Below are 117,963 nucleotides of genomic sequence, written 5' to 3'. Positions count from 1 at the left end.
TATACAAATGAGATGCAAACCATGAATACACATAAAGGCGCTAGTCGCAAAGCTACTGACAATAGTTCAAAACCGAACGGCATTACGTGATAATTAGAAAAATTATAGTTTCTTCGTTATTGTTGCATCAGTAATGGCTTTAAATATGTAATGTTTTCAAGAAGCTGATATCACTGACAATGGAAATATGTAAAATCGCTAACATTGTAGCTTTGATCTGCTAAAACAGTCTTTCACGGATATACTAGTAAGTTAATGAAGCACTTCTTTTCATTTTCTGCTGCTTGTCCTCGCAAAGGCACTCGCTTCTTCGTTGTGATCTGAATGCGCGCTTATGCGATTTGCATGTTGAATCTGCATTTAAGTTTATGTTAACACATATACGGATAGTGTTAGTGCGCACATGTTAGTCAACAAATATGCTAAAGGCGAAACTTCTCTTACAGAAATTTGTATTTTATGTAAAGGAACAGAAAGAGAAACCCAATATTGAAAAAAAAATCATAATTCATTTTCCATCTTCCGTTTACCGGTCAGAGGATATTTCATCGAAATAATTCGTAGAAGCAATAGTTGCTGTAGCCTTCGCGTTTTGCCGCGGATTCTTAAAGAATGCTTACGATTAAATAACATCACCAAAACGAACGGTCGAGCGAGCGTCCGAGCGGTTGGTATTGTACATTTGATTGGAAACTAACCCTAATAAATATAGACTCTAAAAAAGGAGATTAAAATACGACAAGTACGAACCGTGTAGATGCTACGATACTACGATTTAACGTACGATTGAAGAAATATACAGAGCAATAAAGTATCTTAACAGACATTAAATAATGACAAGATAATGAAATTAGGAAGAACATTGACGGAAAACGAAAAAAAATAGCGAAAATTAGTACGGCTAAACCACACTATCGATCGATGGTGTTGGCGATCAGCCGTACAGTGTTAGTAACTAATCAACCAGCTGTTATATCTCCAGGATATAAAAATCTATCCAAATAATTAAAACTCGCACGTCCACACTCGCACCACATACGGTGGAGCGAATGCATTTGATCATGCGATAGGCACCATCTCGGTCTAAATCGGAGGAGGACCCTTCATATAGCGCAGCTGCGGCGTAAAACTCATCGAGTAGGTGTTGAGAGCGTCACAGCAGTGCGGCTCGAAGAAGCAGGCTGCACACATAACAAGCACCAGGGCCAACTGCACAGGAACGGCGATCTTGGTGATTCGCCACACCCATCGATTTTGCGACAACTTCATCTTAGTGGTCTGCACAATGCCTAGCTGGGCGGATTTCTGCATCGCCAGAAGCTGTTCACGTTGCAGTTCCTGCTGCTCTTGGCTGAGGTGCTGCTGCATCTGCAACTGCTCGTCGTCCTCGTTTTCCGTGACCTCGGCGGAGCTGCTTACTGGGCCCCGCGCCTGAGAGCCATTTCGATGCTTCTTCCTGTAGTATAGGGAAAAGACAAAAAACATATTGGTGAACAACCGTTCTTTATAACCGACATTCGAAAACATACCGTGAAGGCGATTTCCTGTTCTTGTTCTTCATCGAAACGCTGTTATTGTTATTACCGTCAGCTGAGTTCTGGCCCATCGAACGGTCCTTCTGTTGCTGCTGGAGTAGCTGTTGCTCCTGGTGGTTCTTTTCATTCATGATTATTTTCCTGCACGTGCTCTGGAGTGACCGCAGATCATGTTCCGCCATCTCTAGCCGTTTCGTGATAGTCTGCATCGCATCACTGCCAGGAGCTAACGACAGTTCTAGCTGCTTCACCAATCGCTTGAGGGCGTTCAGTCGCCGTTCGCGCTCCGAAAGGCTGCCATCAGACATGCCACCACCATCGGAAATGCCACTATCAGACAGAGAACCGTTCGACGAGAGCTTAACGCATGCTGGCAGTGCAGCCGCCAACAGCTGATGGTTTTCCGGGGCTGTTTCCTCCTGCTGAAAGGACTCGCCAGTGCCATCCTGTTGCTGTTGCTCATGAAAAAGCGGATCCACCTTCTCCGAGAGAGCTTTCACCACTTCCTTCACACTGTTCACGATCTCCTCCGTTGCCCCGCCGCCACTCTGGAGGGCTCCTTCAATGCCTTGAAGTTTTCCACGGTCCCGATCCAGAATGTCACGAAAATCGCTCAGCCCATCCTCCAGTTGTTTCCACGTCATCATGGAAGTTGTCAGGTTTTCGATGCGATTTCTTATTCTAGACATTGGAAAAGAAAACGATATACCATGAGAGAGGGTGTAAAATGCGCAAAACGTTATCGCTGGAACACTTACCGTGCTTCGGCCTCATCCCAGGTACTGTAGAGGGTGGTAATTCCATACTTCAGCTCACGATTAACTGACGTATCCAAACGAATATCGTTCAGACAATCGTAGCACTCGCCGCAGTGACCACCAATGCATCGGACAAAGTTCTTATCCCGTTCCAGCTGATCCAGTCGAGCATCGACGGACGGGTCCAGCAGTTGTTTGCGTTGCAGCTCCTGGTTCGACACCCAGTTGTGGACGGTTGCGTTCAGCGTGAGCATCTTGGGCCGTTGGTTCTGCAGCACTTTATGCTCGTTCTGTTAAAAACGAGACATTTTTGTAGGTGATACTTAACCAAGGCCTTTAATTCTTAAGCTGTTCATTGTTGCTTCGGGTTTCTAAATTTCACACATGGCGTGAATGAGTCACACGTTTCAAAGCCACATGCCCACGAAGGCGACCAAAAATCAACTAACATTCCATTTTAACCTCTTTCCGCTACGGTAAACTTCACCACAGCCACGCACTGTAGCCCTTCCTTGGAAACGAAGTTTAATATTTGTAGATTTATGCTTGAGAGAAGATCGCGACTTCACGTACGTCGTCGGTCGACGCAATTTATCGAGATAAGATGATTTTATCTTCAACTGGCACACATCAGCAACGATGTATCCCTCCAAATTCCGACGAATGTTCATCGCCGGTGCCTAATGATCGCAACACACGTGCCGCTCCACGTGGTGCACTAGTAAAGGTGTACAGCTATGAAAGCGAAGCCAAACAACGCATTACGACATCCACCGAGGATCGTTGGCCATTCGCTGTTTACGGTATTTTATAATTACATGAGCAGTAATTGGCACCATCGGGGTTTGCCGCTTTCTGACTACGCCGTCATCGTTTATTTTGAACCCATTAATGCACTTCACTTGGCGTGTGTTCATGAGCGATTGCCAGGATCACGTACACCGTTGCACTTCAACTGATGCATTTCACGAGTTGCAAGCATTTATCGCGAACACCACCGTGATTGAGTTGAAAACCTAGTGAAAGACTAAAGCACTTACCTTCAACTGATCGATCGCCAGCTGGATGTGTGACTCCGAGCAAATGTTGAACGTTTTGCTGCCCAGCTCCTCCAGGACATCCTTCAGGCCCTGTATGTCGGTCAGAAACTGGTTGCTGATGACCCGACGCTCACTCCAGCTGAGCAATCCTTCCCAGCAGACGATCGTGTCTGAAATTGGGTTCGAGTTGAAAGGGTCGATGATGTATGGATTAGAAATATCTTCCCAATATGAAAGAGAGCGACACAAACGCGTGTGCTGATCAATTGGGCACCCGCGAAGGAAGAACGGCGCTGTACCATGTAGTTTGTCGGTCTGGACCCCGATGTGAGACTTGCATTTGACCATAGTCATTGGCGGACACTACAGCTGGACGTTGGAATTAAGTCAAATAACCGGCGGATATGTTAATGCAAACTAACGGCAAAGCAGGACAACCAAACACCTGCCTCATCGATCGTCGTCGTCACCAGACGGATCACGAAAGGTCGTCAGCACGATCATAACACGCCTTTATAACAACAAACCACAGATTTGTATTTCCTCTCGCGTAATCGATGCGTTCGGTGGTATTAAAATTCACTTGCTGCTAGCGTCTGTGTCGCCTATCTCGCACTAGCTGCCACGATGTGATCACCGTGTTGTAGGCATCATATTTCTGGCCTTTTCCAACAAACACTCACCCCTGCGCACGATCGTTCCCAAGCACTACCGATCTACCTACCACCCTGTACTAGTGTAGCACGATGACTATTTAGAGGTATACTAACGTGAACACGCCTGTCTGACTTCGGTCAACATGCACTAAACTAAACGTCGACGAGGTATGGCGCTTCGGGTCGATCCGATGCGACCCCTTCACCACACAACACGAGGCACAATCTGGCCCCACTTGCGCTTTCGCTCACACACGTTTGTACGTTTCTCGCTCACCTCCGTCGAGTTTGCTCCAAAACTGACACAAACCACAACGTGCCCGAACGTGCCATTATCATCTTACAGAAGCCAGACGTTGGCGAACCACCGGTGCCACATCGCTGCTCCAGAGTACCTTCTGCTGGCACTTGAGTCAGCAGTGCTCTAGCGATCGAGTGGCTGAGAACGGCCGTGTGGATGGAATCTTAATAAGTTCTCCTCCCATTGACAGCATCCGAAAACAGCGCTCGTATAACTAATGGTAGTCTGTTTTTAACCACCGTATCCACGACTAGCAGACTAATCATTCTTTCTTCCCAAGTGTTGCCATATGGGGGATTTTTTTTTTCACATCTGACATGGTGTTATCACTCAAATCCGGAGCGGTGCTGAGCGATGATGTTCCTCTAGCCACAGGAACAATCTCATACGCGTGTCGAAATAGCTTCCAAACACAAAATCACACAACCGAATGACGTTTCGTTTATGTTGAGTTGTCAGCAGCACCCCATGTCCGTGTTGTGCAAGGGCATGCGCACAACGCAGTATATTATGCGAGGATGTGGCCCTGCATAAACCGACAAGCCACACGCCCCTGCTAATGTCGATGGGCGCCAAGCATCGCTCCCACGTTGGCATGAACGGAAGGGAAATAAACGAATGCGTGCGTGCCCTTCCGTCACTGACGTTACGCACTGGTACAGCGGCGTACAACAAGGCAGCAGCTATGTGCGGATGAATTGAATTACATTTCACCCGGACAAACCTTGGGAGGAACCTTCGAGGTGACCTTGACCTGTTTGGTTTGAAGCATACAGCAGTTGCCCTAGATTTCGTACAACGAAAGGTGACTGCCCTAATTCGAGGTAAAAGGTAGACAATCTAGGTCACGTTTCGGTGGATCGAGGTCGTCTATCCACGGTCAAGGATGCTACCGAAGGACATCAATGCCACCATCCAAGGACGGTGCTTTCTGTCGCAACTGATAGCCTCCATGAGTGTGAGCTGGTGATAAGAATTCTGACGAGCATGCGGATGTACTGTGGATCCGATGATTTTGATTATAACGATGTACCACCATGACAATGACTACCCCAAGCAGACAGCGAATGATTTCTTTCTAAAATGTTATTTGGCATGGTATTGATGTTAGCTCATTAGATTACGATATCGCTTGCTACACAGCTAATGTTACGCTGATGTATGTCTAACCTTTACTTACCTTCTTAACATGAATCTGGGAGCTATTGTAGCCCAAATAAAAAATGGATTAACACCTATCTACATTCGCTCTCCACTAATCATTCAAATTCCTTTTGAACTGGGATGGGACAATTTTCATAGAGAAATATTTGAAACTTTTTACCGCCTTAATTGTTAGTCAAACGTTAGCTAATTGATTTAGAATATTATGAAAGCATTGTGTAGAAGCAAATTGAAAAGATGTTAGTGTTACTATTTATACGAGATGGAATCGGAAGTAGAAATCCTAACTACCAATAACTAGCCACCGAACGTAACAGTGAACCTAAACAGTACGACACAAGCAACGACAAGAGAGTACAGAAAGAGTGCAATTTTTGCGCGATACAACAATGAAATGAAGAAAGTGCAAACGATGCGTTCGTATGTGTTCAAAGGTGCAAGCCTGTGATGCTTTATTCGGTAAAGTAATGATTTAAACATGATCTGATGCATGGCAAAAACATAAAGTAAGCGCGAGAGAAACCGATCTCGCCAAAACTATTCGTTGAATGTATACGCTAAGCTAGTAACGACATTTAAAAGCATTTTACATTAAGTGAGGCCTACGAACTTGTCAAAATATTGAGACCCTCTAGAAAGCGCCCGATCACCGAATGAGAGGGATAGCAAAGCAAGAAGCAAGAGAAGACGAAGCGCACCTTGAATACACATTAACAAGCGTTCATACTTTTCTACAAACGTACATATTGACGTTCGTATGCAGCTCGTAGGTATGTCCTTTTGAATTTAAAATTCCCCAGCACTCAAATGATGCCGATGGTCAATCGTTTGAGTATATCGTCAGCACCACCTGCAAGAGCCTTTTTGGATGCAAAGGCGTTGCTAATCACGCTCCCCAAACCACTCTCACTGTCGCCGCCCGTTGCTGACGCAGTGTTAGAAGTGCTTGCAGAAATTTGCTTCGAGCGAGCTTTCCCGAAGAAATCCACCAGGCGATAAAAGCTATTCAACACGCCAACAAAAAACCGATACAGCGTGAAATTGCGCATCACATTGCCAATGTCAAGTAAGAAATCAATCAGCCAGGCAATAAAACGCGTTATACGAGCGCAGCGACACTCTTCCCGCACTACGACAGCCTTCCTCCGGCGGGATGAGCGACCGCGATCCTTACGGATTTCGTTCTTACTCCTGCCGGAGGCCGGTATTGCTTGCAGCTCGTCCTCTTGCCGCTGTCTGCTACCTTCGCATGTGCATCGCCCACCCTGCTCGATGCAATTGCACCCATTGGTACCTTCTGCGGTCTGTGTTTTGATCGTCTGTTGGCGCTTAATTGCCGCATAACCTCGTAGTTCTATATACCGTTGCCTTTGTCGCTGTGTGGTTGCGGTTTCCCTGGAGTGCTGGCCTAATATGCTAGCGTTACTATCGATACTATCGTCGCTAAAGCTAACCGTGCTACCGCCGTCACTATCGTCACTGTTCTCAGTATAGTCACTGTCACGCTGATCTTGTTCCTCTGCGGTTCCGACACTAGTTCTGTGAGCAGTGGGAGAAGAAGGTCTACTACTTTGAGTGCGTTGCATCCGCTTACCTCGTAAATCTTGGCACTTCGCAGCAGTTAGCACCGTGCCCGGTTGGCAGCGTAGGACAGACTCCAGACAGCGAACATTTTCCCGACAGGTAGTAATAATTTCGTTCTACACATGAAGAATAAATAAGAAAACATATAAATAACATTAATTTATAAACTCTTAATTTAGCGATCAACGAGCATGAATAATGGAATGTGATGTTATGGTAAATTCGTGAGGTGAGTAGTTCTACGTATGATTCTTCCAGGGTTTACACAGTTAGCGTACATTAACTGAACGATCTCCCCACAGGTTTAGAAAGCTCAAATGCGAATAGTATTTTTAGCCATTATGTATGATCAAAATGATATCCCATGTTTAGTACTAAACGACCGTCAGTAGCTGCCCATTCCTTAAGATAATTTAGCCGGCATGAGGTGCTGCGCACAATGGATTGCGGTGCGTTTTTTTTTTTCGAAGGGAGAGCTTCATACCATTCCAAAGTCGAATTAAGTGAAGCTTTTGTATTAGGGAAGGTGAACGTAGCAATAAAAACTAATATTTACAAAACTTACTATTGCTGGTTGCCTTCAGGAAGGATATTTGTACGGCAGCAATACCGACATATTCGCACGCTAAAGGGAGGAAGTGTAAAAAGAAGGATGCCACAAGGATGCAAGCAAAAAGCTCCCGGTGACGAACGAAAAATCGTGCGAATAATCTAAAACTGAAAATTTTGTGACACTACTCCTTGTATCGGTATCGGAAAGTCATGAAGAAAATCGCTCCTGCCAATCCAGCAGAAAGTGGTGTTATTGCACCTTTTTCTCTAATTATATACACACATACATGAGATGTGTTAAAGTTTCTATTGTATTTGTACGCGCTTTAATAAATGTAATACCCGTACCAGAGACCCAGCTTTTCCCACATGCACTACTCAATGTCCCGGAGTCTTTACCCATATGATCTACGTTTACTCTCTCATATTTTACCATAACACAGCTCCCAAAATACACAAACTAGAACGAACAAAACAGCGCTGAACCAGCAGCAGTGAGCACATGCGTAACGCAAGCAAAGATCACAGTAATAGAGAAGCAACATTCTTACGTAGTCGTCCGGCTTCAGCAGATGGCACTTGGCCTTCAGGGCTTCGGTGTTGGCGAAACGAATCTTGCTCTGGATCAGCAACTTCTTCACACCGGCTTCCATGTCTTCGTCGAACTCGTTGTTCGAACTGCTGCTGGTTTCGTGCGACAGCGAACGAACAAAGGCTGCAGATGAGCTGAGCTTGTCCACCGAACGCAGCGATCGACGACGTACGCCTCCACCACCTGTGGACATGACCACACCGTTTGCCATACCAGACTCGTCCATCGTGGCTAGCGGGGTTGCTTCTAGGAAGGCGAGAGAACTATGTTTTCGTCCACTAACGTTTGTAGATGATTGCGGAGGGCTGCCTGATTTGCTCGACCAAGAATTCATGTTGTTGCCTATAAAAAAAGATGGCGAATTACATACAAAGTCAACGAGGATCCTATTGCCGTAGCTGCGAAACCTTACCATATCGATCGTCCATGCGATATTCATCCAATCGCTTCCGTCGATTGAGTGAATTGGTGTTGGCATCGGATTTGTTGGCCGACTCCGACTTCAATCGGAATCTCGGTGGTGAAAGAGAGTCCATATTTGCCGCCGATAGAGACGAAGAAGCGCAATCCGACTGCGAATCGATGAAATTGCGATAATCGTCTCCAAAATCGAGCAGCCGACGTGCCGCATCCGTGTCGCGATCCTCCGAGTACGGCTCCGACATGTACTTCTCCTGGTAGTTGTCCCATGCCTGCTCGGAGAAGCTGCTCATCTCTTCCGTACCGGTGCCGGTGCCATTCAGATCGGTCTCCGTCTTTTCCATAGCATCTAGATTATAATTAGCAAGGGCTGCTAATGATCCTAGATTAAGACTGCCGCATCGGGTGCGCGTCAGTGAACCGATCCGAAATTCAGGCTTCGCCATCGTACAACCGAACTCTTCCTCGCTATCCTGCGAGCGCCTCGTCGATCGGGGCGTCGTGTGTCGTACGGCTGACGACTTCCGCGAGGAAGATCCCGACAGTGAGGACAAGGTGAGCAGTTCGTCCGATAATCGCAATCGACCAGAGAACGATTCCGATTTCAACAGGCGACGGCTTCCACTAGTGCCAATTGGACCACCACCGGCCACGCTACTGTTGCTTCCTCCCGTTCCGGATAGCTGAATTTCCCTCAACGGCTGGCCACTGGCACCGGTGAGCGCGTTGTACTGAAGCAGAAGCGACTGCTGAAGCAAATGCAATGTCGAGGAGCTATGCTGTGGTGGCTGCGATTCGTCCGAGCCTGATTCATCGATACGATTCTGAAATCACAAGACATAGGGAAAAAAAACCCATCAGAAAAGGTAATATGGAATATTTCTTATCACGATCAAAGACGCTTCATATACTGGTCTCACGGTTATCTAATGAAAGCAACCAAGAAACGAACTTCGAATGCGCTCCGGAACGTTCTGCGATATGAAATCTCCTTTCGCGATTGTTAGCCATGCAAAAATGCCGTCCGCCTTATGACGTTGAAATAAAAGCCAATGGTTTAGCAAAAAATAAGCTTGCACCTTTATCTCACCTTCAACGTGTCAAAAGGCGTGTATAAACAGGGATTCTGCAATGGAGCGTATCGCGCCTGGCCATGAGCGATATGCAGTTTTGTCTCCAGCTTACTTTTTTGCACAAAAAGCGAAATTTTTACGATGATATCATCGCTTGAGCCCCCCTTCAGACGGTTTACAATTGTTCAAATAATAGCAGAAGCAATGAAACAACAAAACAAACTACAGTCCAAACGACGGTGCAGTAAAAACATTGCGAAATCAAATTAATTTCTCGCCGAATCAAAGAGGCGCACACAACCTATGGCCCATGGCTCAATCCTTGAGCCCATATAAGATGCCGCTTGGGCTTTACAATGCCATAAAGTGATTTTCTTCCTCGAAAAAACAAATGACCGAAGGAGAGGCCAGACGATATCGACACCACCAGCCGAGTTGTGCAATAAGCCAGGCCAGTCTGAAAGTTCATTCGCTGCTCGAAACCAATTTTGGCTTACAATTCAATCCACCACGGCCGAGCACGGGTATCGCCAATTGCAAACATCATTAAATCACCTTCAATACATCGCACGTGCACTGCAGTTTTCCAGCCGCCTGCCGAATCGCGAACAGAAAACAAAACTCACCTTACGACGCGGACGGAGCTTGCGCTTCTTAAGCGAACCTTTGCTTTCGGAGTTGCGCACGACGGTTTGCTGACTGGTGGTTGGTTTCATGCTGCTGCGGGATCCAACCGTCGGTGAGCCACTACCAGCACGGGACATCGTGTTCAGTGCCGACTCGCTGATCGAAAAGTTTCGATGATCCGTCAGTGGCCGGTTGTCGTCATCGCCGTCTCCACCGTTGCCACCACTGCCGGCTCTCTTCGGCACGGAATGTGGTATACCACCGCTGCCACTGTCCTGCCCACTTCCGGCACCAACGTACTGGTTAATTTCCACGGTGGACGCGTTCAGCTGCGACATGCAAGACACCGACCATGGTCGATCGGCGGCTGATCGATGTGGTCTACGCTTCACCACCGTCGTAACGGTGCTGGTGCCACCACCGTGCGATACCGACGTTGGAAGCGAAGGGCTTGAACTAGCGGCCGTTACCATTGCTGACGTCACTATTGCTGCTGAGCTTCCGCCTTTCGAATCCGTCGCAACACCCTCGTCGTCGTTCGAGACATCGTTCGAATTTTCCGACGGATAGGACGTACCATCGTTTAGCACCTCTTGGGACGTTTGTGTCTGCTCACCCTGCAGACAAGTGGCCACCGAGTTGGCAAGTCCTTCCGAGCTGTCGGTGTCGCGTGCGATCGAATCCGAATCGGTGTTTTCGCCAGAAGCCTCGCAGTCCGTTGTGGGGGCAGATGTCGGAAGAATCGGAGCCGTCACGGGAGCATCAAGTGGTTGCTTCTCGAGCCATTCCTGTCGATGTTCGTGGTCGTGGGGAGAACGAAAGCAAAAACGAAAGTGGGCGCATACGTTAGCAAGTGTTTACAGTTTAATCAGCTGTTTCGATGCCATCCACGGGATGCACTCAATGGAACGAACGATGGCGGCGTTACTCAATGGAACGAAAACACAACGCTAGCAAGTTACCTCTCTGATTCGGAAGCCAAACCCCGGAACTCGTGGGTTTGCTCCTCATGCAGGCAGGAGAAAAATCCCACCCCATGCAGACCGCCGTCACTTACCTCGATCAGATTCATCTTCAGATTGCTCATGGCTTTCTCCGCCTTTCGACCGTGACCGTGATGATGATGGTGATGATGATGATGCTGTCCGTGTGCCGTGAGACCGTGGCGCACTTGGGCTTCGTGCAGCGCGACGCCTGCAACTCCTCCACCCGGCAACGACGGTAACGGTGACGTCTGCTGTTGCTGATGACTGCTGTTGCTATTGTTACTGCTGCTATTGTTCGCACTGTAGTTGTGATGATGGTGGTGATGATGGTGATGATAGTAGTGGGGATTTTTCACCACCGTTTTCGGCGTGCTGCCTCCGGCAGCGGCTGCGGCGGCCGCGGCGTTTTTGGCGAAAATTTCGTCACGCACCAGCGTCTCGGCATGCAGCACTAACCTTTGGATCGAGCTGGTCGCATACTGCGGCTGCAAGTGAGAGAGAAACCGCACCGTCCGTGCAAGCGTGGCAAGCGAACGCGAACGAAAATGCAAACGAAAATGAGAAAATATGCTCCACCGAACTCGGGGCCGCGGAAAGGCGCCGATGACATTCACCCGTTTCTTCGCCACTGACAAAAAGGAAAAGCGCCAAGTGCTGTTGGGAAATGCGAAGCTTTAACAAACGAACGCTACGCGTATTTACCGTGCGAGATGAAAACTGTCTTTCACTCTCTATGCACTCGCGTTTGTTTCGCGAAAACAACGGATTTACTGTACTAGCACACGCACCTGCTTCCTGGCCTGCAACCCACTAGGCCTGCACGGGCAAGATAAGATAAGCTCGCCAAACAAAACAAGACGACGAAAAAACGCACTTCAAACACAAACACACACGTACGCAAAAGGGTGGCTAGCGCCGGAGAACTCTGCAGTTCGCGTTGCAAGCCTTAAAGAGGGTTTCATGCAAACTGAACCCGACCAAGTAAGCAACTGCGATCGATAGCACCACCGAATGCACGGAGGCCACATCTGTGTTGCTGCTGTGTGCTGCTGTGAAACTAACACACATTTTGTTACGCTAATGACGTTGATTATCGAGACGTTGCCACCGCAGCGCACCTGAGTCCGGAACGATATATCCACGAGCTCGGTTCGCGGCCTGGCGGTGACGCGAAACAAAACGCACAAAAAACAATTAGAATCAAATTGAAATCCCGCGCTCCGGCACGAACACACGTACATTGTGGAGCGCTGTGTGAGCAAATGCACCACCAGACGGAGGAACCCGCGGTGAACATCTGCACGTAGCGTAATTTCGATAGGGAAATCGATAAACTACAAGTCCACCCGAGAGGCTCGCGTGCGTCTGGCACAATAAGCATTCAAAGCACAAGCTTAAGAAAGGAACTTTTTTTGGAGGCAAATGAAACAACGACAAAAACTTGTTTAAAAGCAGGCTCACTAACATTGAACGAAACATAAAAAACGTGGAACAAGTAACGACCTATCAACAGTGCGTGGCATCAACAACATTAGGCATTCAACGAGAAACGAATGTAGATTTTTTTTAGCACACATGAGGCAGGGTGAGTGATGGAATGCCATTTAAGCCTTGTGCTTTTTTCGCGTGTTTATCACGGTCTCACGTACCTTCGCTCCTTTAGCACTGTTGCCACTGTCAGAACTTTTGCCAAAGCTGCCGATCGACGTCATCATCAGCGATCGCCCTGCGCCACGTGTTCCAGGCTTGGAGGATCCACCTTTCTGCAAGGGTTCTCGCGAGAAATCCAGGCACTTTTTCGATTTCAGCTCCCGACTAGCGGTCATCGTTAAGGCACTCGTTTCCAGCTCTTCTCTGTGATGATTTTCCACCTGTGCGTCCGGTTGGTTTTCCTTTTCCTCTTCACCCGCTTCTCGCGCTACGTCACCCTGCGCAGAGTTCTTGCTCAGTGCACGCTTCCGTACGGCTAGCAGCTCATCGTCGTCCTCTTCGCCATTATTATACACCCACTCGTCGTCTCCTTCGGAGGACGAAGCGGACAACGAGGATGTGGCGGCGGAGGACTCGTCCGACTTGGTGCGCTCGCTGGAGTCCTTGTTCAGCTCGGAGTCCGTGTCGCGATGCTTGAAGTAGAAGGTGGCGCAGTTCTTCGATTTGCGATTAGAGCGATTGAACTTCGACGAATCGCTCACTTTCGATCGTTTCTGCTTGCCGGACGATCCCACCGGAGATGACGATTTCACATTCCGGAGAGATGTCGCCTTGCTCGCCCTACGATCGGAGGGATTTTTCACAATAGAGTGCCCATTCGGACTGGCATTGTTGTTGGCCGTATCTAGAGTGCTGCTGAGTAGGGCGCCTCCATCAACCAGATCGCAACCGGAAATCGATTTGTCACTCTCAATGCAACTTTTATTGTTGTTGAGAATGTTCTCCTTGAGCACGGCCGCAGCTATGGCGGCTTCGGCTGCTAGTGGGCTCGTCGCGGTCAGGGTCGTGGCTTCCGAAATAGTCGTAGTCGTGGAGAGGTTGTTAATGTCAGTTTCCATCATACCCAGGCTCGGCGATGATGCGGTTGCTAATGTACTACTAATGCTACTGCCCGCTACCGGGGAATATTGCTTCTCTTGTTTTTGACTGCTGCTGCCACTGTTGTAGGTGTTGCCTGTTCCACTGTAGGCAATAATGTTCGGCACAATTTCACTATCGCTGCCTTCAGAATCGGCATCGAAACCAGCGTTAGACAGCTTCTTCACCTTAACCCATTCTTCCTGCAAAAGGAAAAGCCACAGAAATCGATATCATTAATTCCGAGGCGTCAGAATAAATTGCACGCGCCAGATACACATACATTACTCAATGGTTCGTTGTGAATGGGACTCTGCGACTTGACGCTTGGACTGCTAACGCGTGCTAACTTGTTAGCAGGCTCCTCATCCGTGTCGGATAAGCTGGCGTTATTATCTGAGCTCTAGAGAAGAAACGAAAGTTAAGTACCGTCAAGTGGTTCGTCCTGCATTGTCGTAATTGTGCAAAAATGGTAACTTACCGAGGACTTGCTTTCCAATAATCCTTCTAACAGGCACTGTATCTCAAATGCTTTCAAGTATAGCAAATAGTAGCGCCGCTCTAATCCTTTCACGCCACTGCTACCGTTCTCTTTGCCCTTGCCGTCGGTTGGGACTACACTTCTACTATGGCCACTGGTGCTGCTGCTACTTCCGAGCGATACTTCAATTTCCGGGGTCAGGGATCCCTTGCCGGATGCAGATGAGGCACACTTTCGGTCACGTTCGCAGCTCCGGATGCAAGCTGCTACTGCCCGAGAGTTCGATTTTATTTCACGATATAATTCCTGCAACAAAAAAGGCATACATTCAAGTTGGTATTAGTGAAAAAGATTAGCAAACACCCTTTTCTTAGGCCTCAAACCCCAATCAATTCTATCTGATGGGTGATAGCTTATCGCGCCCTGCCGCGTCCATTTAATATTTATATTCAGCCTGCACTGCGGAACGTCAATATGAGCCACTTGCGTTTTGTTGAACAGAGCCGAAAAAGCGCGTTTTTCCATTAGGCTTATCTTATGTCGATGAAACTCGACAACTTTTCCGTTGCTGACAGACCAATATCGTAAATTGCTATCGATTTCACTGAACACTGTTAAGCATGGGCTCGATGAGGCGTCAAAAAGTGTGGCTGCCCGTCATCACTAAGCGTAATCGCTGTACATATCTTCCTCGCGCGGCCTATCCCACAAGCAGCGAACAATGTGTAACATCAACCGTAGCGGGCCCAAGCGATCGCGGTCGATTTTCCCATGTACCGTAGATTGTAAAATTATGTAAATCAGGTTCCGTTGCCACCGGGACGCGGGACCGGGCATTCATTCTTTTTTCGGGCAAACCTGACGACGTGCTATGTAACAACCTTGGTGAAAAATGAATCGATGTAAACAGGCTATTCCGATGCCCGCTTATGGTAAAAAACGATGGGTGTGGCGCGACCGCGACCCAAAACCACGTCAATCGTTTAATGGAACCGCGTTCGGTTCGCTTTTGATCTGAAGCTATTATTTTCGGTAATATTTCGAATTTATTGTTTGTGCTATCGATTATCGACTCAGCGCTTGGGTGCGACAAATCGAAGCTGAAAGAGATGGGAAAAACTTAACCCTCAGAAATATGAAACCTGCGAACAATGCACGGTGTTCTAGTCTAACATCGCTGTGGAGAAGTGCTGCGGAAAATTACATTTTCAGTTGCTTCTTTTCCTTATACGATACGATACATTCAAATTTGAGCGCAACCTTGAGCGCGTTTTTAATGGTGACGGTGACTTCTATCATTCATTCAATATTGCTTCGGTTCGATGGAGCTTCCTGTGCGAAACATCTGGTCGCTTCTATTAGCTTGGTGGTTGAAGAATGCAATGCCTAGTTAACAAAAAAAGAATCAGCTCCACACAATATTCATCAACGCGATTGAGCTTTGCTAATTTTACAACCATCTGCTATTACCGAGCTGATTAGGACCTTGATTCGAAAGGAGAACGAATAAAAGCATTCAAGAGCCGGTGTAAACCCGATCGATGGTCAATCTTTTTTTTTACCCCATCCTGTCGCCTGTTCATGTAGTCGTACCGCGAAGTGAAAGTTGCTTGTTTCGTTCGGTTCAATCACTCACTCATTTCCCATCAATAAATTCACTAATTGCACGCCCCTGAACCGAACCGCCACTAATTGGACCTCTTTCATCGCTAAAAGGCGCCCGCGGCTACATATCACCAGTGCGAGCAGCCATTCATTGCCCGCGCTTTGCATAGATCAATGCTCAGAGGAGAAAGACCACCCAAAATGATCTGCAAGGTTGACCGGTTGTGTCCCGTTGAGAATCGGTCGTTACGGTGGAAGGTGAAATTCGTGGCAGGTGTTAGGAAGGCCAGCACGGGTCATAAATTAGCACTGGGTAGAGCTTGACCGGGTGAAAACTAGGCTAACTTCCTGTTCCTTTTTTCGATATCCCGCGCTATTCATTCGCAAATGTGTCTCGCTGGTATAAAAATCTTACGAATTCCGCGGAGTTGCAGTTCAACCCAGCTGGAAAGCATTTCACACGAGTTCGTTGTGAATTTCTACAAGTCATTCTGCTTGCCCTTGGGTAGAGTGATCGTTTTAATGAGATTTTAGTATGGCTTACACGATGCTCGCAGTAAATCGATTGTATCGCTGCGACTACACAGCTCCCAATCTAAACTTCATTATGTAGACCTTTGCACTTTTCTTTTTGTTGGTTTTCTATTGGCATTACAACTGACGTCTTTTCCGAAACTCATCCTCCTAGCTTACGCAGCTTCGTAGTCGCAAACAAGGCGAAGGAAAATCATTTTCGTCTTATGAAATCAAAAAATGCCAAAGCCACCAAGCAACGCGCTTATGAAGAGCGGATCGTGATCCGAAGATACATAAATTTTCAAACCCGTTCGTCTTTGGTTATCGCTAACGAGAGTGCAAACATGCAGAAGAAGAAGCTAGACTTTTCTATGGCTCGCATTTTTTTCATTTTTTGACAGATGATTTGATTTATTTCTTTCCGCCCGTCTTACGGGGCACGATATTCGTTTGATAGCGAAACCGAAAACCAGGAAAAATCAAATCCCCTCTCTTGGTTACCACTACCACAGTCATAATCTCCGCTAGACCAATTGGATCGATTACTCAACACGGAAAAACAAGCATTAATTTTTCTCCTTTGTTTTCCTTGTTGGTGCGATGGACCACGACGACCGACGTCGTTTGAAGTTTTAGTCCAATTTTCCCAGCTCGCAACATCAGCTTGAGTTTTATTCGATCACCTGTTCGTTGGTAGCCGTGTTCGTATGCACAAATGATATTTATTTGTTCCTTCTATCCGTAGGGAAATAACTCAACAATATACTTAACTATCGTAAAACAAACGTACAGCAGTGGTGCTGCATGAGATCAACGAAAATATTTACAATGACGAAATGAATGATCTCCCACAGAAATACTAAACAGTTCAAGAATGCGAGGACGCAATACGCTTTACGATCATTTACGAACTGATATTTAATCCCAAGACACCGTAGCAGCATCTTGTCACTCGTCCATCAGGGACGTTTTCTAACCCGCCACTGTACCAAATGGCGCATTCTCAGTCCATGAGGACGCGATTCTTACTTCGTTCTCAGCCTATTACACCCACATTCCGGCATACGTCAGCACGCACGTCCGGAAAAAGAAGCTGATCCAGATTGTTGATAAATAAACAAAGCCGCTCAAAACTTACGTCGAGTTCCTCGAGCCAAAGCTGTGATGCCGATCGTTGAGGCACTACGTCGAATCCGGCGCTGTGCTGTAGCAGCATGATTACTGTTCGCTTCGATTGCGAAAATCTTCCCAAAATCTTTCACTTCAATAGGTCCGTTCTACGGAAAACTCTCCCACTCACGCTTATATTAAAGTAACGGGAAAAGCAGCACACGGAGATGGAAAAGAAAAATGGCGATCGCAAAATCTCGTGCTACTAAATCACGCGTTCTTGGCAGGTCGAGCGTATGGCCAGGCACGCCACCAGCAACATAAACACCCCATAAATTAGCACTACCGGCTTAGCGTCACAGCAAACCGCTCCGGCGGTTTCTGGTGCAATCTGAAATTTTCAGGCAATATACATTCCACGCTTCCGTCAAGCCGGCACACGGAACGGCGTCGATGGCCGAGGAAAAACACAGACCGGGAAAGCTATTTCAACGCATCACGCACATGCACCCGATCACACACGAAGCGCACTTTTTTTTTTGTTTTTTACCACCATTAGTTTAGAACGGAATCGAAGTCGCAAACTGGCCTCCGCGACATAACGACGGACTGAAGCACCAAAATGGACGGGATTTATTTTTGGATTTTCACGGACAAACAGCCGCCGTCGGTCGGTTGAGTTTCCGCCTTCGACAGAAGTCAGCCGCCGTTGGCTGTCGCGTTTGCCAGTTGGTCAGCGATGTCTTCACAAATTTGCCGATGAGGAATGTTTGAAGGTCTCTAAACTGAACCACACCGAACCTAGCTGAGTCGAAGCCGCGATGCGCACTGGCGCAATAGCGCATAGAGCATTCGCAAGGACGGTCTGGACGGACTGATCGAGCCGAGTTATCTGCGTTTTGAGCAATATTTGCCCCTAGCGAAAGCAAAAACCGTGCTAAGATATATGCATAATTGTTAAGGAAATGAAACCGTAGTGAGAGAAAGAAACGATCGTACCACTCGCCACGGGACGTCGGCGCACAGATCGATAAAGGGGCCTTACTCCGCTCAATTTCAACACGCGGTGGGGGTATGCAAGAGGACCCTTACGTCTGTTTGCTTATCTTATCTGCAGGAAAGCATTTGCATAATTGCCAGAGGCTGGTCTCTCTAATTTTCGCCCTAGGGCTATCGATTGCGCCTACCTCTTACCGTTGCTCTCTTTCAATGCTTCTTCATGATTCATGAATACCTCGTCACATAACAAGCCTAGCTTCTATGTGTGGTTACGCTGAAGAGCCATCACTTATACCGAAGAACGGAGATCCGGATGGAGAAAAGTCACATCGAGTCCTAGACATATCTCCATAGCTTAAATGTTCCATCATTTTTTTTACATACCCTGTCTAATGCCATGGAAAAGTTCCTACCCAGCGGGAAAGGGCCCGTAAACTGATTGTGAGGTAAAATTTATGGACCGTCGTGCAAACATGTCTAGGCCATCCCTAGCCCTTAGGAAGCCGGTCCACCTATTGAGTGTGAATCATCTATTTTTATGATCTGTTCACAACATGGACGATCTTGCTTTGTTTCTTCATCTAGCAAAGATGTCGTCTACCTCTAGTATAACGCATCGACGCGCATGGGAGGAGTCTGATCGTTTTTTTGCACCCTATTTAAAGATAGGTCAATGTGAATCCCCAAAATACACCCCAAAAGTGTGCCGTGAAGCCCATTATTAGATGGCTAAAGCAAAGTGCTCGCATTGTCCCACTTGAACTCAACAGGATCACAATTTGTATCGCTAATTCCCTGTCCTTCCGAGGTATGTAGGCGATGACACATGGGCACAACGGCTAGGGGGGTTAGCAGAATGATGAATGGATCGTCCCGAAGAGCCATCATCACACAAGTCAACCTTTTTCACGAGCTGCATCTTGCTCTCGCTCTTCTGTTTCACCCTTCAATTGCTCTTGGGATTGATGTTGGGCTGCTCTAGTGGAGGGATCGCGATGCCCTGGACGCTGGAAACCCCTTTTAAAAGGCTTTCAATCATTTTACCACCTCAATGGTACGCGTTTGCATATTTGTGTTCATCTTCATGGGATCAGACAGAGCCGTCGAGAGCTGTCGGGGCGAAGAAATCCATTGACAAACGTTCGAAAGTTCCATTAACACCTTCGTTTGCCTGGCAAGTAAAATATCTGCTTTGTGAGACATCTTCATCGTGACCCTCGTTCCGGATCATATTTTCCATTTCTAAAGCACTAGCGAGAGCGCATAAGTATACACAATTTCCGCATAATTGAGTGTCATCGAACGTTAATCTACCATCGGGTATACGGCATCCGCCCATGACGCTTATTTAGAGGTAATATATGATATTTTGCCTTACTTCAAAAACGCTCCTTTGTAAGGAAAAAATTTGAGAATTGATTTATGAGCCATTTTCCTATGCCACAATGAGTTTTGCGAATCAAGTACGAAGGGAAGTAAAAGTTTTGAAACAAAACTCCACACCTTTTCAAACGTGATCGTCTTAAACGTGAACCGCTTCAATTTATATCTCGCACCCTTTGGCGGACGTGATTTATCGCCGAAGGGGCACTATGTTTATGTGCGTTTTGGGTGTGAGAGCTCGCAATTTGCCACGGTAGAGCAAATAAAATTTCTACCCAGCACCATCCTAACACGGTTTCACCGAGTGATGCACAATTGCAACCCGGCTGCATTCTCGTATTGCACACACGTAATGGCTTAGATGACGCATCGAAATCGCGGTGACTTTTGCAAATTGCATTTTGCCGTCTCGCCATCGGTGGCCCCGTTACTATGCTCACTTAACGGTACATCTAGCGAATACGCCCGCGTTTAAAACCATCGAAAGCATAAGAGCGTCAAACGCCATAGGATTCACGCGAAAGGTAATTATTATTTGTTTCTTGTGAATCAACGTAGCAACTGCACGTGCAACACACAACCAAACAACACTGTCGAAGGCTGAAGCGATCGTAACAATGCCACTCGAATCGTGTCTAGCTACCCTGCAACTACAGGTTTTCTTTATTTGCCAAGGACTTCATTAAACATCCCGGCTTGCATGAAGTTGGTTGACAGCATTGCAAAATATTTACCATACTTCACGTTCCTTCAGCGGCCTAAAACATAATGACACGGCATTGAAAACCAAGCCTCGAGCTAATTATTATGGCATTTATAGCGTTCCCCAATCTGTGATGCAATCGCTGGTGCGGTACGGTGAACAATTCTTCACTCTCAGCGCGACAAAGGAATTTTGTTGCAATTTGTCGTGCTTTACCGTTGGCGATCGGTTGCACACTTTAAGCTGGGAATATACAAAGTTCTAGATCGAGCTGCGATCAAGAATAAACCAACCCGTCGTACCAGAGACCTTTAATCGACGGTTCTGCAAATTGGCCCGTCGATTGGTAATCAAAAGAACCTCTCAAGATAGACGAGACTCACGAAAAGCCCTCAGCTGCGATCGATTTCCCGCATCAAATGTCACGTGCAAACGATGCCTGCAGTAACCGAACCCTTATTATGTGGAACCGATTCGCATGCCTTACTTATTCGAGGGTTAACTGCAAAATTAAGCAATGCAGAGAAGCGATGAGCTAAATTGTGGTTATTGGTGATGAATTTTATAAATATTTAATTAGCTCGAAAATGCGGTTTTCACAAATATAATAAACACTCTCCTCAACGAGAAACAACTAGTTAAGCTAGTGCCCTTCGAAATGCAATGGAAAAGGGAATCTCTCAACTTCATCTATGAAATGCTTCCGTTATGGAAGCCAATTCGGGACAACGCGATAACAATTTAGTCACGCTCAAAGCTCGTTAGCGTCATATTGTAGTACGAGATGCTGCCCTAAGGGAAGCATAGTCTTATAGGTCTATTTCATAAAAATGCTACTTTCACTCGCGCTTCATTCGCTACTCACGAACCTTCTCCAACAGCACGAGCCAAGCGAAATGCGAATCGTGTTCTTCTAGGAATATGTACCGTTCTTTTTTTTCACCTCCACACTGCTAGTTTTCAATAGGAATGAAACAATTTGCTCACCTCGACGAGGAAACCCGGTCAATGCGCCTGCAATGTCAACGAACGATACAACATAGACATATTCTGAGGAAAATTTAACCCACCAACTCATCGTACCGTGATCCATTCTGTCTGGACAAAAGCCTTAAAGACTTCCCTAACACGTTCACTGCACCTCCTTGGGCGAGTGAAATGCATTTTCTCCTTGGGTAATTTGATTCGCCCTGCCACGCTTCCAACCATCGAACGATGCCCGCCAGAGTTTGTTCAACATTTCATTATGGCTTTTGTTCGTGATTAGTTAATTTGGGGCTGGTGCTGCTACAAGACTGCAGCCAATCGTTGCACAAACGTTGCTTAGCATCGAGAATGTAAGAAGAGAGCAACAATTCGCTCCTGGATTTGCACCCAGCAGAAGCAACTGAAATAGGTTCTCCGTAAAGGTTCGCTCGAACGGTCAATGCAACAAAGTAAAATGGCCGTTTGCTTCATGACACACGGTGATGATTCGACGATTCTTGCCCCTAGTACGGCCTTGCTTCCATCGAGATCTTGATAGGCCAGCAAAAGAGAATGGATCTGATATGTTATGTTTATTGTTACTATTCAATTAATTGTGAGCCATTGTTCGATGATTATGTCGACGGGAGGTCAATTCCGCTGGGCCATCAAAGCCATATTCGCCGTTTTCATGGGCTATCCCTGCAGGGCATTTTCTAGTCCTTCGGGAACGAAACGAAGATCCGATATCTTATCGATCATCCATTCGGAGGGCGATTAACGAAATCACCATCGTCACCGTGGATAGGGCGGCATCTTCTGATGAAAACGAACCGATGATTTCTCCCGGATTTTTGTCCTTTAGAGAGCATCATTCGTACGCTTTCTAGGTTATTGATTTTCCACACAAAATTCAAACGCTCTAATCGACGCAAACCCTCAACAAATCGATCGTGGGTTTGGTACGAGCCATACCCATTTCAAGCGTTTTAAAATGCTCATCTTCGCGGTGACTCCGCTGTGTTGGGTGTACTTCTCGATGGGAGCAGCCTGCTTGGGTGTGATAAAATACGGTAGAGCACCGTGCCCACATCTGCAGGGCATTTCCATTCAATGCAACCAGGACCCGTTACGAGATCGCAACACCAACACCGCACCGAAGAAGGAAAACAAACTGTAGATCAATGCAGTTTTGACGATGCATCATCCTCCGCACGCTCGACAGGGTGCAGTCGATCCGAACGCAGGCGTTCCAACAGCGAAAGGCATCACCATTCGTCTGCTTTGCGAACGGTCGATTGTATAGCATACTGTTGCGGAATTGACGATCGTCCTCCAGAGACTGCCAACCGTTTCACGACATAAAACCCCCGGAAGCTTGATGTTTGATGTCCAGAAGCGAAATGCGCTCTTTCGAAAAGTAAATATGGCTTCTTATAGCGCCTGGGGTGCCTTTTGGATGACGCAATCAAGTGAGCTGCCTCCTATACATGACGAGACGTGTCAGGATCGCAGCGCCGTTTCTCAAGAATAATGGCTCGGAACGACCAAAAAAGGTGAGCATCTCATGTTTCCTGCACAAATCTCATAAAACAGGTGAAATTGACCGGAGTACAGTATAGCGTATGATTCTTGGGGGAAAATGCATCGCGGGAACGACATTCTCATAATAGAGCCTGCACGTCTCGATTTCGTTATTCTCTTAATGACGAGAAGTAAACCATTTCCGCCCCAGATCATACACCAGATCATGACTTTTATACGCTTTGACCATCATCTCACCGCTTTTAGAAAATGATCGCGAGTATGTGTAGCGTAACTAAGTGGATGCGTTTTCCCACGACAACATACATGGATATAGTTACCAATCGGCAACTTTGCGTTTGTTGGTGAAAGTACATAACCACCATAGCTGACCAAAATGCACCCCCCCTTGGTGCAACGGAGAACCGACAGCTAACCCTATTAAGATGCACCATTTGAAGCATTTATCCGATCAACATCCAACTGCCCACGGCTGAATCCCGTAAGCCCGTTTGGTTCCGAAGATCACCAAACAAGGTGAAATCTTAAATCCACTGCCCCCAGATATGCATCCATCTCTTCTGTTGTTCGTAAAACCCATCGCGCGGTCGTTCTCTGTCGGATTTTCCGCTTTTCATCACTGTCGTCTGCCGCTGAGAACAGATTATTATGTTAAACAACTCGCCCTGCGACAGATCTCTCACCCTACTTGGCCGACATTTCATGAGAATGCACATCACGCACCTCGAACCAAAGCGTGCCGCTGTGCTTTTAGTGGCCCCTATCCTTGGGGCAAATTAAATTATTTTCGTTCCTCCCCAGTCCATTCATTTGGCCTGGTGTGGATAAGCCTACTTTCGGGAAGTGCATCAAGGGTGAGGGTTTATTGGGAGAAGTGAATCCAAAACACGACGAGGAAAGTCTCACAATCGCGGCCCATGGTTTGTTCTCCACGGGAAACTTTTGCTTGTTTCGGGTCTTTTTGGCCCAACGGGTGACCCTGCGAGTCTGAGGTGTCAGTAGCCAAGACAGTTAGTAGGCAGCTAACAAGGTACTTAAACCCGAGGCCCAGCTTGATGGAGGAAAAAGATTGCGATCGAAAACGTTTTGTCGAGGGAGTTTGGCGATGACAGGAGCTTGGATTCGGGCGTTCCCGTTTTTAATTGGCCTCTCGGTGGGAGAGTCTCCCAGTAGTCCAGCAGGTCGAGGCAAAGCAATAAAATAGACTTAAAAATTCATCGGCAGTTGTAAATACATCGCTAACAGCATTCTACCACTTCAAAGGGAGGGCTGTAAACGCTAACCGGAGAGTCAAATGAAGGGCAAATGCAGTAAAATTGAACACACAAATACGAGTTCTAGACCCACTCACGACCGGAATCAATCGGACATCAAAAGAAAAATCATTCCCAAGGTTTTGTGGAGATAAACTAACGGTTACCGCTCGGTTGGCCTTAGGAGCATTCTCGAGGAGGGCTCTTTCTGTGCAACATCAGCGCTCTGCAGAGTGCAGCAGTTTGCGCCTTAGATCCAGACCAATAAAAGCACCCAGGGAATAACACTAAATGACGACAAAACGGTAAAAAGAGAACACACCTTGCTCGACACCAGTGCCTCGAATGAAAGCGAGATGGTCATCAGAGAGAAAGGTTGTTTTACGGATGCACAAATCTAGGTGACATTTCCCAGGGCGCATCCGAGTCCGGGCTTTCGCGCACAACAGATACGATCGATTCGGAGGGACGCAACCCTTATACGCTCCCTAAAGACCCGCGGCCGTTGCAGCTTCATCAGACGACGCCGTGGGCCGCTGCTACTGGAAGGGTACTCATTAGCTGGTGCATTAGAAAACAATAATCACAGGGCTGTCCCACAAGCAGGACGCCGACACTGATTTCCACAGAAATTAACAGCGACACGCTACACGGCAGCTCGTGAGACGCCCTGAGAGGTTGTAGGACTGACTGTAGGGCTGATTCCACGACCAAAGACGACGCTAAGGGTTTCCTAATCGCCCCATTGCTCGTAAAGATTGAACAATGTTTCGAGTCGCGTTGGCGTTGACGTGTTTGCTGCCGTTTTTAGAGCAAATCAATCTGAAACAGCTGGATGAATTCCGCCGCGAAAGAGCGAATGTTTTCGACGATGGAATTTGTTTGTCTTGCACCAAAATCCACTCGAAAATCGACGGCTGTCTGGTAGGTGAGATGGCCGAACCGGACAGGGATGATCTACTTTCGAGAAAAAGAAAAACAGATCTTAATTCACGACAGATGTGGAGAAAGTTTTCCAAAACTTAAGCGCCCAGAATGCCTGCACGCCAGGGATGAAGCTGCAGATCACCTCCGACATACTTGGCTGGCGCAATTCCAACCCGATCACATACTTTGCAGATCGAAATACAAACAAACGATAGCTGGCTGATTACTATGCACCCAGAGATGTTGTAATGTCGATTTGGTGTCTACCGGTGTCCATTAACCCATGCTCCAAGAACGCAGATGTGGAAAACCTAAAGCACTCGTTTCTGTTATATTAACCTCGCAAACCGACAAAAACACCAAACCTCTGATTTTACTCGCTTTTTTAGACTCAACGGAATGGACCGAACACAATTTCCGACACATGTGCGACCAGAAACATAACGTCCGTTGAAAAGGCCAACCATGGCAGCATAAAAACCCTTTGATTCTTTGCACGTTCACGGGAGGCATTTGATCAAAGGTGGTGCGGAATGGAAAAGCATTAAAACCCAACCCATGGCCAGTACGATCCACCCGCAAACACATTGGGTGGCGACGAGAGAGCAAGCAATGTGGCGGCTAGGCAACCCGCACACATAGGATTGGCTTGGTTTGATGTAAATTTGTAAATCACTTATGTTTACAATTGGAGCATTTATTGTAAACAGTTGGGGGCTTTCCGCGCACCTTTTCATGCCCTACAGGCACTGCAACGGACATACGTTGCCCCATATGGTCTCGCAATCGTGGACAAGAACATGCACTGTTGCGTTGGAGCTCTGATTTTCCGACTTCGTTCGTATCGGTGTGCAGTATTTAATCGTTTGGCTTAGCACTACAAGGCGAGATTTGATGCAAAACATACTGATGGTGAATAAAAACAAGCAAATTTGCATTATTAATATGCAGCACCATCTGGACAGTCACTTTTTGCATTCAATTTGCAGGCGGGTCAAGCTTTATAGTTTGTTTAAGGGATAGATTCTTGACCAGATCGATCCTTTAGAGTATAATTTATTAGACAAAATCAGAATAGTATAAGAAATAATTATTTTGTAAGTTCTGATTTCGAAACATTTTCCACGTTAACCAACATCTATGAGCGGCATTCTATCATTTTTAGATTCGAGTTGCAGGAAAAGGGTCTCAGAAAAGTGCGCAGATAGCAGTGAGGAGCACTGCATCGGTGCAGCACACGGAAATGGAGTAACGGGGTCTAACCACGTCCGAAGCCCATCTCCGGGCGGTAGTTCGGCGTGCTTTTCATTTTTCTCAAGCGAAATATATTCACGTCGCGCCCCATTAATCACGTCGCCTGCTCATTATTTCCACCCTTCAACACCGGACGGCGGTGCGCGTTATGCAACACGAGACACAATCAGATGATCGTCATCAACAACGTCGCGTGACGACAACCGCATCAACGATCGAAGGAAACCCGACGAGGAAGTCATACCTCACGTCGCAAACGTTCAGCCATTCGTTCTGGCGTCTCAATTCGTCGCAATGCTAGCTGTGCTGGGCCATAAATGCGGCACGTAATTCAAATCGATATTGTGGAGGCAAATTTTCGTCGATCGACGCACCACAATCAGAGGAGAACATTTCGGGAGCAAATCGAGGCGGAATTACGCAACGCAATCATCGGAGCTGCCTTTCGCTCAACGCTGCTGCTTGCAGGATTGATCAACCCGAAAACCAATCGATCAATTGTTTCCTGACCATCGAAATGCCATCGAATTGTCTAGCCGACCGATGCCGATTGTTACGATTATTTATCCATCGTCTTGCAAGACGTAACACTCGTGCGAAGATTGAAAACAAAAACGACTGCCAAACAGCCGCATTTAAGATCCGCCGTTCCAGCTCGAACGATTCTTCACACGAGGCGTTTGCTCGAAAAGCCCTTTGCCGTGTGGATTTTTCCGCATGCTGTTAAAGGGCCTCAGGCCTCGGGGCTGTTGCCGTTTCTGTGTGGGCCACTGTTACGTACCGTAGCTAATAATCGATAATTTCCACATGCAACGCGGCACCGCGCATAATCGACACACGTTGATGCTTAAACATGTGCTCGTTCGTCCACCCGCTGTCTTTGCCACGAGCAAAAAGCGCGTGTAAAACGAAGGAAAATTCAACAACATATAACACGAAAACGACAACAGCACAAGTTCCTTCCAAAAAGGGCACAGGGGACAGGTCTTCTTTCCGCTCGGTGTTTTTACCTCACACGCTTATCACCGCTTTGACCTCACTCTGGTCAAAAGGGCAAACAAAACGGAAGCTTCAGCCACCAGAGCGGGTTGCTTAAGATCGCATCAACCGTAACCAAATGAACGCAACCAAATTCCGCCGCTCACGTCGGGTTGATTCAACATTTTCGAACATGGGATAAGTGGAGAAAATTTCCTTTCGTTACAGGAAGATTTCGGCAGCCGCGCATACGAGATAAAAAAAAAAGCACACCTCTTTAATGTTAAAACAACACACGTTCCGACAGCTTCCACCCTTAAAGAGCGGCCCTTAAAACGGAACCAACCATATAACCCAACCCTCATGGTCTCACTTTGGAAGACTTTTCTCAGATGCGCGAGCTCGCGCGAATGTTTGAAGAAGGCGCATAAACACTGCGCTTTCTCCTTGCGCAAGACGCACCAACCCTTGGCGCACAATTATCTTTGGGTGACTCTTTGGGTCGAAACCCACACACGGTGCGAGGTATCTGCAGCCCTCTAGTTTGGGTGAGTTGCGTGTGAAAACCTACTTATTCGTACTTTAATTAAGATAAACAGTCGACATACACACACAAGCCCCTTTCCGCCACAACCCAGGGTTGGTTTTACATCTTGCTTTACTGCCCTACGAGTTTTCTACATGTCGCTATCTGCGCTTTGGAATGAGCACGATGCCTTTTTGGCTCGTGGAACGCGTGAGCTACAAGATGCGTATCGATGAATGTTGATAAGAAACGCCCAATGGAGATAATCGACATTCAAGCGCATGTTTTTTTCGAACATTCGAGAAGTCGTCAACCATCCTGAACATGCCTGTATGCAAAGATAAACGCCCGAGTGTGTTCAGACGCAAAAGCTGGGAACTTTTTTGTCTCCATAAAATGTCAGATATTTTCCGTCAGTACCGGCACTGATCCCTTCTGAGTCCGCGGCCAAAAGATGACGACGGTCCGAAACATTGGCAGCATTACATAAACATTTAATTAAATAAACGCATGCCGTCACCGACGGCCAAGGTAAACGGTCATGCCACCCGCTCGAAAAAAAGGAAAGTGTGTTTTGATTTTCGATTTAGATGGCAATCCACTCCCGCTGCCAGGGACGAGATTCGGTTTGCCTTCTCTTTCGATTACACTTTTTCCGGCATCTTTGTTGAACCGCGCGCTATCACCACCCTCATCGCGCATTGCGCAACATCTCGCTGCCGATGGGACTTCAAACGCCCCAAAATGGACTGCTCCGTGTGCCCATCCCGAGCGATGATCGCTGACGCGTCAAATTGTTGAAAACAATTCCAAATTATAATTATCACTTAATACGCTAAAAGACTATTATCAGCGTGGCCGCCAAAGGAAAGACGCTCGTCGTCGACGGAACACCCGCACCGTTGCATCACTCGCCGGCGCTGCAGGAAGGTTTTGCACAATTTTGTTCCCAAATCTCTATTTTATACCGATTTGTTTTTGCAGCTCTCTTTTTCCTCGGCTTCCTGGCGCCACACGCGGAAGCAAACCCCGCAATCTCAACGCCCGCCCAATCCACCTGACCGGACGTCGAGGGAGTGGAAAAAATTATGTTAATGAAAGAGTGAAAACAATTATCTGCGAAATATCATCATTTCTCCAACCATTGCGTCATAATCACGATACTTCCCTTAGGGTTTTCCTTTTTGGCGAGAAATCGCAACGCCGCACGAGGTGGCATCGGTGGTAATGAAAAATCAGTTACCGGACATAAAACATTTCATTAAATTTTCCCTGCCCCCATTATCAATTACCGCATGGCGGTGAAAATTATTATCCCATTTTCCGCACTTTTTTCGAGTGTTGCACAATTCTGCCAATACTACCTCTCCGTGTGCCATAATTCATGCCCGTTAAATCTTTTACCAGAAGGAGCACCTTTTTAGCGTTTGCCGCACCTCGGGATTAATCGATCAATACGTGGCAAAACTCACCTGAAACGAAAACGGAAAGAAAAGAGAAGCAACATTAACTATGGGTCGGCTCGGTTGGAAACGGTGTCCATGTCGGTGGGCAAGCAAACGGGAGAAGTTTAACGAACATGTAACTCATAGATCCGTACGAATCTATTTCCTTTCTATCATCGTTCATCCTCCTGGGCGTGCACACCGAAGCGTACGGAACATTTCGACTATCGATTTCCACGCGCTCTAGCACCCTAGACCGGCTGGCCAAAACGCCATTAGTGAAATCTTCACAGGGATCGACGTGGAGCTCGTTTGAAAGGCCCGATTCGCCTAGAGGCAGACAGCCGGAAGTCGAGCCTCTCGTGTGATGGACGACGTGCGAAAAACCATAACATATTTTGCCCTCACAACCGCCATTCATCGTTGCTCATTGATCTCGACACCGATCGGTTTTGGCCCTGGCGGCCATCATCGGCAGCCGGCAACCAGATCACCTATGTTCGGTTGAAAACTCCGGAGATGTTTGCGCAGAAAATTACGAAAAAGAAAAGCGAAGCAAAGGTACTACGCCTGGCGCAGAACACGTAACGTAACCTCTCACTCAACGCGAACTCGACTCGCGCGATCATCATCCCACGGATTTCGGCCGCACTTTCATCGCCCACATCTGCCCCCCGGTAGCAGATGGGAGTATGTTCGGGAAAAGAGCTTACAAGAAGCGCAATCGGTGGTTGAACAGGAAAACGCAAAAACACTGCTGCTGGGTTTGGTTCCAAGAGCGAGTAGAGCCGCCACCTCACTGGCGTCGGTTGCTATCGGCGCGAATCGATCGCAAAAGCGGTGAATCAGCTCAGCAGCTAGGCAGTGGGTGCGGGCTATCTCTGGTACGAGGTGTAAATTTACGAAACATCTCCATAGGCAGAGTACGGTAGCCCTGCAAAGGTTGTACAAAAAATAGCACAACATGAACACTTCGCTCGGAAGCCTGAGGCATGTATCACGGGTGTAAAAAAGAACGATGTAGCACGGCGAAGAAAAAGCCTATGATATCTTCTATCGATCGCATCGAAACACCCAGGAGAAAGGCATTTTAATTTACATCCTCCCGTGCTTCCCAGGGCTGTTTTTCGCCAATTATGAAATTCCATACGACAAATCGTTCAGTCGAAGGGTGGCTGAGAAAAGCGCACATGTGTTGCTATCACGCATCGATACTGCCTCGTGGCATGTCTGTCGAAGATAACGTGATAAGCTTGCGCTAGTAATGGCATATGGATAGACATAGCATATGGATTAGCCTTTGCCCATTTTGTTCCCCCAGCGTTACATGAGAAAACCGCCCGTTGCTGAAAGTATCTGGTATATATTCTGGTATATACTTTTAATCGGCAGCATGTTTCGATTTCGAGGGCTGATCGCTCGGCATGAGCAGCTTTAAAACGTGCAAATAGCACTCGATGGGATGCAAGACACCTATCAATATATCAGTTAATTACATCCTTCTTCGAGTGGCGTGCGGCACGGGACTTGTGTATCACAACGAATTTCTCCGCAACAGGAAAAGCAACACGATTTATTCGATTTCTATCACAACACCGTACCAGCGACTCGACAAGTACGGTAATAAGACTCTGTTATGATTTTGTCAATGATTTCCGGCACACTTTCGACAAGCAACAATACAATTCAATCAACCCTTGTGGCGAGTTTTCTCGATCCAACATCAACTCGTGCAAACACGCAGCACAAAAACAGGAATCTAACGAAAATCCATCTCTCGCGCGTACTTCATGCTGCAAATCATCAACCCTCATTGACGGGTTTTGCTCTGTTATTCTATTCGTCGGTGAAGGAAAGGATCACTCGATCACTTTCACGTTCGAGCGATCTTGAGGTGAGATTCGCATTCGAACGAAAACACGCTTCACCGCACGAATCAAGCTCGCGGTGCTTCCAAGCCTCCTCGGAGATTGATTCGTTTCTGCAAATGTTGTTTTTATGCTCTCTAAGCTCCAAAACTGACACCGCTTTCAACTGCGCGCGTCAATTGCAAATTTCTTTTCCTCTAGGGAAGGCGCCCATACATGGTGGGGTTTGGCATTGCCAATTCAATTGGTGGGCTATTCAAATGATACACCGAAGGGCCGCCATTAGAGGTAGTCTAAAAATTTCGCTACAACTTCCAACCGTCCGATATTCGTCCCATGTGCACGGTCTAGTTCCAGTCGCGGTCCACACGAAAGGGAAACTGAAACTACCACGCGACAAGTTCGCTGTAATTGGATTGAGTTTTCCCTTGGCACCGGGCTCTCGCAGGGCCAGACGGGACTTGGCTCAAATCAATAATTGTATAATTTCCATAACAGCTCAGTGCCGTTCGTGGACATTCTTCGAACGTGGCTCGCGCTCGATGATTGGCGAATGTGCATCCGTTGTGGATGTGGATGACATGTAAGGATATGGGACACTGTGTATGTAAATTGTACCAAGCGCCAGTGCCGTGTAGATTTATGTAAAGTCGATCCGTCACCATGCGCCAACCGTCAGATTGCGCTGCCCTGAAATTTCGTTGTATAATAGATGCCTAACGCTGGATGCAAATGTAAGTGGGCTGATTGAAGAAAGCTGCCGTTTTTTAAATTGGAAAGGATGAATAATATTGATCATTATTAAAGAGAAGAATTCAAATTAATGGTCTTTCCGTTCCACATCATACAGCTCCAAACGGATATACGCCGATGAGGTAACGAACCAACAATCGAGGCCAAATGTTGACCGTGTGCCGGGAGGGTCGTTTTTTAACCACGGCCTAAAATGTGTTCTCACATCACGCCGCGTCCAGGCCCAGGTGTGCTAATCACTAGGAACGCGAGTGCCCTACTGCCTGACAAACGGAGCTTCGGATCCAATAAAACTCCTGCGGGCCAATTGGAAGGTCACACCTCCTGTCCTGGACTAGCTTTTTTCCGTTTCGAATAGTGCTCGCGGAACATATCGCGGCCTAACCCCTACACGATACTGACGTTCGTGCCATTGCCCTTAGGGTGCTTCTCCCAGCATACGGATGATCTAAGGCCTCTACCGATGGGTGTTGGAAGAAGGTGTTGTGGTGTTTAATGATATGTTTTGCTTCTCACAACAGCACCCAGTTAACGGTTCCAGCCCGAAGGTGGAACCGAGTTTGATTCCGCGCCCATCCCACTTGCTAACATGGAGCCTTTTTCCGAGCGAGGAACACCACTTACAAGCCCTCCCAGAACACGTGTACTACGCGAGCAGGGAGTGGGAATTTACACCAGGACGAGCGCAATCACCGTGCAATCATCGGTCCCGGCAGCAACACCTGGAGGCTCGTGAATAATAACACAGATCTAATGAGAGTCACAGCAACAATCGATTGGCCCGCGGTTGGTTCGATTGCGCTTTGTCGAGATGCAATTGTAGCTGCCAAAGGCCCCCAGTTGCACCATGCACAGGACGACAGGACTGCTGCTACAGGAGCCCGGAAGCTAGGAGCGATTGTGCAATTATGCATTGCACCAGGCTGCCATGCAACGATACAAGCAAACCCCCTGCAGTTCACGAAAGGCGCGAGGGCACGATCTTTGATCGTGATTGACGTCATTATCGGTGACGATAGTGGCGAAGATCTTTGCATTTGTCAGGTGAAATCTACCACCTGGGCAACTGTTTCGGATGCTCGTTGGTGCGCGGTACATTAGGTTAAACACCGGAACCTTTTGTAATCTCGGGTGCAAGAAAGGAAGTTCCTGCACCTCTTAATAATTGGCTCTTGCTTGGAAGTGAAGCGCACCACCGAATGAACCACGACAGGAACAATGTGCAACCGTCAGTGAGCTATTTAATTAATTGCAAACCCAAAGTGCCATGGGTCGAAAGGGCGCTTAAGTACCAACCGAAGGGCACGATCGCACGGGCAGGAGAAGAAAGTGTACCGTTTTTTTTTTGCATCGTTCCATTCGCTCGCTCAGCAGCTCTCGCATGAAAATCGTGCATTCAATCCAGACTCCCCCCAACAGAAGGCACGAAGAGATTGCTCGCGCACAGCAAACAGCAATAAAATTAATTATTCAACTACTACCCTGACTTCTAACCTTCTACGTGATTTGTTTTTGTTTTTCCCCGTCGCTTTGGGGCTTTGGACCACGTGTGGGAAGAACAACGAAAGGCACATCCCAACAAGGCCCGCCAGCGCGGGAAGGTTTCCATGGCGTTATTCGGGAAAAAAGGAAGAAAAATTTCAACTACTTTATTGCACCTTCGCAGACGAGGGAAACGTTATGCACATGGTACTCCCTCGATGCGCGGAACACCTGAAGAGTGGTACGCGATAATCTAAAGGGCATAAACGACGATTTTATCGCTCCTCCACGGATTACGTTCGGGTTTAGCGAGCTCTAGCGGAACAAAGCCACGGTAGGCCTTCTTCGCGCGTGGTCGCCCAGATCGGTTAAGTAAACACGGCGAAAATCTATTAGAATCCGAGAAGGTGAACCGTGCGACCTCCCGGACAGCGTATGCGATGTTTTTTTTTAGCGCATGAGGCGCTATTGCATAAACGTTGCAATAAACCATGGTCGGTTGGGGCTCTGATCGAGCGATCAAGATGTAATCGCACCCCGTATATGAAAGGAATAAGGGTAAAGCGCCGTTGAGGTGGGCCCTAGCGATTAGTACATGGGACGCAATACCCCGATCTGCGACGTTAGGGCGAGCATTTGGCTTCCATTTTCAGTAGAAAGTCAATAAAATGTGCATATTGTTTGACGGTGTACGCGCCTTCGGCAAACGGAAGTTCCAAGACGCGGGCAGATCTAAGTTAGCACAGCAGACGAAAAAAAAACGCACGACCACCGCACTATTAGATTACGATCTCCGTAGAGTCCGTAATACGTTCGCGTAAGCCGATTCTTTCGTTTCTGTGGTTGGAAAAGAGAAATCTTACACAACAATTTATGCACCCCTCAGGTCCCGTCGATGGCTGGCCGTACTGAACAAAATACCATATTCACAAAACATTCCACCCGTAAGCATGGATTCGGGAAAGAAAAACATTGGCCGGCTTGCGCCCCATCGATGGAAGAATTGGACAGAAAACCCGCCGCCTCGCGAGACGAAAACGCAAACAAAAACACCCAAAAGTGAAAACTTGACAGCGTCGTTAGCGACGAGAGGGCACATGAATAATGGGCCCCATTTGGGGCGGTAAACGAAATGCACTCCCAACAAGAACGAACCGCTCGTCATGCCTGCTAAGCCGCAGCTGGATTAAGGGAGCCTTTTCGGTTGGCTTCCTCTAAGCAATGCGAGAAAAACGGTACCTCGTTATGGGCACCGTGCATATGAGACCTCAGAAACCAAAAGAGCGAGGTACCTGACCGAATGAAAAACGACGACACTTTGAAGCTGCGAAACCTTAGCCGATATAATCGACCGTCGCCGACGATGTCGAACTGAGGGAGAAAAGTCGATTCTGCTGACCATGGAGTTGGTGCTGTAGCAGCATAGCGATGCATGTGCGGCCGCTGTGAACGCCAGAAACATATGTTTGATTTATGTGAGTGCATCGCGAGCCGTTTGCGCATGAGTTAACACGCCACACGAGGCCAAAGGTGACGATCCCGCCCGTGAGAACTTCTCTAAGAAATGTACCTCAGAGTGTGGTGAACGTATATGCTCAGATGTAGAGATGTGTTCCTTCGCGCGCGTGAGACTAACGAAGAGTTCCTTAAGCGTCCGTTGGCCTGGTCATGGTTTAAAATGTGCACATTTTTTACGCAAAACAGCGGTAAAATCGAACTATGGATAGCCCGATCATTTAACTTTAGTAACTGCTCTGAGTTTAGGTATGACCAAACACTAGCTGTAGCTGTACGAACACTGAGTTCGAACGAGCTTTTCCATTACCGCCACTAAGAGCCATGGGAAAACTATAATTTACCTCTAAATTCAACCCATCCACTCATAGTAGCCTATTTATAAACGCCAGAAACAAAGCAGAAACCACAAACTAGCAAGGCTTATTAAGGAAAGATAAATCAACTGAGTTCATGTTATTTTTTCTAAGCGCTGTAAGAGGTCTAAACTTTTACTTGATTCCTACTGGGTAAGAAAGAAAGACTCAGCTCGACTCAACTACGTGGTAAATTAGACGATGGAGTGTGGATTCGACACATGAAACCGAAACTAAATTGAACATGCAGAAACATTAATGTACTGGAGAGTGAGTAACGTAGACTTGACACTGAAAAATTGTTGTTATATGCTTTTCACATGACAGTACACGACAGAAAAAGGAATATAAATTATATTTATAGAGAGCGGACTATATTCATGAGTCATATACATTTCTATTGAGGTTTACCATTCCGAATTGGATAAACATTTGAAGATCAAGTGTAGAAGTACATTTCTCAGGTGAAACGCTTGTACTGTTCTCCAGACTCCACTGATGGCAACGTAAATCAAGCTCAAGGGCTGCCGGAAACTACGCGAAACGTCAGAGAAAATTATGACAACCCACCCAAAAGCGGTCCAACACCAAACAAATGCCATAACCAGGTGACACACGAGATACGCCATACAGCACCCGTCGAACTTTCTTCCGTAACGCATTCAATACGCTTCTTGGCAGGCAAAGGCAATGTCGCTGCACCACAGCCATTCTGGAGTCACCGATCAAATCGAACGCGGCCATTCGAACGGACAATGCGCGAGACAGATTTCCTCCTTTCTATGCTACACGCTACTGCTTCCCGTGAGGTGTGTTAGAAACGCTAGGAGATAGGTTGTTTTTTGTTCAGTTCGATCGGATAACTGCGGTTTTAATCCACCGGGCAAACTTGGATCCATAAAGACACTCTGGGCCCAGGAGACCACCATCGACGGTTTGCAGAACATGGAACTGGGAAACCCAAAGGGCGTGCTGTGCCTGTCAATGGTAGAGCTAGAGCGACCCAATCAGGAAGTTGTCAGAAATGATTCGCTTTGCACTTTTCGAACGATACCGACAATACGATGGACTGTTACTGGAAGACAGTTTTCACTTATTTTTTTTTCTTTTATCGTTACATTTCATAGCTACATCGTGTCACAACATTTGTTTTCGTATTCCTGTCTATAAGTGCTTGACAGTATTTTCAAATCCGCCTCACATAAAATATCGACCCCTACGATTTTTAAGGCTGATTTGCGATATTAACTTTGCAATGCTATACATGACCAGAATGAATTCAAAAGGAGTAGGTCAATTTGATATAAGCGAAATAAATGAGCAGCAACGAGGCATAAATTCGCGTGCTATGCAAACGTATCTGACAGAGGCTATAATATAAATAAATCTAACCACACCACGCCCATGATCTTTAATGGTATTTCAACGCCCTCGAAGCTTTGTCGCAACCTGTTGGTTGCGAACGATTTAGGTTTGTTTGTTTCGCATTCTGTGTTAGGAGTTGAGAGGCTTTATGTCGTACACATTCGTACATTTACTTACCATATCACTCCCTTCCGTGAGCTACACAGGAAATAGGTCGAGCTACGGGTTCGTTCATCCTCGGGAAATGAAAGAACCAACTACCTTCGCAAAAAGAACAGAGGGCCTATACAATAGACATCAAGTTTAACATATTTTGTCCATTTCTATGCGCATGTCATTGCGACTACCAACTGTATCCGCCACTTGAGGAAAACATCCACGATGGCTGTTATAAATCGATCAGAAGGGAACATGGACTCTCCGCGGGGAAGACCATACCTTCCGCAGAAAACGAACGAGCCAAACCGACATTCAATAGGTCAAAAAGTGACGGGATCGTAGACAAACGAAGCGCAAAATTCACCACGCAAACTGTGTCGTCGGTGTTCGCGGTTTGAGTCACAAACTCTATAAAATCCCTTTCAGCCATTGAATCGGCCTCGAGCCAAAAGTAGGACACTTAATCGATTTCTTCCTTTTAGGTGAAGAGTATCCTTAGGAACAAACAAACAAACCTTCAGGGGAAGTGACAACCAACACGTCATTTCTCTTAGCAAACTAGACATCATCCCTTTCCGGAGCTAACGGTATGATTTTACATTGCAAAAGAAAGACAATACTTGAAGCAAACGAAACTTAGGATTTTTATATAAATACGCCCAACCAAACAAAGCTCGAAGGCCAGTACAAACTAATCGAACAAAGAACATAATCAAAAATTATAAAAACGACTGGCTCAAGTTTTGTTTCGCTTGGATTCGACATTCGAAAAATATACATCATTCATGGACCCGGGTTCATGTTCGCCACACGGCAAAATAGAGTGATCGTGTCCGCTTCCTTGGTAGATGAGCCTAAAATGTGAAACGTGGCAGCTCGACAATGAACAAAAGGATGGAACAGCCAGCTCATCACGGAACAAGCCCATAGCAGCTACCATCGATCACGATTTAAATGTTGTCTGATGGTAACAATTGGAACAGGAGCTAGCTTTTCTCTGCACATCTTCTATAGTAAACTACCCTGGCTTAGGTTAAAATCAGCAAGGTTTTGCTCAACACAGGAAAGAGCATCTAACATCGTCAACTGTCTTGTTTCGGATTTTTAACAAGGAAAAACGACACTGCTGTATACTTGGACTTTGCCTGTTCCTCTTTCTTTTGATCTTCGACCAAGCTTTAAGGGCTGCATACATAGCGAAGACTTCAGCTTTTCCAACACCCGACACTATTCATCCTTGCCGCAAAAAGTTCAAGCGAACACAATTTGTTGTGGCGTTAATTCCGGTAGGAGCTGGAGATCGGCTGCACTTCGTGCCGCAGTTGGACAGCACACGAACTGGGCATTCAAATTGATTTATGAAACGACTCAATTCGCCACGGCATCCGAGCCCCCCGTGAGGCAGCGATTTTGCATCGCTCTATGGGATGCTTCCACGGCAAGGAAGCTTCTGGGAACCGCTTCCCATTTCGTTGATCATATCATTGGAGACCCTAGCCGTTCTCCCCACATACACACGCACAAACCGACATAGTTCGTGCTCGAGCAATAACGCTAACAATGAACATCATCAGTGCTTATGCATGAGAAAGTGAATGCCAGCTGCGGGACTCGACTGGCGAGATATCGGCGTACTTCTAGCGCTCCACGGAGCGCACAGCAAGTGCATCCAGATATTCCGGCAATTCTGAACTGCTGAACTCCGCATAGCTTTGCGAGTACTGCCACGAGGCTTAACGCCAAGCGGCCACAAAGACGGCATGTATATCAGATCTCTTGCTCAGGAAACATGAGAGGTACATCTCGAAACCACGAATGTCGAGAGTTGCAAGCGAAAGTGAATATTGGATCGGCGTACAGCTTTCTTTTGGCCACGACTAGGCTCACAGGATCGCCGCTCCTGGTTGGAAGTGAACGAGTGTATCAGGCATAATTGTTCCAAAATACTTGACGTGCCAGCTACCGTTTGACGTCTACCCAATTTTCTCACTTCCTGCTTTGGTCGCTGTTCGTCCATCGTAAGGCTATATCATGCCCAAGCTGAAGCCCATTAAGTGTCATTTCGATTCGGCATGGCGTGGTCAGGCGCTCGTGTCAAATATTTACCTCCCTCTTCTTACCCGCAAACAAAGCGGTCACCACACGACGCGTGTTGCCCGGTTACTCAACTGAATAATCGAATTTTGCCACACCATTTTACCACAAGACACAAGGCAGGACTAAGTCCATGTTTGGGCCAAATAAACGAGCGAAGTAAAATAGCGAACATGGACGACATGACACCAGTGGGAACGGAGAGCCTTGAAAATGGTTTCTGGCATTTAAGGCACCATTGCAGTGCTGGCTTGCGGTTCCTATTGTGACGAACCTAACAAACCAAGGGAAAGAAAAATATGGATTTCAACCGTACTGTCAAATATACGCAAAGAAAGTGGTGCTATTTGATTGCCACCGTTAGTCATCAACTAACGCTACGCGTGAGATTGGATAACATTAGATTTGTTGGAATATCGATTTATTATAATCCAATGTACAATTAATATTAGGCATACGGTGAACAAAACGACTCATTTCGAAACAAGTTGCGCAACTACCCGGAACAGCATGAGAAGGGCCTGAGTTTGCCCCTTTACTAGCTCGTGTTGGGCTTTTTTCATCGATTTCATTTATATGTGTCGTTGCAGCCAGTTGAATTTCAGATTTTTCCGCAGGTTCGACCACATACACGCAAAACCAATGGACAAGTCTAATCCATACTAAATCCCCAATAAATGACGATTCATATATCAAGATCCACCGGACCAATGTTGAACGATTTGTCCGCCTTCCGAAAGGGCCGTCGTAATCGATTCTCGCCATCTGCAACCATTCGACGTATCGAAGGGCCCCCTCTGGTACCTATAAACCATAATCGGATCTTGGGGGCCACTGCGTTTTCCCCTCCCAGTGAAGGTGGTAGTAATTTCAGTGGAAAATTTGTTCATCAATTTTAGATGCCATTAGCGCCGGGTCATTGAGCCATTGAATGAGCTGCCAATGGAGGAGTCACCGGCAAACATAGCGACCCTTTACCACGAGCCTGCCTTGAACGGGGCCACGGTTTAAGCTGAAAGCACTAAATGTTACGAGATTATTTCACCTCCTAACGATCGATCAAAGACCAACGGATCGTCACGATTCAAGCGACGCTTGGGCTGTCGGGCAAATCGCCACAGTTGAAACCATTAACACTCGTAAATAGACGGCTTTTCATCCGTCCATTGAGGAGGTTTAGGGACGTTGGGCATCGTAAAAAACGCACTCTACGCCATCAACAATTTTATTGTGGTCGACGACTGCCTCCAATGCATCGATAAAGATCGCGGAACTGCGGCCTCCCTAGGCTGGAAACTTTCAGTATCCGATAAAAGCTGTCGTGTATCGCACCGGATCTATGAAACTTTCCGTATCCGTTTACTCAGGCGCTCCGCTCGGTCACTTGTTAACCTAATCCGGACGCAGTGCGGGTGCGATTGAATCTTTCATCTGTGAGAAAGAAACTTGTCAAGCTCACGATCTTTGCCCTTTTGCATCGTGATACTGCCATACCTTCCATGGCAGAGGTTGCCGTCGATGCGATCACAGCCAAGAAAGCTACACCCGTGGGCTATCGAAAGGAGCCCTCGAATCGAAATTAGCATTTTCGATATCTGTATCAATTTGTTGGAATTCCCGTTTTCAGCTCTCCCTCGCTCTCACGGAAGCTAGCGAAAACGGAAGATAAATCTTAGACCAACGGACAAAAGAATATTGATTCCAATAAGCGAGTACAAACTACTATTGATTACACGAGTAGAAGGCATTCATGGTTCATAAATAAATGCAAAATATATCTAACCAAGTAGAACCCGATACGTAATGATGTGATTTTAATCTGATAACCCATTCGAAAGCGATGTAAATCGTCAGATAAAATGAATCTGAAACCAACGACTTCCGATAGCATTTACCAACGATTTTTAGTGGCAGTATCGTTGTCAGACAAGGAAAACATTCATTAAATAAAAGGCATCGACAGTCTAATGCACCACCATTCAAATGGAGACATAATTGCCCACATAATGGCTACTATAAGAAAGATTTTAAACTTTTTACAGGATACCACATGGAACGCTGAATAGTAGCGCAATGGTGTACACTTTTTACGTGGCATGCAAACTACCGACAGTGATCCATTTAAATAAGAGCACGCGGAAAGTAAACACAGGAAACGGGCAGGGGGCTATAAATAACACTGATCAAATAAAGCGAAGCAAAATGCATCAATAACATGATCTCGCGGTTCCCTGCTTCCTCTGCCCGTTAATTCCAGCGCCAATCCACGAGCATTGGGGCGCTGGCAACGCAGCAAGAGCAAATAGAAATTAAATCGAAATCATTTACCAACAGCAATTTGTCTTCGTCGTTTGGCATGACCCTTTTGGGGTTCCGCGCGCTTGGCAGCGGAAAGTGTGCAACGTGAAAGTTTTTCCACTTTTCCGTACCTTGCGCCTGCTTGCGGAAAGGGAAAACTGACAGAAACAAAATATGCACCGCGATCAGAGGCGGCGCAGGAGGCTGCGGTTCATCGAAGGCACCATGCGCTCAATTGACGGTATTGTGGCTTAATTTACGGCCGACAATCGTATCGAAGCGATCGTTGGTTGCGATCGCGGCGATCGATTCCATCGAATAGGTGCTAGAAAATTAAGGAAAAGCAAAAGCCCTTGCCCTACCGGGTGGTACGATGCAACCAATGGCGGGTGATAATGTTCCCGGCTCGAAAGTGTAGCATTTTCCTCCGGACTTTCTCTCCGGGAAGGTGCGGGTGTCCCAAACCAATTCTTTTCTCTCACTTTCTTCTTCCAAGACGACTGTATATATCATAATTTAAACCGTCGTTACGGAGCCGATCCTATTCAGCCTGAAGCGTCCCGGGCGATAGTCCAAACTCAAACAATATCCTCCTATCGCCTCCTATCGGCTCCGGTGCATGAGCACACGGGGCGCATGATATGATTTATGCCGCTGGTTCGATGCAACACGAAACATTTACGACCCTGAGGAGAACATAAAATCGTATAAAGTGAAATAAAACTGACACTTCTCCACGACCCACTCGCCACGCTGTGAGGTGCGCAGGCGCGTGCTGCCGTTTTCCAACGTGTTAGATTACACGATTCTAACATTATCGTCGTAATTATCCTTCCTTCCTCTTTCTGAACTCGACGGCGACCAGATGTTCGTGCTCCAGCAGGCCGCCCAGGTTTGCTCACGATCGAACGAGATCCAAAGATTACAAGCACCAGGCCCTAAAGGTTCGTATCACCTACCTATCGATCGATCCGCATCGTGGCGTGTTCTGGGGGAGTTTGTTAAAAATTAAACTTGCCCCAAAGGGTAAGCGAGCTCAAATCACCTCAGCTTAGATTCCCCGTCCATAAAGAGCGTGCGATTAATGGTGGGGATTTTTTTCAAGTAATGGAAAAGGTGATCATTTTTCTTCATACCAATGCGCTTACATTACGTCATTAGGCAAACAAACCAGTAGCAATCGTTTGCAATCATACTAGCCCTTGGATGTTCTTGATATACTTCTCTTCGTCATTTAGACGACGAAAACGATTTAAATCTACCGATCATTCTTAAGTATTCCAATACAATATTGATTGTTACAATAAAATCGATTAAGAAAGAACCAAAGAAAGACTTAAGGAATTAATTGAGCATTACTTTAATCGTATTAAATAGGTTAGCAGGTACTCAATCGACATTAAAACCAATAAAATCTACCGTATAGATCGCTCTACCCGATGCATTACATTCGATTAGATGTGGAGCCATTGCCAGTGCTTTGCAAACTTGTCTAACGGTTTCGAATACTTCCGACATGAAATGGACATAAAAAACTCCATTCCATAAAAACATTTTACCGTAGCTGCTCTGGGGAGTCAGATAACAGTACCGGACGGGAGGCTTTTAATTTTTCAACAGCATGCTCCTATTCGACACCACATAATGCCATAATATACGACCACACCAACGCGGCTCCGAAAGCTAGAGATTGTAACACGCGATGCAGCTAACGTTTAATTATTTTTTACAGCCTATTTTCTATCGCAGTATAGCACTGGAGCTGTTTAGTAATACAAAACCATCATGAGCCGTCCACACTTCTCTAGAAACTTTAGATTTCTTTCTCGAGATTAAGAAAATATATAGAATGAAATAGAAAGAAAGCCCTCAGAGCAGATAAATATCCATTTGCCGTTAATTAAATTTCGCACACACTTCGATGGCTGCCCGTTTTAAATGAAGTACTATCATTAAACGAATCCGACAGATCTTGTGCGCGATCTGGGAAATATTTCGTAACGATCTGCAGCGCCCGACCCCCGGTCCAGCAATAGTCAATTACAGATTTTCTCGCACTTTTCCGCCGCTACGAGTGTATAGGGTTGCTATCAAGAAGCGACGGAAGTGGTTCCAGGGGGTCATGAAGGGTGCCGCCTGCTTGCGGAATGATACAAACACGCGCACGTTAGCCAATTACAACCTTACCGAGGGGCGTTCGAGTGCATGACTCGCCTCTCGGCGGCGGCGTGGTAGATATAGCTGATTTGCATAATTGGTGTTAGATTTAACGGATTAATTAATTACACCGCGAATGGCTCGCGGGAGTAGAGTTGGCGAGCGGCATGGCATGAATGTGATTATGGATTGCACAAACAGGCGCGATGACGGTGGATGATGACGAAGTTCGAATTATACTGACAGACAATGTCACGACCGGAAGGAATCGCACATTGTGGTTTTATTATCGTGCATAACGGGTTAAGTCGCATTGTCTTACGTCCGATGATATTAATTGCTTTATACGTCAGTCCCAATTCTTTTGTTAAACAAAGATTGTGTTTGCTGTTTTATGCTATATTTTCAGTAAAAAAGTGTATTCATCGCCATTGCAGAATGCCGGAACGAATGTGCGTGCATCGAACAGTCAAATAAACAAACATGTCGACGGAAAAAAACATACACACATTTACAAATCCGAAAAACACGATCATCGTTTTTTTCCGGAGACACACGTCAAAAAGGATGGCAACATCGTTTTCCCAACCGGCTTCGAACATCCTGCGCCCTCAGCACGTTCATCGATTCGCTTCGTTGGCGATGGATTATAAATAACACGCCAGTCACGACCGTCGATTCGCCGTTTGATGTAATCCTATTTCTTCGCCAACACCTTCGTCCTCGAGCCTCCAGCCCGGATAGGTGACAATGAGAAGGTTTTCTCGTGCAAAATAAGCCATTCAACCACCCATGATGGGGGTTTCGGCGGGCGCGAATCGTGATCAAAATCGGTGCACTTTAAGCTTTGTAACGTTACAGACCTCATTGACAATTTCATTCTCGCTGTCGAAGACGAACATCTGCACGATGAGCCCATAAAAACGCAGTACGCTGGACACTTGCAAAAAGAAACCTCCCTTCGTACGAGGGGAAGTTAGAATAAAAAGAAAAACAAACACATGCATCGTACCCAGCTCGGTTAATTAAACCATTTCGACCTGTCAAGCTAACAGAGATTTCTCTTTGCCCACTCAAACTGCTAATCGTAGAACGATCGAGAAAGGTAAGTGTGCTTACCTCCGAAGAGCGTTTCAACATACGACATTTATCGGCATTATTTATTGGACAACGATCTAGCCGCTGTGAAATGCGAGGCAGTATCTTCACTGACAAATCGTTCGAAAAGGCGAGGAAACGATCATCTGGCAACAGATAATTGAAGAATCGTGTGTATGTTGCCAGAACCTAGGCTTAGAAGAATGGAAACAGAGAATAAGACTATGCCTACGGGACACATCTTAACTGGAGGTGTTCATAAAAATGATGATGAAGCAACCCTACCAAAGCGGGCGATCTTTGTCCCGAGCTCGATAGATCACTAACGAAAATAGCGACAAGCAAGCATAAAATCCACCTCTTTTATCCGAGAAAATAAACTCAATATTTTTTTTAAATTTGTTTTTTCGATGAAACCGTATTCTTTAAAGAAAATGCATAATAAGTTCAGACAGAAGAGAAGGTCGATAAACCCTTCGACAAAGCGTTTTCTTCGCCTACGCGGCTTATTTACAATAAAAGCGACGTTTATCGACAAACATGCCCTATCGCTTTTGAGTGTTTTGTTCTGATTGAACATATGGTCGTTCATGGCAGCAACATAGTTTAAAATAGTGTCAAACCTAAGACATTCATATTTTGGGCTGAGTTGGTTCGAAGTTAGAAGTCTGGGGCAGTTTGTATCCACCGAGTGTACCAGTGTCTGAAACAAATCCTTATAATATTTATGATCTTTCCCTCATCCTTAATGTTGTTAGAAAAAATACGATGGTTGCACGCAATAATGAAAATAACGGCGCTTGAAACATGCTTCTATTCCCTATGTAGTTTAATTATATTCTACCACACCAGCAAATGTTAGAGTGCGGTTTTGCATCGGATACACCACCAGGTACAAAAACATGTGTACTCTGTCATCATAGTCGATCATTTTGCTTATCAAAATAAATCAAAATACTGTTTCCACACCGGTGTGGTTCGTTTCCGTTTAGTTCAAACCATCCGCTTCCTCCCACAAGTGTATGAAAGGTGGGGTTCGTCGCTTGAAATCTTTTGTTTTGTATGAGCTTGGGGGAGCTACTTCACAAAGCATGTATAGAAGGTAGGCGGATTTTCGTTACGGGTAGTTTTTCATTGCCACCCCTTAATTACTGACCCTATAAATAATAATACCCTATTCACTTACAGCACAGCAACAGTTCTCGGGATGCAGGTGAATTTACTTTATAAACATAGGAATCTAGATCTAAAGAGATATATGTCCAGTACACTTACCTGAAACGAAACAGAAATCAAACATTTAACATAAGAATTGTAGCTTTGATAGTAAGTATATGAAGTAAACTATTTCAAGAAACATTTACACACACCGTAAACTGGCAAGTAAATCTTAACATAAATACTGTAAAAAAAACAACATTTACTATTGTAAAAGCTCTAATGTGAAGTCACATACATCCGGTTTGCAGTCGTTTTTGTTGTTTTTTTTTTCACATATACTAACCATAGCGTCTTTCTCTTGCCAAGCAGACGGACATATCTAATGATCAGTGAAGTAATTTCTTCACATCTACTTGTTGAGCAAGTTTTTCTTTACTCGCTAAGTACAATCTCAGAAAAAGTGGTAAGCACGGCATTCATAAACATTATGCTTCAGCAGGTTTATATCGTTAAAACTAATCTTAAGGCTAAGCAGCATGTCGGTCACCAATAGTATGTTCAGAAAATGGCAACAGACCGAAATCGATAGTGGTGTTATCGCACCGAAAACCACAAAAAAGGTCACAGCACGACAACTGGGGCACTTAAGCGTACCAAGTGAGCGCGTAAAATTCGCGACTGCACACGAACGGGACTGAAATTACTTTCCCATTGCCACACAAATGCCGGTTGCAACTAATATAACTATCAATCTCGTGTAGCGTCCATGGCCATGCCCTACTGCAATAGAGTAGAGTGAGGCGTGTGTACGTTTTTTTTCCTATGTAGCAACGCGACCCCTTGACATCACAGAAAGGCTGCCCGACGATACCGCACTGCGTTGGTTACGGTGCAAATAGATAGAAAAGGCAACATGCACACGAAAAATCGAAAGTGAAAAGTCTGCCCGTTTTCTTGAAAACTTTTGCGCTTCGGTGTGGCCAACAGGTGCACGATATGCCGGGAATGAACGATTGCGATTGCAACTCCTCTTTTTATGCCCATTTTGCGGTTGAAGTTGGCTGTACGAAGGGCGAAAAAATCCAATTTACGCCCAGTACCTTGAGCCGGCGGGTTTCTATGATTTTCCACCCGAAAGCCATTCACTCACTCTCTTTTTGCTCGATTCACCGCTTCGAACAATCGCATTGCAGCAACGCTACTTTGGCTGTGCACGCGGTGTGTCATATTTGCATGTGCCACTGCAATAAATCTAATCCATTCAACGAACAATTCGTCCCCTGTACCTTTGGCAGTATTCTTCAGTTTCTTGCAAAAACATCGTAAAATAACGTGTTTTCTCCTACCATAGCAGCAATCTCACATTTCCCGTAAAATTAGCCCTGTAGCGAACTTTGCCGTCATGTTGTTTCATTCAACCGTCTCACGATTGAAACGTCAAATCCAACATCAAACTTTCATGCAGTGAAAATTAAGCTGATTTTAATGGCTGTGAATATTGTAGTTTAGTCGTTTGTTACTTGGAGTGCAACACGAAACCTTATTTACAGAAACAAAATATCTTCTAAAATATGACTTTTTACCCTTGCAATTCTATCATAAAATGTATGAAGGAGTAGATTTCTCCCCTGACTCTGAGAGTTTTGTCCAGCTGTTTTTCGACGCCATTGCCGATTTTTCGTATCTCATGATTAATGATGCATATATTGGCGGTAGGATGTAAGGAAACAGTTTTTATACTGAACAACTAGCATTATCATTAATTTCTATTAGGAGCATTTTGAAAAATTGACCACAAGAAGGAAAATTGGTAAATAACTCCAATACCGCTAGTCGACCACATAGAGAGAAAGATTTCCAAACGGTGTAGAGGGCAAGGGTTGTGAATAACGGTAATTTGTGAGCATCATTTATCATCTGCGAATCTAGGCGCAGTCTGTCGTAGCCATAACTTTTCATTATTATTTTGGCAATGCATAGTGTGAGTAAGTTTCTATCTTTCAAGTGATCAATCTTCCCAGTTACGTTGTTCTCCATCCAAATTTAAGATTACATGCTTTATACAAGGACCAGAATGCGATAAAGATAAACGATAGAAGTCTCCAACAAGATCTATGGTAAAGTAAGTCAGACTGTGTTTCTATTCAATTGAGAGAAACACATAACACAGCACACGCCTACTGATATGGAGCACGTTTGTTTCATTAGCATTTATGCTCTTCATTAGGTACGAACAGCATAACACCGTGTGAACTATGTGCCTTAAAACCAGCTGGACTGGCTCTCATACGTTCACTAGATACACATACGTAGTCAAAAACACGTTTTAGCTGATCAGGGTGCAGTTCATTTGGGAGCGTTCATGAATGTGTGCTGTAAAAAAGAAATCGTTCGGCTACTAATGTCGGAGATACTCCACGACCTCGATCGATTTTTGACACTTTTTTATTGTTCGGAATAAATAATGAATATCCATCACCAATCTGCCTACCCGTTTGTGGGTCACGACTCAGCACCAACTTTTTTGAAAAAATGCAACAGGATTCGATCCAAAGATCATAGGTTTGATTGTAGGTCATTTTTTCGGAAATTCCTTCACTACCTACTAGGGAGGGTGGTCGACATCGACCCACCTAAATTTCACCACCTGCTGAGGCAATTAAGAACATAAGATACATACTAATGACTCGTGTAATTTCTTAATCTACTCACGCATTCACCGTCCCCAGTGTTCCAGCCTCATTAAAAAAAGAGATAAATATATAATTATTCAACTCTTTGGCATCCTACCGGGAAAGATAAATGGTGCTCAGCACGTTGCATCTCTGCAACACCTTCACCAAAACTAGCATAATGTATACATAGGAAAAAGCGAAAGTTTAGGGAGCTGCTTTCGTGCAACAGCAATTTGCAGCTTCTTAGTTAAGCCAGCAGTAGCTTCCCTTAAATCACGTAAATATCCCAGTCTGAGCAGTGAAAAGTGATCTAACAATATTCCTTTTCTTCCAAACACTGAAAAGTAAAATTGAGAGCAAACCCAAAGATGAACGGTGGGAAAGCGATGTTTTATGGCCTAGATCATTATCTATAACGGCATCTGTGCCATTGAATCACATATACATGAAAAACTGAAATTTCAACATATGCAAACATTATAATAATTTTGGTTGATATTTTTGGGTATTGCGATAATGTATTTGCTTATTTAATTTAATTTTTAATACCAAAATATACAATAACATTTATGCACAAACACAATTTTGAGATGTTTGTTTGAAATCTTTTACAATAATGCATACATCATAAACATGATATGTATCACTGATCATACGAAGTGAATTGGCAAAAGAGTGTTAAGTAATCTCTCCATTCTCAAATTTACAAGCAACCTAAACCGTGTCTATGTTATTTACCACATAGCTTGCAAGCAAAACAAATCGTCATCGAAACGCTCCAAAAAAGGTTACTCTTCATTGAGCACTAATTTTTTCCCGGAAAACTTAAGGAACTGACCCTCATCATCGTCCTAACTATCACCGGATGTCATCAGACGGACGCCCTCATCAATTAGAGCCCACTTAGCAAATTTAACCGTGGCGCTTCTCATATTAGCGCCGCAAAATTTATTCACGACGCCCTTTCCAAAAGTTGAGCCTATCTCCTCTAAAACCGGATCATTACATGCCTTTTCCTTAGGGTAAAAAATGGAAAATAGATACCTAACGCAGATCTCGATCACCTTTAGTCGTTTTAAATGAGATAAACTCCACTGGACTAACCGGACAACGAAGTTCGAATACTTTGCCCGAAGGCCGAATTATTTACTGTAACCGTTCCAATAGATTTCGTAGCGACTGAAAGCTCCATCACTAATCGTGGTTAGTTTATCAGTAGAGCTTTCGCGAATGCAGCGCAAAAAATCTCATCGTGAAAGTTTTAACAATCGGTAAAATCAACCGAGACGAACACAATAATCATCCCGAAACGATTTGAACAGATAATTTAACTTGCCTCAAGTACACACTACTTGACGTGGACTTCTAGTCTGATCAAGATATCAGTTCGATCCTTTAAGCTTACGATAATAGGATAAAAATACAATGTTGCTGACGGGAGTGAATAATCATATAGAAGTGTCTAAACCTCAATCGAAGAGACTTAAAAATACACGATGAAAAGGTCGTTGAACATTTTCCTTGCAATCACACAACGTTGATTAAATCAAAGGAGCTAACGAAGCGAAAGTGCCAACAAACTACAAATCCTTAGTTCAATTTATATACCCAATTAAAGACAAATAATCATACTCAGTGGCCTGAGGCAGTAGCAATTGCTCTTACGGGTTCACGGAAGTTGCGTGCTTCTCGTTCATTATAAGCGTTATTGTCATCAGCATTGGCAAAACGGTATAATTGAAGAAACAGTGTTTCGTGTTTTATTGCTGTCCCAAAGCTGTTGCAAACCGAATTATGTTCAAAAAAATATTGTCTCAGCCGCAGGCGTTTTTAGTCATTTATTTTATATCTTTCTCTGCGACGACACAACGCTACAATCATTGTCATTACGTCGGAATTATGTGCATCATAAGTGAACTATAAATATATGGCAGTTCCTTTCATTTCTTAAAATGAGATCAATTATGAAAATGCTCTGGCAAAGAACAACAGATTGAGAGTTTAAAGGCAACAATTATGTGATCATGAAATTAAAAAGAATGCAACGCATTATAGGCCACTAATGCGATAATCATTATGGCAAACCTTCTCCATTCACACCCACGATAAATTAAGGACGCAGCATAACACAAGTGCCTTTGTTGGCAAGTATTCCTTGCTTGTGCAACATAACACGACATAATGGGTTCCTGTTCCGATCGCAATTCTATTGAAATCGGTTTACCAAAGCTTAAATAAAGTGATTAATTCAAGCCACCCTCAAGGCAAGTGATACATATGGTGTGCGTGAGCGCCATTGTATGGACGGGCGTGTATGACTGAATTTAATCGATGCTTAAATTATTCATGCATTGTTTCGTACTTTGGAAAGAACGAAAATAATGCAATCACGAACGTGATGCAATGTTCCACGCTCCATAAGAGTAAACGTCAATGACACTTGACGGGAGTATAAAAATTCAAGCAAAAACAGACATTTTCCCATGTCCCACGCCACACGTTTTGGTAGTACAGTGTGTTATGTCATTTCACCCCCGTGGATGTGTCGTAGTGGCTGTATGTTACAGAGACGGAGCAGAAAAAGACTAAACAAATGTATGCCACCTGAGATTGCGCACTATACAATTACCGTAAGGGTTTAAAAATTTCACCACGTTCCACGTGGTGCAAAGTCACTCAGTGTCAGCGAACTTGCTTCTTCGTAGGATTAATCCAAAAATTCCGGTGGTTTTTTGAAGAACAAAAAAGCCTCACTCACTCTTGCGGTACTTTAATGAGCACACGCAGTAGCAGCGCGGTCGCACGCGATCAACTAGACTGCCATCGCGAAAAACATCCACCTTTGTCGGTCATTTAATGGGAACATAAAAACGGTTGCATGTTGCCGAGGCGCTGAAGCCACTGCTCATCATCAGCCAACGTGTGCCTTCAACGAGAGCGTGCGGTTTTAATTTCACTCGGAACCGTAAAATTTCCGCTCGCCAAAAACGAGTTCAGCAGCGCTACAACAAAACAACCACACAATCATCCAACGCTGGTTAAATATCAATCTCCTCTGCGGATTATCTCGCTGCTGCAGCGAAAATGGCTCCGTGTCGGTGTTTAAGAAACCATTCCTGTGTTTTTTTCGCGTTTGGTCTCATGCTCAGTAATTACCACATTGCAACAAATTGGATCGCCCTCTTAGCTGCTGGCTGTAATAAAAAAAAAAAACAACACTGTTGTCTTTCTTCCGGGCCACTCAAGACCATTATTTATCGACAGCATACAACCCTTTTATCTGAGTGATCACTTTCGCAACCATAATTCGGAAAGTTTTAATCTGTGTGACCGAGCAAAAAGCCAATGCCGGCGCGATATGTGCGGAAGTATAATCAAGCATATCATCTGTCCTCCGCCCTATAGCCCACTGAAATTCGCTTCGAGAGGCGGCAATGATCAACGGAGAGAAAACAAGTTAAAAGGTTTAGTCAGACAAACTGTTCGAGGAGTCTCAGATAGCTCCTGAACAAGTCTTCTCGACATCCTAGCCCTTGCAACCCTTTACCATTACTATTTTTATTTTTTTTTTCATTTTCACGGAGGGAAAAGAAAAAAACTACGATCCAGCGAAAGTTGTCTTGCAAGCGTTCTTCCTTTTCAATAATTATCGTCAAGATTTGTGTTAAAAAAGTTAACTTGTTTTTTATTTCTCTCCTTTCTTCACTCTCTTCATCACTCCCTCACTCTCTCTCTCTCTCTTTCTCTCTCTCTCTCTTTCTCTCTCTCTCTCTTTCTCTGTCTCTTTCTCTGGTATTTTTTCTGATTTCTTAATTATAAAACGCCGACCACAGGAAAATCGCGAAAATAACCGACTCAACCACCATCGAAAGTCATCGTCCCTCCTACTAACCTTTCGCTGAACTTCACTTTCGTTTCTGCACAAACCGACGCACGTAAAGGTCTGGTAGCATTATGAAAAGTTGTCTCCCTTCGGACTGGCTGGGGCAATTTTCAATTCGGATCTCCTCCCCGAGAACGCCCCGCACGTTTTGTTTATTACAAACTGCAACAAACCCCAGCGAGTGAGTAGGTGGAATTGATTTTCCTCTGCCAAAATGCCACCGTGTCACGCCGCGCATGGTCACAAGAGCTCATTCAGAAAGGCATCATATTAATCTTCCCATCAGCGTCGAAATACGACGACGATGCAGAGACGAAGGCGACGGCTTTAAAGGACCAACGCCACGCGAGCGGTACCTCTTTTCACGTGAGGAAACTTTTCGAAAGCGCACCTCATAAATTACCATCGATGGGTCGGCTTTTTGCTCGGTTTCCCGTCCAATCCAAACTACCATCTTTGGCACTGGTTGTGTTTTTTTTCTGTTTTGCTCCCACCGTCCAGCAACAGCAACAACCGGAGTGACAACGATCGTTCATGGCGGCACTGGCGGATATCGAACGTCCTGTTAAATTCTCTTCCACGCAGCGACGGAAATCGATTGGCGATCGAAAAACATAAACACCGATCCCACCGGGAGTCCAGTCTGGGTTCAGTCTCTCTAACGCGGCGTTGCTTACAAACTTTCTCGATCATCACTGCTCCCATCGCATGTAACCTCTAGCGTGCTCGATGCCCCGGTTGCCCTCGTGAGGTCGCTATATTAGCGATGTAATAAAATTTATACATGACCAACGATAAAACCCTGACGACCGGACGTGATGGCCGCCGCAGGATCGATGAGGTCAATTGATGAGCGCTCAATTTATTGCAAGCAATACGGATCGGTACCGAGAAGATCACCTTCAGCCCGGTCCTTCTGCGATCATTTAACCCCAGTATAGGGTCGTCTCGATCTCGAACGCGAAGGGCAAAAAGCGAAAAGAAAGTTTCCTTTAGGGCACATGAGTATGTAAATTTTCGATGCCCACTGCGAGCTACTACCACCGAATGGAGATCGCGCTACCGAAATGCATAAATAACGTATATCAATCATCCCCCGATGGTCAGTGGAACCCCCGTCGGGTCGGTCGCATATCCTTTTGCGCTCTGGCACGTCCCTGGCGACGGCAAGCGTGACCCATGCAGGCTCGCCATTAATCGTAACGAAAGTGAAGCACTTTTCCCCATGTGAAAAAGTGCTAGCATCCCATTTTGGAAACTTTCCGCACCACCGACCGGGATGAAGACGACTTTATAAACATGTTCCACTTCCCATTAGCAGTCGAGTTACGTCGCCGCTGCCCGCGGTAGAAAGTGATTTATAGTAAACTGTCAACCCGCGCTCACCTTTCTATTCTTCCGCCCGTGGAGATGTCCACGGGGTTCACCACGGTTTAGCTGTGACCTTAAAGGGGGTTTGCATTTTTAAGGGACGACCTCCGCCCCGAAGGGCTAGCGAGTGAAAGTGTTAAAAGCCAAATTGCCCTAAACGCCACCACGCCGTCGAGTGGCCAACTCTACCGAGGATCGATCAGGAGCATAGAGTGGGAGATGAACAAGAAATAAAAATTATCGACATTCATCCACCCGCGAGGGACAAGCGTGATGCAACGATACATTGTTACTGGAGGGTGTTAAAACACCCTTTCGGCTTCCCTTCAAAACAACCCGCGCTCATATTGCCGACAACGTAGGATTTATTGGCCCCTCGCGGAACGAAAAAAAAGATCAAAACTCACGGTGTCTATCGAAAATTGAGCCACATGACCTTTTTCTAGCTTCACGCGTGCTGCGCTAATGCAGCGAAAACAACCGACATCCCGAAGGGCGCTGGGTTTGGGCAACCTTCTTGACCGCGCATGTTTTACCATGTCCACGTGGTGTAATTGCTTCACCATCAATCCATTCCAAAAACGATCAATTTTCGTAGGCCCTCTCCAGGGTCCTTGTCATTGAAATCGGCTGAGGAGGGGACAGCCTCAACAGGCGGACTTGACGCGAAATCGATCTTCCATACTCCAACACGGAGGATGATGCAAGTATCGGGAGACGGAAAGTGAAGTTTTATTTCATAATCGAATCCGTTTAACATCTCCACGGGAGAAAAATAATGACCGGTGAAAAAATGGAAAGTTTCTGTGCATTTGCTTCACATCCGCACCGCCAGTTCCCATTCCTGGAGCACTTTTTCACGGATGCACTCTTGAACTGCGATCGATTCAGTCGAATGATTGATTGAAAATTTGTCGATCGACACGTTTAATCTTGGATTGTGATCTAAGTCTTTTTCGTTTCCCATCGACCAGCACCTCAAGAAGGGATAAATAATAGAAATTATACAATCGAAAAAAAGTTGAATATATTATAACAGAAATGAAAATGCCACATGGCGCTTCTGAACAAATCATTTATCCTTTCTCTAGATAAGTGTTGGAATGATACCATTTTATATTTCCACCAAAGTACTTTAGCAGCATTCAAATCCTATCTAAACGATCGTAGTCATGTCAACACAATCACTCGAGGCGATCCTGGTTATAGCCAACATCAAAGCAATGCGACCGCCTCTATCACGCTCATAAAACCGATGGGCATTATCATCATCCTCACATAGGGAGAGTGAGATGTTAGCGCGCTCCATGTGCTCTGAACAGCAAACCCATTATGCCTCATCAGATTGAGGAGTGCGCGATCGTTCACATTGTTTCGACCGATCCCTCGCGGCGTCTTTTCCCTTTTATCGGAGCCTCATCGCAGCCGAAGCGTTAAACATGCAATGCTGCACCATTATGATCGCGATCGCATTGCGTTGCGCTGTTTGACGGTGTAATTTAACACCAACGCGACACGCGTGACCCACTTACCGATGAAGCGGACCGCACGGCGGCACACAATCGCATCATAAATATGCATGATTTCCGCCGAAACTCACCGGGCGCTGGAAAGTGAACAACTAATCCGTAATAAAACCGGCCAACCTTCACTTTTAGGAATCGCTGCAAAAACAATTAAAACACCGCGATGTTGAGCGGAAAAGCCCGTACCATGCGCGCAGCCGTATTGCGAGTTCGAAAGGAAACTCGAACCAAATTCAGCTCCAAGGACCGGCGCGCGATCGCAGCGTATCTCGTGCTGTCCGTTGCAAATTTGTGATAATTCGTCCCTCATGCTTTTAGAGATCTCTTAATCGCCCTTCAATCGGCTACGCGGCTTGACCCAGCCTGGTACGAGCATGTCGCAATTAATTACCACCATAATTTGCTTTGGCTATAATCTTGTCTCTGCCGCCCCAGCATTCAACATTTCTGCACATGATCACTATCGCGCGCTGGCTAAAGGGACGAGGGCGACATAATTCATGCTCCCGTCAACGGGTCCACGACGACGGCTGGCGATCGGATTCGCGTACGATCGTTAGGCATTTTGACATCTCCAGCAGCGCGATCGCACGTCGTCATCGTGCAACCGTCATCGTGATCGTATGCATGTAATTAGCCGCTGCAAAAAATCACCGATTGATGGAGGAAAACGAACACACTCCCTTTTGCTGGTTCACCTGATCCTGTGGCGCAAGTCAGTGTCGGTTGTCGTTGGCTGATTTGTTTAACGGACAACCGAGCGAGGACCACGATCCACTGGCCGTCCCCTTTTTTGATCGATTTATTGCAATTTGCTCGCGAAAAAGAAGGGCCCGCTCGACTCGTGACCGTTTGATCGTGAGTCGCTGATCATATCCGCCCGCAATAATCGATCCCGGACAGCCGGCGCTGTTGCCAGTCATAACTTCCAGTCCCAGCGGATCCATGGTCGGTGATGGTTTCAATCTTGAAAGGAGGAAAAAAATCCGCTACTTTCCGGCGCATGGGGCGCAAAAATGGTACCGCAAACCCGACGACAACGACGACGAATGACTTCCGCTTTCAGCCAGCTGGCAAAGAACGGACCGAAGATGGTAGGGAGGTAAAAGGCAGCAAATATATTGTCATGGTGACCTGGGAGAACTGCTGTCTTTCGTCGTCTCTTGCAAAATGTTGATCCGCTTTAGTTTTCCTCACACTGGACACCGATTTGCTTGGCTAGACGAACCGTTACTTGGATGCAGAAGGAAAATCGTAGACGCAGCTCGTCGCGTGCGCCCGCCCAGGGCGAGTTCGAGTCTTGGAAAACTTTCTTGCTAGTGCGAATATTCACCAGCATCCGAGCAACATTGTTGCCCTCAGGGCTACTCGCGCAGGTTGGTAGTTTGTCAGTGGGCATGATTTGCATAATTACTTGACCCAACCGTTGTGGTTGTTGCCGGTACACTAGCATAGCTGCCACTATGTCTCATTCATTCTTCAATAGGAGCAAGATCAAGAGCAGTTCAGGCGAACAAAACGATTTTTATAAGTCCAATCCTTTCGTACTGTTTGCCTCTCTTATGCACAACATTCACGTAAAGGATAAATGCTCAAGCAACAAAGAAAATTCAAACATACTTTTCCTAATGATCCTTCACAATTCGCAAATTGATGGACTACACAAGCATCGGAAAGCAATTTCCCTCTCATCACGTTACTTCACACAACCACACGCTAGCCGGGAAAGGTTGTAACCGAATCGGGAAACAGACAGCGGACAAATAATTTAATTTACCTCACCCATCATTAAAGTCATTTAAAATCCACTCAACCTTTACGATGGCTTGAAGAGCTTGACTTGAGTTTGCAAAAAAAACGTAACCAAAACGAATCATTTGCTTACTACCGACACCTCGTTAGCGTTTGGTGCTGTAGCCGTGACGAAAAAGGCCAAGGCGAATAAAAAAAAATCCTTCGACAATGCCAAACAGCCTTTGCGAAAGAAAGTGAAAAAGCCTAGGCTAAGCCAATCTAGGACTTTCCTGTGCCACTGTCAGCGAATTGTTCATTCTTTTCTGCTAACTCACTGTTGCACTTTTGGGCGTCTAACATGAGCACGATAATTACGATCATCATTTGTATTTCGTGGCCTGACCGCTTGCCTGTTGGAAGGGCGATGAATATTACTTTCATATCGAGACATTTATTCGCACAAGCCACGATAGGTCCATGGACGCTCAGGAAGGGGAAAGGGGAAGTTTTCGCGAGCTTTCCTTTAAATTAATCCCTTCATAAATCCCGCCCTGGACGCACCATGGCCACAGCCATTGAATGACTGCCCCATCACAGACGGCGTTTGCCATTTGCGCCCGTACCGTGCAATTGCAATTGTTTCCCTTTGCGCATTTGGCGCCCCTGCTCTAATGGGAGGGTGGGAAAAACTAGCCCTTACCGAGGGAAAGTGATCTTTTCCGACCCATGGTCGCCAGGCGTGTGACCGCGGCTTCGATCATAGCCCGTCCCGAAACGAGCTTGCGCTGCGTCATTCGCCCGCAGGACAGTTCCATCTCCAACCCTCGGCAGGTCCAGGCGATCGAGAAAGGGTGAAGGGTAATTACCCACACACGTACATTTGTTAGGCTTTTTTTTTCTTCTCCCATCAGATGGCCGATTTTGACGGACTTCTAACGAAGCAAAATTGGCAACACTGTTGTGCCGCTGTTACAAACCGATGCCCAAGGGGGCTGCGGATAAGGGCGACCCTCGTAGAAGGGGAGGGCTGGATGACGGGACTCGGCGGAACGTCACCCTTTTCTCTCGGCGCTGACGTAAACTGACAGCCCATCCGAGCTTCCCTTCCGGCGGCATGATCGGTGGAGTATCCACATGGATGGACCTTTGATAGCCGGAGAAGGTGAGGAAATTCCGGCTAAAAGGGAGGCCCCACTATCACCCTCCTTATACCCTTCGCTAGCAAGTCGTTAAGACCCAACATCGCTTTCAAGCGGTTACATCAACCTTTCCGGATGGGGTTGTCTGGCGGAGTGTCCAGCGGTGGAAAAAAGGGTTTGACTCTCTCCCTCAGGGGCGTCGTCGGACATTGCCAGCACGCGAAAACGAACTACTCCCCTAATCAACCAAACCACCCCTACTCGGTGAGCGGAAACCGACAGGGGGTGAGCACGCACGCAGTTCCCAGGGAGTAGAAGCCTGGTGAAAGCATGGCCAGACTATAGCACCCTCCAGAGTGCTCGAACGGATCGATCTTACCGACCTGATTCTTGGCGGATTGTGCCGAATCAACGACAAATTATTATTGAGTCGTAAAAAGGCCCTGAAAAGCACTAAAGTCAGTTTCGCCAGGGTGAAACACTAAATCGATTGGTTTCTCCGAAAAAAAAACCGTCCCTGTTCAACCGGTTTTCTATTTCGCCAAACGTTCGTCGGGCAATTATCGATCAATCATTCAGCCACAATCAGTCTACGCATTTCGTGACCCCAATCAAACGTTAAAGCTCCAACCCCGGGACTGTCGTGCTGCAGTCAGTTCAAACGAGCGAAACCGTTGAATTGTCACTCGTGCCTCGGTGGTCAGTAGCAACGGTAGCAGGCGAACAACGCTCACCTGACGGCGTTTGTAACCTTTCCAAGTAGCGAATAACGAAATCTATGTGGCTTTTGTTCCTTTAAAATTCGAACTGCGAAGCCCTGGCGCACGCTTTTATGTGCGCCTGCAAAACACCGTTAATCCAATCAACCCAAATGAGAACGATGATGACGATCATTCCGGGTGGAGATGACTGCCGGTGGGCCAATTATAAAGATTAAACTTTGACCATCTTTACCACCGCTGGCATGCGGTCGAATCCCACGTTGGTCGCTTTTACTTCCCATCTCGTGGTTGATTATCAAATAATTGCCTTCGAAAGACAGAAGCTCGGCGAACCATTGGCCATTTGGCAGCCACCGGTTGCCAAAAAGTTAGCCCGCAATTGATTGATGATCAGCAGCGACTACCACGACGCGCGGTCCATGGAGCCTTCAACCTTTTCTGCGGTTTTCAGCTCAAGATAAATCAGCACTTGATTGCAAAAGCAAACCCGCACAGCTTTCATTAGAGCGATTGCCAGTCCGGCAAAGCACATCGAAACCGATCCTGTACCGAATATACGCGGAGGAGAAATTGATTTCTTTACCGCTTCGGGGCGAGAAAGGCATCACTTTGCAGAAGGGTTGCTCTTTTTTGGTTTTCTCTACGGTGTCGAACGGACGATCGATTTTCTGTGACGCGTAAAAATGGCACAGCATCGCTCTCTGCGCGCTTTAGTTGCCTTGGTTGGGGTATTTTACATGCTCTTCACTCCTACGTTTTCGGCAGACAAATGGTGAACGTGCCGATCGTTATGCGCAATGGGCGAGTTAACCAACTCTGCATCGACGAAACAGCCCTCCGGGCGGTTTAAAGGTATTTTTGTTTCTCGGCCCGCATAAACATGTACGTTAATCATGTTGGTATTCCAGATACGCTTTTCTCGCGCTCCGTTTTGCCGGATAGTTTTGTCTAAAGTGTTTTGGGAATATTTCTTCAAGACGCCCTTCTGTTGATTCTACACTGGGTTGGGAATCTATTTACTACTGTAATACATCACCGTCAGCAGCGACCTCCTCTATTGCGTTCGCACTTTTCCTCTAGGAAAAAATACGCCTCTCAACCCCGGATGATTGCGAAACTCACCTGGGAATGAGAAAAAAAAAGATATATTCATGAAATATTACGAGCTCAAGTCATATAGATGAACATTTCGTTCATCTACTCCAAGCCCTTCATGACAGAGGAAAGGATGAGTTACAAGATAAATTAACAAGAAAAAAGAAGAAAATTACAGCTCATCGCTCATGGAGATTTTAGACCAAAAGCAAGTACTCGCATGGAGGTCTTCAATTTTTCATTTGCACTGCTCAAGCCCCATGTAATATTTCAATATGTCATCGAACACCATCCCAAGCTCTTCTTCCATTTTCTCGCAGTATCCACTATTAATAGCCCGCGTTGCAGAAATGGATGATTCTTAGCCGAGACTGCGGGTAGGGTATCGAGCTAAGCAGCACGCTCAAAACCATCTCCCGCACGCGCGTTGTAATTACATGAAATTGCTCAATCACTACAATTAAAGCAAGGCCAACCATACACCCAGTGCACGCAACCAGGATCGTGGTCGTATCATGTAAACACCGTGATCGAACCATGCAATCCATCCGCTCAGTCCGCCCTCATTTGTTTTACAATAACAGCGTCTTGCGTTCGTACCGAAACGGCTGCTGTTCCCGAAAAGGGCAACCATACCATACGCTTCTCTGAGTTCGATCATTTCTCAACATATTCAGATAAATCATGCACGCACGCCGGAGCATAAAAATGAAAGACAGTCAAAACGTTAACCTCGATCGTACGGAATATAAAGGGAAAAAACAAACAAACCACTGACGAAACCAACAGACAGTGAGCACAATGTGTGTATCTGTCAATCATAACATCTAATCAAAGCAAGATAGCCTGCAATCGTTCAAATTATGTAAATAAACTAAACCGGTGAGCAACCTTCTGAGTGAAACAGGATGAATGCGGTCCAAAAAATCATATCGGGGAAAACTTATGACAAGAAGATTAAGTCTAGCCCGGCAAGTGGTTGTGTATTATGGATGCACCATAGGGCGATAATAACTGCAGACGTGATAAATTATAATTCGATAACATCTCGCATGCGTTGATCTCATCGAAAAGCGTGTCAGTTACATAAAGGAGCAGCTTTAACTCGATTCAAAATGATGAGAAAAAAAACACAACCAAAACCTGATCGATTGTTAGGTCAAAAGATGCTTGAACATCATAGCCCGTCTCATGGGTGTCTAAAGAGCACCCAAAGCATAAACCCTTCAATCAGTGTTGAGAGTGCCGCGTTGAACCGAATGGTTCATCATTTCGAGTATTTCATTACTCGAATTACTGGCGGCATGGAAGCATCGACCTTTTCCAAAAACGTTGCTAGCAAGCGAAATGACAACACAATCAAACCAGAGCAATTGAAACCAGAGTTGACCAACGCAGACCCGCGAATGGGTAGTGATGAGCTTCAAACGAAAGCACATCATCCATCAACCCATTTATTTGACAGCCGGGTGGTGCTTCATTCGTCTAATAATCAAATAGTGTCCATTACGTTGCCTCAGGCGAGAGTTTTCCAACGCACATCAACTTTAGCAAACCCGAAAAAAGAGCTCCCATGGGCGGTGAGAAAACTATAATTCCGGAAATAATAAGCATGCACTGTACGATCATAATTACGATTGGATTAGCCAATGCCCCGAGCTCTATGGTTAGGACATTGTTTTAGCGTTTTATTTTCATTTGTGAGGGTTTATTATGTTGAACGAGGGACCAGTCGGCTCATAAAAGGGCCTTTTTGGTGAAGGGTTTTCTCTGCTCACATAAAATTTCCTTTCATCGGGAAGACGAACCGTTGACAGTCGCTATGGACCATTCTCGTCAACTGCAAAGCAATCTCACATCACAAAATGCCTATCGGAGATGGACGGCTGAGCGGTTTTGAGGCCCAATGTATGGTATGATGAACAAAACAACAACCCAAAAACAAAACAGTCGATCAAACGCTACGTTCCACACACAAAACGGAACAATTCGTTATCCCGTTCTCGATCTCGCACCGAATGAATGCTTCCCCGTCGATCTGGAACGCGAGGCGCGTAGCATTTTGGTTCAAAACATAAATTCCCAAAAACATAACCCCTCGGTGAAACAGAGAGGGATAGAAAGAGAAAGGCACTTTTGCTAGGGATCTTTCATTTACTCTCGTACACACGCACCCTCGGGCAACTATGGGCGCACAATATGGCGGAAATGGTCGAGCGATGTATAATCATCAGTTATGTGCGTGTTCTTCCCGACCGGTGGCAATGATGATTATTACAGTGCTCTGTTCATCACGACGCACAACAGCGAAGCGAGCCCCATAATGCGCCGCTTTTGGAACACAACAATATTCAGCGCCTCCAGCTCTGTGTGCCTGATGTTCTTTTCCATTCGTGCCACCTGCCCTGAGATGGGATGGGAAATGCACGCGTGCGTGCGTACGGAAGTCCAACGATCGTAAAAGGGCAGCAAACATGGGTGCACATCCTTTTACATCCATTACATCAAGCTCACAACCCGACAAGAGTGAAAGATCGAGCACGGTGTAGCGTTGAAGAGCAGAAGAAAGGCTGATCTTTATGATTAGCATGTCTGTTTCATCCGGAGTTGAACAAAAAAAAAACGTGACGAAAAAAGAGAGACCACAGTTTCACCTGATACTGGGCTATGATCAGCTCTCTAGAATATGGAAAATTGCTTGTAATTCAAACCGGATTGCATTTCCATTTGGGTGGGTTGTATTTACACAGAACATCGCTCTAGAAACTCCACCGCCTCCAGATTCCAGCCGTAAGCCAAACACATCAATCCGGCACCATCTTGTACCATTTCAATTTACATTGCTCCAATTTCCCGGTTAGCCATTGTGGTTCATCCGGAGCAGCGTTGGCGAAGACCGGGAGCATACGGCGGGAAATGAAACCGAATGCCACCCCAAACCGTCACGACATCCCGCACCGTTTCACCCTCAGGAGCATGTTTATGTTTCCGCTGCACGCCTCACGCGTCTGACGGCAACGACGCGTGGTTTCAGTTTCGATTCGTGCCGATTCCAGCTAGACGAGGCCTCCGTTTGGTTCCGAAAACGGTGCGGGTGCCTGTGTTTACTATTTCGACACCCCACGGTGGGGGCTGCGTGGATGATGTGTTGGAAGATATTACACGGCATATGTTTTCTATGCTGCACCGCTCCATTTCACCGGACATCCGAGCGGACTTGCCGCCCTACGCGTTGGGTCGCCTCGCAGGAAGTGGAGCCAAAACATGCAACGGATGATCGACGGGCGCACTTTTTGGGGATTTTTAATGAAACCTCATCCACAACGAACCGCGTGCTCACGGTTCTTTCGAAGCAATTGCTTTCCCAAGCGCATTCATTTCTCCCAAATCATGGGACTTTTTGAGACATTCAAGGTATCTTACTGATGGAGCACATTAAATAGCCGGCAGACTGAAATTACCTCCCAGATAAAGGCACGGCAAGCGTCGGACATAATCGCGATCAGTTAAGACCCACACGACTGTGCTACTGATGACGATGCTAATGATGATGAAGGGAGCGAATCGCAATCGTTGGCGGTTGCTCATTACGCTCTTCAAATCGTGACATTCTCGGAAACAATGGCAAGCTTGCGTTCTTCTCGGTGATTCTCACCAAACAGGTAACTGTATCACACGATTTAATCTAATCAAGCCGCCTCGAACTTGATACCCTTCAAGTCGACCACAGCACTGCGAAAGAATTATTCTCAAATCAGCGCCGAAAATGAGCCTCTTTCAGAGCACGCTCATTCTTCGCCGCTACGATGATGCTGCAAATTTCTGTAAACAACTTCATCAAACCAGGAATTCCATAGTATCATGCATAATTCATGCGAAAAGCCGCAACACGCAAGGCGTCCTCGCACCCCACTAAGGCTTGCGGGATTATTTACAATTTTGATTCTACTCGATCTGCCTAAACTATTCGCCGGTGGGGCAAAAACCGGCTATGATAATCTTGCCGTTGGTCTATTTTCTGAACGTCCATGCACTTCTGGGGTAACGACATCGTGACCGATCACTCACTTCAGCCTCCGACACAAGAGGGTGGTGCTCTTTGGCACAATCAGCTCAGCTAGAATCCATTCATTCAGCCCTGAATAGGCCTCAACCGATGTACTCCGTGCTCCAGGGTTTCTCCCGAGGAGAGATGTGCAGATGTCGACACTTAGAATGGGACATTGTTCCGTTGCTCCCAACATCAAGAGCTATTCTCTTATTCGACACGATTCCAAGCGCTAAACCTCTAGCAATTTCCGCTCAAATAGTTCATCACTACCGTTGGAGGGAAAGTAACGAGAGTGCTCATTTCTCCGACGTTCATTACCGGATGCGTCTATTAATACACCTTTAGATGGTCCTCGTTGTCACTATCTTCCTCACAACCCTACATCTCGCGCGCCACATCCGTTAGTTTATGGCCCTACTGGAACAAAACCTGACGGATGCATCCACGAGAGTACCAACGGTTGCAACATACTGCTAGGAAGCTACACCCAGCTGAAGAAGTCATTGCTTCAATCCAACAGGCGAGGTGTGGCAATTCGTAAGAACTTCTCTCGATCCATTCGCTGACTCCTTCAATTGCCGTTTGAATGTGACATGATATACGACTACAAGACGGCAAACGAACACACGGTGCAGATGAAGAATTGCAGACTCCTTTCCTTGGGAGACTCAGACCTCGAACACCGTGTCGCAGCTAGTCTGGCAATAAAAATCTTACCCAATTATAAAATTATGTTCTCTCCGCTGTTGTCGATGCATCTAATGACGCTGCGGAGGTGGCTTGGTACGGTTCCTCTGCAGACACAACCGGGCCCTTAAATCGCCGCCCACGATTGAGTGCAGCGCTGACGCGTGAACAAATTGCCCCAAGACCGCAACCTCTGGTCACCGCCTGTTCCGAGCTCCACCGTCGAGATTACAGATTTCAAGAATTGCTTTAGAGCGCTACCTCCGCACCTTTAGGACGCGGCTGGACAACAGTCACGCTGAGGGCAAAAACCAATCATTCCTTCCGATGCAATCGAGTGCCGTTGATCGACCGAGGTTTTCACCGCGTTTCCGCTGCGACCCTCGGGAAAACTTACTTCCGTAGTACAAACGATGCCTTACGGCAGCAACGCGAAGTTGGAGTGATTTATTCTTATCTCGTATCTTCGACTTTAACCTTTTGTTTCCCTCAACGCGTTCAACTGAAGCGTTCATAGCTCTCCGTGAGCATTGCTTTTTTCGCGTTCTTTGCGACGATAGATAAATGTGCCACATCAGACCGCAAAAAACACCGTACTTCTAGTCTAGCTCGCAGCTTAGAGGTAGCGGGAAAAAATAATTTTGCTATCAAGTCTGCAGCTACGTACCATGGTTCACTAAGCCGGTAGCCGAGCTGAGCAATGCTGTTCAATTTTCTATCGAAATTCTTTGCAGAAGAGATTTCTTCCTGAGTCATTTAGCAATGAGCACATAGAAGTGGGCTGCTAGAGGCTTGTGATGGGGCTTGGTTTCGATCTCAATTAGAGTCCGTTCATGCTTTGCTTTTCGCGTGCATGCGAAGTACCAACCCTTTGCGCTTAAAAAAAAGACACGCGCCTTCATTCGTAACAAAAAAAACTAGCAAACGCGATTCATACGACAAAATGCAGGGTGTGCAATTGCAGCTGCAGCCAGACAGGCACCCGAAGGAATGGTCCGCATTCGACGCCATCGGTCGTACTGTACTTCCGCACCGCTATGTCTGGGCCAGCTTTGTCGTTGGAGGTCTGTCGGCGACGACCGACAGATCGCCGTAGCGCGATAGTGAAAATGGCTTTTCCGTTTGCTGGAAATTACTACCGTAGGCCATGCCACCGCGACAGCTGTCCCTGAGCGCCGCAACTCCCTTCGCGTGGTTCTGTTGTAGTGATTTTGTATGAAGCCTCCAGCAATCTAGCTCATTCGTGGAAAGCCGTTTTTTTTCTCAACGGAACAAACCAGGCACGTCCAATAGAGCCGGGTCAACGGAGGTTACTAGTCGACTCGCAAAACCATCTCACCAAAACAAATGCGCCGACGTGTCCTCACAAAATACGAACAGAGAGCTTGAAAATACTGTGATCCTTATCGGGTTGCAGTTCCGCTATGGGCATCGCGAGTCAGCAACTTCACTTCCTAGTGGCGTTCCCTGTGGCATGCCTGAGGTCTCTGTACGGTCTCGACAAATTCTATTCCCCAAGGCAATCGTTCAAGCGCCCTGCCGACGCCTTACAGAGTCTGAAAGACGAACGTCTCCGGGACCTATGGGCAATATATCGCTTGCTTTCGCCACTGCTGCAGTTGGTTCTTGCATTCTTGCGAACCATGTTTGGGCTTGGCCAGGGAGTTGCCCTCAGGCGCATGCCTTTCGATTACGATGCAGTACCACCGCCAGGCAAGCCCGACACGGCACGGGTAAGAAAGAAATCTGTGATTACGAAACAATTGGGAAAAGGTAAAATCGGTCAACATGGACCTCACATGGGAGAGAGATACCTTTCCCATTAGGTCACACACTCCGCTAAATTTATGTGTGCTTTCAGCGTCAAGGCTTGGCGTCGCACGATGTAATGGGACGGAAAAAAACAACTAAAGCTGTGTTATCGAACGGGGTAACGTAAGCACTCTAAATTAACCCACCCATTCTCGCTGCAACTTCGCTGGGCACGCTAACCTACCAAGCGCGACATTGTGTTAAAGTGAGCCAACAAATCTAGCTTCCCTACTTCTGTGCTCCTTCAGACATACCATATGTTCAGGGTTCTTGTCGTCAGCTACAGAATTTTACCGTTCGTTATTGCGTAGGAGAAAGAGCATCGCAAACTCGAACGCCTGCCATCGTACATGAATCGAACTAACTGCCGACCACCATGTGGCATGTATTTGCCGAACCCTTTGCTTCGGGTGCTTTGATCTTGACCGAGCAAACCTCAAGTTAAGTGCACTTTGTTTGCTGTTCCGCTTCGAGAGCACCATACAGCATTAAACACTTCAAAAATGAAGAAACATAATCCCACACACGTCGCCCAATGGTGATCAGAGAAAGCCTGAGCCGGAACCGAGACAAGTAAGAACACTTACAGCAATTTCAATCTTCGCATGATACCAATTGTGTCCCACTGTTGTGGCCTCTTTCGATAGATCGCTGACATGATGAGAACGCAACCTTTGCTCCGCGCTCTATGTCTGTGCCCCCAATTCTATTTTATACCTTCAAAAGCCACTTTTCACCTTCACCTTGTTCGTCAGTTTAACAAGATTTGAAAGTGCTCAACTGGCACTGCGATCCTCGCTACAGCTGAGCATAACGGTTTCAGCTCAGCAATATCAACCCGCGGGAACAGGGCATCGCCAGCCTCCTTCGCCGAGTTGATGATCGATGAATTATAAAATCGTTCAGATCAACCTGTTTTAAAAACGGCAAGTAATCCGAAGCCCCCATCGGCGATGCCGTGAGCCGCTACTGACTGCCCGCGGAATCTGATCGATTCCCGCAAGAGGATCCAATTATTCCGCACCGTTCAGACTCGTTTTTATTTCTCCCCGCTTTCTCATCAAATTCAACCATCCCCAGGGCCAACGCGCTTGCTCGTCGCGCATCAACGCAACTCTCGGCACATCATTTTTCTTGTTCGATCTAATTCCCGTGGCTCTATTGCTGCGGGTCTATCCCTCAACGAGAGCCAGCCTACCGGCCTGTTGAACCCATCCGCAGCGACTTCCATTCCGACAGCTAAATGAGAATCAGGTTAGCTTTGCCCGCAGCACTCAAGGGTGATTATTATTATTGACTTTCGACTCACGGGCTCGGACGTACCGATTGGGCACGCTTCAGAATTACCCCCCGTGTGTCGACGATCCGAGGCATGATCTAATGCGAAAAGCACAGCGCGATTTCGTTGCAGAAATTGATGTAATTTAAATTTTAATCCACTCCCTATCAGTGCTCAGTTAGTGTGATTAACTTCTTCCACGGGAACGAAGGCTGGGTAGAATAATTGCAGATCACCCAAGTTCAAGTGTGTGTTCATTATCAGTGAGACGAATGCTGAACGACCGGGTGGAACGATGTTTTATCGGGCAACATACATTGTGCTTCCTTAGGATCTATGTAAAACCGTCAGGATCAATGCCCTGCTATTCTAATGCTAGCTTTTATCTCTAATAAATACCTTAGTTTAGTGCTGCATGACAAGTACCCGCTTTAAGGTTGAAGTCTCTATTTTCTCTTTGGTCAAGTTCTTTTTTTCGCTTTTTCAATCCAATCCAGTTTAAATAGAATAACTGCATGCTTTACTTTAAAAACGATCGAACGAAATCTTGAATGCAAAACAGCATTCAAACGATACAATTTATCGTTAGCCATTTTCAATTTGCTTCAACCACAAAACGAAAGCATGCTCTAGATCTCATCGTCTGCATTATCGATTCTAACCATCTCGAGGCAAATGAGATTTCCAGTTTGAACCAGGTTTGCACATTTTGACGGACCACACACCACTTTCAGTGTATTCTGCTTGCACTTGAATGATATCTGATCTGGATGTTATCTGTGTTACTTTCCCAGTAAATCTGCAAAAACCCAACTCTCACTGGCCGGGGCTTAGAAACCACTTCAGCCTAATGGCAGCAATGCTTTGTTGAAGAATATCTTCCGGTAAAATGAAATAAAAAACTAACGACCACCTCAGTACTTGTTTAATCGGATATCTGACGAACCAGAAACCAGATTACATTTTCAACAACTCGTATGGAACACAAGGGCAAAACGAGTCAGCATTCAGGAAAAACGTGCTTCTCTAGTTCCATTTCAAAGCTATGTTAAATGGCACGGAATGTCAGGGAAAACCGCGTCAATTATTATTGCGATCAACTGTGGTCAGTGCGGCACGTAACGTATCCGCATGGTTCCAACCGCAATTCTTAACTTTCTCCAACAAGCCCAAACATCTTCCTATCATTTCAGATAAACCATTATCTCTGATGCCTGCCTCTTGTTCCATGTTTGTTCAATTCAAAGCATTGCAATGCATTTTGAAGCCCTGCTAAGTGCGTTTTACACGCCCGAGGAAACCTCAGGAATGCCGATTTCATCGATCGAAGCTGATGGAACAAGTCGATCGATCCCAACATACCAACTTGTTTCGTAGTGATCCACAGGCACCATGAGTGAGCTACAAATAAAAGGCCGTACCTATTTCCACGCCACGGTGGAAACATGTCACCATCGGCTACGGTGGCTCACTGTCCGTAGTCTCTAAGCACGGGAAAAAATGAGCTCATGGGTAATTTATAAATTTCTAGCCCTTCCCAGGAAAAACTGACCGCAGACCGTAGTGTGAAACGGATTAGAGTTGTTATGAGCGTGATCGAAAAATGAACGTACGAGGAAGTACATGATATTTTTCTTTATAATAAAGTCCCAGAAGCCAAGTTATAGCATGATTTTTTACCCCAAGCACAATGATAATGCTGCAGTGGTAGCTTGATTGAAATGTTGTAGGAAAAGAACAGAAAAAGCAAGTGGAAAGCATCTACTATCTTTTCACCTCACAAAGCTGGTCTAACAATAATCCCCGGCTTAGCAAAAAACGATGCGTATGAGTGAGCAAGTGACTTTCATGAATCGTAGCGAAAACTAAAACCACAGCATCGACCACGGGGAAGAGAAATTCTCAAAAGAAATGCCGCATGCTTGCTCTGCGCCTTTCGTGTGCTCCGGCAAATCGCTCAGATGTTTCGCACGCACGAAGCAAACCGACCATTTCAAGCCCGTGCTAAGTTGGGTGGCATTTTTCACCGGCTATGATACACGCTACAAATCATAGTATGGGATAGCGCGCTCTGGCACGGTGAAAATCAGAGCACACTAGCAGCATCGTACGCTGGCCGTAAATGAGTCAGAAAAAAAGGGCCGCTGCTGCGTGTCACGACATCGGAAGTGTGCCGCGTCGACAACGAGGACGATGACCACAAATCGCTCAACGCCAGAAGAATCTTGGCACATTTGACGGTGAAGAGCATGGCTTTCGGGTGTGTGTGACGATGTCGAAGACGACGCCACCGAAAATGCGTCCACCGTCGAGCGAACCGCTCGCAAATGTGACGGAAACGCTGAGAAAAGATATCGAAAGCGGGAAAATGACCTCATAGCATTCAAAGTACTTCCCATACTTCCACTGCTACCTGTCGTCTCACGTTCTCGCGTATTACGTGAGGATTATTTTTGAAACTAGGTTGCGGTAGACTTAACATACACACAAACCGTTCAAGATAGTCTCTACCGATGCTAACCGCTTTCAGCGGATCTACGGTTTTTATTCTTATGAGAAAAAACCAGCATAAACCGAATGTTTGTTGTAACTTCTTTAATTTGATTTACCAATCAACAACCGGTAATTCCCGAATTGAGCTCAACAATGTGCAATGTTGGCTGTTACGAGTTTTTTTTAAACATTCAATGCTTTATTTGCGTAAGTTTTATTTCATACGATTTATATCCCATTCAACGAACTACCTGCAAGCTTCGAGAGCATCAGAGTTCGTGAGAAATTTGTTCGTGGATTTTCTCACCGAAACGTATTTTGTGCGCTTCAAATTGCTTTCTATGACGAAGCACCCGAAAAGACCATCTAGCGCATCTTTCTAATGCAAGCTCTGTCGTAATTATCAACCGCCCACATGGTTAAACCAACCGCACAGAGATCCTAATGACCACGGCTCGACCGTTGGTCACGAAAATGCGTTTCCCCTAGAGCAAATAGATCGCAGTCCTTAACCCCTAAATCGTCTTATCTTGAACTCGCGCGGCCTGAGGCACGTTTGGTCCATTTCATTCGAACCCGTACTCCCTTCATCTCGAAGGATCGATGATCAGGGGTAGCATACGGTTCATCACGAAAATTAGGAACTCATATTTAAGCTCACCCATCCATAAACGAAGAAGAAATTCTGAAACCAGTTTTTTTGGGGTAGGATATGAAATCCACTCTGCTCAGCGTTGGAACATTACGGGTGTGGGTCGTATATCGGCAGCATCTGGTATTGTGGTAGAATCGAAATGGCTCCGAAACGAACCCCATCCCATTTCGTCGAAACTTAAGAGACTACACCAAAACCTTTCGTGCATCCCCGGCAAACGGAGCCACGTAGGAGCGTTAGAGCGGTACTTTCATTGTGTGAATTGCTTGGATAAACATTTGCTAACGAATAATGCACTGTTTGCGTGCATTTTGGATGTGCATTTGGAAAGGGACATGGCAACAAGAAACTCAGGCTTTGGACTTTTTCCGTCGTATAAAGGAAACTGAATCTATGCTCGTGGAAAAATAAGAAACAAAAGTGAAATTAGCAGACAATAAAAAGGAGATAAAAAATGACAAGCAGAACTTCATTATGCATACAATTTACGGCGAATATCAATTCCCGCCGAGAATCAAATCACGTGCCAATCACTCAAGTTCCATGCCATCAATTGATGCTACAAACAATGGAACGTAAATGTGCAAATTGTGCTAATATGTTTTAGCACATTGAATCTACACCGGAACATCCGGATCGTTCAGAAATTGTTTTATTCCTTCATTTCTTTCACGATCTGCTGGCCAGGTGTACATCGATCGTGCTAAAGAAATCATCGCGGTTTGCATAATAATTTTTGAAGCTTGTTTACGTATGATTTCCGTTCGATCGCGCCTGATTCACGTTTTTTCAATCCTTCGATTCGCCTCTTACAACGCAAACGCATTTTGCGTTCCGGTATCAGAATACACACGAAAACACTACGCTGGAACAACATCACAACACCCTCTCATATTTGTTCTCATGAAAAGTAGCTAATCATGTCACCCGTTGGACATTTTCCCACAGCCACCCTCGGCGAAAACTTATACCCGTATAATGAATGAATTGATGCCTTCGAAGGGTAAGGCAAAACCGGAAACACCACCATACCACGACCACGAGGACACACTGCCCCCTATAACATTGATACCATTATCGACATCTGCACGCTGACACGACAAGAAGACAAATTTGTGCTATTTGTGGCATCAGAGGTCACTGACCGTGGAAGCGTCGTTCTACAGGACTCAGCTCCGTTTTATCGATTTCCTCGCCCAAAGAGGTGATTGAACTTAGGCGAGGAAAAAAATCTTCACTCCTTCCTGGCGTTCGGATGGAAACTTAACGCTCAACACATCTAAACGAAGTGAGCAACCCGAGCCATAATAATAGGCAAGCCCGGTTGGCTATCACGCCAGATCGGGGTGAAATGGTTTTGTTTTCCCATCGACGGCTTCACTGCCTGCTCTACTTCCGGATGCAAATGGAATCGAAACAACCCGCACGCCACTAGATCAACCCCTCCCCAACAGTGCGCGGGAGCCCTCGAGGTTTTGTTTTTCCCCGTTCGTGCTGCACGTTTGACTGACCAAGAAGCCCATTTTCCGTCGTTTTTCCAATTCTCTTTCCCTCGAACGGAACGGTCGGTTTATGCTGGGGGCAAGTGCACCACGCGGCCGGGAGCTCAGGGCTCTGACATACATTTGTTGCTACACCGTCCACTGCCTTTCGTTGTTCTGATTTTTCCTCTTTTCACCAGCGCCTTTCGGTCGCAGGTGACGAACGACGACCAGCCGGTCAGCCAGCCGGTGCGCGGCTGGGCTTGAAGGTGAATGTAACGGTTTTGTAATTACCGACCTTCGCCCATCGCACCTTCCCGGTCGACCATGTGTGCGTGAAGGGCGTCCGACCCGAATTGAACTACTGTTCTTTCACGGTTTTTGCCGCGGTCTCAGTTTCCCATTCCTCGGTTTTGTGCGGAAAAAGGGGGAGAAAAACGACACTTCCTACCGGTTGATCGCGCCGTGCCGTGCCAGGAACGGGACAGCAGTCCGAGACCATTTATCATTATTTTCCCCCGTTTTTTCGTTTTCGTCCGTACCCACCGAAGGACGACGAGAAACATCGTCCGGCGCAGAAAAACTACATCATTTTGTGTCAGTTATCTAATTTGATTGTCAAGCGTCCCCAACTGGCACGCAATGCTCGGCTAACACGACGTATGGGCGGCACGGGGCTGACTAAATTCGTATGTCACGAAAATGAGCCCGACACAGATGAAAATTATGCCCCGAGGCTCGTGCCAGAACAATAAAAACAAAATATTGAACGAGGTATACGTTCAATGGCGTCCATTTTGACAGAAACGCGTTTCAAGAAAACAATGGGTTGATAAACCAGAATCGACTTAAAAATTGCCACTCGAAAAAAACGCTGTTTTTGTTCTAATTTTCTCGAGAGGCTGAATTTCGTTCGTTATTTTAAAACGAAACGATCGACAAAAGTGTACGATTAGTGTGGAGGAAAATAGATCGAACGCAACACGAGCGTAGTTCGCACGGTTCAGTAGGTTCGAATTAAACTACCGAAGGGGAAGTGACCTCGAAAATTATCGACTGCTGCTAATGACACACCGTCACTTTTCCAGCATGACGCATTGGGTAGGTTCTTCTTCACGGTGTTCAAATCGTCCGCTTGTCGCTAGCATTTGATTGGACGCCTCAACGTGAAGGACACGCCACAAAGTACGATGCCATTACGAATGGAGCGAATTGAAACCTAGCCAATAAAGTACGGAGGAAATTTTAATGCTACTTTATTGAATACTTCACCGTTTTCCACTGTCGCCAAGGCATGGGAACCACGTGAAACTTTAATGTCATTCAGCAAAGGACGTTTACTCACCTGTAAAGAAAGGACAAACATGACAACATTAGCGCATGGGTATATTGTAGCAAAGTATGTTGATTTTGAACAAATAGAGCAAATTAAATAACATTATAAAAGTAACGTAAATTCGTACAAAAAATAGTAATCGAATCCTGGTCATCATCATGCTGTTAGATTAACCTCTGTATGCTGAACGATAGCCGACTCCGATATCGAGACATTCACCGCAAACTGTCTGGCGTTCGATCTACACCGGTTTATCTTTCAGTATCGTCTGAGTTCGGTAGAATCTCGCACTCGCAGACAGTTCTAGTGATCGTTCGCGCACATGTGATGCTCCACGAGTGGTGTGGAACGCCACAATGTACAGTTCAAACGCTCCCCAGTTTGAAGTTAAACGCATGTGTGTAACAAATGCAAACACAAACCATAAATTAGTGCATTCCCCTTGGTGTGACGGTGCCGGGGCTTCTCACCGGCACCAGCACCATTCTCCGAGCAAAAGGTTCGATAAAAGACCATAAAATGGTATAACATCCTTCAACGAGCAATCCGAGCGCGAGGGATCGTTTGAACGGACACACTGCATCACGAGCAGAGATGAGCGAGGTTGCAAGACGCTTAAGATCCGCTTCCCGAGTGGGTGCGTCGTAGAAAACCCAATCGAACATTCGATGTGCCGATGAGTTTAATTTCCCCCAGAGAAGCTGTTAAACCAACAACCGTACGCTCGTTCTGAAATGCACACGAACCGGAAAAGATCTTCACTTCTTGTCGTGTCATCGTCGTTCTATTTTTGAGCCCTTGTGTCTCGTCGTATCAGCCGGCGGCCTGTCATTTTGGAGTGTCTTTCGTCCTCGGGCTAACCGTCTAGAAGAAGACGGACCGCCAAACACCCACTTCAAATGGTAGGCCAAGAGGTTCATTCAACCCAAAGCGACGATTCCACGTGCATCCGAATAAGTTCACATTGATCGAACAGAGCAGACCGCCCAATCGATGGATCTGATGGCTCACCAGGATAGTGGGAAATGTGCGCTGAAACCTAAGGAAATATCTGCACGACGATACAGCACTAGAGGGCCAGAAAAAGGGCATGTTACATAATCCCACCGCAAGGCCAACGCGGGCCGCGGCAGCATTGATTTACATCAACCGCAAACTGCGCTCGTTACCAGTCGAACGACGAGTCTTGTGGTGAAGACTTTGGGAGGATACAAGCGGAAGAATTGATTTACGAGACCTCGGGAACCGCCCGAACTAGTTGACAACGGGGACGAGTCGCAAAGTCGAGAGCAGCGAGTGAGCGTGAACTTGATTCTGCACACCAACCGGGCCATGGTGAAGGCGGTCCAAGAACCGACACTTTTTCTCCGGTATTCTCCCGTTGTTGTGAAACTTGTTCGCCCACGACGTGAGCCTTGAGCGCAGCTAAATTGCGATCGTCGACTGCACACCGGCCAGACGACGTTTCGCGATTTTTCCAACGCTCGAGTCGAATGATTGCGGATCCAAAATTGCCCGTTGCTTCTTGCACAAGGCTTGAAATCAGACACGATTTAAGCGCGCGATTAAATCCCATCATTTAGCAGCTTGTTAACATTGGGTTGCTACCGGTAAATGTACGTTACCGAATCTGTAGAAACATGATTTAGATTGGGTTTCGTTTGCTCGTTAATTGCTTCCATTAATCACAGCGAGCAGCCTATTTTTCAAGCATGACAAACCAACCTTAAAATAATTAGCTAGCAGCTACCAAACAACCGTTCGCACATTCAAAATATCTTGCCGAACAAACGTTTCTACATTGCTATTCTGGTTTGAAATGCTTTGCTTGTAGCGGGTGTCTCGAAATTGGTTTCTTAAAAGAAACTAGAGTGAAAACAGAATATACCTCTACCGTTCTTCATCATTTTTTCTACCAACCATGTAACATGTTCAATCAACCATGGTAGCACACTAGTATGCCAGCTATAGTTTCTCTTGAAGTGAAGAGTTATAAATCTCGACCTGATTAGAAACGCAAATTCGTGTTTGTCTGGAGATCCATCACTGCTTTCCAGAGGCAAGTCTTTTCTAGATGCTTGAGACCAACATAGGCCTTGAGGTTGAATGTGCAAAACCCCTCTGGTGTCGAGGGTAAATTTCATCAAAAGATAAAAGCCAACCGCAACACGTTAAAGCTCTAGGAATGGCAAAAGAAAATGAGCTCAGGCAAATCTCAGGCTCAGGCTCAGACCAATTGGTCGAAAGCGCCTCTTCGCCGCATGACGCACCTGACGAATGGAGTCATTTGCACAGGGTAAAAGGGTGAAGCATTCGTCTCTCGATTAATTTACGACTAACTGTGTCCCCTGCCGGGTGCGCCAATCGCCAATGCTAAGCAAACAAACATCGCAACGTCTACTGCGTCCTATTAGCACGCCTGATGATGGTTGGCGGCAGAGAGAGAGAGCTAATGCGGGGCTAAGCGAATGATTAGTGAAATTCAGATATTAATACACCCCTGGCGGGAGAACGTTTGTCCGCGGTTCCACAATCAAGTGACTACACCACCATCGCGTCCGAGCTTTATGCTAATCAAAATCGCTTCGACACTCATACTTTCTTCTCAGTGCAAGCAGGAAATGGAACAGCAGTGAGAGTTAAGCCTGCAAAACCGGAAACCAAACTTCGTTCCAGCAGGTCCCCGTCGGTGTCACACACCGTTCGCAGTGTGTGCGAGATTACTTCCGTCGGTTGCTGTTTGGCCATACTTTCGCTTAGCGAGCCATCATGCCATCAGAAGGCCCAGGCGCATCAGAAGGCATATTGTGAGCATGATGGATGGCATATCTCATACCTTCATTCATTAGTTGCACGGTGGAGTAGAAATGATGTGCGAATGTGCCGGTGGGAAACATATCACATACCACATACACCGACAGCCGTCTCTTCTTTTCTATTAAATTTACCAACCTTAAAAGTGGGTCACAGTGTTGTCGTTCGTCTCTTTGGGATCGCGGATGCAATTATGAATCGCCACTGTCAAGACTAATTCGCTGTGTTAGATATACTAATGCAACGAAATTTAAAAACCACGATCGCATAGTTATGTGAACTCACAATTGAAGACAATGCAGTTAGCAAACGAGATACAAACCAAAGAACGATCTCTAAATATCATTCATAGTGTATTTAAATCAATATAAACGGTTGCTTTAAGAGGTTGCTCATGTCGGAATCTAGTAAGCACGTACCCCTAAACATGGTTAAATAATATATCACGAATAGATTCTCTCTAACGCCCATGAAGCAATCGGTAGTGGGCCAATCAACTTCATTAGACATTAAAAGTAAATCGCGAAGAAATATTTCCCAACAACGAGAGAAAAAAAACACACAATTTTAAGCAATACGCTGGTTTATGATTATTTTCTACGGCACCCTCGGATCGTCCCACGGCAAAACCTCAGCCAATTATTAGTTATTCAGCCCACGGCGCCTCCGATAGGCGGTCTTTTTCGAGAGCTCCCTTTGCCTTTATTTCGCGCACAGCCATTTATTAGTTACGTTCGAGAAGGTACAAGCTGCAACTTCAAAGTTCGGTTGTGGTTAATCGTGCGAACGAGTAAACGCCGCCTTATGGCGTGTGTCAATTAGCGGACCACACTACACCAACCTGTCACAGACTGGATAGTCAATCAGGTTCCGTCGGTCCAGGACGTAGTCGGTCCACATTTTTATTCCTTCGGCGCCGAAACCTATTCCACGCAAACGGCACCAACAACGCGCATCGAACGAACACGGTTTCTCGCACGGCGTGTAAAAATTGCACTCTTAATTGTACTGACGAAAGGCACCTGATTATGCTACTCACGATGTCAGCATACCTTGCTTAAGGCTAGAGCATTGAGGAACTTATAAAAACCGGTACCAACCAATGCACTGTGGGATTGAATGCAATTGAGAGAATTTTCATCCAGACAAACGAAGAGCCAGAAAAATGTGCAGCTGTGCAGCTGTCGCAAGTATATGCGCTTTGAGCCACATCATCCGTTTGAATAAATCAAATGATAACTTCCAGATACGAGGATTTATCTAAGATTCTTTGAACAAACACCCCAAGTTTGCATCTTTCGCGAAGCTTCCGTGCTGCGACCAATAGGGTGGGTGACAACATCGCCTCATCTCCTGCTTGGGTCATCCAATTTGGCTAATAATAAACTCTTCTATATCGGCCAGACACTCACACTCTCCCACGATGATGCCCACACGCATGCAAATGTTGAAGCATGTCAGACAGTCCAACACCGTCGCGCCACTTGACCAATGCTAGCAGAATTGTCCCCTACATCGACGGGTCTAGCGGAAGCAATGACCTCATCCTCAATGTTGAAGATCGCCATGCGCGAGAACCACCCTGAGACAAATTTAGAGAACAGCTCTGCCTGCAGTTAATGGGAGTCAAAAAGCGTAATTTATGGTCCGCTTGCCGCGCCCAGCCATATGACCGCACTAAAGTGAAAGAGTGACGATCTTCTTGTGGCGCGTGACAATCACGTTTCTTTATTGATAGATATATTTGGCAAAACAATTCTTTGGCTCAAGATATACTGTCAATGTTGATTTTGTATTTACATTAAACCGTAAAAATAATTTCCTTTAGAGTCGACAGCCGATAAACATGCTCAAAGGGATGTATTTTTTTGATGTTCAGATCAAAGCATGAATGAACTCAAACAAAAGTTCGAACATCACTCGATATTTATACAAGGGATATCCATCTCTTGGATCAGCGTTCTCAAAAACCCACTATTCAGGCTTAGAGAACATTCTTTATCTCTAACTTGAGTTATTAGCGAGAAATTGAGATTTATGCACTTGTTACTTAATATTTAAAATTATCTTTGAATATACCCTGGTAAATTCTTATTTCTTTGGAAACTGCTATACTTAATCATGAGAACAAACACATTTGTTTGAAATTTCCAGTGATTGCATCCATACCAAAGACAACTATGGATAGCTAAGGTCATTAGCATTACAATATTAAGCTCAATCAATCGGATTCATAAGTGGTGACTTATTCAATCATTCATGATATTTATAGTGTCACTAGCAACGACAAACACTTCATTCCAATTTAGATGTTTTCTTTGATGTTTGAACACCACGTTACGAGGGACTAACGTAACTATCATTTCATATTTATAGTTCATTTCCCAGTGAGGTATAAAAATGAGAATATTCCTTCAATTCATGCACAGTTTGACTAAACCAAGCGATACAACAATGAAGTTTTTCCAAATTGAGCAACCAGATGACATCCAGCCCATTGGATGCCGTTTGCTGACACTTTGTGGTTTAGGGCGTAATGCAAAGCACAACTACTGGTTCTGGTTCCAGTTCATATTTTTCTTTATATTCGGTATCATACCGAGATTCTTGATGGATATAGATGAGCCGATAGTCCTTGTGAGAGTGGGATCAGAAATAGTGTATGCGAGTTACATTTTCACCCAGATGGGCGCATTGTATGTGAGACGTGACGACCTTTACCGACTGGTGGACATGTTGAAAGCGTGTGTCGACAAACCGTATTCCGATGAAAATTACGCGTTCTTTATCAGAACGAATACCTCCGTTAACAGATCGGCTATAACTTATAGCAAATATTTCCTGGCTGTGTGTGTTATATACATAGGAATGCCTGGTATAGCATCAAGCTTAGTATGCTTTAGAAATATGCGTAACCAGACGGGCCAACGGGAGGAATACGTCATTCCAACCGAATTAAAGTAAGTATGCTTTCCTTAAAATGAAAATTTATGTATATAGTTCTTACATCAGTGCCGTTCAATTCAGTTTCTATTACATGGATATCCGTTATAACTCACTGCATTACACGATATACTTCGGAGCCGTCATTGTACTTTGTCTATCAGGGTCTTTACATTTGTGCACAAAGGACGTAATGGATTTTTCTGCCATCCGAAGCACGTCAATGCTGTTTCAAATGACTGCCAAACAAATACAACAGTTTCCACCAATGGCATCCCAAATTCAACTAAATAATTTAATTCAAACTCATCGTGATACTTTGCAATGCGCTAAAATGCTACAACGCGCGCTAAGTCTCGCACTAATGATTCAGCTTACATTCTGTAGTGCCGTTTGGTGTCTCATGGTGTTCTACATTTTACTTATGGTTTGTATATTGTCTTAGGGAATAGTTTCCGCAAGGGAAGATCTTTTATATTTATAAGCTTTTCACAGGGATTCACGTTAAAGATTCTAAATGTATTACTTCTACTATTGCTTCTAACATATGAGACATATTCTTATTGTCAATTTGGAACAAAACTAACCACAAAGGTAAAAAAACCATAAGGAAAACAAATGTTCTAATAATAATTGATTTTTTGTAATTGTAGGCTAACCAAGTCCTTGATGCTTTGGAACAACTTTCCTTATATGATCAGACTGTGTTGATACAAAAACAGATTCTTTTCATCATACAACGGTCCCAAAAGCCCATCGTTCTAACGGCTGGAAAATTGTTCCCCGTCAACATTGCCCAGTTTAGTGAAATAGTGAAAAAGTCCTACTCCTTCTATCTGGTTCTGAAGGATGTTTTTTAAAATGTCAGGATGTCCTAAGCATCGATTTTCAAAACATATCGCAACACGTCAATTACAATCATATTCCATTCATACTACATAACAACTGCAAATCAACCTGTCGCTTCATTCATAAAAGATTTCCACAGTGGAATATGCAATGAAATAGATCATGTATTTTTATTGTGTTTAGTGGTTCTTCGATGCCATAACTCAATATTAATTCAACGTTCTCGGGTGCATTTTGAGTACCAACTAGAGTGACATAGTATATACTGCAAATCACCGAATATTAAATTCGTATTGAACTATGCATTCAGGTAAAAATTTCTTGTTCTTTCTCAATTTGTCAATGCTGCATTTTCAATCAAATTGCAAGTAACAAGAAGGGTAGTTTTATGTGTTCAGAACATTGTAGTGAGCTCAAGTGTGAAACCTTCCAAACATTACTTATGGCAGAAGAGCCTTTATAAAGTGACGAACGACAAGTGAGCAATGTGGTTTGTTACAGCAGAAAAACCCTCTGGGGTACCGGATGTCGTTTTAAAATTGTTACGTTTAGTCGGAGTTTCCGACGTTCAAAACGAACGATATCGTTTTGTGGTCATATTTTTGATCTTTGTACTGACAATTGCATGGCCTAAAATTGCATATGGATACCCTACATTCGAAGCCTCTATCATTGGATTAGCGGAACTGTTCTTTCAAACAAATCGGTTCGTCGGAGTGCTGCTACTAGTAATATACAATGATAAGTATCTTGCACTCGTTCGTGAAGCTGAAAACTTCACAAGCAACGGTATGTTCTTTGGATCATAATGAATATGTTTGTGTATACGGTACCATAATAATTTTATCTTACATCTAATGATTGTTTTTGGCAGCCTTAAAAGAACATCCCACAGTAGTCGAATATTTTACAAAGAGCCATGCTAAGATCACAAAGATCACGAAAATGTATCTCGTCGCTTTGTTGATGCCATCGACGTTCTATAGCTTTTCCCCGATATTTTCAACCGTTTGGATGTATTACAACGCACTCGAAAACGACACTTCCATCGAGCATATCCTTCACATGGAGGAAAATTTCTACGGGCTCAATATTCGGGCATCACTGGATCATTATATTATTTATGGAGTCATCATGGTTCCAACTTCTTACCTCTGCTCGTTAATCGGGTCAGCGAAGCTCGTATCGTTACTTAATCTTATCAAGTACTGCACTATCTACTTTGAGCTAGTAACACTTAAGCTGAAGGAAGAATCCCGGAAACATGACATCGCGCAAAAAATACAATCAATTCATAAAATGCACCAAGGTGCTCTTGATTGCACAACATTCTTGAAAACTCTTACTGCACCAATTATGTTGTTGCAATTTATACTGTGCGTTCTGGTATGGAGTTCTATGCTGCTTTACTTCACGGTGTCGGTCAGAATCAACTTCTACCGTGAAACCGAGTGCAAATCACTTAATACATTCAAACTATATTTTAGGGTTTCAACACTCAGTTCATCAACTTGTTTTTGCTGTTTTTGTTTGACACAACAGAAACTTTTGGTTATTGCTTTCTTGGAAATCAACTCTCCGATGAGGTAGGAAATAGCTTACCAGTTCACTTGAGTCTCATGGCTACAAAAACGAATCCTTAACTTTAGAGTGCACGTGTGGCTTATGCAGTTTATGACAGCAATTGGGAAACACAGAGTCCAGCGGTACAAAAAGAATTGCAGCTTGTTCTTCTTCGCGCACAGATCCCTGTTGGTATCACTGCTGGGAAGTTTTGTTGGATGAACATGGAGGAATTTGGAAAGGTTCGTTTAGTGCGAAAATTATTCCTTTAAATGAACAACCATCACATCCATTGCATTTGTAGGTGGTTAAAACAACTTATTCCTTTTTTATCGTATTAAGGGATCTATTTTGAATGCGTTGAAAGAAACAATCCACGGATCAATACTTATAACTATGGCAGATAATTAGATATCAATACCAGGTTCGGGAAGATTAATTTCTTGTATTCATATTATTATTCAAACAAATATATAATGTTCTTACTCTATTTTTATTCAGTGATGCCAATTTTGTAGACAAATTGCTTTGTAGGCTCTAAAAACAAATGCACCATAAGCTGGTAAAGCGTTTTCAATCTACAGGAGCTAACTCCTGTTTGCTTATATCTTCATGAAAGTAAGCCGATTTAGAACTCAACAATATAGGTTAACATTTAGTAAAGGTAATGATTTGTTTTCGATTATTGTGTGCATCAAGGTACACCTTGAGACTGCAGCATCTTGATGCAACTGTAGCTCTTAACAGCTCTTACAAATAGCTCTACAAACATTGCCTTTATTCAATCGGCGTGTGCTACCCGGAATCGAAGGATATCACCATTTGCTAGTAGCGATAGCAACAAAGATTCAGTAAGAACGTGTGTTTTTCAAAATGTCCAGTGGCTGCCAATTATTTTAACGTATCTTTTCGTCATAGCGGTGACAAAATCGAACAATTTTATGACCAAACACTGGCACTTGCTAGAACAGGTGAGTCATATTTGCAACAGATTGAGATATTTCCCATACCATAACTTTAAATGTTCTTTTTTTTTTAGTCACTCGGACATCATCCACGGATATCACTAACTTTCTCACAGTGAAACACAGTTTCATTCATAAAATCGTCAAAATCTACTTCTTCATAATTTTGTAGGGCGTTCAGTTCTACGTTTTTGCACCGTTCGTGTCAACATTGCGAAATCCTAACAAAACCATACAATACAATATGCATATGGAAGGAAATTTTTACGGACTGGCAACTCGTACATCGGCCCTTGATTATCTTATTTTCGTGATTATATTGATTATATCAGGTTCATAAAATATAATACGGTTTACTTTCAAATAGTCCAGCTCAAGCTGCAAGCAATAGCTGCAATAAATCCTTGCAACAGAACTCAAATCCTTAATTTAAATGGACCAAGACACCTAATCCAACATCTTTAAAACACTAATTTCACACACGCTTTCTCTCATTCTTTAGAGCGCTCGTAGTGACGGTATAGTATACGAGAGTTGTTGGGAAAAACAAAGCACGGCGATACAGAAAGCCCTTCAGCTTATTCTGTTTCGTACTCAGCGGCCTGTTGGAATAACTGCGGGGAGGTTTTGTTTCATGAATTTTTAAATGTTTGGCGGAGTACTAAAAGGAATTGACAACGTTTGCTTAGATAAAAACATCACTTTACCGTTTCAGGTTGTAAAATCCACGTATTGATTCTATATGCTTTTAAGAGATCAATTCAAAATGTCATAAAACAATTACGAAATGATTTTTATCAAACACTAAACGAGTCACTAAAGCCACTTATCAACTTATAATAATAATAAAGAAAAAAATATAGATTATATTTCACGCATCGGAGCTGGCTGCAAAAGCTGATAGACTTTTGTATTTATGCGCATAAAGAGTTTTCAACATAACATAAGAATGCACGTGTTTAGCATGCTCATGCAGTTTACGACAGCAATTGACACGTACACACGACAGAAACATAGAGTCCAGCGGTACAAAAAGAATTGCAGCTTGTCCTTTATCGTACACAGATCCCTGTTGGTGTCACTGCAGGGAAGTTTTGTTGGCTGAACATGGAAGATTTTGGAAAAGTTCGTTTATTGCGCAAGTTATTGATCTAAATGAACAACTATCGCATCTATTGCATTTTTAGGTGGTTAAAACAACTTTTTCCTATTTTACCGTACTGAGAGATATGTTTTGAAAGAGTTGAAAAAATCTATCCACGGTGTAACGCACAAAGAACTTTCACTCACTCTCAACATTTATTCGGAAATGTTCGGTACCAGGATAAAAAAAAAGTAGTCGCAAGCAAATGAACATCACTATTCATCGAACCAGACCTAGTTTTTCGTAATGTGAATTATATATCAAAAAGAATTATTCTTCATGGTGAAGTTAACATCATGCAGACTCTTTTAATTAATTATGACAAATCAACCGTGCTGGAACCTAATGATTAATGCAAATTTGCCAGTACGTATAATTATAGCGTATAATTGGATAAAAATATCAGGTTCAGTTGCACTCATTTCTTTTATTTAAATATATTCAAACAACTATATAATCTCATTACCTTTTTTATTTTGCCAGGAATGCCAATTTGCATACAACGTCGAATCAATTGGAGATTAGAAAGCAAATGCACTCTAAGCAGTTGAAACGTACACAAGAACTAATTGTTATTGCCAAGATTTTTATGAAGGTAAGCAAATTTATTTCTCAACAGCAACGTAAGTAAACATTAACAAAAGCTAACAATTTTTTTCGATTATTGTGTGCATCAAAGTACACTTCGAGATCGCAGTATATTTTCATGTTCTAATAAGTTGATGTGCATGTGCATCTCTGCGCAACTATTGCTCTTAAAAGCTATAACAAATAGCTCTACAAACGTTGCCTTCATTCAACACCGTGTGTTACCCGATTAAATCGATCATCTTTTCACAAGTCTACATCCAAGGATTTGCTAGCTAGATTTGGAATTTGCAAGCAGCGATAGCCACAAAGGTTCAGTAAGAACGTGTGTTTTTCAAAATGTGTTATTTTAAATTGCAACAACCACCGGGAGCACCACATTTACCGGTGAAATTGTTAAAAGTGCTGGGTATTGGTGGACAGCGGGAGATTCGATTGCGGATGCTGCCAGTTATTTTAACGTATCTTTTCGCTATAGCAATTCCTAAAATCATCTTCGGGTATCCGACATTTGAGGTGGCCATCATTGGAATAGCTGAATTGATTTATCAAACAAACTCATTTGGAGGCGCATTCCTCCTATTTCTACACGGTGACAAAATCGAACAATTTTATGATCATACACTGGCATTTGCTAGAAAAAGTGAGCCATCTTCGAAGCTGATTACAATATATTCCTTATCATGAATATTCTTCTTCTTTTTTTAGTCACTCGGACATCATCGGCTGATATCACTAACTTCCTCACAGCGAAACACAGTTTCATTCATAAAATCGTCAAAATCTACTTCTTCATAATTTTGTACGGCGTTCAGTTCTACGTTTTTGCACCGTTCTTGTCAACACTCTGTTCATTCTACAGCTCAATGCGAAATCCTAACAAAACCATACAATACAATATGCATATGGAAGGAAATTTTTACGGACTGGCAACTCGTACATCGGCCCTCGACTATCTTATTTTCGGCATTGTAATGATACCAACCTGCTACCTTTGTGCCTTGACAGCGACTGTAAAAATAATAACTCTCGGCAGTTTCATAAAATATAACACGGTTTACTTTCAAATAGTGCAGCTCAAGTTACAAGAAATAGCTCGCAACAAAACCTTTCAACAGGAACTCCCATCCTTAATTCAAATACACCAAGACGCTCTCAACTGTGCCAAACTTTTGGAATCGATGACATCATTAAATTTTTTACTGCAAATTATCCTCTGCGTATTGATATGGAGTTCCATGCTTCTTTACTTTACCGTTTCGGTAAGTATTCGCGCAACATAGAGAAAGACGATTGTAAACAAAATATTCTTCAGGGATTCAGCATCCAGTTGTTAAATCTGCTGATACTGTTCGTCATCGAGACAGTTGAAACCACCGCCTACAGTTATCTCGGAACCCAGCTATCCGAAGAGGTACTACTAGGAACTACTAAGAAGGAATACTAATTTCATACGTGTTCTCCATCACGTTCTTCTCTAGAGCGCCGGTGTGGCCCGTACAATTTACGAGAGCTGTTGGGAAAAACAGAACGCGGTGATACAGAAAGACCTTCAGCTTATGCTCCTTCGTGCTCAGCGCCCTATTGGGATAACTGCAGGGAGGTTTTGTTTCATGAACATGGAAATGTTTGGCAAAGTACTATGAAGAATTCACATAGTTTTCTTAGATAAAAATATCACTTTTTCCTTTCAGGTTGTAAAATCCACGTATTCATTCTACATCATTTTGAGGGATCAGTTCCAAATGTCATAAAACAATTTTAAATGGTTTATTACCATACACACACACACACGAGTCACTAAAGCGGCCTATCATATAGTAATGATAAAAAGGAACAACAAAAATTTTACTTCACGTATGATAGCTTGAAAGGTTGAAATGATAGGTTGAAATCATTAATAGAAATAATTTCTGAGCACAGAAAAGTAGACTAAATCAGTAGCACAAAGCAATTTCGCAATAATGGTTTCTATTTGTGATAGCAAGAGGTAATAAATCAAAAATAGCAATATACAAACTATTACTCTAATAGAATACACGTTTTATTAAGCACTGGTATTGCTCACAATAGCAAGATATAGAATCTGGCACAAAATAGAATGACATTTAGCTTCATAGTATCGTCCCAAAAAATCGCATGCCCTGCAGCAAGCAATATAGAATTGATTATTGTCAATCAAGGTCGGCCCTTTTTTCACGCACTCCCACAAGTGACAACCAAGTCCTAGTTCCATCACAGAAGCTATTCGAAACATAATACCATACGGCACATAAATAAATATCAAACTGCCTACACTGAGAAGTGCATCTAAATCCTATGTTTAACATATTTTTGTTACGAAGAACCAACAACATACAAATGCTTCCTGTAGGCACATATTACATGAAATCCAACCAATTCAAAAATATCAGCTTTCATGCTTAAATGGTCTGCCTCCTGGCAATATCAACGCTGTTTTATAGACTTCATGCTATGGCCAAGTCAAACGGAAAGCCTCTTTAGCCGTGTGTCTGATGCCACTGGTGAACAATCTGTCGAATGCCATCCTCGAAGACTGCATTCGTCTTTTGACCAAAAATGGCAATCAGCTTTCAGTAGGTCGGCGGACTCCACGTGGTAAACCCTTTCCCTCTCGAAGCAATCTCACCTGAATAGTAGTTTTTTTCCCTTTTTCTCGTAGCCGCCTCAGCTTGTGTATAGGGTTTCAATTTTCCTCTTTTGCATAATAGGGATGCGCAGTGGCCTCAGCCATTTTTCAAACTCCTTCAATCATAAAGATTTTTTTCTTCGAACGTTATGTCCACCGACAATGACTAATGATCAAGCGGCTTGAAGGAAAGAATTAAATTTCAAGCGGACATAAAGCACAAACATTTACATGGCATATTTGCTCACTCCCGTCTCGGTGCTGTAGTGCGCATTAATTATTCGAAAGGTAATTTCTTTTAATCAATTACAGCCTCCACTCATAATAAAATGACATTTTATATCTTATTTTTCATTGTTTTTTGTATAAGAAAATATTGACCTCAAAATAAAAATAAACTTGTGATCACTTCTATAAACACTTTGATAAATTGATAAAAAATAAAAACATTCTATTGCAATAAAATATATGTTTTATTTACTCATATTTGAAAATACGACACGTTTCAGCAACTTATGAAGTAGTCTTGCTCTGCTTTGTACGAAGTGTTTATTTACCTGCAGCCCTACCATGATTCCATTTTATCATGGCGCCACAAGGTGCGAGGAAGCCCCACGGTACGGAACGTTAAAATGTTCCTGCCACATTCCGTCAACCGTTATCAACGTCATTTCCTCGTACAATGGTGGTAACGTGGAGGAATCCACATTTTCCTGATGATTTGATCGAAACTGCGCACGCAAACCACATTACAATTCTATTTTACTTTTGTAAATGCCCTCGAAGCAAACGGGGGTAAAGATAGTGATAACGAGAACAGCAGGAAGAAAAAAATGCAGAAAAGTAAGATTTTTCTTGAAGGTAGGTATTATATTAAAACGGGAACGATCACGAACGGAGACCCGTCGAAGGTTGCTTTATCTAATGGCACGAGTTCTACGTCGCTATCGTTCACTGACTCAAGGAAACCACTTTTCCTTCACGTACGTGTGCTCCTTCTTCTTCAAGAAACTTCATTCCGATACGTTTTCGATTAATCGTCTTCATCCACGGTTGACCATTTCCCACCGGACAACCCGGCCAGCAGAGCTGAGAATTCCAGCGAAGACAGGTTGACAGTGTCATGCGACAGCTCCTGTCAGCCATGGTTTCCAAGCCACAACGAACGTTCCCTCTTCAAGATGTGGTTACTCCATTCCAACTCCCTTGCATGGCTATTTTCAAGCAAAGTACAGCCATTTCAGTAGAGCAACAGGAAAAACTTAACAACACCACAGCCATGTTGGGACGAAGGCGCCCTCATTATTCACATTTCGACAAAATGGTGACAATCCAACCGATTTCTATTGATGCAAACTGATGCAAACCTTTTTGTTGTTTGTTTATCCATCGACAACCTAGGTGGTGGATACATTCAGCTGCAAACATTTCATCTATGGAAGATCTAGAAGGTTCAATTACTTTCATGATCATACCAGAACAAAAACAAACCATAACACCACTGAAGACACCTGAACAACACAATATCATCTCTGTGCTTCCTATCGCTCAGTGGCAGGTCGGTCAAGTAGCTGGGTCAGTGTAACCGTTTTCTTTTCGAATACCATTGCGAAACTCTACAACCGGTTATGTTAATTCGAGCAGCTGCCTTGATTTTCACATACGTTCTGAGCTCATTCAGAGCTGACAACACACTGCAACAAGTATCGATAAAGATAGGGTCAATTTCTCTCAAACAACTTCTGAACGATATCAACGACCTCGATAGATGATCCAAATTCTTAAATTTGTTATTTAAATACTCCTTAGCTTTTTAAACATCACTTCAATGTATAAAAAATATAGGAAGAATTGTATTAACGAGACTTTTCGGCGAGGCTTCATTTCCGGCTTTTACATGCGTAGCTCCAGCTCACTTCACCAGATGGTGTGTAATTATTCGCGGCATGCGGCGGTAATGATCTAGCTATCGTTTCACCTCAGCTCAATATTCCAGGGTGATCGTGTAAAAAATCCAACCATAACTGAAAAGATTACTGAGTCCGCACGAAGGAGAAAAGAATCTCGGGCGTTTGCACACAAACGCTACTTCCTGATGGGATAATCGTCTTTTATTCGCATCTTTCGTGCCGGTCCGGCTGGTTGGTAATCGAAAACGTGTGCTTCGCAAGTATAAAGACTCTCGGTTTGAGACCTACAATGCGTGGTAGGCTCATGGGATTGAGTAGTGCCGTTTTCCACGCAAATTTTCTCACAAATCTCGCGATATGCGTCGTCTTTTAACGCAATTTCCTTGTGCCATAACATTCGCGTTGGTTAAAAGCATATCTATTCCCCTACTAGCCCTCCCGGTTCGCCGTTCCAATTTGCTACGGGGAGTAGAAATGGGGATCAGTGAAACATTCTTCCCAGGGTAAGAAATATGTTCAAATCCCATAGTTCCGGAGGTATGTTCTTTCAACTATTCCATTCATTCGTGCCATCCGCAGTTTTTATTTGCCATCTACCAGCGAGGTAGTTCGTAGTTAGGCTCATAAAGTTCATTATGCTTACCACAGCTACACTCATAAGAAGAAGGTAGCAAAAAAAGGTAATAACATTCAACATCGAAATTCCTCGCTAGGATAGATTTCATGTTACCTTTTAAGTGAATTTGACGTATAGATCTTCTGCAAATATCGCGAGCTGATGAAAAATTCGCGAAGGCAACAATCAGCTGAGTCATTAACCGCCACGTCTCTGTGCCAACTACATTCACGGAAAACGCTCATCTCAGCTGGCCGCTAGGCACAAGTCTGAAGACTCTGGCTCGGAATTAACTCACTTAAGCACTGCTGTGAATAATGCCACATCCGGAGCAGGTTTTCCTCTGGAATAGGCAACGGGAACAGCTGCTCAACAGCTGTTGCTTCTTCTATGTTGATTTTATAGTTGTTTAATTTTTGGGATGCTCTTATGCAGTTTAAGTCAACAGCATCCGTTGCGAGCATAATTTTATTGTATCTTAAAAACCTTCATAAATGCACAACCACCATCATCTTCATGGTCAAACACCTCACACCGTCCATCATTCCTCGATATGTCCTCGTCGATTTGCGAAATTATTTGCTTAATTTACGGACATAAGAAGCACAATGTTATGACCGGACACATCCGCCCCACTCACGTTCGACAATGAACGACTCGGCCATGCTACGATCGGAGTTAAGCAGCAACCGGACGCTGTCTGCAACAAATGCAGACTTTTAAGCGACGCTTTGCAGCGATTAAGATCAAGCAAACCAACACGATTAAACATTTCGTCCCTGAACTTTGTCGCCGTCAGTGAATGGTGAGGGTTTCCCGCGGCTGTGAACCGATTTCGTACAAAGGAAATAGCTCCCCAGCTAGCAGACGACGGCTGCTCGAGCGCGTTGGAGTGATCTCATACACACAGAGACCACAAACAAAAAGTGTAAAAGCGTGTGGCAAAGATTAATGGCCCCGCGGTTTCCAGCGAAAATCACATGCACTCGTTGATGCAATTTTTTTGGACCACACTTTGGTGCCCTGGTAGCATCTTTGGAATGGTTGTTCATCCAAGTTTATCATCCGTCGAGACATGCACAAAGAATCACACAGCATCAAACATGCAACCGCTGGTTTTCCCTGGGGCGATATTCAGAGGAAGCGAGATTAGTTTATCAATAAGTGTAGAGTTTCCTCATCGCCATCACAGGCACAAACTTCCACCAGAGAATGTTTTGATTCTATCATCGTTCCATCGCTGCAGTAACGTATGTCCCAGCCATAGCTCACAAACGAAGCCATTTTTCACGAAGGCAACATCACATTGCACACAGAAAACATCTATGCGAGAAACTCGAGCTGCAATTGCGTCGCTCAGCCTCGACATTTGTTTGTGTTTCGTTCTTCTCTTCTCAACAGAGTGCCATGGCGCGAGCTGCGTCCATGTACACAAACATACACGCTAAACGATCGTGGAACGGCATGGAACTTGGCAGGGTTTGGATTAAAAGCAAGCTTCTTGTGCGCCCCTGTCAACGCCCTTGCAGCACGTTTGCTGTTGTGCGCGTGCATGCTGCGCGAACGATTCAATTATGCCCTTTTTGCTTGCCCAACAACACGCGTATACGACGCACGCCAACCCTCATGGCCGTCATGATTCGGTAGCGCAACTGCACGCGTTGGACGTCTCTTTCTCTTTTGCTCCGCATGTCTCGTTCCTACTCCCCTGCCAAAGACTTCAATTCAATTAAATTAAATTTCCACCCAATCGCAATCCATCAAGACAGGCACGCACAAGGGAGCCTTCATCGTCAGCATCATCATCCGGTGCGAGGAGAGTTTGATGCGCTGGAGCCGAGGTTTGGCACGTTGCACAACGATCATGCAGTGTGTGCACCGGTTTCGCTTTCGTTGATGCGCCTTACGTTCGTTACATGCCTATGAAGCGCAGTACTATTATGGTACAGTTATTAAAAGCAGCATTGGTGAAGGGGCGAAGATGCGATCATACGAATCCCAGTGGGCCCAGCTACATGTAATCCAAAGGAAAGTGAACCCCCTACTGGTCATCGGTGGTGGTAACGTACTGTTGACACTGCTGACCAGGAAGCTTAGGCCAATGAATGAATCGGAAATGTGCCCTTCGAAGGGACCAACCCTTTTTATTCAAATAACTACAAGCTGCATTGCTTAAGGCCATGTGGAACGAAGGGTATCCGATCAAAATGGGCCGCATGGTTCGTGGTTTCGTCATGGTATTTGTCATGATATATTCCCCTCGTCGCAAGTTGGTGTGTAGATGTATGAGGAATATTTTATCAGCGCAATTAGAGTTTCATTTCCGGCATTTCGTGTACAAGGGCAAGCTATATTCCAGGACCAGTCGGTTAGCACCGCGAGTAACGACACGTTTTGTAGCCATGTTCTTAATTAATTGAAAGAGTGCTGGGGCGTCAGTAAAATGGAAATAAACGCTGACACTTCATGCACGTAAATAATGTATTTTATCTCATCACGTTTCAGTTGGGCTTGCTAACACCCACCCTAAGAAACACTCATCCAAGTGGAAAACAATAAAATCGGCTATCAACACATGGCCACAAATGATAAGAAGTGAATCACCAGTCGTTGATAGAAATGGGGTAAAAAACAATACCAAACATCAACTGTTTTTAAACCAGCATACATGTTCTTATCTATTTTTTCACTACCCAGACAGATTGACTCAGAAATGCATCTTACCAACTTTGCGTGCTGGTCAACGGCTTGCTTTATACGATAGAATAGAGGGAATGTAAAATCAACCAACAGGAAAAAAATATCTTAAAAACTGGCCCCACAGATGGTATTGCAGAGCCAATGGAAGGGTCTCACTGTCTTCAGAAGCCCAAATAACTGGCAATTTCTCGACCAATTGAGCAGCCAAAACAAAACCTGTTCCGTCACTCTTAAGTCACTTAAAAAAAGGATTGGTTTACATGTATTCCACTCGACACCGAAATTCGATCGAAGGGTTGCTTTAGCCGACCTCTTTCTCAGCGAGTTGCGCGATCTTTTAAAACGCACACACCCAGAAAAATGTTCCAACACGAAACAGAAACCAAGAAGAAGAACCTCTCGAAACGATCTCCTTCAGAACTTCCTCAGAAGTTTGGTCCTCCACTAAACCGTTCATTCTTCGATGGAGCCGTAGAAGCCTCGTTTAACGCTGTTCGCCATCTGGAAGCAACCTCTTCGCAAGCGTTTTTCTTCGCCTTATTTAATAGTCGGCTGTACCGGCGCAGACCGTCGTTTTGCAAAGTGAAGTGCCTTTTCGCGAAACATACACGTGCGCATATATGCAACCAGGGGGTTTATGTTGCAGGCACACGTACAGCAGCTCGATTGCCTCAGAGCACACACAAACACGTGCACACACGATCACTCTGCCGGCGATTCAGGGACGAAACGAACCCGTGATCATCGCACATGGTTTGGTCGATCGCCGTTCTCTTGCCTTCGAGCTTCTTATGCTTCAGGTCGTCATTCTCTTTGCGCCGACTCCCCATTCTCCCTAAAACGATCTCGCCGAGGCGTGGGGTCCTTCACGCCGGAGGCTCGTGCGTTTTTTTTTCTGTTGCCCCGTTATCGTTGCGGCAACTCGTTTCGCCCTGCGACTTTCGATAACTCTCAAAATCATTAACCCAACGAAGGAACGTTTGCAAACACGCACACACACTGGTAGCCTCTGGGGGGAGATAAAAAGTAAACGCAAAGGCTTGGAAGTTGCGTGCAATGGATCGGACGATCGAGGCCACCAAATTCGGTGAGGCATTCCTTCCGCTTGCGCGATCGGGAAAGGCACACACACAGATGTGTCGTCGCAAGGGAGCAAAACCCTTTTGCAGGCGATCTCGCGAGGGATCACCGCGACCGTGGTTCTTCTTCCAAGACGCCATCACTTCGAAGGGATGTTGAAAAGGGAGGATTGATGCGGACACCGGCGAGTTGTTGGCTCAACGAACCAACCACACTGGTTCGTTGTGGTTGAGTGCGCGCGCACGCGTGGTTTGTTATTTATATCTTGCCCTAACACGGCGGGACTGTCTCGTCCTTTCTCCTCACAGACTCCGCTTACTCACCTCCAGTCACCGCACCACCAAAGCCCTGGGACGCCCTTCGCGAAGTGAAGTTTTGCTCCTTTTTTGGGGGCTTTTCTTTTCCCTTCCACCGAACGTTGCGGCACCGCGGTTACAGATTTTCTATTTTAAAATATTCTTCATCCACTCCGCGGTTGTAGCCCGCAACCAGCCATTCATACAACACGCACCTTTTCTTGCGCTTTTCCACGCACGTGCTTGTTTTATTGCACACACTGTTGCTCGTCCACCGATTGCAACAAAACGAACGATACTTTCGCACAGCTTTAGTCGGACGGCTTGCTACAGGCGAAGGCTGTTGACTTCGAAGGCAAACACGAAAGGCACAAAATGGTGCGAGCTCAGGCTCCTTTCACGGGCAGAAATCAATACCATAACGATGTAGAACGAGCGGATTCAGAGGCACTTGTTGATGGAATCGATTTCACGCAATTACCAATCGGGAAGGAAAAAATATCTCATCGCACAGAACATAGAACATTCACCGATCGCGCACCGCACAGCAACAGGCACTATGATCCACCTCAGCCACAAGTAAATCTGCTGATGCTTTTTGCATGTAATGCTTCGTTTGATTCTGCTTCGTCTCGCCTTTCCGCCCAGCAAGATTCGCCCACAGGACCACGAGAAACTCACTCGATCCAACAATGTTGAAAACTGAAGCCGGTAGCCCAGCGCGAAATCAACGGCAGTGTATGAGTGCGAACGAAACTAAGCATAAAAAAACATGAAGTTACCGAGATGTAAGATGCTAAGCCGGTATAAGAAGCTGGCGACTGCACCCGGCTGAAGGTACTCGAAACGCGAGCCACCCAAAACTCCCCACAGCAACCAACTTTTACTGTCGATATTTTCACTATTGCAGCACGGGGGTTGTTGGAAATTGAAGGGTGGAAAATACGAAAGTGATAAACCCTTTGAAAAGACACACACGGGGGACGAAAAGAAAACAAACGAACGAACGAAAAGCGATTCAAAACGCGCGTGCTCCGGCACGAACCACACGATGGAACGTTTCGTCGAGGAATGAAATGAACCGGTGGGTTTTGCCTTCGCTCTCACCATTGCGTACTCTATGTGGCCCGTCAGGGGTGCCCAACACTCGCTTGTTGTTTCATTTCAAATCTATACACTATTCAACCATAAGTTTGGATACTTTTGATCATGTTCAACGAACAAAGATCGTAAACTTACAGATAAATTTACAAATAAATTTACAAAGTCTGGCAAATTTCTTACATATATTCAATTGAAAAGTGTGTTAACTTTATTTTGTCATAAAATAAATTACTATAACTTTTAACGACTTGGCAGTGCAGTGGAAATCCTTTAATAAATAACTCGGATATATCATGTTGTATTACTCAATACATGATTGAATATCATTCAATTCAAAAGATGTGCCATGCTAGCGGTGAACTCGCCGAAGATCAAGAAGCGGAAGCGTTTCAACAATGAAGCGTTTCAGCGCAGTGCGGAGTTCGAGAGAGCGAGAGAGAGCAAACGCTTCAAAGAGAGTGGACAGAGAAAAATTCATCTCTTCGGGAAAATAGCAGAAACTTCGGGTGTTGTCGGAAAACTGCTGTTTCATATTTTCAACAGCCACCAAAACGATACAGTACTAGACGAATTTTGCTGGCAGCAGAGCATCTACATAAAAACGAGAGATGCATGACAGCTCGCTGCACATTGCACGTGACTTTAGTCTAAATTAGCTTGTAGGTAAAAGCAATTACAGAATCATGTTGTATATTGCCGATAGATTTTACATAATACGATAATAGATCCATCTTATCATCAATGCCTGAACGTTAAAATCTCATCATCTATATTAAATTACATATAAATCATCGAAGGTAAATTACCTAATTTCTATTATACTCACTGGTAGGTTAAACGAACGAAACGGATGCATAAAACGAACTATTTTTGGCATAATCAATAACTCACCTGCAAAGAGAAGAGAAACAATCATTATAACGGGTAAATTTTATTATTAACAGCTTCTCACTTCTCCAAACACAGTAGAAACACATGCATGTGGGATTGACAAAGTCATTCATAAAACCAATAGGGCAAACCAAACACATTTCGTTGTTGGCTTACATGCCTGAACTACGGTCTTACAATTCCAGACAGTTTTTTTTTCTCTAGACAACGGATATCACATTTCTCCGCAGTTCCTGTATACGTTTTAGCTACAATCGTGCCTTGCCTCTGTTTGATTCTTATGGTGGGAAGAAAATCACCCTAGCTACAGTGTACCGCGGAACGAAAAAGGAAAGTCGAAATGCACCTTCCCGGCGTCGCATTTTCACTCTCTTTCCTCTGGTGATCCCACCCCAGCGCACTCGAGCTAACCATTCAAAATTATGTTGACACATTCTATCATACCCGCTGCGGGCTGCGCGGCCCTATGCTCCACCCACAGTCACCGACGAAACAATCTCGGGGAAAGCCCTTTTGTTAATTACACACATTTCTTCACACGTAATAACAATCACTCGGACGAAGAATGGCCACCGCTTGTCACCATTTGGAGCTCGTGTTGTATTTCCTCTCACTCTCCCATGGTTTGGCTTATGCTGCACGCGTAAGACATTCGTTCAAACCAGCAGGAAGGTGACATTGACATCTAGGCGTACCGCTGGCCAAGCACCACTAGCACGGACACCCCGAGCACAGTTCCGGTCGGTTTCGGTTGCCTTTCGTATGCTTCTTTTTTTCCAATAAATTAACCCCCACAGCGGCTAAACCCCGGAGGCTACACCTTACAAAAATGGTTACAACGCACGATGGGCGCTCAAGCAGCCATTCGGTAACGGATTCACAAAAGCCAGTAACAAAATTTCCCTCCCTCCTCCCACAAACCACCAAAAAACGAAAGGAAGAAGTGACCGTAAACGGATCAACCAACGCCGACCGTTTACTTTATTTCGATTTTTTTAACGTTACGTTTTGGAAGCTCAATAAAGCACACCACGCGGCTGGGTCGTGATGGAATCCACACCGGCAGTGTATCGATAAATGTTAGCTAACCTTTTTTGCAGTTTGAAACAGCCCTTACAAGGGATTAACATATGTATCGCGACCATATCATAAACATTCGGCGCCCTGACCATAGGCATTAGATAGGATCCTAATTTGCGTGCGGTCGATCCGAAATCTGGGTCGCGCGGTTCGAAAGGCTCCATCCATCGTTGTCCTTTCATCTAACCATCCCTTGGATAAGCCGACCCAATACGATTATCCAGCCTGAACTTCGCACTGGAATTAAACGAGCGACCCAGACTCGCACGCAAAATAAAAACACACTAAAAACCGAAGCAACAAAATTTATAACCACTCCGACCGGTAGGCTAGCAAAGAGAGACCTTGAGGATGACGGTTCGACGGACCGAACACGTCGGTGCTCTTCAGCAGCACACCCTTTCTAATGGGCGTACGAAACCACTAGAACCGTCTTTAAAACCGGTTTAGTTTTTAAAACAGCACACCACTCAAAAGCACTCGAGCCACCACCCTACGAACTCGGTTGGGCTTCAAGCAGTTTGGCGTGGAGAGAAAATAAAAGCTTGCCAAAAACGTTAACCCCACTTCGCGACCCACTGTGTTGAAAGGATGACAAAAAAAAGTGACCCAAACCGTCGTGAAAGCAAAACCAATGTGCAAGCACCGAATCGATGCGTTGGAGTAGGTGACGATCGGACATGCTTCTTTTGCGGCGAAATCTCGCTCAGCCTAAGCGAAGCACCAAGCGCAAGCGTAATTAGGAGGCGCACGCTGTTGCCCATAGAAAAGTGATCGAAATTGGACCACGCAGGCGTCTCGACTGGGGAACGGACCGAGCAGACGTGGCGGCGAGGAGCCGATGGAAAACTCCCAGCCCATCGAGTGCGGGAGGATTCGAGGCAAAAGTAGAACTCCGCACCTCGATAGAGCTGGAAAAAGTGCTCCGCGTGCTCTTCCCAATCCAGCACACACGCGCATCTTTAACCTAAATCGCGAAAGCGCATTTCACCTCCATCTTCATGCACTGCGTCTCGTCAGTCTCTCGCCGTACGGGGCCAATGAGTGAAAAAAGAGCGGAATTTTTCCTCGACCTCGACGCCAGCGATCGGTCGATAATTCGAGGAAAAATGGGAAAATCTGTACGCTTTTGTGCGGCGTTCGACATGCCGTGATCGGTTGAGCGATAGAAAAGACCTCCACCACTACATAGGCGTGGGTTTTGTGGTGCCACGCAAGCGGAAGGCCTCCACACATTATGTAGCCACCACGACCGACACCAATGCAGATCTCGATCGCGATCGATTTTCCTTCGGCGATTTGTGGAGCAATGGAAAACACCATCGCCGCTGCTCATCGATGATCAGCCGTGTGCGCGCATCAAGTTTTCAGTTTCCTGCGCCTATTTCAATCCCAGTCTGCCCATTCCGGGAGCGTCATTCCACGGGGGCCAGTTGCGGCAGTGACCGGTATTTAGCATGCAAAGAAATAGTAAAGCCCTCCGGTGACGACCGCGGCGGCATCAATCTCATTAATTAAACGGCACCAACGAGCGCCGCGAAACGGCTGGCAGACCAGTGCGTTAATAGGGCCATTTCAAGCCAACGGTACATTAAACGCTAATCAACCGCGACGGGAAAAGGTGGCTGTGGTGTCACGGCAAACGTCCACACTAATAACTCCTATCAAAAAAGCACGCGGGATCCGAACGACCGTACAGCCGATTCCAATTACTTATCGTAACGAAATGAATCGAGTACACACACACACATACACGCGCGGCTTAGGGCAGGAAAAAATGATCATTCGCGCGAGTCCGTCGGAAAAATGACCATCATTTCTCCTCTACCACCGGTGGTGGCCAACGCGATGATTGATTGCTGCGCCGGCTGCGAACGGTTAGTCGTCGAAATCACCTTTTGATGCTGAACGAACGAACCGTGAGTGGAACCATCCCGGCAGCATAACTGCCATTCTTGGTCATGACTTTCGGAGAGATTTCATTTTCTGTCGTCAGCCGAGACTCGCCTTGCGGTGGCCCGTTAGTGTTTGAGAATTTTTTCGATAGTTTCATAGTTGGAGCTGAAAAGCGCAACTAACCGAAGGGAACCACACCGAGACGAACAACAATGACCTCGGATCTTGGGTTAAGACAATCAATTCCACCATCCAAACGTTTGCCGGTTGTTGTAGGAAATGCACGAAGTACAGAAACAAAAATCTGTGTACCGTTTCATGAACACCCTTTTCTTTGCAGTGGTAAATTTTCTCGCTCCCTCCCTAAAAGGCCGATTGTCAATCAGCTGTTTTTGAGAGGCGTTTCAAAATGTTATCAACAATTCCCAACGCAACCAGAGCTAGCCCTTTGCCCTTTTGGGGGCAAAACTGAAAACACCGCGATGGTAGGATGGCTGACAATGCATACAAACGCCTTCGTTTCAATCCAGGGCAACAGCTTGAGGCCGGGCTGGCTTCGATCGATCAACACCTTCCGACGATACAATAACCTTTCTCCCTTCAGAAACCCTTACGTTTGGGTGCAAAACGGGACTCCATTATTACTATTTTCGTACTCACGCGGGTGCGATGTAATTTGCCTTCCAGTAGAATCAACGGCTGTCAAATGCGAAGGAAAACATCACCCTCTGATTCAGCCCTCGATCGAACACGGGAGCCGATTATTCATGCAGCCGAAGTGCATTTGTGCGTCATCGTGCCCCGCTATCCTTTTCGTGAGCCCTTTATTGTACCTTTATTTAGGTTAAGCTCTCCGCCCAACTCACGCGCAACTCCGTGCGTGTGCACGCGAAAGCAACACCACCGCAGGATCGTAGGACGAACATGTTTTAAATAACCCGTTCATTGTAACGTCCGCACAATCGCAGCCAAACGCTGAACCAAACCGCGGTCGGAATTCTCATGCATTTTACGTGCGGAGGTTGCCGTTGCCACAACCGCTCACGATGATGATGATGATGATGAAACCATCTTTCACAACCGTAAGATAACAATTCATTTCAGTCGGTGGAAAATGCAACCCACGGGTCCCGCGTGATGATGGACACCACGAAAAATGAAACGCAAATCATCGTCCCCCTTCGAAAAGGGAGCCATTTAAAGGGAAAGGGACACGACCACGGGACGCACAGCCCTTTAGGGCTCTCGCCTAATTTGTGCACCACCGCGGAGTGCTTTCTTGCTTGCAAAGCGTGGTGATGGTGGGTCCATTTTTCCTTTAATATGCTCACATCCTGGGGACGCACGGGAACAGGGCATGATTGTCACATAATCGGCAGCACCCTTCCAGGGCGCGATACAAAAGAGAACGGTCACCGCCGATCCCGAGCAGGGCTTCATTATCAGGAAGAGGGCGCATTCCCTTTCACGAGATGATTTCGGAGATGCTATCTGTGGCCGACCGCACGGGATCGTCCGGCTTCGCCATCCAGGCTCCATTTCTCGTTGCATTTAAAGGCACGTGGAGGTCGTCCCCGACCGCCGAGGGGATTTGTTTGGGGTGAGTAAAGGGCCTTTAGGGTTGGGAGGCCATTTCGGCGGCATCGACCAACACAATCCACCACATGCTCAGCGTATTCGGCATTTAAAAGCAGGACACAACGAGATAGCAGCGGTTCTGGAATAACGTAGTAGCTCCGGCGATATTACGCTACTCGGACTATTCAAACACCGTGTGCGCGCTGAAGAAGCTCAGATAAACATCCATTTAAACCCGAAGGCCGTTCTGCTTGACCCTCTGGGAGTACCGTTCGAATTCCTTCTCGTCGGGAAACCCTAGGAGCGGAGATTTCAACATTCACCCTGGGGCGCTGCTCGAAATCAAAGACACCGACAGCTGAGTTGTTCCACAAAACCCATCTGCCGATCACGGCGCTGCTGTTGCTCTGTTATTGCACTGCAGCCGAAAGCGAGAAGGGGCATAAAGTGAGGCTCAGTATCAAAAGCACTATCAAACACCTAACCTAAAACCAATCTGCGCTAGAACCGCCTCTCGCGAGGGATTGGAGTTCCCTTAATGGAATGGCGGATGAAACCTCGGGCCGGAGCGTGGCGCGAGGATTATTATCTGAGGATAATTTCTTCTTTATCTCGCCCCGGTACGCACCACGCACCCCCGGAGCGGTAGATGTAGAACGTAGGCTGGGAAATTGATTCGTAATTGTCTGCACCGTTTCATATTCCTCCCGAAAGCAAAACACTGCGCCTCAAGTCCCGCTTTCCCGCCCGAGGGTTGCACCCCCAGCGAGCAGGTGATGTTGAGATTGTTTCGTCTTGTTATAATCGTATTCTCATTCTTTCTAAGCTTCCTTTCATCATCCATGGGGGACCTGTTTGGACACGCATCTCAGTGAGCCCGTGCCCGTGGGGCGAGTAGCTGGTTCTGCACGAAAATGCCCGAAGGACGTGGGGAGGAACTCGCCAGAGGAGGTATCTTGTAGAACATGGCTGCAATCACTCCCGGGCTGAGTTTGAACACGACACGCACGAGCCTAGATAGGCAGCACCTTAGGGGCCAAACCAGGCCGCGATTGAACCGATGTTCCGTTGATGAGGTACCTTGCTCAGCTTCCCATTATATCCTCCACGTGCCGACGCAAACTTCTAACCCTCTGGCAACACGACGTTGTTTCAACGATATTAAACCCCATCAATCCATCGCCCCGGGATCGGAGAGTGGCGGCATGCCAGCATACGTCCCGCCCCAATCGCCGAGATTGACAAGTGTCGGATTAATGAAAAACGATTAAAAATCCCCTCCGAGGCGAAAGTTTTCCACCCGTTCGGGGCGAGTGGGAAGTGGCCGTATCAACAGCAACAGGTTCGTAGCCACGCAACTGCGACCCTTTATCAGCGATCGAAGCGTCTGGCGTTCGGCAGGATGCAGGGACGTCACAGGCATTAGAGACATTGTTCCGTTACATGACAGAACAACGCCACGACACGCGATTGATTTTCTTTTTCCCTCATCTCTGCGATGTTGTGATCGGAGCTGAACGGAAGGGTGTCTAGCGAAAGCAGGAGTTGTTTGAATTCAGCCACTTTTGGTCACAATCCTTAATTCCCAACAAGCAGCCGAAGGAAAGTGAGTTTGAAGTCACTGCTATTCGCCGGGCGTTTCAGCCTCCACCAAAGAGACCGGCCGTGATGATTGGGAAAATGTTCTTTTATCTTCAAACCAAAATCAACCGACACTCCCGACATCCAAATATCAATCGTTGGGTCGATCCACGTGCTGAGTGAAGCCTTTCACACCGTAACCGTGAATGAGGACCCGGTGTGCTCGAATGCGTCCAAAAGTAAAAGGCAACTGCAGACATGTGAGCCATTTACTTATTGTACAGGCGTTTATGGAAAGAGCAACAGAGTATTTCACAACTCCAAACATGCTCTCGAAGTGCATTGTGTGTTGGGATTTATTCGAAACTCCAAAAACATCAATCATCAATAGCTGACAACAGTCTCCACCCCGTTTGGGGAATCAAACTTGATGCAAAAATTAAACCTTACACCTCAAAACCCAGCCAGCAGAGCTGTGGTGGTTTATCTGTTGAAATAAGCCCATGATTTACCGATATTGCGGTGCGGTTGCACACGTGCGAAGAAGTAAATCGAATCAAAGAGATCTCTATTAAACAACGCAAGTCTTCGAGGCGAAATGCCGACTCGCTCCATTCCAATCGCAATTACGCATTCAAATGAAATATCAATTGAGCTCTGGCGTCCGTTTACCAGCGCTACCGGAGTTTGCCACGAATCATGGCACGTGCTTTTCGCGCTTACTACACAGCATCTCGCGTGTTCAGCCGTCGGGGCATGCCAAACGTGAAAGATCGTGTTCGATGTTGTACTGGCTTCCATCGTTAAATGCAACCATATTTCACATTTACGCCAGCGGCATCTTGTTCGTACTCTTACGTGCCTCTTTGGATCGTGTTATCGTTTCAGCTACATTCGTCCCATACGAGCTTGTACTTCACACAACCGGAACCACGTCGCGTTCCGTTTTGCTGTAGCTTGGATTCACCAGCTGCACTCTCGTTGCTTATCGATATGAAGCACACTCAAACCAACAAAAAAAAAGATAGTGATAAATTTCTTTCTTCCGCAATAGCTATCGGTGGAGGTTTTATGATTCCATATCGCAGCATTTTTTGCGAAGGTGGAACTAATCCAAAGGAGTAACCCGAAACGGCCACCAAAGCGTCTCCAAGCGAGGAGAAAATAAGAAAATCCATACATCAGACGGTTGCCTCGGAAAAGCACACATCAGCCCCCGACAAGCTGCTCTCAAAAACCCCTCAATAACGAGCTCTCGGCGCACATTGACCTAACATCGCGGGCGGGTCAGCGAAAATGTTACGATTCGCAAATAAGAACGCACACCGAGTAAGAAAAGTCGACAACCGGGGGCTTCGAAAAACCCACAAACTGAGCCGCTTCAAGGAAAAATGCGCGCTAGCGTGGAATGAAATGGTGAACGTGTGCGGGAGTGCCGTGGCCTTCCTTCGGTGCAGCTCCGCAGATCATCAGCTGGCGCAGAAGAGACCGAGTGGAAAAATTTCGTTTCTTTTAATTGACCATTTACGACATTTTCCAGTTTTCCTTCGAACCGCTCGCTCGACGGTCACTGCCAAGACGACGACTTCCCTGGCTAGTAACGCAACCAAACCGAACATACACGCACACAGACCACCAGACGAGTGACACATTTGACCAAATGCACTAGATGCATGATGTGGTACGGCACGCAACGAATGCAGTCGTACGAGAGGGCTGTACAGCCCATAATTCTCCGCGGTGGTTTGTCTTTTCGCACATAATTTGCACTATCAAACGCGGCTCTATCGGTGGTGAAGGACCGAAGGAAGTTTGCGTGGTTGAGATACCTCCGGGGACAGCTTAACGCCATTGGGCAGCTCGTTTGCGACGGTCACGGGGAATAATCATGCGCGTTTCGTTTGCGCCGCAGAACGAGCCACAATCGCAATAATGGCGAGGTGGTGACCGTGCGCGAGAGAAGGTGGAACGAATTTTAATCATTTTCCAACCCACCCTCAACCTCAGGGCAGTTGGGTCGCATTTTCACCTGCACTCTCGCTGCGGTCGCTTGAGATAAAAAATAGCATTAGGGGAAAAATGCACGCTCCTTTGGCTACATGCGGATCCAAACAAGGGAATCGAACGAGTGGGAACTATGCCTGCGGCGCTATTCGTCACAAGCAAAGGGGCGGTGAGAAGGTGTCGAAGATCAATTAAGTACCGATATACAAAACTTCATTCCATTACGAGCACCCCTAGGGTGTAGGAATTTGCCGGCAACTTGCTAGCCGTCCTTAGTAAGGCGGCCAGTTACAACTTTTATGACTTTTTATTCCTTCACCCGATCCCTCCGGGGGAAAAACTGGCATACATCGCTGAGAAATCGCAAACACATACGCAAAGAGCCGGCGCATGGTCAAGGGCTGGCACGGATATGGACTTTATACCCTTTCTGGATAATTTTCCCGCCGGCCCGGCTTTCACGTTGCGATGAAGCGTAATAAAATTTGACACTTGTAATTAGCCAACGATAGGATCTTCGCATAGCACAGCGCCAGTGACTTTCCATTCCAGGAAACATTTTTGACAGGAGCTTCGAGAGAAAATGCTAGAAGCCATCAGGCTTCTTACGCGATTCCAAAAGCCTCTGATGGCATTGATCGATAGTTTCCTCTGGCGGAAGCAACGTCAGACGCCATAGCTTGCACGAACTTCGCCCTACTTTGATTCGGTTGGATGAGCTTTCGGAAATTTCGATTACCCAACGCTAGGTTGGCCCTCCAAATATGGATGGAATCTCCAAAAGCAGTCGAATACGCGCGAACGCAAGAAAACTGCTTTATCCTATTTTAGTTAATCGGCTGCAGGAAGTTTTATGAGCCGCTTGGTGGAAGGTAGGTTAATTTTTTAGTGATAGTTGCTTGCGGACAAACTGATTTACAGATAGCAGGCCTCTGGGACTCGAAAGGGAACAGAGCGGGTGGTGTTGTATGGGCCACTTTTATTTTCCGTTCCATACGCACGTGTAAGTCCGATCCGCACAATCGCGATGGTGGAAGTGAAAGTGTAATTATTTTAGAGCACCCGGCGGCTTCCACCGGACGAAGCATCCACCAAATGACCCGCAACGGGAGAAAAGGGGGGCAAATGTGAACAAGTGTTTCACTGACGAGTGAGAGTAAACCATAAAACAGTCCAGCACATTGATCTAGGTCGATGTAATTATCATTATTTTATCTGTGCTAATAGAAGAAAACATAACATATTTACCAAAACTATTACGCTAAACAAATACATCAAATGCCAAGAATAAGAATGTGAATCATAAACAAAGGCTAAATGATCGTCTACTACTGATCATGAAGGAAAACATAGCGTTCGAGCATATACGAGTTATAAAAAAAGGCATAAATCATGAGTGTTGTGCCATGCCAGAAAAGAAAATGTTTGGGAGCACTAAGATAATAAGATGTGAAGCTACTGTTACGATGCAACGATATTGCACCCAAGTATATCGTCCTTTCACTGTGATGCGTTTCATATCTCGGTTGAATATCAAGCCGGATCGAATGACTTCCGAACTTCGCAGATCGAGGCTTTTCTGACCACGTTTTCCGTGAGTTGTTATACATCATCCTTTATTACCATCATGCACCGCTTCCCAGTCGCTCAGTGAAACCCCACTGTTAGATCACTAGCGTTGTTCACACCAGGGAGTGTGAACGCGCGTAAGTGATTTATGAGGAGTAGCCGTTGCCGGTCATAAACGGTTACTCAGGGTGAAGTTACAACACACCTTCGCTAGTACTTAAAAATTTGGCTCGACAAACCAGCACCAACGGAGCAGCTACGTACAACATATCTCAATCCTGTCAATAAGCTCTACCGTAAGTTATTGTGTTATTTTATTGTTTTGTAAAAGTATACACAAAAATTTAGTCGCAAAAAATTTAAATAAAATTTTGCTATAGTCTGCGATCATTAGAAAACCCCCTTATACAATGAACGGTTTCCGTATTTTACTTATGGATACGACAAATCGCGACCCAAAAGCGGATATGCAGTATATAAGTTAAACCACCATTGCCGAAGGTGAAATGTTTCCAATTAGATTCCCTTCAAGGTACGTTTTTGATCAACGGTTAACACAAAGCTCAAAGAAAGTGATCTTAAAGTAAAAATATACGCGAAAAGTCACACAAAATTTAAACTATGCTTTTAACGGTTTGAAGTTAATCAATTTCGATTGGTTGAATGACTGATTTCTTCGCATACGCCCTCACCGACGGATGGTAAACCCTGTTGTCTGCACGGTTTGTCCATTTTGGGAAGAAAAATAACATGTTTTGCCAACTAGGAACTACGCGATCAATTAACTCAAGTAGGGTCTCTGAAGACTAGCGCGACCGTGGCCGAAGGTTGCACGGATTAATCCGCAAGCGACAGATGCAATGCTTTAGTAAAACGCTTCATTCAGACATCTAACATACATACCCACGCTTTCAAAGACAACCCGAAGATGATTAAAGACTTTTCCAACCCCTACGACCAAAGTAGTCCATCGTCGGAATCTGTGTGTAACCGGTTTCGGCCGTATCGCAACCTATAATCTAATTAAGCCACCGTCACAAGCATCCATCTTTAGGTTTTGTTGTAATTGCCGTGTGAAAATTAGGTCACAACGACAAAAGATTTGTTTTTTTGCAAATAATATGGTTAGAAAATTTGGCAATGGACCTTGAATTCACCAGTCCATTTGATTCGGTACGGAAACAATGGAGAATACTTAGTCTATCAATGAACTACCTTCAAGTCATACCATTAAATATAAATATATATATTAAATATTAGCATATACTCCTATGCTATACATCACGGTAAAAAATTAAATATACTTTGCTTAAATTATCATCAGGTTGTCGACATACGGAAAATCCATCGTTCGACCAGTTTTCATCGACTTTTCATCGACGCACTTTTCTAATCTATATTCCGATTGCATACTTTCAGGCGGATTCCAACAAGGCTTCCAATTGCCTACCTGTGAAACGTTGCATTCTGGTATAAACTCAGTTCGTATCATTTCTTGCATTGGGTACAGCATGTGAATTCTGTTTCTCATAACAAATGAACATATTCATAGAAAATACCTAACATAAATTAATTAAATGTCTCCCAATGTTCCCTTTTTAAAAATCTTCCTTGGATCTTAAGACAATATCACGCCTTAACAAATAGCCAAATTTTAACATCAATTAATTTCTTTTTTGCATTAAATTACTTTTGCTGTAAACATATTATGGCGAGTAATATTTAATTGTAGAAATAAAATTACATTTAAATAAAAGATAAATTTGATTGTCGTTCATTCTAAAACTTCAATATTTTACGTGCCAAAAATAGCATTTGAGTTGGTTTAGTATGTTTTTGAAGTGTTAACAACACTTGCTAACTTAAACCGCCATTCATCAGCCATCTTAACCAATCAACCTTCTATCCATCAAGCCTGTCGCGCTGTCACACTGACATGGCAATCTGGGAACTAATCCGCATCACATCGCATATTTTACCGCCCACGTATGAAGAAATTCATCTGCTCCATTCGAGGCGATGCTCTTGGGTGCAATATAAACCGTATACATTTCAACACGCCCTCATAATACCCCATCGTTGTTTTGAGGGAGAATATTCAAACAACGTCTGGGGCTCCTTCACAATCTTTCTGGAGCACTATCGTCTCCCTACTACCGAAGCGGGGTCTTATTCATTCATTTGTCAAAAAATAAAAATGGAGCAAACCCATCCATCCGTCGTGACATGCCCTAAAGCGAAAAAAAAGTATAACAAATTTTTCCACACGTCTCGATCAACACCTTGCCTTGAAATGGCCGCTCAGGAGTCAACGTTCTCATCCACAGACTGTAAGGAAATGGGACCGCAACTATAGGGACATATCACCGAACTAACAGCCATATTAGTGTCTGCTTATTTTCATCGCAAACGACACATGATGACAAACTGGCCCGAACCACATGATCGCTTAGGTATAACAAGAGCGCCAGAAATATTCTGGAAACTAAATTGACCTTTTATGTCGATAATATGCCCCATGCTATAACACGGGGTACTCCTAATGAAAACCGCACTCTTCCTAAACCTTACAGTCGTGCTTCTCGAGAACGTGTACTTGTGTATCCCCCCATTATGCAGTGGAGGAGTTTCCATACCAGCTTATTTTTATACACAAGCTCCTCATTTCCATCGCTTGGCACTCTGGAGCAATCTTGTCGCATACGAAAATAAAACTAAGCGCTCCAACAAACGAAACGAATCCCTTACTTACCTCGTGTTCTGCTGCCAGCTTCTGCAGCTGCTCGATGCTCAGTCTCTTGGTTTCTGTCACCGACGGTACTCTGACCACTCGGTTCTCCATATCTTTGATCCACTGCCTCAGCAAACGTGGATCGCCATAGAAGCGATGCGTCTGTGCTGGTTTCAACAGTGCCTAAAATACGTGAAAAAACTCGATCAGAACCTGCTACTGTTATAGATCACTCCTGAGGTGAAGCAGATGATCCGTTAGTCCTCACCTTCCGGCAACAGTTCACATCATCCTCCAGGTCGTCTCTATGAACGGGCCCTTCTATCTCGCCTCGTGCCTCCCGACAACTGTCGAGCAGATTAGTATCCATGATATAGTTGTAATTAGGCTGCAAGGCTGCCCAGAAATCGTCCTTTCCAAGCCCGGTATTCGTGGTGCTACTTTGTAAACTACATGAACTATGGCTATGGCCACTACCCCACGATCTTCGCCACAACTCGCGCTCAGTGTCGCGCTTTTTCTAAAATGAAAAAAAAATTAATCCTTAATATTCAAACTTGTATTAGACTTATATGCAACTCACCTTTAAACTATTATAAGGCCTATCGATACGAAGCCTATGTTGGGCCATATCCGAACCTTCCGGGGGTACTTGTGGTGGAAGTGAATTCAACGAAAGCGACGGTTTTATGAAGCAACTCGGACTGTTCCCGGCGCTGCTGGTGCTATTGTTCCCGCCTGTTGTCCCTCCACCATTGGCCGTATGTGTTGGAGTGGTTGTACTGCTTCCACTACTGCTTGTCGCTCCTCCTGAAAAGGAGCCGGTTCCACTTATGCCACTGCATACGTTAGCATTACTATTTACAATTGAATTTGATATTGCTATCGTCGATGAGGAAGCTGCCGCTGTCGATCTGATCGGGTTGTTATTAGCAGCTGATGACATGTCAATAGTCGGTGGCTTCATGGCTTATGATGCGAGATAATCCACGTCCAAATGACGATATCTTTCACTCTACTACGAATCGACCCGATTCTGCTGAAGAGATGAAACACGGTAAACGTTTCACTCCCTCTGGCGCCACTTGATCCCTTTCCGGGCAAATAGCTTCAGAAAATTGCGCAGCTCCGTACGTTCACTCTCTGGTTCCAACCTCTCAGTGGAACAAGAAGTGGACCAGCGGCACGCAGAGTGCTGGGCAACAATCCTGCGACGAGTCCGGCATATTTGTTTTTCGCGAGTTGCTTTCGTTACACACCGCAAGATGAATATTGTCGAAGAAAATCTGCAGAAAGACACAACAAGAACGATTTTAGAACATTTCCTTTTCAAACGAAAAGCTATAATTGGGCGCTAAGAGAAGTCACATCACCCTATTCCAACGCAAATTAACTTCAAAAACTCTGACACACCAGAAAAGATCGATGTCGATCAAGAACGCTTCGAACAGATCAAATAGACAGCCGATGCTCTAATGATGCGAGCGACCACAACCAGCTCATCCATCGAACGGCAAACCCTCAGACTGCGCATGATGCGCAACATGGAGAAAAAAAACACGCCGAACGAAACGCACCAAAATAACCGCTAGAACGAGAACTTTGCTTCGTCGTGAAATCGGAGATCAAACCCGCCCGTCTTTTCCATCCGGTGTAGCAATCGAGCAGCGGCGTCTTCTGCCAGTTGCTAGAGCATTGCCTCCGGATGTTCCGCACTTCTCATGGGCTGCTTGGATGGTTTTCTTTACAGAATTTTTTAACCAGCGCCAGCCCAAAATGAAGCTAAAAGAAAACAAACTCCCTCTGAGTTTGACGAACCGGATACGGAACCGATGACATCGGAAACGTGTGACTCTGCTGAGACAGTGCTATCGAAGCGCATTCAGTGCATTCAGTCGTCCATACACGCTGGCTGTCTCATTGCCTTTCTCATTAGCACCTTATCTAAACATCTGATCAGTGTGGATCAAACTAAGATTGAACAGCGGGAGCCCGCCCATATCAGATCACTTGTCCGGAAAATTAATTTACATCCCGCTGCATAACTTGATGGTCTGTCGTTGATTTTTACCGATTTTATGTTCCGCTGCCTTAGGCAGTTGATCGCTTTCGATTCGAGCCGTTTTCCGGTTTAAATTCCAATGATCACCCTCCATTTCCTGGCTCGATAAGAAACATGAGTGCTCATAAGTTGAACCGAATTCTAGTATGTCGTATGGATGATCCTAGCCTCTACTTTATGCGAGATATTTCAGGCTGAGTATTCAATTTCAAATTTATTACCAGCGAACGTTCCTTCCTAGCAATGGTCGGCTTCTAGGCACCGACAGCACTCCGGGTGGTAGTGCCAGATTATTTATTACGATGGACAACATCACCCGGCGGACTCCACTTACAGATACTCCGGTTAATGTTGCCATTTACGTCCCACTCATTCTTCCCCGGCGTGCGTGTTCTCAGGGCGCATCCGATTTCCGATCGCGTTGGTCCGCGTGCACAATCAAGGAGAAATGCAAATAAAGTTCTTAACGATGTGTCATGAGTAACACTCTCGGCTTTCCAGACTGAGTGCATGCGTTGGGACCAAGCCTGAGGCACGTTATTTTTAGCACATACTCCACCAACTCTCTAGCGTTGGAAAAACACTAAAAGAGGAGCAATTCTAGCGCTCCCCCATCGTGCTGGAGGGCACGAGTCAAAACGTGCCACAGAACCACCAAATCGCTATGCCCTTTTACGCAGGGCCATGGAAACCATTCTACTGCAGGGTGCATCCTGCACGTTTCGACGATCGTAGCAAGCAATTTGCGCGTACGAACGTCCTATGCAGAGGTTTCAGCGATGCCGGGAAAGTGCCGTGGTAGCTAACAAATCACTTCGCGGATAAACACTTGAAGCGAGAGAAATCCTATGCGTACGGTGCCGGGCGTCTCACAAGTGCGGTGATGCGCAAACCAGGCGAGTTGGCCCTTCTCTCCCTGAGCCCATCACCCCACTCGGTGAGATGATGACGTTTCGTTACGCCTTTGCGCGTGTGTGCATCATTTAAAATTCTCCGTTTCGCATTTTGCCCGTTTGCTATCCGTCACTCGCGAGGGTTTCGCGCGTAAGTGAATGCGGTGTGAACAGCGCTGGCAGGCTCACCCGCTGTGATGTGGATGGCTCCCATCTATGTCACTAACGTCGAACGGTTACATTCTTCTGCTGTTCGCTGATGGTTGGCCGCGACATCAAAGCCCTACGCAGAGGGCACTCTGCGCCACTGAAATTAGTTTCCCAAGCTTCTCCAAAAGAGGTAGCTCATTATGCCAAGACGTCCGGCGACAGTGAAGCAATCGAACTGGCAAGAATCGGACACGCAGTCCTTTAAGGGCACGAGGTGTGGCTGTGGTTTTACTCGCACATCATCACAAAGACACAGAACAAAAAACACGCTGGTTTGAGCACGATCGAGTAACGAAAACAACACGTGATGAAGGGATTCACCAGGTCGTTTTATGTCGTTTTATGCGTGCATCGTCATCGATTCTGGGCCGACACAAGAGCGAAAACAGTTTGCTCCACATGAGCGCAAACACGTGTAGAAATAGTTCGCTTGTATGCTCATATATAACAAATTCACCAGCACAACCCGTAGTCGTAGGACAGTGGGACGTGTTCTTTCCATGTTGCACCAGAGTAGCTACACACGACGAAACCCGAACCGCAAACTCTCCCATGCGAATTGATTGTGTTTGTTTATTTTTTTTTATACTACACAGAATCTCCCCACGGGCAGGATGGGACTCTTTGAATCGAAAGTGAAATTCCACGCACGACCAACGGATGGCGGGCGAAAGAGAGAAAAAAATGCAAAATAAATCCAACTCAGCTTAACCGCTGCCAAAGGCACCCATATCTATGCTCCAACTGCGCCGCATCATGCCAAGCGCCCTAGCCATGTTTGTAAGCATCCGAATCATCCCTCGTGTATCCGATGATCTTCTATGGCCCTGTAGCCGGGGAAACTACACATCCACGTGGAAAGCCTTGATACCAGAGCGAGAGAGAAAAAAATCACATTTCTCGCACACGTCAAGCATGTCGGCGGTAACGGAAAGCATAAAAAAAGAGCGACTCTTTGGTGCAAGGAAACGCATCAGTGAAGGGTTGCAAAATTTAGTTTCTGCATTCAAACTCAATCCCGCGTCGGATTGTGACGAGCCGCTCGTTGACGTTGGTGGCGCGCTACGCCTCCGGCATCCATTTTTATTATCACAGGCGTCGAGACGAACAGAAGCTGGATGCCGTAAAAATGACAGTGTAAGTGAAAAAAAACTACAAACCTCTCCGAACACCGGTAGCTCTGTGGCAACAACAGGCGGCTGGACGGAAATCCCACACGCACGCTCTGACACTACCGACTCCTTCATGCCACTAATCAGAAGCAGAAAAAAAACGAGCCTGAAAGACACACGGCAGTGAAACAGTGAAGGGTGCACACCTCCAGAGGGCCTTCGAGGGCACATGGGTGCATTCCTATGCGTACGATTCAAATTAAAATTCGAAATACTTTTCGAGATGGCTTTTTCTTCAGCTGACTCTCCTCGACGTTCGGTTCACCAGCACAGGGCACAGCTCATCTGGCACGAACGGAATGTTCCTTAACGCCGGATACGGCCGGACCGGATAGATAAAGACTGCTGCAACGACGCACAGCACCCATAATTGTCGCTATCACCCTGTCAAGTCCAATAGAAGAAAGCTAGCCCTCAACATCAGCTAGCTCGTCACGCCACACTGTGCGCTCTACCACCTGCAACTGCTGCTAGTACGTTGGGTTTACGGTGGCACACGCTCCGTCATCATTATTCGAATGATGGCCGAGGCATTCAAGGCAATTGGATGACTAATGCAGCTGGTGCATAAGCAGCTTTCTTTGGGTGCAATATTAGGACAAAAATGGGAAAAATGACTCACTTTATGTAAGAGGTATAACTATAAGTTCCACTAAGCGATCAATACGCGCTTATTCTGAGGAACTTTTCCCCGCTTTTAGATGTCGAAGCGGGTAACTTTGACTCATAATGATAGTAATCACACACTAATCAATAAGCAATTTTCCCATCGATTGAAAGATGTCGCTTTTCCCCGGCTTTGACCTCCGGCAGGCGTTCATCACTCGAACCTCGCCTTGTGCTTTTGTGTGTCAAAATCCATCATCGTCTATTTACGCCATCCACTTCCAGCCCTTTCAGATAATCGGACCCTTTCGCCCATTGATTATCACCAGCCAGGGTAGGAAAACATCAAAGCGACGCAACCGCCTGAACGGCTCCGGAGGCCCAATCCTCGGACGCACGAACCCAGCAAAAGTGCCATATTGACCATAATTGACGGACGAGGTCAGCCATCGGTCAAACCCCCGGAACGGTACGAAGTGCAGGTGAACAGGTTTACTTCACCCGTGAAAGGCAAACTCAGCGTGCAATCAACCCAACACCGGCGCGCTCAAACCCCCTCTCGAAAAGTCAAGAATGCGCGCTCGTGGACGAAAATGCGCCCCCAATTCGCGCCCGGTTTTCCTCGATTTGCCTAGGAATGTGGGAACCGTGCGCCTGAAAGATTCTCCGATAACTCGCCAGTGGCAGGCGCCAGTCGATTGTCGCTTTGATTGGGAAATTCGGACACCCCAAAAGCCCGTAACCCAGATCGACGCGAACAGGTTCAACGGCCCGCTTTTCGTGGGACAACACAATTTGCTTGCACCAGGCACAAGGCGCGACCAAAGGTGCGATCGCGACGATGCGATTGCTTTGAAAAGAGGCGTTTGGAATGCCTACACAACAGCTGCTAAAAAATTTTGCAATTACCACCAACTCGCGGTCTCCGAGCTCCTGCATCGGCGGTGGTCAGTGGCCTAAAACATTACCCAATCAGCTCGAGTGCCGAACACTTCCAATGTGCACGCGATCCGTTTTCATGCGACTTTGGGCCAGGTTAAACGAAACCGATCGTGTGCTTCGTCCCTACCGAAAACGACATGCACAAAATGCAACCCCATGGGATTGCACCTTCTGAAAAGAGGGCAACATACCGAAGTTCGCAAGACATCGTCGAGACTCCGGAGGGTATCATACCTTCCCTTTGTACTGAATACTACCCCAGCAGAAAGCAGTCGATCAGCGATCTATAATCCGTTTGTTGCAACAATCCGATCAGCGTGGGCGCCACAAAGGACCATTAAACGCTTTTCTTTTCGCCGTAACGCGCTGCGTTAATCGATCAAGCACCGTTTTGTGAGCATTCAATATGCCCAGCTGACGAGAGATAGCGCCCCTGAGTAAGTAGGTGAGCTTAAGCATAGACTCAAGACTAGTGCGCATGCAAATCTGCACCAATGCCCACTCCTCCACGGGTATCACATACCGCGTCCTTCAACGTACCCCCCAACAACCAGAAGGACGGACCAATTTTTACCAATTACGAAATTCATCCGACGAAGAAATAACCGCATTTAAATGCACAATTACTGCGCACCACCGGTACGCTATGCATGCTTAATGGGAATTAATGCCCAACGCAGGAACCTACACATATTCGCGACCCACGATCATTCGCCTCCTCATCAGCATGTGTATCGGTTGTGTGTGACACAGGCGGATAAAGGGGAGAAAAGAAAAAAAGCGAATATATTACCCAACAATGATGGTCCTGAGCACTGGAGCACATGCGTCCAATGAACACAACAAAAAATCGACCAAGCCCTGAAGCCCCAGTAAAGAAGGAGGGTCCATCATAATGATCTCTAATGGCAACCCGACCTCCCACTTTTGTCTGGCAGGGTAAGAGAATGGGTGTGGGAAGGCGGACGGAATTAGTTACCAGCTGGCATGACTAAGTGGCTCATTCGGGCTCCGGTCAAGGCCTGGCTAGTCGTTATCACCCGGCTATCACAATCTGCCTCGATGCTCACCCAATGCATCCACGAAAAGGAGCTGAAAGCCACCATCTATCCGAGGATCATAGCGTCGTAACGAAACGGGCCCTATTTTTACTCCTTCTCTCCGCACCAGCTCTTTGCATTGAAGCATTATTTACCGAGAGGCGGAGGGAGCACGCTAAATGGACACGGTAAAATTAGCTAATCATAATTATGCTTTTACCTGCGCCGGAATCATACGGCAGAAGTAAGCAATCAACACATTGGCTGAGAAAATTTCACTTTACTTCTGGTCGACTTCCTCGCCAGCGTCAAGGAGTTGAGTTGTCTGAGCAAGGGTGCGAGTGCGAGGAGAGAGAGAGCAAGAGCGAGTGAGCAAAAACAAAGGCTATCCTTCGTCCACCTGCCCTTTTATGTTTCGCTTTATGAGAGCCTTAATAACGCTCAAGGAAACATTGCGCGATACCGACGTGGACTGAACCACGCCAAGGCAACATCACGCGTAGTCTCTCCAATGTCGTCGACGCCTTGGTCGATTGAAACCGGTGGGGGACACCAACACCTCGCACACATACACTGCCGTGTACTCCACCACTAGCAAACTGATCTGTTGTGACCTTGCTGCTGGATTGCGTGAAACGATTTGGCGACTCATGCGTCCACGGCGCGTAGTACGTTTCCTGCTTCAACCGCGCAGATGGTTCCTTCGACAATCATCGTGTCGATCATCAGCATCATCATCATCATCGCATGGCTAGCATGTGTGTGTGTACGAGTAACAACTCTGGCTCACTTTGGCGAACGTGATTCATTCATCGAAGTCGAACCACTTTCGTCATTCGGACTTCGCGGCAACCTTGCCTTATCGGGCCATCGACCGAACACTTCAACAATCGCTCGCCTTCTTCTGTGCCTGCATAACCGGAAACCTGGTGCTCTAGATGAGATGTAAAAAAAATCATGATATCACGGAGGGTGGAAAAAAAATACACACCCCTAGGAAATCTCACTGGGTGGCCTCTGCTGAAAGACCACCCATCGAGCGGTCTAGTGCCATTTCACTTTTAATTATTTGATCGATCGAGCAACTAACATGAACTTCGTTGGCTAGGAGCGTGGCTTCGGGCGTACTTCAAGGTCATCCCGCCTGGGCGAACTTTCCCACCGAATGACTTGACTTTCTTCTACTTCCGAAGCCCTTCAACGAACCAGCCAGCTTCAATGCTCACCTGCTCGCATAAATCATGTACATGTTAGCATAAACCTTTTCTCCCTTCTTTATCTCTCTCTCTCTCTTTCTCGCTCTTTTCAACACACATAAACACACGTTCGTGCACACGGTCAAGTCTGAGCCTCAGTAAGACTCCTTTCACTTATTTTTGAGTACCTTAAGCAGGCTTTAACCTCCACTTTCGATGTTCAAGCCAACCACCTTCAATCGATGAAAGAAACGCCATTCCCTTCGTTGGCCTTTGGTTTCTTAAAAACAAAACCAAAAAAATCCCACAAGCTAAGGTGGATTTTTGTTTTTTCTTTCTGCCCATGTCCTTGCCATATTTGCGCACCGCTAAATCGGTGCTAAAACGAGTTCATGTGGATAGTTTGCTCCGGCTCAATCCATCGCTGTTAAACGCTCCACACGTCGTTCGGGTCAACGGATCAACATCTGGTAGCTTTTTTCGAAAATTTCATTATGTTTTATCATGAAATAAAGACCTTGAGACAATAATTAGGCCACCTAAGAGGGGGAAAAAGCTATCAACCAAAGAAGAAGCATACATTTTAATAAAAAGATCTCATGACGCTACTATCCTGACACAGGGATATATACAACGCTTCGTGACCAACCCGGTAGCGACAATGTATGTGTTCATTTGTTTTTCCCAACACCCTTAGCCCACCTCTGTACCACCCTCAAACCCACAAACCATATACCCACCCTTTGGGTTTTATTTATGAGAATGGAAATTTCGAACCCAAAAGAAAATCGAGATCATCACGCTTTCTCGTGCTTCCGATGGTGGCGAAAAGCGCTCACACTCTCCCACAGTTCACCGAAGGGAGGCCAAGGGCATTCAAATAGCAAAGTAGTACACAGCTGGCCAATCGCCCCCACCGTGTCTACACCATCTTCTGCGCCCTTTCCTCAGGCCATGGAGAACTTATTTCGGTTTCCGCCAAATAAACTTTTCCAGCAGTGTTCGGGTTTGCTCTTGCAAACACGCAAACCTTTCTTCGCCTGCCAAGTCCACAACAACACGAACAGCAACAACGGCACATTTGCATACACGACTTTTCGCAGTCACACGGCCGCTTCCTTTCCCGCAGCTAATCCGTATACGATATGAAGGCACGGCTCTCGCAGCTCTGGCGAAGGAAAAATCGCAACTGAAAAACGAAACTCCTAAGACGGCCCCATTTTTTTTTTCACTTCATCGAGGCGCCAAAAGCTCTCTCGGGCAGACTCTCACGTTACACGCGCACGGCCACGTTCCCTCGAGCCCATTTGCGCACACGGTGTTCACAGCAAAATAATTGCTCGCCTAAAACACGAGCAAGTACTCCCGTCTGGTGCCATGTGCAAGACAAGCTGCTGTGCAGTTCGGATGGCAAACGGGGCTACCACGCCGAAAAGACATTCGATAGGGAGTGCTCCAGTTTCACGAACGCATGGGAAATGCAAAACACACCGGCTCC

General features: G+C 45.5%; 2 protein-coding genes across 2 annotated transcripts; one reads left to right on the top strand and one right to left on the bottom strand.

Moving 5' to 3' along the window:
- Positions 1 to 861: 861 nt before the first annotated feature.
- On the bottom strand, positions 862 to 109,311 carry LOC128726258 (klarsicht protein). The gene is made up of 15 exons (XM_053820055.1): positions 108,928 to 109,311; positions 108,613 to 108,864; positions 108,366 to 108,527; positions 14,338 to 14,643; positions 14,140 to 14,259; positions 12,938 to 14,059; positions 11,360 to 11,773; positions 10,302 to 11,090; positions 8,595 to 9,426; positions 8,142 to 8,524; positions 7,049 to 7,154; positions 3,334 to 3,503; positions 2,294 to 2,583; positions 1,530 to 2,216; positions 862 to 1,456 (listed from the first exon to the last, which is right to left on the bottom strand). Exons 1-15 carry the CDS (start codon positions 109,309 to 109,311, stop codon positions 1,084 to 1,086), a joined length of 6,390 nt encoding a protein of 2,129 aa, XP_053676030.1. The 3' UTR covers positions 862 to 1,083.
- On the top strand, positions 79,773 to 80,409 carry LOC128726259 (odorant receptor 7a-like). Its single transcript, XM_053820056.1, has 3 exons — positions 79,773 to 79,976; positions 80,045 to 80,143; positions 80,203 to 80,409. Exons 1-3 carry the CDS (start codon positions 79,773 to 79,775, stop codon positions 80,407 to 80,409), a joined length of 510 nt encoding a protein of 169 aa, XP_053676031.1.
- Positions 109,312 to 117,963: the final 8,652 nt, after the last annotated feature.

This window comes from Anopheles nili, chromosome 3 (assembly GCF_943737925.1).
Source record: "Anopheles nili chromosome 3, idAnoNiliSN_F5_01, whole genome shotgun sequence".
NCBI classification, from domain to species: Eukaryota; Metazoa; Arthropoda; class Insecta; order Diptera; family Culicidae; genus Anopheles; species Anopheles nili.
Note: the sequence above shows the minus strand (reverse complement) of the source record. Positions and strands in the feature narration are given on the sequence as shown.

Excerpts from the sequence above, each read along its gene's own strand:
- LOC128726259 (XM_053820056.1), top strand. The coding sequence starts at position 79,773 with ATGCTGTTTCAAATGACTGCCAAACAAATACAACAGTTTCCACCAATG. Across the intron at positions 79,977-80,044 it reads TGTTCTACATTTTACTTATG|GGATTCACGTTAAAGATTCT; the intron begins GTTTGTATATTG and ends AGCTTTTCACAG. Across the intron at positions 80,144-80,202 it reads GAACAAAACTAACCACAAAG|GCTAACCAAGTCCTTGATGC; the intron begins GTAAAAAAACCA and ends TTGTAATTGTAG.
- LOC128726258 (XM_053820055.1), bottom strand. The coding sequence starts at position 109,311 with ATGAAGCCACCGACTATTGACATGTCATCAGCTGCTAATAACAACCCG. Across the intron at positions 14,060-14,139 it reads ACAACGAACCATTGAGTAAT|GAAGAATGGGTTAAGGTGAA; the intron begins GTATGTGTATCT and ends TTCCTTTTGCAG. Across the intron at positions 2,217-2,293 it reads TGGGATGAGGCCGAAGCACG|AATAAGAAATCGCATCGAAA; the intron begins GTAAGTGTTCCA and ends TCCAATGTCTAG.